At 44.0% G+C, this 144,179-nt stretch overlaps 1 long non-coding RNA gene across 1 annotated transcript; it reads right to left on the bottom strand.

The window, feature by feature from the left end:
- Positions 1–24,618: 24,618 nt before the first annotated feature.
- LOC146860420 (uncharacterized) lies at positions 24,619–137,579 on the bottom strand. The gene is made up of 3 exons (XR_014979149.1): positions 137,519–137,579; positions 57,522–57,590; positions 24,619–24,677 (listed from the first exon to the last, which is right to left on the bottom strand). It is a non-coding gene; the product is annotated as an uncharacterized LOC146860420 (long non-coding RNA).
- Between the last annotated feature and the right edge of the window lie 6,600 nt (positions 137,580–144,179).

Raw genomic sequence — 144,179 nt, 5'->3', positions numbered from 1 at the left:
TATAAACTGTATACTCTATTCCATATTTGGATTCTAAAGCTATGCAAGAAATGGAAAGGGTTCTCTTAAAGACTGTTTCGATTTTATGACACATGCGTATACCTATGTGAGTAGTATGTGCTAAGGAATGAATTTATTTCATATAATCATAAAACCATATAATGCTGATGTATGCTTGTTTATATTTCAGCTTAAGAAATGACTTGAATGTATATCAGAACTAGAGTGTACTCACGAAACATGAGGTACTTGCCTATGCCGCACAAGAGATTGAGGTTCATAAAAACTCTAGTTATACCAATCTATTATTTATGTTTCAGTTCCAGAAATGTTCCACCAACATCCTAAAGATTCCAAGGTGTAGATATATAGTAGAAGTATATCATTTATTGTAGTGAGCATTCAATGGTTATACACTGAGATAAGATATTAAAGTTAAACATCTTATTTTTAGATAATCGGCTTATAACCAAGTAATTAACACCCAGCAAAATGATAAGTCAGAGTGGTCATAGCTAATGTCTGTTTTCTCTCTTACATGATTCACCTTTCCTTGGGTCTACTGCTAACCACCATATTCCTATTATGCATAGGTGGCCATGGATACAGAGAAGAGTTGAAAAATAAGTTGTTCCTGCTGGACCTAGAAATCAGAACAGTTCGATATGATACTGATGAACCTTTGTCCATGGAAGACAAACAATCTCAAGTTTAAGATGCAGTTCTTTGATCAGGCAATCCGTAAAGTTCATAAACTGTTCCATAAATGCTTTCTCTGCCAGACCATCAGATCCTTAATTATATAATCTTAGGTAGATGCTTGAAGGTTAATATTTGATTGGATCCAGATTTTTGGTTTATCCTGCATTCTCAAGATCTAGACTTACTGTCTGTAGTCCTCTTAATACCCTTTGTAGAAGTAATAAAGACATCTCTACATTCCCTTTTGCACAGGTGTGCACATTTATCTTCCCTCAATTAAAATGATCTCTCTTTTCTATTTAAAAAATATTTAGATGGCTGAGTATTTGAAACACTAGAAAATATCTTGATATTTCGCTGTTTGAGAAATCATACATCATGCCCCCTGCTTGGGGTGTAAGAAGGCACATATAGCCTCCTTTTCCAGTGCAAAGTGTTCTTTTGCTTGATTGCTTCACAGACAGACCTCAGCTTGGCACTTTGAATGCTGCGTCTCCACTTGGGTCTCCGTTTCCTTAAAAAATATCATTCAAAATAAGTTCCCTCAATCATATTAGAATCTGGTTTGTTGAAGAAATCTATGCACTCGATTAAGACCCCTACCCTCCCGAACCGTACCGCCTACATCTGGCCCATTTTTTCACCAATTCTGTCTCTATGACTTGTAGAATGTGGGATATACTGCATTCCTCTGCCTCAGTATAAAAAAAACTTTACCAGGTGCTTGGGCTGCATTGAGGACACAGGAATGCGAAACAGGAATGCGAAACAGCACAGCTAGCCCTGCAAGCCCGGTCAAGTGTTACTTGCCACTCTAAAGGTCGTGCTGTGAGCCACGCATTACTATTTACAGTACACCCTTACTGATCACAGTATTTTGCATGGGTAGAGCTAGAAGCACTCTTCCACAGAATGTGATCATCGTCTATGTATAGAAAAAAAAAAGAAAACAGGTTTTGTAATCAAATTGTACTGGATTAAGTCAAATTAATAAGGGGAATAGAGATGGCCTCCTGGTACTTTGTGGCCACATCTCTGGACTTCTAGAGCTGGATGGTGGTTACCACGCAGGTAATGCATCAGTAGGACAGGTCAGCAACGTCAGAATGGCTTATGCCTACTCCTAGAGGAACCAAGCAACATATATATCTAGGTAAGGGAACACTGGCAGAATGGTACACACAGGCCTGTGTTTATGGAGGTCTTTAACAAGCAGGAGTGCGGCTCCAACTTATATTCATATTTCTAGGTAGTAGGGCAGCAGCTCACTTCCAATCAGTGTTATTTATATAAAAAGTGTGCATATACCAACAAGGAAGGCTGGGGAAGTGTCTCCATCCTCAGAGGGGCCTCTAGAAAGGAAAGGTCTTCATTTGCTCTCAGACAACATTGTGGAAGTTGATGACTAAGTGATGCTAGGCAGGAAGAATTTCAAGGACCTCCTTTGGTGAAATATGTGAAATACACTCAAACAGAACCTGGAGCAGGAGTGATGAAGGCGGTTACCAGTTCAGGTTACTCACACACATACCTCATACTCACCTGGGCCTAAAACATTCACACAGATAAGCTAGTAAACCCTACTGTCATCAATTTTTGAGTTTTACCTGTAATTTTTTATTCAACTTTACCAAGTCTTACCAACTTGATCTCCTTAATTCCTTTACTCAATGAATTAGGTTGCTAAGATAGTTTAAGGTAGAAAAATGACTTTAAACTTGAAATAACCACAAACTCGAAAGTTTTAAAATCTATCTAAATCAATCATTTTGTGAGTCAGAATCAAATACAGTTTAAACACCTTCTCCTAAGAGGCAAGATAAAAATCAATTATAGCAAAGTCATAATAATGATCAATGGAGATGGTACCTGTAAAAGGGAAAATGAGAGAGAGCAGGTACACTGACAGATTTCACAGATTTATATTTACCTATGGTGATAGATGAACCCACCTCCTTGAAGATGGGCCATATTGAATCTCCCAGGACAGGATGTAGACCGAGGATCAGGCAAATTCAGATCTGGGAAGGTGACCTCTTCTAAAGTGCAACCCCAGCGTCGCACCCCTCTCCGGCACTACTCTCCTCGAATGTCCCTCTTCCGAAATCCCCTTCTAGATGATTAGATTATCGATCAGTATCTCATTTTCTCAAGCAGAGTTTCTGGCAGCAGCAGGGCCTGAGACAGCGTCTCAGACAGAAATCTGTAGCAGCAGACATGCTGGGTCGGTGACGAGTCAGCATTACAGATCTAACTAGTCTGACAAGTCTCTAGCTAACTTACCTCAATTCTACTATTCTGTATTCGTGAACCACCCCCAGAAGTTTCCAATTTTCGTATTTTCCCTTATTCTGATTGGTTAGGGCGAGGAGGTGAAAAGTAATACTTTCTCGGATCACCGTTCTATGTTTCCGCCCCTTAATTTACTTTCCCATAGCTTTATTCCCACCACCATTTCACGTTATGATCAATACATTTTTGCAACAATATTTTCTTTTCTTCCTGTGTTCAAGTCAACAGTTCCTTTTCCCAGGTGTCTTAGTTCAATGTGGCCTTGGCTGGGTTTCAAGTGGTGCTGTCACAGGTTTTCAGCAAGTTCTTGTGCACCTGCGTGAACATCAGGTGGGTAGGGATTCTCAGTCACCCTCCGAGGCCCAAACATAAACGAATAATAAAGTCAGAAAAAGACACATTAGAACATGGAAACAAATGATTTCACTGTATACCACTTATCTCTACTCTATCCCCATTTACTTATTTTAATCTTTTGCATTAGTGTTTAATAGAACTTACGAGGTTTAGTTCAAGCAGTAGCATGTGCGTTAACATGTGAGTTTCAAGCTGCCATATTTAGTGCTATTGTGCAGCTGCAAAGTTTCCCACCAAAAGCATAGACAGTGTCATACTAAGTAGATGCAGTAGACGCATGTGCAAATGAAATCCCGTGTTTTTGGCCGCCATCTTTAGTCACTCGGGTTACTTGTTAGTAATACACATAGGCAAGCGTCCCCGGGATAGAGTACAAGGTGTATAATGCGTTATTAGTTGGTTACATTATTACATGTTATTTTGAGAGGATTGCATCCAAGCAAGTTTCTTTTCGCGAAACCTTGCTCCATCAATCTCCTCTCTGATGGCATTTATTGCCATCACTAATTTCTACTGAAACAGATGCCAACTTTAGCAAATCTTAATTTCTTCTTCAACCTTTTCATTTCTTTCTTTTTCCTTTTATCATTGTAATACTCTCATTCTTTTGTAAAAGTCTCCTTTCAATTCTTCTAGTTGTATTTCTTCAAGTTTTCTTTTCTTGCCCCTTTCATTCACTTCATATTTCTTTCTCCCTTTGCAGCATTTGTGCCAAAACATTATTACTAATACCAGTAGGGTTATTCCCATTATGGGCAGTATTATTTGACCTAGAATACCTGTACCTAAATTAGAAAACCAACTGCCTATGTTAGAAATGCTATTTGTCAATTTCTTCCACACACTTTCAACTTACAGCGGTTTTAACTCTTCTTGTAACTTCATAATATTTTTAATATATCCTCCAATCTCAACACTTATCAGGAATATATGTGCAACAATGTTGTGTTTTCAATAATTTACAGGCTCCACCCTCTTTTGCCAATAATATGTCAAGGGCAAGTCGATTTTGCATAACCATAGATCTGACCACAACTAATTCAGTGTTAATCATCAGAAATCCTCCAGCAGTGTCAGTAGATAACCGATCAACTACTGTAGACAACTGGCAAATTCTTTGTGAATTTAGAAGAACTCCCACTGAAGGTATCAATACACCAAAAAGGTCACCTACAACTTCTGAATAAAACTAGCTCTTTTTACACGTGTTAGTCCATTTGCGTCTTCATTGCTTCCAGTGATTTTCTTTACACGATAAGCCTTAGGGAATACTATTCCATAATAGCAACTGCCATACCAATGGTCTAGCAGCCTAAAGTAGGCTTTATTGCCACACACATAATAGATTCCATGAAATACTGGGTCAGTCCCTCCTTTTAGTCCCCATCCCCCCAATTACTAAGAAATTATGCTTACATTCACTGGAACCAATAAATACATTGTTATACCCTGTTTTTAAACCTATGGAGACAGATTTTCCCTTTCTTTTCGAAATCTAGGGACATAGCAGCATGAGCCTTGCCATTGGCAAAATGCTCTTCCTCCTCAGCCCATTTAGGTAGCGGAGGTTTAGGTTCAGAAGCTCTTCTTTGGAAATCCGGTCTCCTTTGTTCAACTAAATTCAAAAATATTTTCTCTTCTTCATGCAATTTACATGTTAAATTGTGCTTATGCGCCTCAGCTATATCTGTAGTTTTCATGGTTAGGAAAAATTCACCCATAAATTCTGAATCTCTTGTACTAAGACCAGGGTTCAGGTTTTGTCGCATAGGAACTTCGGAAAAAATCACATTTACATTAGAATAATAATATTGCAATTTTCCGGTTCTATAAAATAAGCTTGCTAAAACGCTACATGAGATACCATCATTAATGGTAAATGATAAGTCATACAGACATAACAGTCACTAACCTTCATAGTTTTTACATATTGTACTAACAGATTGGTAAAAACATTTAAATCCGTATCTTTTTTATTCACAGTGTGATGTAAATCTAATTCATCTGGTGCGTCTAATCCTACTCTATCTCCTTTGATAGTAGCTACCTTTTCATGTGTATAAGTGTATTAGTGTTATTCTGTACATTCGTAACCATCAAATAAGGAATGGCCACTGTTAATGCTAACCATGTTATGAGTACTAAAAATATGCTACATATACATATTCTGCAACATTTCGGTTTTCTAGCAGCTATATCGTCGGCCATTTTCAAATGGGATATGAAGATTTCTCTTCTTTACTTGAGTGATTCAACTTTGGCGCAGAAAACAAAAGGGGAATTTCGTTTCAGGTTGGTCTCACTTCTTCGTCAACTTGCTCTGCATTTAAATCTTCGATTTCCTCTTCAATTATCTCCAAATTTTCATTGAGAATTACGCATGTCCACTCAGGACCCTTGAATTAATTATTTATACTTTTGCTCTTGGGCTTCTTCGTTTTGGGTTTTCAAATGATGGTCCAGATTGACTGGAAACTTCGTCCACTTGCTCTGGTTCTTCTGTTATTGTTTTAAGGTGATATTTAAATCTTTTGATAACACCTGGCCTATTAAGTGTTCTTTTGTTCTCGTTGGTTTGTGTTACAACTTGATTATTTTCGTCGTCAGAATTTCTCTCAATCTGACCTTGTCCAGGGCTTATTATTTTCCTGTCACCTGCCTGGATGCGTTCTTCCCTAGTCTGACCCTGTTCAGGTTTACTTTTTATTGGTGTTTTTTTCTCCTTTCACCTGAACTTCTTTGACTTCTCCTATCTGGTCCTGCTCAGGTCTTTCTGTTTCTTGATTGTCTTCTACCTGAACGTTTTCTCTAATTCCTATCTGTCCCTCCCCAGACTCTGGTTCTGTGAATTTGATTTTTTCTGTCTGAGTAAATGGCACTTTTCTTATCTCTTCTTGCTCAGGTTCCCTAACAATCGTGCTTTCTATCTCCCGAGCACGTTCTTCTGTGCCTATCTGGTCCTCACTCTTTTCCTGACTAGCTAGTCTAGTTAAGCTTTTTGTTCTTACAATCACGTCTGGTATATCTACTATTGGTATCCAATCATACTGACTGGTGCTCGGTTATTCTTCGTCAGCTACTTCAGGATCTATTTCTTGGGATCCTTCAGCTGTGCAACCTTCAGCCCCCTCAACTGCTTGAATCAGTTGAGGTTCCTCCCTGTCAAGTGCTGGTATTCTTTTAGTATGGCTTGCATGTATCCAATTAGGCAAGCCTGCACAATTAATGCTGTTGTTGTAACCTGGTGCTAGGCACGATTCCAGAGTGTGATTCTTCACTACAACTGACTCACCGGGATTCAGATCATGCGCTTGGTTCGGCTGCCTGGGAACTGCGTCTTATCCAACCTGGTAAGATATAGAACGCACTTGGACAGCCAACTCTTTGCAATACTCCAGTACCAAATCATCAGTTATATTCAACAGCTTGTGTCCTGGTATACATGTCTGCCTCATTGCTCTTCCCATGATTATTTCATGGGGACTCAATCTGGTATTCTTATCTGGAATACTTCTAAATCCCATCAGAACAAGAGGTAAAGCATCAGGCCAGTCCAGTGGAGTGGAGTGGATGCACACACCTTTCCCAGCCTTGACTTAATTGTGCCATCCAATTGTTCTACCACTCCAGAAGCCTCTGGGCGGTATCCGCAGTGCAGTTTTTGCTCAATTTTAAATGCTTCACAAATTAATTAAATTATTTCATTATTAAAATGAGACCCTCGGTCTGATTCAATAGTTCCTGGAAAACCAAAACGTGGTATAAGTTCTCTCAATGGGAGTTTGGCCAATGTCAAGCTGTCATTTCTTCTGGTGGGGTATGCTTCCAACCACTTCGAAAATAGACAAACGATGACAAGTACATATTTTAATCCTCGACAAACAGGCAACTGAATGAAGTCAATTTGAAGTCTTATAAAAGGACCTTCAGCCTTTCCAATTTTCTCCATGTAGACTAATGTTTTCTTGCCTGGATTCATTTGTTGGCATGTCAAACACCTTTGGCATAGTCTCTCTGCAATACTTCTAAAGCTTGGATTAAACCAATTTAGTTGGAAAAGTCTGATCATTGCATCTCTACCTATGTGGGTATCTCCATGATACATTCTAGCCATTGGTGCAAGCATACCGTCTGGCAATACAGTTCTGTCATCTAAGTAAACCCATACACCATCTTCTGCCCTTCTTGTACAACCAATTTTCACCCATTCTTCTTTTTGTTTCTGTTAGACCTGTCAGCCCTAGGGTGGTCTCCCCATCTATTTTTGATCGTGCCTCATTTTTCCACCCTTATTTTTATGTTGGACTTAGGTCTCCGGGCGCCTTTTCATTGCCAATCAGTGTTAAGGTGCAGGTGCTCCCTTCTCCCAAGATGGCTGTCACAAGCCCCTGCTACTGCGTAGTGGTCTTTACTAGTAGCACCCTAGCTGCCAGGAGCTGGCTGGAACCCCATAACAATGTTGTGACACCAGCCCGCCTTTTTTGTCCCATAGGTAGAATGGGGAAGCTCCTGGAATGTGCTGGAACCTTCTAGAAGGGAGGTGTGGTTTTACTTTTGCCGCCTTGGATAGAGGTCACCTGACCTAGGGCTACTTAAGTGAGGGAGGGAACTTTTTCTAGTCAGTTGGCCAGTGGGAGTAAAGCAGACCTGGGGAAAATCCACGCAGGAGTTTTAGGCGGTAGGGCCTAGCCAGGGACTTATGCCTCTGAAAGTGACAGGACTTAGGTACTGCCTTTTAAGTGAGTGAGGGATCCTGTACAGCCCACTGATCTAGCCCAGTGATAGGAGAACCCAGGGGCCATCTGCCAAGCTTGACTAGGAAGGAACTAGTCACCAACTCAATCCCTAACCCCCAGGAACAGAACCCCCCCAAGGGCGCCAGTGACATCTGCGCCACAAAGAACTGAATGCTGAAACTTCATGCCAGAACTGAATGCTGAAACTTCATGCCAGAACTGAATGCTGAAACGTCGTGCCAGAACTGAATGCTGAAACTTCAAGTTACGACTGATTGCTGGACTGCTGGGGTCAACCAGGTACTAGCGCTGTGACCCCTGCGCTCCCTGACCTGGCCTGGGATCCCCTGCGTCAGTCCCACGTTAAGCGCTGAGCTCGTAGTCATCGCGCTTAATTTGTCAACCCCCCCCCCCCCGGCGCGGGGACCAGAAGCGCGCTCACCGCTGCGGCCTAGAGGCCAGAGGTTGCCTTCAGCGATTCGGGGCCCGCGGAGAAGCCAAGGGCCCCGTTGCTGCCGTCGCCGCCGCTGCCGGGGTCGTAAGAGGCTGTGGACCATCCCCCGTCGCGGAGCGCATTACCTGTGGGGCCCGAGGCGGCGAAGAACGCCTGCCGCAGTGAAGACTCCTAGGACGCCGAGTTCAAGGTAACACCCGGGGGCTGGGAGGTAGCGTGGCCGTGCGGAGGCCTGGGTCTCACCCCCCTGCTCCCCGGGAGACTTGGGAAGGACCCGGTGCGCCCCCTGTCGATCGGGAGCGGCACCGCACTCGGAGACTCGGGATCCCCTCCGTGGGATTCCCTCCTTGCATCGGAGACTCGGATTCCCCTCCGAGGGATTGCCCCCCTCCTTCCTTGAGACTGCCGCGTATCAGGAGATCGCCTGCTTGAGGCCTGTTAAGTACGGGTAGCGCTGAGGGTTCACGAACTGCTCAGAAGGGTGCAATGCCTGAATACTACAAGTTGTGCTATGTGCTTAGGCCCTGCTCAAAAGTGTTTAATGCTTGCTTATTACGAGTAGCACTGTGTTCTTAAGGTCTGCCCAGAAATGCATAACGCCTGATTATTACGAGTAGTGCTATGTTCTTAGGCCCTGCTCAAAAGTGTTTAATGCTTGCTTATTACGAGTAGCACTGTGTTCTTAAGGTCTGCCCAGATATGCTTAACGCCTGATTATTACGAGTAGTGCTATGTTCTTAGGCCCTGCTCAAAAGTGTTTAATGCTTGATTATTACGAGTAGTGCTGTGTTCATCAGTTCTGCTCAGAAGCGCTTAACGCCTGATTAGTTTGAGTAGCGCTGCTACCTCCAGCTGAAGCGCTAGTGGTGTCATGAGTAGCGGTAAGCCCGCGAAGGGTGCCCTGAGTCGCTACTAGTTCCCAGGGGTGGCGCTACGGTTCCCAGTCCTATTTCGCCACGCTGATCATTACCAGACGCTGCGCGAGGTGCCACGGCGGAGCGAAACGCTAGAGGTGGGAGGTGCACAGCGCCAAGATTAACCGCTGTATTTACCGCTCCCCCCAGGTTCGCCAGGTATCACCATTGAAACTATGAATAAGAACTCACGAATCTGATGCGAAGGTATACAGGCGGGGCCATTGCCTCTTACTGAATCGCTGGAGAATCAAATGCTAATGTATTCAAGTAATGCCATTGCCATCTAATGAACTGCTTTTACATCTGACTGCTTAGATAAACTTGAGTCATTTGCATAAATCCTACTGTGTGGCGTCCCTTATTGTGTGCGTCTCCTGCCTCAGAGGATGTGTGTGTTGTATGGTCGCTTTACACATAAGCCTTTGGGTGCCCAGCCGCTCGAGTCACGTTACCCCCTTAGGGCTTGGTGACCCCAGGTCTTACATTGTTGGCGAGCGGTGGGATTAGGACCTGTGACCATACAGCACCCTTCCGTGAAGCGTAGGGCGCCACAATTAAACGCCTATTGTATTTAAGCTCTACAACTGTTTATTGCTGCATTACATTCCACTGTCCAGACTGAGGGTGTAAAATCCTGGTTAGCTTGCAACTGTCACCCATATCCTAGAGTTTTTCCTCCTTAGTATCTAGGTCCCCACCTGTCACGATGGAGTTCCGGTTAGCCGACCTCGAGGGGTACACTGTAAGGCAACTGAGGGAATTCGGGCAGGGGATGGGGGTGCCTGGGGTGCGGAGGGCCAAAGGACCGGAACTCCGTACCGCCATAAGGGCATGGGTAGAGGCCCACCCAGAAGGGAGAGAGGATGAGGGACAGGAGGCGCCAGATGCACCTCAGGAGGAGAGCGCCCAGGAAGTACTAGACGTACTCAATGTGGATATGTCCGAAAATGTGCCCCCAAGGAGACGTTCTGGGGCCAGTAGTAGGACAGGGTCTAGGAGGAGTGCGTCTCCAGAGGAGTACGAGGACAGGAGGGAGGAGAGGCAGTTAAAGTGGGAGCTGGCCAAATTGGAACATGAGAGAGAGAGAGAGAGAAAGAGAAAACAAGAGATGGGCAATGGAGGAAAAGAAGCTGGCGCACGAGCTTCAGCTGAAGGAGTTGGAGCTGCGCGCCCTCCAGTTAAATGCGTCCAATAAGGACAATGGTGGCAGCGTACCAGGAGAGTCCCATGAGTCAAAATGTTATTTACCCAAAGAAGTCATTGCCAGCTACACAGTGGGGGACGATATTGCCAAGTGGTTGGAGGCATACGAGGTGGCCTTGAAAGCCCATGGGGTTCCCAAGAACAATTGGGGAGGGGGCCTGTATCGCTATATGCCTCCCAATGTCAGGGACACCCGGTTATACTTAGCCAAGGCGGATCAGGTCAGGTATGCCCCCATGAAAGAGGCCTTACTCAAGAAATTTGGTCTCAACCCCGAGAGGTACAGGCAGAAGTTCCGTGGCAGCCATAAGCTGTCCATACAGACTTGGGAGGATTTTTTTGACTAGGCCCGTAAGGCACTAGATGGTTGGGTGCGTGGCAGCGAGGTGCAGGACTACCAAGGGGTGTACAATCTTTTTTTAGGGGAGCACTTCTTGGATAAGTGCTTTCCGGAGCTGCGCCAACATCTGGTGGACCGCAAGTTAATGGATCCCCGTGAGCTTGCGGAGGAGGCAGATATTTGGGTGAGCACCCGGGTGTCTCACAAGGGCCCCGGGGGAGATGGCTCGAAAGGCGGACAGGGTTTCCCCCAGAAGAAAGAGGGGGGGAGATAAAAAGTTGGAGTTCTCAAAAGGCCCCCAAAATAAGTTTGGGAAAGGAGTAGAAACCCCACCCCCGTCCAATTCCACAAAACCCACTTACCCTGACAGGAGTCAGCAGCCAAGGATTGTGAGGTGCTACGAATGTGGGGAGATTGGACACTACAAAGGAGATCCCAAGTGTCGCATGCGACCCCCAGCCCCAACGGGCGGGAAGAGCCCCGGGGTAAGTAGTGTAGCACTTGGGGTGGAGCTGCCCTTAGATAGGGAAGGGGAGTGGACAGGCCTGACCCTGGTTTCACTCGGGGATAGAGAGATGGTCCCCGTAGTGTCCCTGCCCCCGAACACTGCTAAATATCAGCAGAGGGTGAGAGTTAACGGGGAGGAGGTGGAGGCTCTGAGGGACACAGGTGCCAGCATGACCACCGTAGTGAGGCGGCTGGTGTCCCCAGACCAAGTAGTCCCGAGGAGTTCCATCCGGCCGTATTGGCCGACGGCAGTGTGAGTCACTATCCAGTGGCTTGTGTTCCATTTGAGTGGGGAGGAGTCAAAGGCCTACTGAGAGTTGCGGTGAGCCCTGCCTTGCCTGTGGGGTGCTTACTAGGGAACGACCTGGAGCACACCAAATGGAGAGATGTAGAGTTTCGAGCTCATACCGAGATGCTGGGGTTACCAGGGTGGACATGCATAGTCACGCAGTCCATGGCTGCCCGGCATGGAACTCATCCCGGGTTGGAGCCTGGAATTATGGTCCAACCCAACGCCAAGTGTGGAGAGAAGAAGGTGGTAGAGGACACGCCCCGTGAGGTGGATGGAGAAGCCGCAGAGGTGCCCCCGGAGTCCGCAGAGGTGGATGTCGTTCCCGTGGGGGACTTGCTGACCGGCATGTGGAAGGAGGGCCTACCCGGGAGGAATTTTGTCAGGCACAAAGGGCATGCCCCACGCTTGAAGGCATGCGGCGACAGGCCGAAGCCGAAGTGGCCAGTCAGGAGGCGGGCGGATATCATGTGTATTGGGAGGATGGTCTCCTGTACAGTGAGCCTAAGGTGCCGGTACATGGATCTTCGAGGGCCATAGTGGTCCCCCAATGTTACCGGGCCTTCCTGCTGGAGTTAGCGCACGAGATACCCTTAGCCGGACATCTGGGCCAGGACAAAACCTTTGCGCGGTTGGTCCCCCATTTTTATTGGCTCAGGATGAGAATTGCCTCAGACACCTTTTGTAAGACCTGTAAGTCTTGCCAGGCAAGTAGCAAGACTGGGTCTAAATTGAAGGTCCCTTTGGAACCGCTCCCGGTGGTCGGGACCCCTTTTGAGAGGGTCGGAATAGACATTGTTGGGCCGTGGGACCCTCCGACCTCAGCGGGACACCGGTTCATTCTGGTATTGGTGGACCACGCCACTCGGTACCCAGAGGCTATTCCTCTTAGGACCATATCTGCACCGGTGGTGGCGCGGGCACTGTTGGGGATTTTTACCCGAGTGGGATTCCCCAAGGTCGTGGTGTCGGACAGGGGCACGAATTTCATGTCGGCCTATATGCAGGCCATGTGGAAGGAGTGTGGAGTGACCTACCGGTTCTCCACTCCTTACCACCCCCAGACTAACTGGCTCGTAGAGCGCTTCAACAAAACCTTGAAGGGAATGATCCGGAGCCTGCCAGAGGGCTTGAGGCATAAATGGGACGTCCTCCTCCCCTGCTTGTTGTTCTCCTACCGGGAGGTACCGCAGAAGGGAGTCGGGTTCAGCCCGTTTGAGTTGCTCTATGGCCATCCCGTTAGGGGTCCCCTCAGTTTAGTGAAGGAGGGGTGGGAGAAGACTTCGCAGAAGCTTTCCCGCGACATTGTCAGCTACATGCTGGCGTTCCGCAGCCAGATGGCCAAGCTGTGGAAGGCGGCCTCAGAGAAACTAGAGGCTAGCCAGACCGTTATGAAGGAGTGGTACGACCGCAACGCTCGGACGGTCGAGTTGGACGATGGACAGAAGGTGTGGGTCATGGAACCTGGGGAGCTTTGTGCCCTCCAGGACCGGTGGACTGGCCCGTATTACATTGTGGAGCGACGAGGCCAGACCACATGCGTAGTGGATCTAAAGACCCGACAGCCCATGAGGGTATTCCACGTCAACCGCCTGAAGCCGCACCATGAGCGATCAGAACTTGCTCTCCTTATGGTGACGGATGGGAGCGAAGAGGAAGAGAGTGAAGCTCTTCCTGACCTTCTAGCGGTACAGGAGAAGGATGGCTCGGTAGAAGGTGTAGTCCTTTCCCCATCCTTGACCCCGGAGCAACAGAGGGACTGCCGCCATGTCCTGGGACGGTTCGCCTCGTTGTTCTCCCTCACGCCTGGAATCACTCATCTGTGTACCCATGATGTGGACACAGGGGACAGCCCCCAGTGAAGAACCAATCTTACCGGCTCTCTGACCGAGTGAAGGATAGCATCCAGCGTAAGGTAGCCAAGATGTTGGAGCTGGGGGTGATAGAACCTTCCAGCAGCCCGTGGGCTAGTCCGGTGGTGTTGGTGCCGAAAGCGGCCCCACCGGGTACTACACTGGAACTTCGGTTTTGTGTGGACTACCGGGGGTTGAACTCTGTCACGAAGACAGATGCTCACCCCATCCCACGAGCAGACGAGCTGGTGGACCGGCTGGGAGCAGCCCGGTACCTCAGCACCATTGACCGGACATCCGGATATTGGCAGATTGCCATGGCCGATGGAGCAAGGGACAACATTCTCCACCCCCGAGGGCCACTTTCAGTTCCGAGTGATGCCCTTTGGGCTCAAAAATGCTCCGGCCACATTCCAGCGGTTAGTGAATCAGGTACTATCTGGTCTGGAGTCCTTCTCAGCGGCATACCTGGATGACATAGCTGTCTTCAGCAGCACCTGGGAGGACCATCTGCAGCACCTCCAGGAGGTATTGCAGGCGCTGCAACGCGCCGGCCTAACAATTAAAGCCAGCAAGTGCCAGATTGGACAGGGATCTGTCGTGTACCTGGGACACCTGGTGGGCGGAGGTAAGGTGCAACCCCTCCAGGCCAAAATAGAGACCATCTTGGCTTGGGAGCCCCCCAAGACCCAAACAGAGGTCCGAGCTTTCCTCGGCCTCACTGGGTATTACCACCGGTTTGTCAAGGGATATGGTACCATCGTAACCCCCTTGACAGAATTGACTTCTAAGAAGCAACCTCGCAAGGTCATATGGACAGCTGCTTGCCAGGAGGCATTTGACACGCTGAAACATGCGATGTGTACCGCTCCAGTACTCGCAACTCCAGATTATAGTAAGGAGTTCATTGTACAGACAGACGCCTCAGAGCACGGCATAGGTGCGGTGCTCTCGCAACTCAACACCGAGGGCCAAGATCAACCAGTGGCCTTCATCTCCAGAAGAATCCTCCCTCGGGAACGGCTATGGAGCACCATTGAGAGAGAAGCCTTCACTGTGGTCTGGGCTCTGAAGAAGTTGAGGCCATATCTCTTTGGAACTCACTTCCTCATTCAGACCGACCACCGGCCCCTTCGCTGGCTCATGCAGATGAGAGGCGAAAACCAAGTTGTTGAGGTGGTCCATTTCCCTACAGGGGATGGACTTTCGGGTGGAACATCGGCCCGGAGTTGACCACGCCAATGCTGACCGTCTCTCCAGGTTTTTCCGCCTTAGCGATGAGAACTCCCTAGAGGTTGGGTAGCTCTTTCGGCTGGGGGGGGACGCGTGTTAGACCTGTCAGCCCTAGGGTGGTCTCCCCATCTACTTTTGATCGTGCCTCATTTTTTCCACCCTTATTTTTATGTTGGACTTAGGTCTCCGGGCGCCTTTTCATTGCCAATCAGTGTTAAGGTGCAGGTGCTCCCTTCTCCCAAGATGGCTGTCACAAGCCCCTGCTACTGCGGAGTGGTCTTTACTAGTAGCACCCTAGCTGCCAGGAGCTGGCTGGAACCCCACAACAATGTTGCGACACCAGCCCGCCTTTTTTGTCCCATAGGTAGAATGGGGAAGCTCCTGGAATGTGCTGGAACCTTCTAGAAGGGAGGTGTGGTTTTACTTTTGCCGCCTTGGATAGAGGTCACCTGACCTAGGGCTACTTAAGTGAGGGAGGGAACTTTTTCTAGTCAGTTGGCCAGTGGGAGTAAAGCAGACCTGGGGAAAATCCACGCAGGAGTTTTAGGCGGTAGGGCCTACCCAGGGACTTATGCCTCTGAAAGTGACAGGACTTAGGTACTGCCTTTTAAGTGAGTGAGGGATCCTGTACAGCCCACTGATCCAGCCCAGTGATAGGAGAACCCAGGGGCCATCTGCCAAGCTTGACTAGGAAGGAACTAGTCACCAACTCAATCCCTAACCCCCAGGAACAGAACCCCCCAAGGGCGCCAGTGACATCTGCGCCTCAAAGAACTGAATGCTGAAACTTCATGCCAGAACTGAATGCTGAAACTTCATGCCAGAACTGAATGCTGAAACGTCGTGCCAGAACTGAATGCTGAAACTTCAAGTTACGACTGATTGCTGGACTGCTGGGGATCAACCAGGTACTAGCGCTGTGACCCCTGCGCTCCCTGACCTGGCCTGGGATCCCCTGCGTCAGTCCCACGTTAAGCGCTGAGCTCGTAGTCATCGCGCTTAATTTGTCAACCCCCCCCCCCCCCCGGCGCGGGGACCAGAAGCGCGTTCACCGCCGCGGCCCAGAGGCCAGAGGTTGCCTTCAGCGAGTCGGGGCCCGCGGAGAAGCCCGGGGCCCCGTTGCTGCCGTTGCTGCCGCTGCCGGGGTCGTAAGAGGCTGTGGACCGTCCCCCGTCACGGAGCGCATTACCTGTGGGGCCCGAGGCGGCGATGAACGCCTGCCGCAGTGAAGACTCCTAGGACGCCGAGTTCAAGGTAACCCCCGGGGGCTGGGAGGTAGCGTGGCCGTGCGGAAGCCTGGGACTCACCGCCCTGCTCCCCGGGAGACTTGGGAAGGACCCGGTGCGCCCCCTGTCGATCGGGAGCGGCACCGCACTCGGCGACTCGGGATCCCCTCCGTGGGATTCCCTCCTTGCATCGGAGACTCGGATTCCCCTCCGAGGGATTGCCCCCCTCCTTCCTTGAGACTGCCGCGTATCAGGAGACCGCCTGCTTGAGGCCTGTTAAGTACGGGTAGCGCTGAGGGTTCACGAACTGCTCAGAAGGGTGCAATGCCTGAATACTACGAGTAGTGCTATGTGCTTAGGCCCTGCTCAAAAGTGTTTAATGCTTGCTTATTACGAGTACACTGTGTTCTTAAGGTCTGCCCTGAAATGCTTAACGCCTGATTATTACGAGTAGTGCTATGTTCTTAGGCCCTGCTCAAAAGTGTTTAATGCTTGCTTATTACGAGTAGCGCGGTGTTCTTAAGGTCTGCCCAGAAATGCTTAACGCCTGATTATTACGAGTAGTGCTATGTTCTTAGGCCCTGCTCAAAAGTGTTTAATGCTTGATTATTACGAGTAGTGCTGTGTTCGTCAGTTCTGCTCAGAAGCGCTTAACGCCGGATTAGTTCGAGTAGCGCTGCGACCTCCAGCTGAAGCGCTAGTGGTGTCATAAGTAGCGGTAAGCCCGCGAAGGGAGCCCTGAGTCGCTACTAGTTCCCAGGGGTGGCGCTACGGTTCCCAGTCCTATTTCGCCGCGCTGATCATTACCAGACGCTGCGCGAGGTGCCACGGCGGAGCGAAACGCTAGAGGTGGGAGGGGTGCAGCGCCAAGAGTAACCGCTGTATTTACCGCTCCCCCCAGGTTCGCCAGGTATCACCATTGAAACTATGAATAAGAACTCACGAATCTGATGCGAAGGTATACAGGCGGGGCCATTGCCTCTTACTGAATCGCTGGAGAATCAAATGCTAATGTATTCATGTAATGCCATTGCCATCTAATGAACTGCTTTTACATCTGACTGCTTAGATAAACTTGAGTCATTTGCATAAATCCTACTGTGTGGCGTCACTTATTGTGTGCGTCTCCTGCCTCAGAGGATGGGTGTGTTGTATGGTCGCTTTACACATAAGCCTTTGGGTGCCCAGGCGCTCGAGTCACGTTACCCCCTTAGGGCTTGGTGACCCCAGGTCTTACAGTTTCGTCTCTGCTTCGTCTTGTAGTTCTCTTGCTTCCCTCCATGTTTCTAAACCTGACAATAGCATAAGTTGGCAGCTGTTTCCACAATTTTCAATCTTTCTGTTTACTGCTATTCAAACTTTTGCGCAGTGTTGGGCATCCTGGTCAGCAGAACGATTACCTGCAGTCACACGGTCATTTCCTGACTGGTGTGCGGCACATTTGACCACTGCCACTTCTTTTGGTAATTGTATTGCTTCAAGCAATTCTTTAACAAATTGTCCACTTTTAATGGGAGACCCTGAAGAAGTCAGGAAGTCTCCCTGCATCCAAAGCCGGCCAAAGTTGTGCACAACCCAGTAACCATACTGACTGTCTGTATAAATGGTTATTTGCCAATTTTCCCCATTTTGCAAGCTTTAATTAAAGCAATCAATTTGGCTTCTTGTGCAGACCTGACTCCTAGTAAATAGGATGCTTCGACTATTTCAGCCAATGTACACACACAGCTAAAGCTGCACTCAAACCTCCCTCCTCATGGCGCATGCATGAGACATCTACAAAAAACTCATGCTCCGCATCTTTTAATGGCTCATCCTGTATGTCTGGACGTGGTTTAGTACGGAGTTCTGTTACGTCAAGACATTCATGTTCGGCTTCATCTTTTACTTCTTCATTGTATGGATATGGTAGCAAAGTAGCTGGGATAAGTACAGTACATCGGACTATGGTCACATTTTCTGCTCCTAATATGATCCTTTCATACTTCATTAATCTGCTTGGGGTAAGATACTGAGTTTGAGTTCTTGTTAAAAGAATAACAACTGCATGTGGAACATACACCTTTACAGGGTGTCCCATCACGATTGACTCGCTTTGCTCCAACTCACGCATGTGACAGCCACAGCTTTTAGGCATCCCGGCAAAGCGGATGCTACATGATCTAAGGTAGCAGAAAAATATGCCACTGGGCGTCGCATTAGGCCATGTCGCTGAGTTAGAACTGAGAGGGCACAGTTATCTCTTTCAAAGCAAAATAATGTGAATTCTTTCGAATAATCTGGCATACCTAGGGCAGATGGTTCGCACAAGCAATTTCGTAATTTCAAAAAGGATTTCATGCTCTAATCATCCCATTCTATCTGGTCTTTTGTTCGTTTCTTTTGTCATTTGTGTCAAGGGTTTCGCCAGTAGGGAAAATCCCATAATCCACTGCCTGCAATACCCAACTACACCAAGGAACATTCTTATTTCCTTCTATGTTTGTGGTAACTTCATTTGTTTTATTATTTTTATTCTTTCCGTGGTCACTCTCCTTTCTCCTCATTCTATCTGGTGTCCCAGATATTTTACTTCTTTTCTGCAAAACTGAGGTTTCTCAGGGGACACTTTATGTCCACCTTTAGCTAAATGGTGTAGCAACACAAGGGAATCAGTCACACAGTCAGTCCTTGTTTTGGAGGCGACCAAAAGATCATCGATATGCTGAACTAGGATAGATTCCTTAGGCATCACTAAGGCCTCAAGAATTTTTTTTAAATTTGGTTAAAGATCGAAGGACTTTCTGTGTACCATTGAGGAAACACGATCCTCAAATTTGAAAGAAAATAAAAACTGACTATCTGGATGCAATGGGATGGAGAAAAAGGCATGGCATAAATCAATCACGGTAAACCACCTCGCATTCAATTGTATTTGGTACAAATTCACTTCAGGGTTGGGCAACAGGGCACAACAATTTTGTTTCTTTCTTAAATCTTGAACGACCCTATATTTTCTGTTTGGTTTCTTAATGCCTATTATAGGTGAATTACAGGGACTACTCATGATTTCTTTTAAAATGTCCTGTTCGACCATTTGATTTATTTCTGCTGCAACACCAGCCTTAACTTCAGGACTCATCTTGTATGGTCGAGTGTTTGGGTAGATTGCACCTTCCTTCACTATCACTTTCACAGAATCTACATCTATCATCAACCCTACTTCTTTTGCAGTAAAATCCCCCACTTCTGGATTTACTGTCAATTTTACCTCTTCTGGTAAGTCATCTTGGGTTATCATTGAAAACAATTCATTTACTTCTGCTCCTTGTTTAGCTAGCATGATTTTATATATTCCATCTTCATCGGGTGTTTGAATGGCAACACGGTCCAGTGTGCAAAAGATGGTGCAATTCATTTTGCACATCAAGTCTCTCCCTTATAAATTTATACGACTAGAGTCGCATACTACAAACTTGTGCATCTCTTTAAAGTTACCAATGCACACCTCCATTGGCTTTGTAATAGGGGTCCTAATTTGTTTATTAGAAACTCCCACTACTTGGATTGCTTCTCCCGAGAGGGGTAGGTTTAGAATGTCTGCTGTACTCACAGTCGAACGGGTAGCACCAGTGTCCAACAAAAAGGTAATGTAATTTCCTTCTACCTTTCCATCAATATATGGACCTGACTGATCTACCGGTAAGGATGCGCCAAGTACGCACTCCTTATCCCCCCCTCACAGGCACCGTCATTTATCTTGATCTTCGAAATATGGATCCTGCAAAAGAAACGGTGATGTTAGGTAATTTTTCTTACCACTTCCTTCTTGAAATCCGGTGTCCGCACTGTACTTGGCTTGACTTACAAAATGTGGCAAAGGGGCAGGTGGCAATTGACTCTGCAGGTTTACAACCTCATTCTGTGTCTGTGGATTTAAATTTTGATTTGGGCTATTTTGTATATTCTTACACTCGTTTTTCCAATGCCCCAATTTTCCGCACCCATGACAAGGGAACTTTTTCTCTGCTTAATCACCCTTTTGGTACACCCCCATTATTTTCACCATTTCCCTGCCACTTTCCTGGTTTCCCTGCCATATTAGTTAACTGGAGTTCCTGTTCTGCCCGCTTTACTTGAGCCCACATCACTTTCTCTTCTACAAGTTTTCGTCTATTGTCAATTTCATCTCCACAGTATTTTGCATATTTTAAAATCTCATCTATGGGCTTTGCTTGCCAACACAAATGATGCTGTTTAATCATTTGAGAAATTTCTTTTCTTAACCCTGACACAAATCGATACACAAAATGAGTCATATCCCTGTCCCCAATACTTTCAAACCCACTATACTGTTTGAACACCTGTAGGAGGCGCTCATAGTACGTATGGACAGACTCATCCTTTTCCTGAGTTGTTCTGTCTATCTTTATCCAATCCTTGAGCAAAACTTTTGAAACCTTCACAAACCTTTCAACGTGTCTATACCATTTCACAGGCTTTTCTCTCAGTTTTGGAAAAATCATTTGTAAATGACAAAATATCCTGTCTTGTCCATGGGACATGTACATAACCTCCACCTGGTACTTCTGTCATTGGGTACAACCCTTCTGCCCTTTCAGTTTCTTTCATTAAATATTCTTATGTCACTCGACTGGTCTGTGCTTCTTCCTTTTTCTTTGTCCACCTTACTTTCCATCTGTCTAAATCTCCCCATTTCTAGAATATTACCATCAATTATTTTACTTTATAAGGGTTTTGCAATACTTTGGATCGCCCTATTTCTATTCCCATTTCAGAAGCCAAATTTTTCGTGAAATTCTTTTGTGTTTCAGGTTATGCTTCTGCCAATGAACAGTAATTCTTCCTCGTTATTGGTATTTAACCTTTCCAATCCTACATTCCCAGCTATAATTTCTTCTAATTCAGCTCTTAGTTTAAAAATATCTAGTATTTTTGGTGGTGTATCAGGTTTCTCTAGGTCTCGTGTCCATCTTTCTAATTCTTCTGGGGTTATTATGGTGGCACTCTTTTTCCGGTGGATGTCTCAATTCGTACCTCTTTTGAGCACCCTGGCGTGACTCTTCTGAGCATGTCATTCATTTGCCCTCTCATTGGCAAGTCCATTAATGAAATTACTGATTCGTATTCACTGGCTTGGTCATCAATTATTATTTTCTCTTTTCTTGGCTCCTTCATGGGTGTGGTCATGACAGGGGTTTTAGGATAATTTGTTTTTGCCCATACAATGGGGCAACAGGACCTATAGTCACAGGCATAGTTAGTTCTTCAGGATGTGCATTTAACTATCTTCTGTATTAATGCATCTCAATTCTTATTTATAGCTTCCTTCTCTTTTTCCTGAAGTACCCTTTCCATTGTTTTCTCATGTAATATTTGTGGTACTAAGGGTATGTCTAGAAGTGGGGCACTCAGGGTAATTCTGTTTGACCCTACATGATAAGGCGGAGGATTTTCATTAGAATATCTTCTAAATAATCTTCATCAGATTCTCTGCAACCTGTCGTAATTAAATGTTTTTTCTTTTCTGTGCACTTGCTTCCTGTCTGTTCATCAGCCATTAATACAGGATATAATCCTTCAGTTAACATGGCTTGTCCCCACTGTTTTATCTGCTTATCTCGGGTTTCGCGTGGAAATTTCGGGTAAAAACTGCTCAAATTTCTGTCACACCTTGGGCTATCTCGTCCAAATGCCTCTGTCTCCCATGTTTCTAGTGCCTCATACTGAGTTAATATAGGTCTGGGTTCTAATTCATTAATTCTTGTGCGTAAATTATGTTCTTAAATTCTTCTATTGAATGTTCCGTAGTCTCGGAAAGCTAAAATTCCATCATCTTTTGTGTATTCTATCCAATTTTCTAACCATATGCAAGTTTGATAACCTCAATCTACCATCACGTAGGATGTGGGAGTTTTCGGAGGAGGAATGATAATTCCTTCTCTGGTTTTAATGGGTTTATCCTTCTTAAAAATAATTCTTTATTATCTGCAAACACAACATTTTTCTTTTCTCTCCATCCATTTTGCGTGATCTCCCTTTTATGTATTGTTCATGGGCAAAGCCTAAATATCTTCTGTCTGGGCGAGTCCCTATTAATGTCGGATCGTACATGCAAAGTCCACTATCTATTAACATTCTTGGGATTTCTATGTTTACAACTATTCAAACTCTTCTTCAATACTAGAGCGTCTTTTAATTTTGCAACCAATCAGAATTTGTTTTACTCTGTGCGTTTAGCCAATACTAGTGCAGCTATAAGTGACATCAATATCACTCCTTACCACTGACCCCTTCTTTACAATTTTTTGCGTTAGTCACACGCCCGCTGTCCTACCAATCCCAGTGCGGCTCTTTGTGACATCAGCGCAGCACCCGCAACTGACCACTCCTTTACAAGGTAATGCGGAAACGTTATTTTCTCACTAAATTACATGTACTTTTGCATTAACAACATAAAACATTCGCTACTTTGTAAGATTCTCTAAATTTCAAAGAATAGTCAATTTCTTTTGCTGCGAGTAAAACGTTTCCGCTTACTCTTCACACACTACGAGTAAAACCTTTTCGCTTACTCTTCACTCAAGCATCAGAGAACCTGCTACTCCTTCAGTATTACCCTTTCTAGGTGATAGAAAACCCAAGTTTCACCAACGAACTCCTTTGCTACCAATTATTCTTACTTTCATACAGGAAATAATCCCTAAATCAGTGCTTCTAGTCTTACCTAACTTTCCAGAACCTTTCTGAATCCTGACATGCAACTTCATGAATAACAAACAAAAACAACAACGGGTGTTAATGCATATATCAATACTTCAATCCACAATGTTCGCTACCTAACTAACTTGAACCCAACCATGCCTCTGCTACCAAGTAAAAACTGATGGAGCGCAGTTACCAGCTCAGGTTACTCAAACACATAGATCATACTAACCTGGGCCCAAAGCATTCACACAGATAAGCTAGTAAACCCTACTGTCATCAATTTTTGAGTTTTACCTGTAATTTTATATTCACCTTTACCAAGTCTTACCAACTTGATCGCCTTAATAATTCCTTTACTTAATGAATCAGGTTGCTGAGAAAGTTTAAGGTAGAAAAATTACATTTAACTTTAAACCTGAAATAACCACAAACTCGAAAGTTTTAAAATCTTTATCTAAATCAATCATTTTGTGAGTCAGAATCAAATACAGTTTAAACACCTTCCCCCAAGAGGCAAGACAAAAATCAATTATAGCAAAGTTATAATAATGATCAATGAAGACTGTACCTGTCAAAGGGAAGATAAAGAGCAGGTACAAAGACAGATTTCGCAGATTTATATTTACCTATGGTGATAGATGAACCCAACTTCTTGAAGATGGGCCAGTTTGAATCTCCCAGGACAGGATGCAGACAGAGGATCAGGCAAATTCAGATCTGGGAAGGTGACCGCTTATAAAGTGCAACGCCAGCGTCGCACCTCTCTCTGGCACTACTCTCCTCGAATGTTCCTCTTCCGAAATCCCCTTCTAGATGATTAGATTATCGATCAGTATCTCATTATCTCGAGCAAGGCTTCAGGCAGCAGCAGGGTCTGAGACAGCGTCTCAGACAGAAATCTGTAGCAGCAGACGTTTTGGGTCCGGTGACTAGTCAGGATGACGGATCTGACAAGTCTGACAAAGTCTCTAGCTAACTTACCTCAATTATACTGTTCTGTATTCGTGTACCACCCCCAAAAGTTTCCATTTTCGTGTTTTCCCTTATTCTGATTGGTTAGGGCGAGGAGGTGAGTTCATCACACCATATTAAAAGTAGTACTTTCTCTTTGGATCACTGTTCTATATTTCCGCGCCTTAATTTACTTTCCCATAGCTTTATTTCCACCCGCATTTCACGTTATGATCAATACATTTTGGCAACAATATTTTCTTTTCTTTTTTTCCTGTATTCAGGTCAACAGCTCCTTTTCACAGGCGTCTTAGTTCAATGTGGCGTTGGCTGGGTTTCAAGTGGTGCTGTCACAGGGTTTCAGCAAGTTCTTGTGCGCCTGCGTGAACATCAGTTGGGTAGGGATTCTCAGTCACCCTCTGAGGCCCAAACATAAACTAATAATAAAGTCAGAAAAAGACACATTAGAACACGGAAACAAATGATTTCACTGTATACCACTTATCTCTACTCTATCCCCATTTACTTATTTTAATCTTTTGCATTAGTGTTTAATAGAACTTACGAGGTTTAGTTCAGGCAGTAACATATGCGTTAACATGTGAGTTTCAAGCGGCTATATTTAGTGTTATTGCGCAGCTGCAAAGTTTCCCACCAAAAGCATAGACAGTGTCATACTACGTAGATACAGTAGACGCATGTGCAATTGAAATCCAGCGTTTTTGGCGGCCATCTTTAGTCACTCAGGTTACTTGTTAGTAATATACATAGGCAAGCGAGCCCCTGGATACAGTATAAGGTGTATAATGCGTTATTAGTATTTACAAAACAAGTTTTTACATTATTACATGTTATTTTGAGAGGATTGCGTCCAAGCAAGTTCCTTTTCACGAAATCTGGAGACATAGGCTAGGTAAGGATGAAGAAGAGGGTTAGAAAGGGGCCATCCAGAGAAGGCAAAAGAACACTTATGGCAAGACATGAGGCTAGTATTGTAGATTATTACTATTATTCACTACTTGGAAGCCCTCTAAAGAACAATAGAATGTAGAACTTTATATGCACACAAAGGAAATTAGAACATTGGAATGCTGAGAGCTCAATTGAAGACAATAGACCAGGAGCGATCTATATAAACTAGTAAAGGCCCGCTGCTCTCAACATTTCAATGTTCTAATGCTTCTTGATGCTGACAGTTTTTGCCTTTCTCTTTCCCCTGTCTCTCCAAAATGCATGGCGTGGGCAGACGAAATCAAAAGGCAGAGGCTGTGCTGCAGGGAACACCGGAGCCATCCCCCTCCCTTCTCCCATAGCTCACAGATTCAATATGCGTCCGGGAGAGGGAAGGTGAATCCTGCTCAGCTACTGGGTCTCCCTGGCTTGGCTGAATGGGGAAAAGTAGTTTAGCCAACCAAGAGAAAAACAGAGGCTGACTTGAGCCTCCTTTCACAGCTATTGCTGTGAATGTTCAACAGCTAAAAGCCGTGGCCCTGCATGTGGCTGTTAAACAATAAAAGCAAAAGAGGTTAAACAAAGGCTTTGGATCCTTGGGGGATTTTAACCCCCTCAGTCTCCAAAGGCTTTGTTTTTCTAATTATGGCATTCTGCCCTGTAGGAGTGGAATATTTTTATTATAGCCTGCTGTAGTGGGCTATACCAGCCATTAAAGGACAGCTCCCTTGTGGAAGGCCCTCACCTTCGGCTCAGAACTTCAACATTGGAGCAGGCCTTTAATGGCTGGTGTAGCCCACTACACCGGCCCACCACAAGGCTATAACAGAACACTTTAGTCCTATATAAATCCTCTGTCATCCATCTTCCTCTCATTTGTTTGCTGCTCTGTACAAGGCAAGTAGAACTTATTTTTTGATTCGGAAATTATAGGAAAAGTTCTTTATGGAAAATTCTTTAGGTCACTTGAATAATGGTGGCATGTGAGGATTAAGGGTTGTTTATTAAGTTTCAGGACATTTTAACTTGTGTTGTTTTGTTTAATCTACAACAACGCCTTTGTAGCGATGCTTAATGATCTTGATTGACCCACGCTCTGCTGAAAATCAACAATTTTTAGGTTAAGCTTTCGAACTAAGCCTTTTATACCTGCCTTTATTGTGCAAGTATTATTTGGTATGCTAAAAGTGGTCACATTAATTTAAGGGTGGTCTATGGGGAAACATAACTTGAGTCTGAGCTTAAAGCTTGTGCTGCAGTTAATAATTCAGGCAGTACATCGGCATGCAGGTTCTCCTTTAATTTTCATTGTCAATGTTGAAAAAATACATGTGGGCGTATGGAAATATCTGTCAATTGTCAATCTTCTTGTGGTGTTCGAGGACAATGGAATGTGTGGGTGAAATGTTCACTAGGCTTGAGTGGTTGGGGGTTAAATTGGTGAGTAGCTGGTGGATGTGGCTAGAAGTTGGTGTTGCTCTGTACCTTACTTACTTTTACATAAACTACACACCAAGACCTACATGTCCTTTCAACAGTTCTTCAGTCAGCTGTGCACATCCGGAGTGAGTTAACAGATTGATTGAGAGTTTGGCGGACATGAGTGCTCTGTTGCCCTGACAGAGTCTGTCTGCCAAATTCTGAGATGTCCATCAGCCCTGCTGACATCTGTAGAATTGGCAGAAATTGCTGTGACTGCGTTTTCTTTCAATGCATTGTATGGCTAGATACAATATTCATTTGGAAGTGCTTCTGGTTTGAAGTTTACTTTAAGTAAGACAGGATTACAAAATTCGAGGTTAATAAATCACTGTTTTATTTTCTGCTGCTATTTTTGAGTAGGACATTTTTAATTATTATCACAATGTCTGAAGGTGATTGTAATATCACTTCAGGCGATATTCAGGAGGAGATTTTTAAAAAGCTTATCAGTAAAGATATAAAAGGATCGTGTATGATGCTGGGATAAGCCTTTTGGGAAATAACAGAAAAGAGATTAACGAGGAAAGTTAAAGAATTTTGGTCCTCTGTCGGAAGATGAGGAAGGGTATTATAAAGTTAAATGATGGTAAATGTTCAGGAAAAAATAAACATTTAGTACTCCTCAAATTGTGGGGTTTAATAAAGGTAGAGTCCATGAAAGCTTACAAACAATTGGTATCCAAAGTAGCACGCGAAAAGGACATGCTATCTCTGTCGCAATATGAGTCTCAACAGTCATTATTGCATGATGATTGGAATATGGATGTGGATGAATTGGTTGTGTATCTGAATAAAGAAGGTTATTCAAATAATGAATTTTGGGGAAATAATGTTAACAAAATACATACACATATAGAAGTGAAATATTGTTTGGGTCAAAACCTATTTGATCCAACAGACATAAGACACCCTCGTATTTTGGAGTGATGTCATTAGATCATGTTGCAGAATATATAAGATTTTGGATTAAAAGATCTTTGGAATAGCAGGGGAGAGGTATAATGAAGGTGAAGTGTTCATGTCCAGTTATTGGAGGGAAATAATTTATCTCAATAAAGAAAAGGGAGTTGGAGGATGGGGAGGTAGGTTTTTAGCCTCCTGTTACGATATATCTACCAACAGAATCCACAAGGATCCCAGAAAAAACCTACCAAGGAATATGTACTCTTAATAAAGTAGAGTCCTATACTTGAGTCCCCTCACTCACCTAGGGTTGCCCCAGGGTGACATGCTTCATCATAAGGGTCCTCGCAGGCATCTACTGTCTGGGGCGTGCTGCAACTTGCAAAATACGTAGGAGCACTTTTTTCATTGATGCTATGTGTAGTGTGTTTATTCTGCTCCTGTCTGGCAAGTGTATAGTAAAACGGGGCTAGTAACAGAGAACAGTAACCATTATGTGAAGCTGTCCCTATTTACTTGGTCGACATGTTTCGTGGTTACCCCAACCACTTCCTCAGGACCACACAAAGACCAGCCCTGCGTGTACCACTCCGTGCTTCAAGAATACTAGGTTATATATAAACTTTTACAGCAAACGTACTTAGTTTGCTACATACATACGCTTCCCTTGTGACAAGATGTTTTTAGTCGCATTAGGTTGATGTATCTGTATAAAGATATAATGACACATACGAATTAGTTAAAAAACCCCAGTCAACAGGATAGCGTGGACGGGGGGACAAAACCAATTTTCAATACATTAAAGTGTCATAAGTCTTATGAATACATAAAAAACAAGTGCGTATTATTTAAAAAAAATGTGCTCGAGTGAATTGTGAAACATATAGACATTTACACACGCATACAAACATAAAAACATAGTAGGTTACACTGATAAACCTACTTTTCAGGAGGATTTATTCTACTCCATGTTATTGCTGGGGCGGAGAGTCTCTAGATATCTAGATTAAGGAATTAGAGGTTAAGAGAAAGAAAATAATTTTTAGCGGGCTAAGAGTTTTAAGTAAAAAAGACAAATCCTAAGCAATTCGTCATGGTGGAATTTACTCTATGCGATCTTACTTGTCTAGGTCGGACCTCCAGCCGTAAAGTCGACCAACTCCCAGGAACACCGCATATCACTGGGACATTGACGGAGCTCTGTTTAAATGTACCAGAAGGCGGGAAAAGGGCTTGTAAAGGATCGGCAGGTGTGTTCACCCGAGTAATATCGGGCGCCATTTTAGAGTGGTGTGTTAGTTATAAATATATTTTCGATAATTCTATTTAGCCCAGTCACAGCTGTATGAGCGATGGCCGATTATCGATGTCTTTAGCTTACAATTTTAATTGTAATACAGATTCGTAAATAGTAAACGTTATTCTAAACCATAGTGGTGGAAAAAAGACTATTTTACTATGATTATTAGAGGGCTACAAACGTTGCGAGGAATGGGCGACATTGTGTTTCGGTAATCTTGGTAAACAACCTTGACGTCAATGAGTCTGCTCGGATGCAACAGCATCTGCTCATATATAACGGGCGACATCTTGGAATGGTAACTTGATGGTGTTCCGATAATCATGAAAAGTTTATGAATTAGTCATTGAAAAACCACAAATGGGGGAGAGAGAGAGAGAGAGAGAGATTCCTGTTACTTTTAGGGGATTAAGTGAGGGGAGCAAAACCAAATGGTGCCTTGCAACCTCTAGACACCACCCAGACACGGGGCATAACAACGAGGACCGTGTACACACATCCTCATAATCGTTTTCTAACATGTTAACCATGATACATGAAACAAAACATACCGCACATAAAACAGTTAACGGAATTGTGTGTCAGTACGTAATTTATAGACCCATCTTTGTTCTTGTTCATGTAATCGATGTTCTAGATTGTCGCCAGGTCTAATTTTCTCAAGAATAATCCAGCGCATATCATTAGGGGAGTGTTTCTTCTCCAGGAAGTGGTTGGTCATTCTCGTACTTGTCCTCAGGCATCGGATGGTACTGCGATGTTCACTGAGTCTTGTTGTGGTTTTTCTTGTAGTCATTCCCACGTAGTGGAGATTACATGGACAAGTGATTAAATATACTGTGCCGGTGGATTGGTAATTCGTGAATGTTCTGAGATCCCAGGTAGCTCCAGTATTGAAGGTGAATCTGGTGGTTTTTGTGGTTAAATGGCAGACGCTGCAATTTCCACATGGATGGTGGCTTTTAGGGAGATGTTGATTGACCAGTTGGGTCTGTGGGTGTGTATGTACCAGAATATCCTTTAAGTTTTGGCTCCTTTTGTGCGAAAACATCGGTGTAGGTATGTTAAGACCGCTGCTGTTGAGGGTAGACCAGTGTTTCTGGACCACTTTTGCCACTTGATCAGACATTATGTTATATGTGGTTATGCAAATGGGGTGTTTAGGTTGTTCTGATATTTCTTTCTCATATGTTTCCAAAAGAGCTTCTCTGTTATTGTTGCCAGCTCTCTTTTGTGCTTTCCTTATTTCAGTTCTTGGATATTTTCTTTGTCTTAGTTTCACCGCCAAATCTTTTGCTTGTTCCACATAGTCAGATTTTTCTGAACAGTTTCTTCTTAACCTCAGGAATTGTCCATAAGGTAAATTTGCTTTTAGATGTCTGGGTGAAAACTATCATATCTTAGAAGGCCATTTTTTGCAGTTGGTTTAAAATAGGTGGTTGTCCGTAATCCTTCATTGGAAGCATGTATAATGAGGTCAAGGAATATTAGTTCAGATCTACTCATAGTATGCGTGAATTTTAAAAACCTGTCTTGTTCATTAAGCCAATTGAGAAAATCAAGCACTTCATTTTCATTTCCTTTCCAGATCATGAGTACATCATCGATGTATCTCCACCATCCTTGGATCTTACCTCGATCAGGGTTAACGTCATTTAAGATTTTGTTGGTTTCTAGATGGTAAACATAGAGCCCTGCCACACTTGGAGCGAAGGTGCTTCCCATGCTGGTACCGTGTTGTTGATTGAACATGAGGTGTTCAAATCTGAAAAAGTTCTCTTGTAATGCCCATTTGCAACTGTCCAGAACAAAGTGTTGTGGTGTCTTATATGGCCAGTCACTCTGGTATAAAGTTTCTTCCAGTATGTTCAAAGTCTCATTGTGCAGGAGACTCGTATACAAGCTTTCCACATCTAGGGAAATAAGAATGTTTTCAATGGGATTGAATTCCAATTCATTGAGTAGTACCAGAGCTGATTTCGTATCTTTGAGATAAGTACTAGTTTTTTGAACAATAGGTCGTAAAAAGGCATCAGCAAACTTGGATAAGGGTTCTAAAATAGAACCTATACCGGATACAATAGGACGTCCAGGAGGATTGTGTAGCGATTTGTGTATTTTTGGTACTGTGTAAAAATATGGAATTACTGGGTCTTTGTTGATCAAGAAAACACCTTCTTTACGGGTTATCCAGTCATGGATCAAAGCTTCCTCTACCATACTTGTGATGTTGACACGTAGCCGTTCCGTAAGGTCAATCTCAATTCTTTTGTAATTGCGATCTTCTGTGAGCAACCTTAGGCATTCATTTCTATATGCCTCTGAATCTTGTATCACTATTCTACCGCCTTTATCTGCGGGTTTTATGGTGATTGAGGTGTCATTAGCTAGTGCCCTTGTCGCTTCTTGTTCAATTTTGGTAGTATTATGAAATACTTTAGATGTTGTTGGGTCCAAATCACCTAGTTCTTTGAGAACTCCCTTTTCAAAAGCCAGGAGCTCTACTGGTAACAGATGGTTAAGGCGTAAATGTAGATTTTTTGTGTAAACCAGTGTCTCCTCTCTGAGAATCGCTAGGTTTTTTGTCAAGGAAAAATGCTTCCAATTTTAATTTCCTAATGAAATCATTCATTTCACAGATGAGTGCAAATTTATCCAACGTCGGAGTTGGTACAAACCCCAGACCTTTTTCTAGGATTTGTATCTCAACTGGGGTTAAGGTTTTTTTGGAGAGATTGACAACAATGCTCAAGGGTTGTTCATTGTTGGTTGGTCCGGGAAGCCCATGCTCCTGGTGTTCATCCGTGTCGATGTTAGGGGTTGAGCCCATTGCACACTGTTCTTTCCTTTTTGACGTCCTCTTTGTTGTCCTCTGCCTCGGCCTAAAAAAGGCCCTCTTTGGTTTTGTCCTTCATTCTGGTAACTGGGATTCCAAAAAAGAAAAGGTTGTGGTTGAAATTGGTGAGGTCCCATTGTTGGGCCATAGTAAAAGGGTGGGGCTCCAAAAGGTGGAGGTTGATAGTAAGGCCACCCATAGCCACCTCTACCTCTTATCGGATTGTTACCCTGTCTTCGTCCTCTACCATTATTTCTTCTTCCAGTACTAGAGTCAGAATTATCAGATCCTGTATCCGATATATCTGAATCCGTATTATAACCAGAAATAATTTATGACTCCTAACTTGAATTCAGAGTGAATTACAAATGTATTTAAGCTTGGTAGGGAAATCTGTGCTCTTGCAAGTATTTTTGATTTGGCTGAGAAGGCTTATATCAAAGGTGAAACAGTTAACTTGCCATTACTAAGAGGTTTATGACAGACAGTAATATGTTTCTTGGGCAATGTGAATGCAGGCCTTATCACTGAGCAACAAAAGGATATATTATTGAGGATCAGCCTACAATTAGGTGATCTGGCCCGGAAAAAATATAGTGAGGAGGCAAAAGATCTCTTATTTGGAGAAAGGAATAGGGCAGTCATTAGGAAACTATGTGGCTACGCACACTGCTTTAAACAAAGGCATGCATTCAAGAGAAAGGTATTTGGAGGAAATAATATTTATGATAGGTGCGGAAGGAGAGGGCAATCTAATATGGACAGGGAAGAGGCTAATATAAAGGTCACCAGTCCCAACGCACAAGTTACTTACCTTCGGTAACACTTTTTCTGGTGGATACAGTATCTGCCTGTGGATTCCTCACCTTGTGAATATCCCCTGCGCCAGCAACATTCGGAAACTTTTGTAGCAGTCCACGCCGATGAGGTTGAAGACGTCACAGAGACACGGCTCCGCTCGCGACTCCGCTGACATCACCGGCTCCATAAGAAGACCTCGTCGGTGTGATGATGTCAGTTCCGCCCTTTTTTCCGTGCCTTCGACGCACACGGACGGACTGGCAGCAATATATACACAGTACATAATATACATAATATACAAAGCAACACACAGTGTGGGGAAGGCAAAATAAATAACACAATGCCTTTGACAGTAACAAATACATTTCGAAACACCATCATTAAAATTGTAGGTATACAAGGGTGGACAATGGGGAGGCGGGTGGGTCAGTGAGGAATCCAAAGGCAGATACTGTATCCACCACAAAAAGCGTTACCGAAGGTAAGTAACTTGTTCTTCTGATGGATACATCTGCCAGTGGATTCCTCACCTTGTGAAAAGATTCCCACAGCTGTACCACTCCCGGAGGAGGGTGTCCACCCTTCTATACCAGAAAGTCCTGAAGGACGGAACGAGCAAAGTGTCCGTCCCTCCTCACCTCGGTGTCTAGGCAGTAATTTTTCACGAAAGTGTGGAGGGAGGCCCAAGTTGCCACCCTACAAATATCCTCCAAAGGAACACCTCTAGACGAGGCAGACGTGGAAGACTTGGCCCTAGTAGAATGAGCTCTTAAACATTCTGGAGGTTCCTTACTAGCCAAAGAGTAGCATATCTTGATGCACAAGACAATCCATCTGGAAAGGGTGTGCTTGGGCACCGCTCTGTCTTTCCTGCAGCCAACAAAGCCCACGAAGAGCTGGTCGTCAACTCGAAAGTCTTTTTTCCTATCAAGGTAGAAGCTCACCGCCCTCTTAGAGTCCAGACGGTGAAGCCGCTCCTCTTCCTTGGAAGGGTGAGGGGAGGATAAAAGGTAGGGAGGGTAATGGACTGCCCCAGATGAAAGGGAGTTACCATCTTAGGCATAAAAGCAGCCCTGGTCCTGAGTACCATTCTTTCAGCATGAATGGTCAAGAACGGGGGTTTTGAACTCAGAGCTTGATGCTCACTTACCCTCCTTGCCGAGGTGATCGCAATGCGAAAAACCGTCTTGAAAGACAACAGTCTCAAGGGACACTTGTGTATGGGCTGGAAGGGAGAACCCATCAGTAAGTTAAGACAAGATTTAAGTCCCATTGAGGCACAATAAAAGGAGTTGGAGGAAACTGGTTTGTAAGGCCTTTCAGAAACCGTAAAACAATAGGGAATTTCAACAATGATGGCTGATCCGGCAAACAAAGGAATGCCGACAAGGCTGAAAGATATCCCTTCACAGTGGCTACAGCAAAACCTTGTTGAGCAAGACAAAGGGCAAACTGAAGAATGTCAGATAAACAAGCCCTCAAAGGATCAATTGACTTCTCCCCACACCAGAGCACAAATTTAGACCACCTATAGGAATAGATAGATTTGGCGGAATGACGTCTGGCAGACAAAAATACATCTACCACATCTGGCGGGAGAGAAAAAGAATTCAGGTTGCCCCGTTCATTCTCCAGACTTGAAGGTGTAAGCTCTGGAGGTGGGGATGTAGAACCGGCCCCTCCGACTGCAAGAGGAGGTCTGCCCTCAGAGGGAGACGGAGCGGAGGGCACGAGGAGAGGTGGAGAAGATCTGCATACCACACCCTTCTTGGCCAATCCGGGGCGATCAATATGACTTGGGCCCGGTCTTGGCGAATCTTCCTCAGAACCTGAGGAATCAAGGGTATGGGAGGAAACGCGTAAAGGAGATGAGTGCCCCAATGCTCCCTGCATCGGATACTGGAGACTGCAGAAAGACGGGCAGTGAGCGTTCTCGTGAGTGGCAAACAGGTCCACCCGAGGGGTTCCCCACATCTGGAAAACAGGACGAACCACCTCTGGATGAAGCCCTCACTCGTGGTCGGCGGAGAACTGCCGACTGAGACTGTCTGCACGAACGTTTAGAACTCCAGCCAGATGATTTGCCATCAGACAAATCTGCTGATCCTGAGCCCAGGACCAGAGACGCAGAGCCTCTCTGCAGAGACAAAGCAACCCCACTCCTCCCTGCATGTTGACATACCACATCGCGGTAGTGTTGTCCATCAGGACTTGAACTGACTGACCGTGAAGGGAAGGGAGGAAGGCCTTGAGCGCCAAACGTATCGCCCGTAATTCCAGAAGGTTGATGTGAAGCAACCTTTCCTCTGGAGACCAAAGACACTTGATCTCTAGATCCCCCAGATGCGCACCCCACCCTAAAGTGGATGCATCCGTTATCACTGTGGCCACCGATGGAGGTAGATGGATGGGCTTTCCTTGAGACAGTTTGCCCCCCACGCTCCACCAAGACAGATCCGCCGCAGCTTCTCTGGAGATCCTCACAGACTCCCTGAGATTTCCTTTGTGCTGATACCACTGCCTGCGGAGGCACCACTGGAGCGCCCTCATGTGCCAGCGTGCATGGTTAACCAACAGAATGCAGGAAGCAAACAGAGCATGCGAAGGACTTTCAGGACTGGAATGACCGCTCTATTGTAAAACAAGGGAATCATTTCCTGTATGTCGTGAATCCTTTGTGGAGGTGGGAATGCCCGACACACAGTAGTGTCCAGTACCGCCCCTATGGACAGGTTGCGCTGAGAGGGCACAAGGTGAGATTTGGGCACGTTTATCGAAAAACCCAATTTGTACAACAGCTGAGTTGTAATCTGCGGATGATGAAGCCCCTTCTCTGGCGACTCCGCTTTGATCAGCCAGTCGTCCAGATAGGGGAAAACTTAAATCCCCGACCTTCTGAGATGGGCTGCCACCACTGCCATCACCTTCGTGAAGACTCGAGGTGCAGTAGTAAAACCAAATGGAAGGACCGCAAACTGATAATGTTGCGACCCTACTGTAAACCGGAGATACTTCCTGTGCGACTTCAGGATGGGGATGTGAAAATACGCATCCTGCAAATCGATCGACACTATCCAGTCCTCCTGATGCAGCGCTTGAAGAACCTGCGCAAGGGTGAGCATCTTGAACTTCTCTTGCTTCAGAAAAAGATTCAAGATCCTGAGGTCCAATATTGGACGCAATCTGCCGTCCTTTTTCGGAATCAGGAAATACCGGGCGTAGCATCCCTGACCCCTTTCCTGCTCTGGAATCACCTCTATCGCACCTTTTTTCAGCAATGTCAGGACGTCCTCCTGCAGGAGAAGAAGGTGGTCCTCGGAGCAAGCCCCTTGACAAGGAGGGTAATTTGGAGGGAATTCCCGAAAGGGAAGGGCGTACCCATTTTCTACAAGATCTAGAACCCAAAGGTCTGTAGTAACCGATTCCCAATCTTGTAGAAAATGGGTAAGCCGCCCCCCCCCCCACAGGACCAGCATGATCCAGAATGGTGGATCTAGGGCTGCTTTGCAGTGGTGGGAGGGGCTGAGGAGGAGGAGAGCTGTCGACCTCGAGTGCGACCTCTGATTCTGCCTCTGTAGCTCTAATACAGAGTGTTTTGCTGCTGTTGCTGCTGCTGCTGGGGCTGTCTGTAAGAACGAAAGGTTGACCTTCCGAAGCCCCTGTATCTCTTGAACGAGCCCCTTGGCTGAGTTTGAAGGCCCAAAGATTCAGCCGTGGCCTTACTCTCCTTAAATCTTTCAAGCGCAGCATCCGCTTTCTTGCCAAAAAGTCCAGAGCCATCAAAAGGCAAGTCCAAGAGCGTTGACTGGACATCAGGGGAGAACTCTGAAGACTTGAGCCACGCACTCCTCCTCATGGCAACAGAAGATCCCATGACTCTTGCAACCGAGTCAGCTGTATCCATGCCACTTTAGATTACCTGACGTGCTGCCGCTTGGGTATCCGAAAGGACCTCATTGAAACTCATCCTATCCTCTTCTGACAGCTTTGGGGCTAGCTGCTTTGCTGAGTCCATAAGAGCATGGATATATCGGACCAAAAGACAGGTGGCATTTGTCGATTTGAAGGCCATACTGGCAGAAGAGAAGCCCTTCTTGGCCGACTGATCCAATTTCTACGCCTCCCTGTCACTCGGGACTTGGGGAAAAGAACCTGTTGATTTTCTGGAATAGGCAGCCTGAACCACCAGACTCTCCGGAGATGGATGAGATGTTAAAAAGTCTGGGTCCCCTGGAGCCGCCCTATAACTCCTAGCAATAACTTTAGAAACTGCAGGAGCAGAGAAGGGCTTACACCATACCTCCATTACTGTTTCTATAATGGCATCATTAAAAGAGAGTAAAGGCTCCGATGCAGTAGAAGGAGAGTGCAGAACCTCTGTCAGGATGTTAGGCTTAAACTCTGCAGAAGGCAACTGCAGATCTAAAAGTTCAGCCGCCTTCTTAATAACAGCGTGGTATGGAGCCACATCCTTTGAAGGAGCATCAGCAGGAGTAATCTCCCATTCAGGCGATAAATTTAGGCCACTAGCCTCCTTCAAATCATCAAACACATCGTCCGACTCCATTAGCTCACCCTCCTCTACTTCCTCCATCAGGTACCTCTGTTCATCCAGTACCCATTGGGTCTCCCTCCTAGATCTGATCCTCACAGCAGTCGGCGGCGCCGTGACCGAATCCGCCGGCGCCGAGTGTTGATCCAAAGGGACAGCCGGCGTCGAACGAGGTCGAGTCGGCGCTGGTGAAGAAGGGAGCGGCGTCGATGTCCTCGGCGCCGGTAGATGCCAAGATGGCATCGCCAGAAAAAAATGGCATGAAGGCAATAGGACCCATAGGACCCGAAGGTGCACCAGAGGGGTACATGGCTCTGGAGAAGACTCCATACACAGCATTAAGATAATGCGTAGGATCCTGACCTGGGCCTGGAAACAATGGATAAGGCTCAGTCTGAGGCATCACCGGACTCGGGCCGATCGGTGCCGATGGTGGAATCAGCGGAGCCGAAGGCTCACCCAGAGCTGGAAGCTCCTCAATCAGAACCGGAGACGAAGTCGGAGCCGGAGATGGAGCCAGAGCCGGAGAATGCTCCGGTGAAGCCACAGGTGACGACAGGCCAATAGGTGAATCAGGAACAGACGAAGGAGATATAAAGTCCTTACGGCGTCGGGAGGGCGATGTCGATCTCGGAGCCATATCCCTATCCGAGTGATGTCGAGATCCATGCCTCTTCTTTTTCTTGTGCTTCTTGGACTTAGAAGCATGCCCCGAAGTCGACTTCGACGCAGGCCTCGACCTTCTCCGGCCTCTTTTTTCCTTCTTCATCCTGGCTATGAACAATTTTGTTTCCCTCTACTTAAGAGCCTTGGAGCTCATCTTGCGACAGCAAGAACATCCTTCAACATCGTGGTCTGATGAAAGACACCACACACAGTCTTCATGCGGATCCTTTATCGACATGTGCTTTCCACACTCTTGACGAGGTTTAAAACCAGACTCCGCTTAAGTCACCGGTTCCATAAGAAGACCTCGTCGGCGTGATGACGTCAGTTCCCTTTTTTCCGCGCCGTCGACGCCAACGGATTTCGGGACACTCTCTGTAGCTGTACTTGTTAGTTTGTTTTCTGCTGGTTTCTCTCTCTCTTCTTTAGCTGAAATGTCGATGAAGTCTGGTTTTAAACCTTGTCAAGAGTGTGGAAAGCACATGTCGATAACGGATCCGCATGAAGACTGCGTGTGGTGTCTATCATCAGACCACGATGTTGAAGGATGTTCTTGCTGTCGCAAGATGAGCTCCAAGGCTGTACGTTATTCTTGTCTTTATGGGCACTCATGGAAAAATGCTGGCACTGGCACACTTGAAGACATACTAGAGGTAATCCAAGATGGTCTTTATTGCAAAATTCTGACACTGGGATATTTTGCCAACAATTACTTAAAATATCCCAGTGTCAGAATATTGCAATAAAGGCCATCTTGGATTACCTCTAGTATGTCAAGGCCAGTATGTTTTCATGGTTGCCTCCTTCCCATATATAATGATTTTCCACCCTTATGCCAAAAAGAGCATCCGATTAGCTAGCAACACCGTTTTGCTATGGGTGCCAACTATGCCAAAAATCTCTTCAAGTGTGCCAGTGCCAGCATTTTTCCATGAGTGCCCATTAAGACAAGAATTACGTACAGCATGCCAGTATAAGTATTTTTCACAGGAACCGGTCATGCTAATAATTGCGTCCAGCATGCCAGTGATAGTCTTTTCCATGGATGCCTCTATAAGCCAAAAATTACCTTCAATGTGCCACAGCCATTAGCAGCCTAACAAGCATAACACCACATTCTCACTTATTCTCATTTTGATTCACTCACAAAGATTCTCAACCAGCCTCCCCTGTTTATTCTCACTATATGCACTCATTCTTTCTCACCCACTATCTTGCACATGCTCTTACTTCGTCTCTCAATCATTCTTACTCGGACTCAATCATACTTACTCATACTTACTTTCATTCTCACTCACTCACTCTCCTTCATTCACATTCACTCTCTCACATTTGCACTCATTTATTATCACCGACTGTCACTCACTTGCTCACACAGACACATGCTCTCACTTACAAGCACACACACTACCTACATTTAAAAACATTTGTTTATTTACATCTGTCACTGAAAGTCTTGTTGCAGCTCCTGCTACACCATTTTAATTACACTAACAGTGCAATACAAATGGGCAGAAAACAAAAGAGGTTGATGCCCATAAGAATGAGCTGCCTCTGTCTTCTTGGCACAGATCTCACTACCTCCGAGTCCAGGGTTTGCAAAAATAGTCCCAGGGTTGGCAAGGGGAAAGCCAGGGGTCACAGCTGCAATCCCTGGAAACCCCAAAATGACATCTATGCCAGTATTCAAATTCAGGACAAGGTGAGTACGGTCCCATTTTTGTTTTTTCCGCAGAAAAATCAAATTACTGACAAGGAGATCCTTAGGTTGGAAACAGTAGGACATTATGTGATAGAATTCCCTACCATCCTTTGGCAGGTAAAATAACCAAGAGAACTTTTGTTTCAGGAGGAGTTTATTGTAATATAGAAACCAAGGTGTGGCAAATGTTGGAAAAAAGGTGCTATAATAAAGACAGACCTGGTGTAGGCATCGTGTTTGTTTTGTGCGATTGTAAGACAAATTTCATATCAAACCAATAAACAGAAAAACTCACACACACCTTGATTCGAATCACTTTTGATTGGAATGGCCACGTGTGAGAGTGTTTATATGAAGAATGTGCTATGGGTAAACACATCATTATGAACACTGTAGTATTCAAGATACGTTTTCTGACTCAGTTAAAGGATTGTTTTTATTTCTGTTTGGTATTCTAAAAGGGAAAACACAAGACAGGTATGAAAGCCTTATGTCCCATTGTCTTACATGGAGTGCATGCAGTAGACAGGCAGGGAATAGATAGGCCCCTGAAGAACACTGTGGATGCTTGGGCTTATACATTCACTCGAATCATGACTTGAGTCATGTTGGTGAATGGACTGATGAATAATTTTACTTTATCTACAATCCTGACTGGATCCCTGCTTATGCCCAGAACAATAATTATGTAAGAACTCCCAATTTGGTTGAGTCCACCAGAGTGGGATTTACCTACTCTGGTGTGGTGAGAACACCTATGATGAAGCATGCTTTGATAAATTGCAGGTGAGGCACTTCCTTCAATATCTTTTGGATACCTCCTTTTGATAGGAAATATTAAATAGGGTCATGTAGATTTCACTCCACAGATTCAAGCACCAATTGTGAATTGAAGTTTAGTATAGGAGGCAGTGCTTTAAGCTAGAGCCTCTTCCTCTCCTTTTGTGAATACACAACTTTTCATAACATGACATTATGTAGTTAGTAAGGTTGGATTATAAATATTTAATTTGTGACAACCAATCAGTCTATTAGTTGGTATAACATCCCTAGTAACTCCTGCTTCCTGTAGCTTCTTATTGGTTAAAGCAGTACATGTTTAATTATAGTGATGGAATCCTACATTATGAAACACAGGCATACAGTAGCTTGTTCAACTAAAGCAGAGCTAGGCTAAGTGACCTCAAACTTGTAACATAACACACATTCTTCAGAGAAAAGATCAAATATTAAAAATCTGCATTAAGGCTGCCAATGGCTAAATCTGTATTTTCGGGGGCGGAGCCTGCCTGACTCCAAGATGGCTGCGAGTTAGGGCAGCTCTCCCGATCGCCATCAATAATATGACATAATCCTAGCATAAATCTTGATAGCATCAATACTACGAGGGGCAGTTATCTCACTGTCGTTGAGTGCTACTTAGTGCATTCAGCGATTTCTAAATCGGTGCGGCCAAACGGAAGTAAATGGCCGAGGCGCATAGGCATACGAGGCCCTCCGACTACGCAGACGGGCAACGCGTCCCACTCTGAAACGAGAACACCGGGTGAGTGATCCAGCAGTGAGGGGCGGAGAGCCCTGCGAGAGATATCTGCAGAGAGGCTGGCGCAGCACTGACGCGCGATAACACATCGTGGACGAAGTACCTGGTGCCACAGGGTGGCCGAAGAAACCGTGTGCTTGGGCCGGGAGATCTTACGGTCGCATCCACTAACGCAGTAAGCAGAACTACAAGACAAAGAGTGCCTGTTACTCAGCAAGGGGCCACGCTCCCTCAAGGTATGGGACCACCGGAGGAAGTATATCCCTAAAGCACTGAGCCAGCACGTGAGCCCGGAATTAAGAGAAGATCAAGTCGAGGCGGCCCCGCGGTGCACATTAAACCGAGACCTGTGCTGGTGCAGGCCCACACAAGATAGAGCACGGTGATTGGGGAAGCCGTTTGGGACCCCTGGGAGAGCAGGTGCTGAAGCTGGGCACAGTTCGAGCCTCGGGGAGCCAGAAGAATACGCCCAAGAGGTACAGTGGTGTGGGGGCGGGTTAGTCTGGCGCTGTCCTGCATGTTGAGACTCTCTCGAGCGTGGGAGAAAACTGCGGTGCTGTTAGTCAAAAGAGAAATGGAGATAGCTACTACCCCCCACTGCAGGACACGGAAGGCATTCTGAGGGATTACTAAGAGTGTGCAGGGGAGAGAACCTGAGGCCTTGCACGATCCTGATTAACCGGCAATACCTGGCCCCGGAAAGCACTGGTCCATGTGGGTGAGGTACCCTGACAGGCGCACCCGCATCGCACAAATCCCTGCATTATGGGTAAAACAGACAAGCTCTAGTCCAAACTTTATTTTGACCTACGTAAAACCCCTAGGTCGAAAGATTCCATGCCCACTGAGCAAGATACCACTTCGGGACATCTGGAAGCAGTAGCAGATATAGATATGAAGCAGGCGTTCCGCACTATACAACAAAGCCTATCAAAGTTAGACAGAAAAATGGACACATTATCGTTCCGCGTGGATAGGATGTCAGAAAGGCTGGACAAGCATGACGAGAGGCTCGACGCGGCGGAACAGCGCATATCTAACATGGAGGACGTTGTACGAGCAGACGCAGAGACCGACAAAGAAAGGGACAAGATTTTGCGAGTGCTCCAGGAAAAAGCTGTAGATTTCGAAGCGAGATCTAGGCAGAACAACGTCCGCATTTTGCGAGTAGCGGAATCGTCCAATATTGGAAACATGGAGCAATATGTAGAGAAGCTACTCGTCACCCTACTAGGCCAGAACACTTTCTCTGAAATACTTGTAGTAGAACAAGAACATCGTTCCCTGGCACTCAGGCCGGTACCAGGAGCGGCCCCCGGCCTATCATAGCAAGACTACTGAATTATAGAGATCGCGATGCGGCTTTTCGAAAAGCTCGAGAACTAGTAACTCTTCACCATGAGGGTGCCAAAATAACTCTGTACCCGACTTCACCATGCAAGTACAGGAAGCGTGAAGGCTCTTCATCCCAGTGAAAAAGAAACTTCGGGACCTGAACCTGCAGTACAGCATACTGTATCCTGCTAAGTTAAGGGTCAAAATGGACGGTAAAATGCATTTCTTCACTGATCATAAAGCTGTTCTTCACTTCATCAACAATAAAGAACAGCGTTTGAACGGTAGGGTTCACCAAGCAGCTCTCAATCACACACGGAGGGCTCCCCAAGTGTTCATGAAGAGCAAGAGTCAAAAGAGTGACTGTCTAGACAGAACGGAGATAAACAGGAGGATAACACACGGAACAAAATGAGACAATGAGGGTAACATGCGCGTCTTGTAGCATGGTGGTGGGAGGCACTCGTTAGCTATGTCGCGACTTGAATGCACGGGTTGAGGAAGACCAGAAAAACACTCTAGTGTAAAATGGCGGACTGATTGATATAGGCGTGGGCTCACTAGGTGCATAGAGCATAGCATGAAGCCCCTCACAGCGATATCTGCTTAAAGTTGTATACGACTACAAGTGTAAATAGGGCGGTGTAGCGAGACAGAAATGATGGCAACATCTGCTCCCAAGTGTATCACACTTTTGGCACGGTTTTCTTTAGGGTTTTTGTTTGTTTCCAAGGATCGGGGGGCTGGAGTTCAGATAGTCACAACAGTTGTTGGTTCTTGTGCCGTGGGAGGGAATGTTTGTTCTATAAGAAAGGGCGCGTGCATTGATGTAGACTTGCAACAATAGTTTCATATAGTACATATCACAAGCAAAGGGGTCTGTTCACTGCAGTGGTTATTCACACTGAATGGCCTCTGAGGGAGAGAAAACACAGGGCCTCCAGCTCATGACCTGGAATATGCATGGTTTAAATGATAACAAAGGTTAGGAGAGTTTGTGCCTACTTAAAGAGACACTCTGTGGCTATTGCAATCCTGAAAGAGACACATCTTACCACGGAGCGCAATGGAGCGGTACATCGTAAATTACAGGGGATATGCTACTCTGCAGACTACTCTTTCTATGACAGAGGGGTCCTGATTTGCATAAATAAAAGGGCGGGTGGAGATGACGGGCTTGCTCCGAGATCCGCAGGGTAGGTTTGCGGTAGCCCTCTGCAAAAAGGGTGATTTTAAATTCCTCCTGGTGGGTGCGTAAGGCCCGAACTATGATGATTCCCAATTCTATACTTCACTGGCGGACATTTAAGTGCAGTGGAAGGGTGTTTCCACAGGTGTGGGGAAGCTATTTCAATTGCATATTAGACCCAAATACAGACAGATCCCAGGGCCCGCCAAGGCATCCAGCGGCTGCTGCAGTAGCCTTACAAGACATAATGCACGCAGAAGGCCTCATAGATATCTGGAGACATAGATCCCTCGTAGACGCATTACTCCTCTGTCTAGGACACTCATACCCAAATAGATTTTTGGCTATTATCTGGAGGGTTGGATTCTAGAGTTATGACATGTGCACACCTTCCACGAACATATTCTGACCACTCCCCTCTTTGGCTTGTACTGCGATACAAGGCGCCACGAATTCCAGCATTCACATGGCGTTTCCCACCTTACTCACTCTTGGACACTGTATTCAAAGTGGGACTAGCAACAGCGATAGAAGACTTCTTCACTGATAACATAGGTTCGGTACAACAATTTGCCACAGTTTAGGAAACATTCAAGGTATATGTCAGAGGGGTGGTGATCTCCACACATACGGATGTACTGCGCTCTATTTGAAGCAGATTAAAGACACTAGAACGGGAAATAGGTTATTTGGAACAGGACCGAAACAGGATGGAAACAGCCCAACTACTGCAGACGTCAAACAGAAATTGGTAGAGTTCCTAGATACAGCCAGTGATGAAATTAAGCACATGGGGAAAAATGCAATGACACGCTGCTATGGGGAGCTGGAAAGACCAGGCACCCCTCTGACAGGGATATTGAGGCCCAAGAGGGAATTAGATAATATGGTAGGCATGATGGACGAGAGCGGGAGCCCATTACTTACCCCTGAGGAAATGACTGCTCATTTTCGCTCTTATTATCAAAACCTGTACACCTCCCAAATCCCAAAAGACAGCAAGGCTCTAGAGGAATACCTGTCGTATATTAAGATGCCTTGACTAGTGACTGAACACAGGGAACATCTGAAGGCACCTCTAAAATCTGATGAGATACGAGAAGCGTTGCGTGGAATGGCAGATGGAAAGGCCCCGGGGGCGGATTGTCTCACAGTAGCCTTCTACAAAGAATTTCAAGATCTATTGATTCCCTATCTTAAAATGCTTTATGAGGAGATGGCGGAGTCTGGAATCATGCCACCCTCTATGCGCGAAGCTGTTGTTGTCACTTTGTTAAAACCGGGAAAGTCACCTAGCAGTTGCTCCTCATACAGGCCCTTATCCTTGCTCAATGTTGATGCCAAGGTCAACGCTAAAATCTTGGCCAACAGACTGGCTCTATTATTACATGGTATTATTTGACCAGAACAGGCAGGGTTTTTCCCTAGCCGTAACCCGTCTCAAAATCTGAGAACTTTCTTTGGTGCGATACAGAGATTGAATCCAGAAGTCAACGCGGCGGCAGTCTTTATCTATGCCGAGAAAGGCTTTGACTGTGTTGAGTGGGGCTTTATGTTTGCGGTACTGCGCAAGATAGGGGTTGGAGATGTATTCCTCCGCTTTTCTGCCTACGCAGAGGACACTTTGCTATACATTCATAATCCAGAGGTAAACTTGTCTCCAATACTGCGAGAGGTGTCCAGTTTGGTGGTCACTCGGGCTGCAAATAAACTGGGACAAGTCCATCATATTACCCCTCACTCCCAAATCCACGGAACAGATTATGGAGTGTCCACTGCGCTGGACCACAGAGGCAGTTCGGTACTTGGGCATTCAATTCCACACAGTCCCTGCAATAGTGATGCTGGAAAATTATGGTAGGGCCACACAACGGCTAACGGAAAATGTAGATAAGTGGATTAGGCTTCCACTCTCATTAATGGGAAGAATATCTAATATGAAAATGGTGATCCTACCAAGATTCCTCTTTTTATTCCAAAACATACCTATTCTCCTGCCAAAGCATCTATTCAAATACTGGCTTACACAGCTGATACGGCTCGCCTGGGCTGGTAAACAGCCTCACATACGGTGGGATTTACTTACTTTGCCCCATGAATTAGATGGGTTGGGAGCTCCTGACTTAGAAAAGTATTATAAAGCCGCAAATAGCACATTCGCCCACTACTGTATACATGGCCCACAGGATACACCTTTTTTAGGTCTCGCTTAGCGTGCAGCGCGAATGCGCTGCCATCGCTTTGCGAGGCATGCAGTATACACTATAGTGTGGAAGCTTTGTGGAAGCTCCGCCCACTGTTCGGCCCATCTTCTTCATTGGCTTAGGTCAAAAATGCTGCCTTCTGATTGGTTTTCAGCTTGTTTGTCTCGCCCCATGACAGCCTTATCAATCATTTGTGTCCTTCCACGGCTACTGGCCCCTTCACAGCACAGACTACTTTCTTCCCTATTGCATTGCCAATGCTTGTTTATCTTCTACTCCCACTCGGTTTCATGGGAAGGCTGGCTCTCCTTAGGCACAGCTGCTTAGCCTGTCTTTCCGTTCCAAGTTCGAGTGAAAACAGGCCCGTATATTTTTTCGCAGCCCCCTCCTCATGTTTACCATTGTGTGCCTTTAATTTGATCAGCATGGTGCCCCACAGCTGCTCCGATTACCGAAGGGCTGAGCGCTGTGGAGCCGGGGGATTTAGCTGTCCTCGAGAATCTTTTGTTCCAATGGAGCATGCACTTCACAGTGCCCCCGGGGCACCAGCATGGTGGACCAAGTAGAGTGCTCTCCCATCAGCAGGCATGCTACGGTCCCTCCGGGGTACATGCAGGCTCAAAGGAGGCTGCGCACTAGTCTGCAGCCAGCACGATGCATTACCAAGTCATTAAACTAAAGGGTAACCCTGCCACTAAGAGCGTTACTGCTGCAACTCGACTGTCTGTCTGACAGCTCTCTGATTCATCATCCATTGCAAGAGCAGTAATTAGGAGGGAGAGGGATTGTCCCTTTTCCCCTAAACTGCCCCTCTAAGCAATCTGGAGCGTTGGCAGCTGTGGATGTTACACCAGGCTACTTGTCTTTCAAAAAAGCATTTTCAGTTTTAAATTATAATTTCTTTATTTACCGCTCCAAGATTAGCCTCCGCATCTTGGAACAGTTATTGTTTGGATTAAGTGCGAGAGTGAGATGGTGGATAACTGTTGTGGGCCTTGAAAACGTGGCGATGGCTTTTCTCGTGCTTTTCTGTTTTTTGTGAGCAGAAAAAACAGAGCCTGGGTGCATGTTTGCTAAAAGAATTTATATGACCATCACACAGAGATAAGAGAAGATCAGCTTGGATTTTCATCTCTACCAGCAGGACCAGTCGGGTAAAAAATTACTTTCTGATTTGGACGGAGATGTATTGCCTTCTGCTGTCCATTTAATGCAGGTGCCTTTCAACAAAAAGAAATTAGAAGCAGTAACTGAAAATAATAGTCTGTTGTAAGTGGCACAAGGCTTGCGTGCTATATTTGATTTAAAAGCAAAAACACTTTCATATCGGTTTGGCCTGCTGAGCTTGCGGGGGACTACTACATTGTATACATCTGTTAACGTCCTGAAGCAAGCAGCAGCCCAGTCACTATGTCACAGGTGAAAGCGTCTATATTTAACAAAGCACATAAACTCTCTCTAGAGAATGAGTAGGTCTGTCAATAAGGATCATTGATTGCTGCTTGCATATTTCTGCAGGCTGTAATGTGCTGTGCAGGACACGCATAAGACGGATATGTGTGAGGGGAGGGTTTTTCATTTTAAGTTTTTCCAAATTTGTTGAACTTTGCCCATTCTTGTCTGTGTAAGTGCCCTCAACATCTTCCTTTATTTAATTTTGGGTTTTGTAAAGCGGTGCACGCTACTGTAACAAATCTCGTCTCTTTGAGTAGAGGGGATGCAGTTAGGTTACTTAGATGCAAGAAGATATGATGTATCACGTAACTTTCAACCTTATATATAATTGCATGTGCCAGTATTGCTTTTTCAAAACTACTACATTAGTACACTGAGGCCACGGTATGCATCAGTGCCTGGGACTTGTTGGAAAGGGAGGCTCAAGACTGGTCCTTCACATATTACCCCAGCTGGGTAAGAGGGAAGGCTTGGAAAGAATATAGAATGAGAACCTTAAATGCTGCATACACAAGGTAAATCGGAGGAGAAAAATCACAAAATGAACCGGTGCTTCTCCTCAAAATCAAGCATGGGAGAAGTGTTTTCAGTTGTCTCTGGCACTTTTCTAGATCACTTTCGAGTCTGAGGCGATGGAGTATTCAAGATTGTGGATTCTCAACGCTGTATGGATCTGTCTCTAAATTTTCTGCCTCTTGCTGGTCAGAGGGCACGCAGATTTCAATGTGACCGACCTCATATCCTAGTTGGCTGGCATAGCCATGAACCCAGGAGAGATTTGCAAGAGTGTAGGCATACAGTATCTTGTACGCTAGACACATGGTCATGTACTGCACTCGCTCTCTGTCCAGGAGCCGTTACATGTATTTCAAAGCTATTGCAATATTCTTGTGCCGCCTCATTCTAAATGTTAACCAGCCAGCATGATTTTCTGATCTCTTGGACTGGAGGAGATTCGTTTTTGTGCTGGAAGTGTGTTGAAGTGTGCTGGAACGTATCTATGGGGAGCACTAAGTATTTTTTGTTATTATTCAGGGGTCCTAAGTTACCCTTCGAACTTCTGAGTTGCAATTGATGGTGTTATTTGGAGGGAGGGTGAGGAAACTGAGTTGTGGCCTAAAGACAGCATCTCGGCCGGTGTTATTTCTTATAATCTAACCTTTTCTTAAGACAAACCCTTGAGTAGGCTAGTTTTCTTTTCTAAAGATTATACAAATACCCAGTCACATTACTGACACCACAGCTAGTTCCTATAGACATAGTCCAACATTAGAATGTTGAGACATCGGCATGGATTGACTGTTCTCAACTGCCTATTAAAACCTGTTGGCCAGGAGATTGTAGTTGCAAGGACAAAGTAACAAACTGTAGGTGTTAATAAAATGGATCTGCATCTCCTATAGGTGAACAGGTGTGAGGTGTGTTTATGCCTGTTTCTGTAGTGGGTTAATCAGTGTAATTTGTAGTTGGTGTATGGTGGGGCCTGTGATGGAAAGGGCAAGGACAGAGGTATTGGTTCCCTATTAAAAATCCCAGATGGGCCTCTCTTCCCAGAGGAAAGTGCCAGTTCTATGTCCCGCCTCAAGTCTGCTTAAACATACTTTAATCAAGATTTTATTGGCAATTACAAGCACAAATCTTTATTATACACAAGTGTATTGATTTCATGATTGTTTTGAATTCACAGCCGTAAAAACTGCTTACCAGCTACAGCATTATTACTCAGAGGTTTAGTCCCTACTCGAGAGATATTCATGTAGGCTGCAAATCACCTCCTGAAATTCTAGCTCACCAATACACCTTCAATTCTTGAGCTTGTGATCAGCTTCCATCCCTCCACTATCCTTATCTATCCAAATACCAGACCAACATAACCACGGCTCAAATTAATGTCATATTTCACTATACTAATTCACCACTAACTCTTTATGGGTTCCGGAGTAGTGTTACTCACCAAAAAAGCGCTTCAACGCCAAGTTATTCAAACAGTGTAATGCCACATGTGTCATCAGCCTAGCCAATTTGGCTAAGTAGTATCGGTAGTCGTAAAATAAGTTCATTATACTATCCCTACTTTCAGGCCTTAAAACCCAAAAAAATCCCGGAAGTGCCTCAAAGGAGCATTGGCTGCGCTGCATTCTGAGTGTATCTATGCAGTTTCTGCAGATCGTCAGACTGTCACTGCAGCAGAAGGCAACCACCATGGAGCATTTTCAAGGCGCATGACAGGAGCCCATGCTACCAGGAGGGAGGTGGCTTTACCTTTCAGCTCTATGATGAGGTACAGCTCCTGCACTTTCAATTTATAAACTGGGATGCTGTCAACAATACTGTTAATGTAACACCCAGTGGTTGAAGTCAGATGCAGGAGGGCTTGAGTTACTACCGTCCGTGTTTCATTGTTGTCGGAGCGGATGGCCTGAACAGGTCGGAACTGTTTACTTTTACTCTGAATTAAATAATCTTTGGAGAATGTAATGCAGCGGGCGCAGCAATATACCATGGCAGAACATATCATGAGCTTGCAAAATAAAACCAATGCAGCATGCTACCGGGTGCGTTTGGAAGGAACTGTGCTTGTTAACTTCTGGCTAGAGTTTTTAGAATGTAGAGGGAGAAGGCATCCTGGCTTTCTTGCTAGATAGTTGCTAAGATTTGAATTGTGCACAATACCAGTTTTTTATTTACCTAGCGGTCAATTTGTCCCATAATCCCAGAGTGACTTCCAGGCAGTCCTGTTTTTTCATGCCCTGCATGTTTAATACATCATCATTGATACTCACCAGTAAATGTTCTAGCACCCAAGATAATATGGTGCATAGCTAAAAATGTATGAGGTCCCAAAGGCGAGACCGGTTGCATTGCAAATGCTTGTTTTATATTTGGAAAGGAATGCGGCGGAACCTCTCTCACTGCCCCAAATGCTCACCCATCTGGCCTCCAGGCGACTGTGAGTCTTTGATTCCCTAGCTGTTACTGCACAAGCCTGGCAAATACTATTACACATGCAGGCAGGGGCCTTCCTATATGCTCCGGAAATGCCCTTTCAGTGGTCTTTGTGGTTCCCGCTGGGTCAAGATGTGGGGGCAAGGCAGGCACTGTAAACTATAGGCATCAATACAGTGGGAGACATCTTCAAGGATGGCAAACTAGTAACCTGGGAGGCTTTACAGCAACCGGACAGGCAGCCGGTGGGAACAGCATTATTTCACTTCTTCTGGGCCAGACATCTATGGCGCGCCCTTATTGGCGAAGATCTGCTGGAACCACAGGTTATGGGGACACTTACCACCCTTATCAAGGTTAAAGAACCTCTTAAGCTGATCACTAAATTCTACACTAGCCGCCGGGAAACTCGTTGATCTGAAGTTCTAAGAGTTAGGTTGGATTGGCAGAAAGATTTGGGCACTCCCCCCAAGTGATAGAGTGGCAGTATTGCTGCTCCCGCACCCAGTCGGTTTCTCTTAACGGGAGACACAGACTTATCTACTTTAAATTCTTACACAGGGCTTACTGCACCCCTGAGCGCCAGTTTTGGTGTGGATTAGTGGAGAACTTCCGCTGCCACAGATGTGGGGCAAAAGGCGCAGGATTCTGGCATTTAGCTTGGCAATGCCCAGAGATTCACGCATACTGTGGCAAAGTGTTCCAGGAGTTGGGAACTATTATTAGTGCGGACTAGGAGCCAGACCCTAAGATGGCACTTCTAGGGTGGGATTTCTCTGCTGGCCATCAGACTTTTACTGGCTAAGCACCGGATGGCATTGTGCTGGATGGGGAGCCAACTACCACGAATTACAGAGTGGCATGCAGACATATTGTATTGCAATACACAGGCCAATATATATAGCGAGTTGCACCCTCCCAGAAGCCGTCCCAGGAACTGCTGGGGACCATACCAAACATACCTTTTAAGTAAAACTGATGGTGCAACCTCAGACCCGCAGACTTCTGCCAATGAAGCATCATCACACGAGGCAGGAACATAGACAATTGAGGGGCTCACGGGTGGAGGTTGGGCCACATCAGCTGGGTCACGGAGTAAGAATCGGACCTCACACGAGACACCGGTCAGCAGAGTGACATGATAAAACCATGTGGGATGCTATTCTAACTAAGGATGTAATTGTATAAACAGAATTCCCTTCATGCTTTTGAGAATGAAGGATCTTCTGTACGGATATAATTTATATCTGTGTCCTAAGTTGTATGTATAATGTTCCATAATGAAACCAATAAAAACAAATTTAAAAAAATCTTTCTTTTCTGCAGCATTTCATGAATGATTGTCAATGCAGCCTGGTATGCCCTAGTTACACTGACTGAAGCATGCCTAAATACATCATTATTTCGAGCAAATTAAAACGTGTTAACAGCACCCAGAAAGAGAGCATGACCTGAATTTAGATTATGCTTTGAAAATAATTGAAAGGACATGTGCCAACGCCACAAGTGGTCAGTAAGGGAGAACAAGGGTACCCCAATATATGAACCTGGGGTTAACATGTGTTTGGGGAAAACAATGGTTCAGAGTTGGCCACAGTGGGTCCAGACTAAGAAGTGAAATCCCCAAGGGGATTCGGAGAATTAATTATACTCAAAGCAGTTTGTCATACTGGGAAGGAATGGTAGGGTAGCATATATTGTGTAAAATGAACAGTTTATTTTACACAAATAGTTCTTTGTACTGTAAATAGTAATCAGGTGCTCACACAAAGTGAAAAGTGGGTGTGTCGTGACAAAGTGATAGTGAAATTAAAAACAAAACATCGCATTTACAACAAGGAATAGAACTCCACAACTGGCTTTTTGCAATGAAAGGAGTTCTTGCTGTGGGGATCGAAGGCGTTTCGAACTTTATGTCCTGAAGATGATCTTAATTTTATATAGTGAGCAGCCTGAAATATCTATTGAAGGAGGGCGGCACAGGACACGAGGTGACAATTTCTACCGATTAGGGGGAGATGACGAGTTCGTCAAGAGTTGATAGTTGCCGCTAAACAGGGAGGGACTTGGTGGGACTTTTTAGACAGGGCTGTCAGATGACAATTACGGCGGTGTGTGTCTCACGAGTCGCGTGGTGCGAATAAATTATATGTGAATAATTAGGAGAGCAGGTCTGTGGATCCTGCGCTACGGGCTACACGTGTTGCTCAGATCGAACGCTGTATATTCAGCTTATTGGGCTGCAGTTGGGAAGCGTAGCTTTCTTCCGAGTCTTATGTTAATTAGTAGATCACGGAGCGGGAATGAAACACCCTCCTGGCGGCTGAACAGCAACTGAATGGTTGCAAGTGGATCCTGGCAATGCAGGTGTGAAGAGATTTAATACATTAGGTTTCGAGACATGACTTTTCAGGTTGACATCTGGTGTGAACAAGCAGCTACTGCATTAGGTTTTCTTGAACTTTGCAAAAAGTCATTATACTGAGAATATCTTGTTGTCCACACAGGCCCCCAAGAAGAGATGAGGTCAATTTGATATTGCACGTTGTGAACTCTACTTCCTTGCAATAAGGCTACTGAAATTAAAGAGAAGTGTCACTAAAAGTAGTTGAGGCTGGACGTACTAAAAGGAAGGAAAATACTGCCCCTATGGCAGAAATATGTTGGAATCAGTGTGGGTTTATGCTGGTTTGCCACGTTAAATCAGAGCATAGGCAAAATGTACTAAATAAGGATGAATTTGGTAATTCAGCCGGTTGCTCCTAGCCCAACGTAAATGGCACTAGCTGATCAATGCGTTCATATGCCATCACAGTTGCTTTGTAAACGGTTTATTTAACAGAATTTTAAAGTGGTGTGTAAAATACATGACGAGTTAAACATTTTGTGTCTTATACAGCATGTTTTCGAAATTAGAGTTGTTCTTGAAACGATGTTTTTGCTATGTCTGTAAAAAGAATAACCATATAAGGAAGCTTTTTCTTAGAGCTGGAGCAGCTACCTGGATTTAGCAGTGGTTCAGCTTTCATTGAAGTTTCAGGGTACGAAGGGCCTGATTTACGGAGAAGTAGATAGCCAATTCTATTTTCATTAACCATAATAATATGCCATACTAGAATTGTTATTTCCTAAAGATATCCCAGCATACTAATCAATTGGATTGGAAGAGTTGGACTCACAGAATATGTAGGGGAAGGTAAAATATGAAATACATATCTAGCAGTGCTTAATTTATGCTGTTTTGTTCTGGTGCTTGGCACCAACACTAATAATTTCTCAACAACAGAATTTTTGTCTACCACACAGTGACACTGGCAATCTATTTTTCAGCAGAGAACACCTAGAGATTGTTGAACAATTCAATATACATGTAAATTAAAATACCAACCTTATCCAGGCCATTCTTACAACTTCAGTGACACGGAATAATTCAAATGGCCAAATGTATTTGATTGTTTTGCTTATAAGATAACAGTGGTACTTGCATTTGACAGGTTGCACAAGCTGCAGCGGCCTCTCGCAAAATACCTCGGGCCCTGGCATTTATTTATTTTTAGCATCTCTAGTCAAAACAATATGAAAGCTGTTAACAGGAGAGCCACTTTTTCAAATTCTATTCCATTTCCTTGCCGCACTTTTCTAAATTCTTGAGACTTCCAAATAATTATTACATGATAAATTGATATGTTTCTTGCAGTAGTCTTTGTAAATAGGAATGCCTTGTAAATAAAATGTTTTTATTTTGTTTGTAAGATTTTTTTCAATTGTAATCTATTGTATGTGTTTTCTATCTCTGAAGAAGTCCAACGGTGGACAAAATGCATTGGCTATGGTTACAGTGAAAAGAAGGTTTTAAAGATCATGAATAAAGAAAATAATGTTTAAATCAATCAAAAGAGTCTATGCATTGTGTGGTTTCCCCCAAATTAATCTGAAATCTATTGTAAAGGTTACATTCATGCATCTGATATAATCCTGTGATCATTTGAGTGCTGGGTCTCCCATGTCATAAATGTCATTATGGACGCTGTCCATTAGGGGAGGTTAAGGTGACTGATCTACCAGACCTGTGCACCTTTTTTAACTTTTGCTAAAACGCATACCTACCATAGTGATAAGAGTGATAATGTTGCCTCATTCTCTATGTAAATTATTTGTTGTAATTCCGTGACGCGTATTCACTTGGAATTACCTAAGAATTCTGCACGAGTAAGTGGAATTAGATTAAGCGCGAAGAGTAATTCTACGGTTAGTGCTATTTCATTGCACAAAACTGCCCCTTTGCATTCAAAATGGGCCTAAATGCAAAATAACACTAAGAGAGAGTACAAGCAGCCACTTGCGCTCTTTAAATGTGCTCTTGGGCAATTTACTACCCAGGGCCGGCTTTAGTGCTGGTGACGCCCTGGGCAACAATGTTTCTTGGTGCCCCCCCAATGATCATCTTTGCTGCAGATTCCTTAACCCTTTAACAGTGCCCCTCGTGTCTCCATAACCACTCACTCGCTGAGATGCATTTATTTAGGTTTTAAGCACCACTGTAGGGTGTCAGAGCACCTTAAATCATAGACACATTACACAGAGATAATCAATTACACATGTGTAATCAATGTATAGGAAAATTACATAACACAGAAGAATATAAGGTTCAGGAGTCACATGTCATTCATACTGGTAGACAGTATAGTTTAATCGTGCTTGGTGTGAAGAAGCACAAACTCAGAATTTAAAACATAACACCATAGTTGGGGGTTACATTTAAGAATGCATTTTTTTTCTTTTTTACGGAAATGAGCCTATTTTGCAAGTTTGAATAATGTAAAGGCTGGTAGAGAAAGCATAACACTATAATAATAATAATATACCTTGCAGTTTGCATGTAGCTCTTTGATGTCAATTATTAGCTCACTGTTCTATATTAGGATTTTAACTGATACACTGCAAGGAACAAAAGGAGCGATCTGACAAAAGCACTGATCTCTTTAGATTACATGCACTTTGTGATCTGCACGGTACACGTACTTTGCATCAGGCAGATTATCCCACTGCGCTACTTTTGGTTATGTCACAACTTCCACTAAACAAAACTAGGATCTCACTCCAGGAAGAACGTTAATCACCGGAGTTATGTAGACATTTTTATTGGATGAAAACTGCTGGACACACGGACGAGGCAGCAGGTGCTTTTAAAAGTATAACATAATTGTAAACACGGCGCCCCCAGAGGTCAGCACCTGGTGCAATGGCACCAGTCAAACCGCCCTAAAGCCAGCCCTGTTACTACCAGCATTAAGAGGATGCATTTTGCTCTGAACACAAAAAGCGAGCGCAAGTGGGCACTGGCTTCTGTTGAATGTTATCTCGCAGTATGATTTTTCCCTAAAATTGCTCTTAATGACGCAAGCATGACTAATCACATAATTATCTCTGTAATTCCAAATCAAACAACACAGAATTACCTAAATTATTCCAATTACTCCAGCGTAATCAAAATTCTACCAAGGCCTAATCAAGATCATTCCCCGCAGTCCCATGAATGACCAGATATTAGTCAAGTTCCTATTTAGCTGACCAAGTGAGCATTCAGACAAAACAGGGGTAGAGATAGAATCAAATTCAAAATACCACCCTATGCCCCTACCCACACCTAAAATACCATTACCACCCTCCCCGAGGAATTAAAGAACCTTGGATGCCCACCCCAGGGGTTGGCTCAGTAGCTATGTTCCCGGTAGCCCACCCCTAGGACATAAAGGTTTCCCTGCTCGAACGGCACAGGCAGGGAAATCTGTGCTTGCTCTCTCTTATCTTCTGCCAAGCAGGAGCAAACACCTAGCCTGCTCCCAGCGGGTGGAAACTTTGAGTAAAATATTGCTCCAGCCCGAATGGAGCAGTATTAGTAGCTACTCCCTATGGACAGCAGCATTGCTAGCTACAGCTGCATGTGGGGAGCTGGCTCCCCCGCGGCGCCCAACAAGAATATGGTGCGTATCACCAGGGCGAACACCTTTTACAAATGTAGGCCCTATGGGATGAGGTTCCCGGGACCATTACAGCCTGGGGAGGGGAGCCGCATGCAGTCCCCCCCCCCCCTTTTAACATAGGCTTTCACGGATGGGGTCCCCAGGGCCTAAAGAGGTTCAGAGAGTGGGACCACATGGCCCCCTTAGTGAAAAAAGATATATATATATATATATCACTGAAAAAACCATAGGTTTCATACACGTTATAGTTCGGAATTAGCATGTAAAAAACCTTGCAAATTCACATAAAAAACCATAGGTTTCACACATGTTATAGTTAGGTGGATATTTCACTCGTAAAAAACCAATGAAATTCCCCCGTTATAGTTAGTTCAGATAACTATAACTCGCGCGCCCGCAATGCACTGCTGATAACGTCACATATTGCATCACTCATGACATGGTCAGTGACATCACTCATGACATCACTGATGACATCATCCTTGTGATAGAGTGGCGGTCGCGCATGTTATAGTTATCTGAACTAACTATAACGGGGGAATTTCATTGGTTTTTTACGAGTGAAATATCCACCTAAACATGTGTGAAACCTATGGTTTTTTTATGTGAATTTGCAAGGTTTTTTAAATGCTAATTCCTAACTATAACATGTATGAAACCTATGGTTTTTTCAGTGAATTTGTATGGTTTTTTAAATGCTAAGTTATGTATGTATTATTATTTTTTTAAATATATTTATTTTACAATAAACTACATATTAAATATAGATTTAAAAAAAAAAAAAATTTGGGGGGGGTTTCGCGCGCACCCCCGCGATTTAAAAAAAAATATATATATATTTTTTTCTGCCTTCGGGGTCCTTCAGGTCCTGACAAAGGCTAGGGGGTCAGGAACTCTCTACCCTGCCCCCTTTTCACGTTCTCCACCTTTCTTTTTCACTGTCACACACAAAACGGCATCCAACACTTCCTGATTTCGACCGATTGGAATGTTGACTGACAACTAACCACCAATCAGAATTACGCTTGCGGACATTTGGTGCGCGCACCGTGCGCGTATATAGATATTTATGTACTTTTAACTGCAATTTTCTCAGGAACTACTGAACAGATTGACACCATATATGCAAAAGGCACATGCCTGACCTGAGGACTACCTCTTTGCCAAACTTCATGTAATTCTGTTCAGCCGTTCGGGCTGTACCTTCGACTAAAGGTCCTATGGCAAAATGCATGGGGAAAACGCGTTTTGGGACCCCCCATTTTTCTCAGCCCCCGCTTGACGAATCACCCAGAGACTTTCAGGGTAGGAGCTGAGCGGAGCGCCCCATTAGTTTAGAAAATTTCACGAAGATAAGTCAACCGGCGCCAAAGTTATTCAACATAGAATTTTCAGATTTCCTATGGGAACTCGGTCCTAACTATAACTAGTAGATATATATATATATATACATATACATATACACACATACACACACACATATATATATTTACTTACCTTACTATATACTTACATTGGTAAATGAATGCGAGGTAAAAGCTACACGGTAAAGGCCCTGCTATTCACCTTAATAAATCAGTTACACCATTTGATAGTTGAGGACTGGAAGTGGTAGTAGCATTTGCTCTTCTGTATCATTTTCAATCCTCCACTTGATGAGCCATCAGGAGGTCTATATCTGGCCCCCTTGTTGGGGTATACAATAAAAGTAACACATTGATTCTAAGTCCTTCAGTCACAAGCCATCACACACCCTTCACCACTGTAGTGCTCATGTGTTTCTGAGACGCACACTAAGCACCACCAAAGAACTGACTGTGGGAAATGTTTTCCCTGGTCAGTATCAAACTAGAGTAAGATAACTCCTAGCCTACATGCAAGTAGATTCATATTTGCTTTCTTACCCGTTCCATTTCTTGAAAATCATCATCCAGTTTTGTACCTTCGACTCCGGTAATTTTTTCACTGAGCAACTAAAAAAAATGACAAATTGGTGTTTGTTTAGAATGAAAAAGAAGACCTATTGAAAACATATTTCTAAAAATGTAAGGTTATAAAACCTTCATAATTGGCAGATACAACAAAAAACAGTTTCATAAAATGGATTACTTAGCAAATCTGTCACAATTAAAACTATTTTGTGGACTAGCAGCAATTTCATCTGAAAAAACCCCGAGTAGATGAGCAGAAATTTACGCAATAAGAAAGCATAGACATTTGTTAATATGCATCACATCGTAGTTGAAAAGCAAGGAAAAGGAGCACAGTACAAGAGAGGGACCTTTTACAATTACTGAGGCAGGAAGGGCAGATCAGAGTTCACAGTGGGTACACACTAGGGAGAGGTGCAGAGTAGGGATGGAGCACACAGTAGGGGGTATGGAAGAGGTGAAGACATGCAATAGGAAGACTGAGGTGATATCCTTCAAGGACAGTGCACCGGGGGTTATTAAAGTAGAAATGAGTGGTAGGCACTGAAATTATATGTGTAAATATTCAGGCACCCTGATCTCATTAACAGTCAGAGGAAACAGGGTGGGAAAATCCATCTCCGCGTCGGCAAATTTACAGGTTGTTCTGGCAACCAGTTGCGTGTACTGTGATGAGTCTTGGCTGTAGAGGTTAGTCTTCAGGTCTTGCTGGAAGTAGTAAAGGGAAGGAGTCTTAAAGATCTGGGCTAGGATAGAGATCAAAACCAGTTGAACAATGCAGATAAAAGTATGATGCCTTGGTTTTCCTTTTCTCAATTTTCTGTGTTTTTTGTGAGGCAATATTGATACAGCACTACTTGCAATGTTCCATAGGATGTCAAACTTGGTTGCTAGGGATGGTGCGGTACTGGATTTGCTTTCCCGATAGATCAAGTTTTCAAAGTTATGCTATCAAGCAGTGGAAGGACAAAGGAGGCTGCAGTCTGCCAACAAGCACTGGAAGGACAAATGAGACCGCTGGCTGCATATGGGATGCTCTTGACCACATAAATTGTGTTTTTGAGGAGGTAGAGGAAAGTGTTTAAACAGAAGCAGTTAGAAGACGTTTTACTGTGTGAAGCAAGACCAGTTGATGCTGTGAATTCTTCTTCTGAGTTCTGAAGCGGATGTTGCTGTCAGGGATTTGGCAGTATTGGCGAATTGTTTAGTGAGTTCATCCAGATTAATCTCTGAAAGACATTTCTAGGCTTATGCCAGAGTAAATAGGCCAAAACGTAGTTTTCTTGGGGTTACATTTGAGGTAGGCCTTAAATGCCCATGCTTAAATTGTTGTGAAGTATTTATTCAGCCATTTACGGAGGCCTCAGGAAGAAAATCATCAGGTAGAGCTGAGTGTCATACACTAAACAATGAAAGCTTTTATGCCAGTGAAAAGCACTTTCAGGGACACAATGTTCTGGTGAAAGATCGTGTATAAGAGGAAGAGGCCTTGGAGGACTCTGGACGTGATGGTATGGGCTCAGATCTGGAGAAATGCACATGGACCAGCTGAGCTCTGTTCTTTTCTACAACATTTCTGGAACATTTTATTAATAAAGGAGTTGAGAAAGACCTCTGGTCTGAGATCTGCTCTTCCCCATCAGCTCCGCTGTGCTGTGCCTCGCTGCTGACCACACTCACCTCCACCTGGTAGGTGTTTGAGGCCACTATGCTCTGTGCCGTTCTTCGTGTGCACCTCATACTGCCTTAAGCTTGTTCCCCATCGCCTGTTTTATTGCTGCTCATTTTATTTTGGTTTCTGTCTGCCTGCTTCGCCGCTTAATGCCTGTTGCATGTCACTTTTGATTTCTTCTGATCCTTTTGATTCTGTTGCCCGTTTCCCTCAAGTTCAGTTGCCTGTTACCCATGCCTGAACTCAGAGTTATAAAATACATCTTTAAGTGAAGTTGGTTTTAATATTCTGCGTTTGAAAATACCACTTTTAGAAAGTAGGTATTTTCTTGTCTAACCGTTCAAACCTGCCTCTGCTAGGCTGTGTATTCCTTGTCTGGAGTTTGAGTGACAGGGCTGGGGTATTCCAGGAGACAGGGTGAGGTGGCCCAGTGGTGAATAGAGAGATCTGCATCTAGATGGGTGGGAGGAGTTGCACCTGGGACCTGAATAGGGCTGTGCCTTCCCTCCACAATGCTGGCTCCACCTCCTGTGGTGCGTCTGATGTCTCTGCCCTGCACTCTGAAAGGAAAGAAGGAGCCAGGTAAACAAAGTGCTCCAGGACTGACCAGAACTGGTTTGAACAAGGTAAAGGCCCCTCTGCCTTCAGAGGACAAAGGATTTTGGAGTATAAATATTCGGACCCTGATCCCAAGAATTTAGATCACTTTGGGAAACAAGAAGAAATTCTGCTGAGGAGGGGAAACAAGAAGAAACTCTGCTGAGGAGGGGAAACGAGAAGACACTGAGGAGAGACTATCCCTGAAACTGGGGCATTTGCCTGCAGGGGTTGCCTACTACCAAAGAGAGGAGAAAGGAACTTTGTGTGTACTTTTGCTCAACTAGTGAAGGATCTCCAAGGGCTTAGAAAAGAGCTTGCCTCCTGCTGAAGTCTCAGGAACAACAGACTTAACCCCCCAGCTCCCCAGAGTTCTTTGGAAGTGCCTGCTGCTGTCTTTGGGCCTTCTGAGGGACTGCGTGTCGCAAGGAGCTGGAAGCGCGACTAAAGAAGGAGAAGCGTGCCGCCATCGGAGCTGTTGTCGTCGCATCGCGTAAAGTGCGTCGCCGCTGCAGCTGTCGCATCGAGTGGAAGCGTCTCGCATCATCAAAGAAGTGTCTTGCACCGCCGAAGCGTGTCGCCATCGCAGCCATCATAGCCAACGCATTGCACCGCATCAAGAGAAGAGTCTTGCATCGAGGAAGAAGCGTGTCGCCATCGCAGCCATCGTAGTTGTTGCATTGCACCGCATAAAGAAAAGCGCCTCGCATCATCGAAGAAGTGTCTCGGAACGCCGAAGAAGTGTGTTGCCATCGCAGCCATAGTAGCTGACGTATTGCAACGCATCAAGAGAAGAGTCTTGCATCGAGGAAGAAGCGTGTCGCCATCGCAGCCATCGTAGTTGTCGTATTGCACAGCATCAAGAAAAGCGCCTCGCATCCACGGAGAAGCGTGCCGCCGTCGGAGCGGTTGCATCGCGTAAAGTGTGTTGCCGCTGCAAACTTTCGCATCGAATGGAAGCGTCTCGCAAACGTCGGAGAAGAGTTTCGCCGCCAAGGCTGCTGTCGTCGCAGCGCAGCGCTGAGTCTAGTCTTCTCGCAACATCAGAGAAGCGTGCCGCATCTAGAAGATCTTCACATCTTTATTTCTTTGCACCAAAATCTTCAACGCATCAACATCATTGCAACACTTTCGTTGCCCTGCGTGTCGCATCTAAAAGGTACATTGACCTAAAGTGTTGCATTTAAGAACTAAAGAGAACTAAGCTAAATTCTACCATCTAAAGTAACAGTATTGTGTATTTTTGTCGTTTATGGTCTTGTGGTAAATCTATACAAAGAATACTTATTTTTGATACAGAACCTGTGTGGTGTCCATCTGAAGTGTTGTCACTTGATTACTGTATGTGTTCACAAATGCTTTACACACTGAGATAAGCCTGTCTGCTCATGCCAAGCTACCAAGGGGGTGAGCAGGGGTTATTTTAGGAGTGTACCCCTTTACCCTGACTAGAGGCGAGGGTCCCTACTTGTCACAAGTGCATACCTGTGCCAACAAGAGTCCCTCAAGTCTAACAGTTAGCGAACAATTTGGAGTCCCAGAATCACAAATGGAGCTCAAGGGCAGATGTACGACAATAAATTGCATGTGCAAATGGGTTAGCGACCCGTTTGCGCATGCAAAAACTAATAGGGCCAAGTACGATTCCTAATTAGCAAGTCGCAACTTATTTGCGACTTGCTAAATAGGAATTGCGACTTTCTATTTGGAAGGGGCGTTTCAAAGGCGTCCCTTCCTAATAGTGACTCTCTACCCAATGTATGAATTTTTTGAGCCCGCAATTTGCAGTTGCAAAACAATCTCAATTTACCGCCCTCTTCAAGATGGTGGTAATGTACTCGCAAATGGGAAGGGGTCCCCAGAGGACCCCTTTCCCTTTGAAAATGCAGGGGAAAATATTTTTTAGGGGCAGGCAGTGGTCCCAGGAAACACCACCTGCCTTAGAAAATTAAACGAAAACGTTTAATTTCCTTTTACTAAATGCATTCCGTTTTCCTTTAAGGAAAACGGACTGCATTTGAAAAAAAAAAACTGCTTTTATTTAAAAGCAGTCACAGACATGGAGGTCTGCTGAGCCCAGCAGGCCACTATCCCTGGAAGGGCCAGCCATTCCCAATGGGGTCGCAAATTGAGAGTGCCTCATGAATATTCAGCATTCATTTTGCGACCTCATTGGGAACCACAAACAGTGTCACAGACACTGTTGTACATGGCATTTTGCGACTCGCAAATTGCGACTCTCAAATTGTCATGGTCGTACATCTGGCCCCAAGACTTGAACATGACCGGTATCTATTGAAATAGGAGAGAAGATATTACTGGCATCCAATTTGAGGTCGCAACACTAAGATAATTTTTAATTTATATCATACCCGAGCTAAAATATATAAATGGGGAGGGTCACCTGATGGTAAATGTACCCAATATGGGGCAGAACAGGCGGAAATAAGATCAAGAAATTTCTGAGCAATATTCTTGGTACATTGGTTACCCTCACACCCCTAATGATGTTGCTAGGGCTGATTAATGAAACACAAATTAGTAGGACTTTGAGGAAAGGAGGGTATTTGATCTTTGTGGCAACTACAGTTGCTAGATTGCGTATTGCCTCGGACTGGTTGAGGATAGAGCCGCCATCTATGAAATGTGGAAAGGTAAATTTGCGACAATTTGTAATTTGCAATCTAGTCTGTATATCCTTAAGAGTACTAGGAGAAAAAATCTGGGGTAAGATGTCTGATTGGATGAACTCTTAAATTTTTAGCTACGAATTGCATGGATATCCTCAAAACATAGAATAAGAACTATTGATTATAACATTAGGATTGGGGAGGGAGAGGTCTCTCAAGTGTTTAAATTTTACACGCTGCAAATGCTGGTTTGCATCTTGATGTCAAGTCGATTTTATCATTTCTACTTCCTCCAATTGTACGTGAAAGTTCTTCTATCACCAGAAGTATTAAATTCAATGAGCATTTGTTCAAAATGGCTTGCCATTTTTCAATTAACGCCTTATTGAACTGGAACCTGAATAACAGTGGTTTAATTGGTAATCTCAAACCTTGTGGGATTCTCCGTATCCTGTGGTATTGGATGAGCGTAGAGGCGTTGATTCAGAGACATTCTGGAAATAAACTCAAGTTGTTTGAGTTGTTGTGTGATTGAACCTCCCTGCATATTTCAAGCTTACCATGCCACACTTGGCATGGACTGCAAAGGAGACTGAACTCAAGCCTCTGTGACTGCCTGGTAATCTAGGGTGTTTCTTCCTACCAGGCAACAAGTAGATTTTTTTGTGGACTGACTGTAGAGATTTTTTGTGTGATGTCCCCACTGTAACAAATTTATCTTTCCTTCTGAGGTGTTTGAGAGGGACTGGAACAAATCTGGACAGAATCCATATAGTCCGGTATGGTGGTCTACCAGATAGTGAACGAAAGTCCTCTGCAACAGCCCCCTGATCATATTAGCCCTCCCTTCCCAACAAATACCTGGTATTCTGGTGGCTATCTGCCCTAACGTAATTGACCTAGTTCTTGGGGAGATACTGGCCACAAGCAAAACACCATAAAAATGTATTTGAATTACAGTACTAACGATTTTATGAAATCTGCACTAAATCGTGTAATCTCTAATTTAATGTACTTTGGATTCTATAATGCATTGCTCTTAAACTACTCACTTGCGCTGCAATCTCTAGAGCTTTTTTGTTGTATTTTATTGATCTTTACGTTTGACCATTATCTGGATAAAGCACCAAGAACTTTAGTCAGGTATTTGCACACCTTGTCTGGCATGGTTAAAAAAAGACTAGGGGAAGGGCAACAAACACGGAGGCAGCGCTCTAGTGTTCAGATGCTCAATTAGTTTACTGCCTTAAAAGCAAGGCTGCAGCGCAGATGCGCTAGTCCATGGGCCATAACGGTAATTCACCTAGTTCTCAGGGACGGGGGAAATTCTGGCCCTGAGCAAGACACTAAAAACTGAAATATCATTTAATACGGGGAAATACGGGACTGTATGAATTTGAATTATTCACCAACGATGTTCTGAAATCTGCACTAAATCATGTAGTCTCTTATTATTGAATGTTCTTTGGATTTTAAAAAGCATATCTCTTAAACTATTCCGCAATCTCTCGAGCTTTTAAGTTGTATTTTATTGATCTCCCCATTCCCCAGTATTTGGATAAGGCACTAAGCACTTTAGTCAGGGATTTGCATACGCTGTAAGGCGTGGTGATGACAAACTGGGGGCAGGCCAGTGAACTAGGAAGCAGCGCTCTAGTGTTAAGAAAAGCCCAATTAGTTTACTGCCTAAAAGCATGGCCGCTGTGCGGGCACGCAGCGGACGTGCACAGCGAACGCACTACTTGCGTGCCAAAGGCATACCTAGGGCAAGCCCGACTGCGCCCGTCTGCATTCAGTGGCAGACATGCTGCTGGTTCCAATGCAGAACTAAGACCCTCAATGACCTTTACTACAGAAGAACTTCGCAGTTTAAACTACAGCACAATGCAATGCAATGCAGAAGTCCCATACTAGGTCCATGTTGCTGCCTCTCCTGCCAACCCCTTAATCACCCTCTGAATTTGAAAGTCACTAACAATAACAATCATTCAGCTACCCACAGTAACATTAAAGCCACCTTAATTAATGTACACTCACTTCCCAAGCAAGCTCTGGATATATATAACAATTTAGGAAGAACAACTTGATGTCTTATTTATGACAGAGTCACAGAAACCTGGTTAACAGAGAATTCCTGCCCTGCCCTACAGCTGGAGCACCCCCTTCGCTACACCTGCCTGCATCTGGACGGGGAGGGTATGAGGGGTGGCTATTATTTTTAAAACTCACTGAAATGCATCTCCTTTAACGTGGAAGGCATTACGGATGCTGAAGACATGGGTTTGTTATATCCCCTTCAGCTTAATGTTCTTTAGCCAGTGTACTGCTTTATAGTCTATATCCCAAGCATTGAGCCTTAAAGCCTTCAATTATGTCGACTTAATAGTGATAGGAGATTTCAACATTCAGCTGGACTAACCTTCAGACAACCAAGCAGCTAAACTGATAGTCATTCACCGACATCAATCTTGCAACATCAATCCTGAGTCCCAACCACGAAGCAGGCCACAGTGTAGATGCTATCTCCTCTAATGCTAAGGTAGAACACAACAAACCTTTAGAAATATCCTGGACAGATCACTTAATATTACCTGTTGCATGGTCGTGGCCATTCCAAAAAACTCAGGACGAACTGAACCTTTCCATGAGATTTGTGCCTGGAACTAAATAGATAACCCCTACTGAAGCAAACCCTTGAAGCTACCAAATCCACACTCTCAGGGAACATCACAACAGATGAGGTTACTGTGAATGACTGGGTTGCACAGGCTCCCTCCGTAGCAGCCCCAATAACCAAGTCAAGGTCCACCAGACTTTTCCAGTCCACCCAATGGTTCACCCCTTGTGGAAATTGGATTTTTGGTTGGCTAGGACATGTGCCTAAGCCAGGCAGAAACCACCACTTGAATCAGGGCAAGGGAGTTACACTCTGAAGATAACCCCTGCTTACCCCCTTGGTAGCTTGGCAGTGTCGATGTGTAAAGTGTTTCCGCAGAACACACACAGCAGCGACACACTAGGCACACCACAAAAGAAACTCCACACAAGGTTATATAAAAATAGCATTTGTATTACTCATAAAACACATAAGAGCATAATCACATACACTGTGCCACCTGGCACTAGGTATTACTTTACAGGGGATGATATCCATTACAGGGCCAATCGGGCCACTGTCATATCCATTAGAACGTACAAGTAGTAAAACAACCAGTAACTAATAGTAACCCCTGTACTTTGCATAACACACATCATGCATAGATCAGATTAGGCATACATCCTTTTACTAGTGCACCACAGTAACACTCATGGGGTGCAAACATCACCTTAGGGCCTTACGCCCCACCAGAACACAAGGTGCTCTCCAGGACAACTGGCCTCCCTCGGGGGCCCGTCTGGGGCTGTTCCATAATGCCCTCTGTCTAGAAGTCAGGGCTCTCCTGGCTGCCGATGCAGCACTACTTCTGGGCACAATCCTCACAGGAGGGGAGGGGGTGCAACTCACCCTTGTCATCCTTAACAATGTGCCCCACGTTGCAGCTGCCTCGATCTGAAGGTGCAGCTGTATCAATTGCAACAGGCACCAATAGTGCCTTGTGAGCCCCACTCAACAGGCTCCTCTGGTGCTGGTGGCAGGCACCAACTGTGTGCACTCTCAGCCCCACCTACCCGGGGCTTCGCACTGGCAGGAAGAAAGCTAGGCCAAAGTCTCCTTGGGCCCGTGAGGCTCTCCCTCCTCCTCCGGCCGCCTCAGTCACCACGCAGGGCTCCTCTTCTTGTGGCAAATAGATACACAGGTAGTCTGGCATGGAGCAAAGCCTCCGTCGGCCTACCCTCCTCCAGGAACACGCTTGCCTGATTTCCGGCAGCCCCGTCCGCGATTGGCTTCCCCTCTGGGTCAGCCTTGCCCCTGATCAGGCAACAAACGCACCTGACTTCCAGTTTTGCTTTACGGCTAGAGCCCCCGTCTCGGGCTCAGATACGAGTGAAGTCTCTGCCACATCTTGGGCACAGCAATGCAGCTCTCCACACGCTGCACGGCCGCACGCTCAGGGCACAGTTGGAATACTCAACAAAGCAGCCCGCCAGCCAGGCGGCTAGGAAAGTCAGTGGAGGAACAAAGCGCTCGACCAGTCTCCCCCGTGGAACATAAAGCAGGGAGCTGGCAGCACCCTTCTCGCGCTGGACACGCTACCTAGAGCAATGGCAATCAGCTCCCAGAAAGCAGGGGAAAATCCAGTGCTTGCCACACACTGAGTCCAAAGTCACAAGGGGCAGATCTGGGCCCGGCTCACAGGGCCCTCCAGCAGGGAGGGAGTCCTTTGTGGCGGTTCCTCTAGGCGCCCCGCCGCCCTTCAGCCCCAAGTAAGTACCAACAGCACACTATTCATGGGTCACAGCCCCAATACTTAAACCACATGTCTCCTTTGTTCTGCCTTGGCACAGGGCATAGGACCAGTTCAAACCAGTTCTGGGGGCACTTAACAAGTGCACAACAGTCCCCACTGACCGTGTAGGTCCTGCCCCCCGACACACCACAGGGGGGCGGAGTCAGCATTGTACAATGCAGGCACAGACCTAATCAGGGTCAGGGGCTACTCCTACCACTACTCCAAATGCAGATCAGGCCCATTCAGCCTAGCGCTGACTCGCCCAGTCCCTCTGGAGCCACTGCACCTCCCCAGTCTCTGTCACTCCAGAGCCAGACATGCAATACACAATAGGCAGTCACAAAGACACATAGCACACAGAAATGCCCACTTCTAAAAATGGCATTTCTAAAATAGTGATAATACATCTGCGAACACCATTACGCAGCATTTATTACCACTATTCCAAATATACCAAACTTGACCACTCTTCTCCTCTCAGGTCAGGAATTACTACTGAGGCACATATCCGGGAATCCCCAATGCATTCCTATGAGAGGGCAGCATCACAGTAGTGAGAAACCAAAATGGCTGTTTGTCACTACCAGGACATGCCACACATAAGGCACTTTTACCTACAGCGCACCCTGCCCATAGGGCTAGCTTGGGCCTATCTTAGGGGCGACTGATCTGTAGTAAAAGGGGAGTCATAGATGTGGCACCCACTTTATGTGCCACGTCACAGCGGCAGTATACCGCGCGCGCAGGCCCAGCAATGACATAGGCCTGAGACAGGTTTGAAAGGCTACTTTGGTGAGTGGCGCAAGCAGCGCTGCTAGCCCACCAGTAGCATTTAATTTACTGGCCCTGGGTATATGAGATACCACTTTTAAAGGGAATGATAGGTAAATTAAATACGCCAAACAGGTGTAGGCCAATCTTACCATGTTTACCCTAGAGAGCACATGCACTTTACACTGGACAGCAGTGATAAAGTGCCCAGAGTCCTAAAACCATCAACACCAGGTCAGAAGAAATACCAGGAGTAAGGCAAAAAGTAAAGGGATGACCCTGCAAAAAGGGCCAAGTCCAACACCCCTCAACTTGTGGACAAGAGGAAGGGCTGACGAAACTGGAACGTCCATGGAGAAAACAATGTAATGAAGTGGACAAGAGCCACTATAAATGGGCCTTAAGCACATATCATGGCAATTTGAAATCCGCATGATGTGCTTTTTACACTAACAGAATTGCAAAAGCGAACAATAATGCAAAAAATTCTTTAAAATCGTATTGAATTTCACAGATCAAAAATATTTTGCATCCCCTTTTTAGACATGCGCTTTCTTTTGCTCTCACCTGAGCAATTTGTTTGAGAACAAAATGCAAAAAATACCGGACACCCTAATATCAAGGGATAACACAGTGCCCCAGAACATCATTTGTCCCCCCTTACCTGTGGCACAGATCAAACTAATCCAATTAATTGCCCCTACCAACCTGAACTGGAGAATCTTTTCTCCAAAATTAAATCTGGATCTCCACAGGATCCACTTCCACCCAAAGTCATGAAGTTGTTAGGGACCATTCTCGCTCCCATTTATCAGAAGCTCTTCTCCTCCTCCCTGCAATCAGGCATTCTTCTGGCCGAGTGGAAAAAGGCCAGTGTCAAACCATTACTCAAGAAATCAAATGCTTATCCAAAATTTTTTTCCATTTTAGATCCGTGTCCCTACTGCCATGGATTTAAAAAAAAACAAAAATCGATCAAGCAGTTAATACACAGTCCTTTTTGGAAGCCTATAAGGTCCTTCACCCCTCACAAGTCGGATTCAGAGCTCTCCATAGTACAGAGTCAGCTCTGATAGAAATCACTGACTCATTAAAAGATGCAGGATACAATTCCACGATAATTCTTCTGGACCTCTCAGCGGCATTTGACATGATTGCACATGAGATACTAATTCAACGTCGTGCCTACATTGGGGTAGAAGGACATGCTCTGACCTGGCTAAAGTCCTTCCTTGGACATAGAGAAAAAGGTGTGTGGCTCAAGCCATTCTTTTCAGAAGCCTAAACTGGGGAGAGGATGCAGCCTTACGGCTAGAGTGGTCGACCTCGAAGCTGGGGAAATCGGGTTCGAGTCTCAGCAACGAAGCTAAACATCCTGTGATTCTGGGCAAATCACTTAATCTCCCCGTGCCTAACAAAAATGAATATATCATTCTGTAACGAAACTGGTGCTCATGTAGAGCGCTCTGATACCCGATTTGGGTCTAATTTGCGCTATATAAAACTCTATTTAAAAAAAAAAAAAACACACATTAAGTACAGAGTGCATCAGGGCTCTGCCCCGAGACCCACTCTTTTTAAAATTGATATGACCCCTTTGGCATATCTTATTGAATATTTTGATTTTCTGGTAGTCTCTTACGCAGAGGACACCCAACTGCTGCTGATATACAAGAACGACAAAAAGGCCAAATCTAAATTCTCGGCTTGTGTCGCAGCAGTGATGGGCTGACTCAACCCCAACTCTCTAAAATGCAACCCCAACAAAACGGAAGGAGATCCTGCTATTTGGAACAGATCCGTGGCTAGGGGCTTAGCCATCCAGTTGTGAGTCCCCTCCTCACTGGAATGCCCAGAAATCTAGGGTACCTTGTGGAAACCAGCTATCATTCAAACCTCAGATTGCCACAGTAAAAAAAATATTAATGCTGGATCTTAAGAATGCTGAGTAAGTTCCTCAAACTCCTCCCATGGGATGCTCAGAATATGGACATGCAGGCACTGATCCTGTCCACACTGGGCTACACAAATGTCCTTTGCAAAGGAATCCTAGATCACATGACTCATAGGCTACAAAAAATCCTAAATATAGCCAAGCTCACCAAACATACTCCCCTTACTCATTATCGCAAACAACTGCACTGGCTACCAGTGAAAACAAAGAGTCATTTTCAAGGAACTAACGATAGCCCATCTGCTTTCTATAAAACTGATTCCCACTACCTTCAAAATAGAAGGTAGTGGGGACAGATTTGTGGCTACTGCCCACAAAGAGCCCTCTGCTCACAATCAGCACATTTGCTAATCATTCCCGCTAGAAAAAGGAAAAAGTGGAGAGGGATCTGCCTGCTCAGTCCTGGCAGCCAGGTACTGGAACGATCTTCCAATCCTCTTCAACTGCATCGCGGCTTAAAAAATATTCTGCAAACAAATAAAAACCCGCCTATTCCAAGACTAGATGTCATACTCCATACTGAGCATATAGCCTAGTGCCGATACACTCTCGCAGTAGCAGTGCGCTTTACAAATCCCACCATTCATTCATTTATTTATTCGTCCATTGGGTTTGCAGTGCACCCAAATCCCAACACAATATTTTTATTTGTTTAAATGGCTCTTGACTGTACTAATATTTAGTGCAGCCTAGAGGAGGGCAACACCTGGATCCTAGTCAGTGGTCAACCTCAGCCTCTAGGCAGTTTTACATTACACACGTTGAACCTTTTGAAAGAAAAATATATGCAGAAGAAAAAGCCACTATGCTAACCCTAATGCCTCCAGTAGCATACATCTGGCTCTGTGTTGTGAAACATAAGCAAGGAATTCATTCCCTAAAACACAAGTGAAAGCTAATTCACAGCACTTCAAGTTTCAGAACCTTTCCTGGAATCCTAGTAAAAATGCATCAAAAAATTAATGTCAGAGGTTATTATTTGCGGGTTTGATGGTCTTGAAACTTACTATCCAGCTGACAGCTAGTGCGATAATATAAAATCCTTTGGTGGCATAGCAGTTGTTAAGCCCAGCGTTTCTTACATTTTCTTTCACTCTCCAGGGCTTTGGATTATCCAGTCTGGGTTTTTCCTCCGGTGGACAAAAAGACTACAACTGTGTTTTTTGAAGATCACTTAGGCATATTTTTCATCAATAAGACCTGGTTTTCTGGTCATTAGTTCTATTCATCAGTAAGAGGTGCAGGGCCCTACTCTCTCTTCTAAGTCTTATTTGTACGTTTTGGCAAATTTACATTACTAAGGAAATTCTGTCCAAGGTGCTGTTAGAATTCTACCTTAATACGGATGTATTGCTACTGGTTCTTTCCTCTTACAGAGAAGGGAATTAGCTTTCCCTTCTGGATACAGCTAGGGAAGGCATTTCATCTGGACTGAGCAATGTCCTTCCAGGCACCACAAACATTATTTTTCAACTTTGCACGGATTATAAAGTCACAAAGCCATCCGTACTAGCTAACGTCATTCAATTTGGCTTATAACCATAACTATATCAACAGGTTGTCCAGGTTAAGTCTGTCCATAGAATAGTCACCCCTTGGAAAGAGCGCAGGGTGGTATCTGTCTAACACCGTTCAAGTTACAATTTGAGATTTCTGTCCCACTGAGTTTTGCACTTCAATTTGATCCAATGCTGCAGCCTTTACCACTAAAAGTGGAATTACTGCAGCAGTCTTTGACAAATCTGTTTGAGTCACGTACGAATATAATTTGTTTATTTTCAAAAGCACTGTCCAGGTCAATAGGTCTGACTATTTGTATGTGAAATTTCTTCATCATCAATTAGCAGTACATGAGTATGCCATGGATGGAAAAATGAGTGACTGAATGTAAGGATATGTTTGGGTAACTGAGTACATGGATGGATGATTACATGAATGAAAGACTGAATAGGTGGATGCAGACAGGTTACAATAATCTTATAGGCTGTTCATCAACTACAGTGTGAGGTCAATTATGTGATGCTAGTTGTAGGGCAAAGGGTTAATTTGATGCAAATACATAGTATGCAGTGAGGTGAGAAAGAGTGGGAATGCGGTGGTGGTGGAAGAAGTTTGTTGGTGGCGGATAACTATGTGGTGCTTTTTAGATGATAAAACCAAATCCATGAACAGAGTGGTAGTCTTAGGAGGGAGGTGGTACAGTGGCAAGCCGCGGATGGCAGTGTGGTGATGGGTGTCATACTATGGTACTATTAGGTGGTATTACACTGATGTTGCTACAGTGTTCTGTTCGAGTGTTGTGGTGATGGGTACACTCGTACTATGCAGTAGTTTTGTAGTGGGAATAGTAATTGGGTGGTGGGCTTGGTTTTGTGCTATTTGTAGGTTGTCTGGTGCTGCATGGGGAATAATACCTGTGAGTATAGTTTTGCTGACATGTTGCATAGTCTTGGGGGTGGAACTAACATCATGTATTTCATACTGTAACTGTGTGCAGTGGTCTGAAGTGGTAGCACAGTGTTGTGGGGTTACAATGGTACTATGGTGGATATGTAGTGCTGTGAGGTAGTGTATTTGCTGGGTTATGGTAATGTGATTTACAACTCCTTGCCCTCTATTTTGGTGCTGGAGAGGTTCCCCTGAAATGGAAACAAGCCATTGTTCTACCACTTCAGAAAGAACATTCTGCTGGTCATATGGCACTAGACAATCTACGCCCCATCTCTCTATTTCCGAATTTTGCCAAAATATCAGAGAAAGTGTTAAACGGCCACTTACTGGTCATATCAACTCAAATGATCTCTACTACACCACTCAGTAGGGCTTCAGGGTATCTTATTCCACGGAATCGTCTTTTTTGCTAGCCACGGAAACGCTAAGGAATTGTGCGGATGCTGGTCAAACTGCTGCACTGGTCCTTTTGGACCCAAGTGCGGCCTTTGACACTGTCTCGCATAGTCTCCTTTCTCAAAGACTTAGTCAATGCGGGGGTCGAAGGAAATGTGTTCCGCTGGCTATGTTCTTATCTTCATGACCGAAGCTTTCAAGTATCTCAAAACCCTTTTCTTTTGGAACGTTTGCATCTAGCGCAAGGGGTCCAACAGGATTCCATTCTAAGCCCTACTTTGTTTAATCTTTACATTCGTCCCCTTGCAGAAATTGTGGAAAGACATAATGTGACAATTGTGTCATATGCAGATTACTCACAGCTTATTGTCACTTTATCACGAGATCCTGGAGCTTCAGTCACTCGCTTCTCGCTATGTTTAAGATGAGTTGGCCACCTTAATGCTAAGTCATTGCCTCAAACATAATAGTAATAAAACAGAGGTAATGATTGTAGGGAAGATGCCCTCTATCTGGTCCTCTGCCTGGTGGCCTGCCTCTTTGGGACGAACCCCCACTCCCAAATCAGTAAGTAAAATCCCTGGGATCTGGTTCAACTCGGAACTATCCTTTGACTATCTAATCAGAATAGTCGCGGGTAAGTGCTTTGGAATCCTTAAAAGGCTAAGGAAACTTATTGATCTCCTCCCCTTAGCAGCCATTAAGACTACCATGCATGCCTTGGTTATTTCTCAACTAGACTATGGCAATGCCCTATATCTGGAGGCGACCAAAGGAAGTCTGACCATGCGTCAACGCATTCAGAATGCTGCAGCTCATCTGGCATATGGTCCCCCTAGAAGATCCTCAGCCTCCAAAGTAGTGAACACTCTACATTGGCTGCCTGTCGAGAAAAGAATTACCTATAAAGCAATGTGCTACTGCCATATAATTTGGTGGAATAGAAGCCCCAGCTATCTGCATCCTCTAAGCACGCCTTATACTCCTTCTCGCACTCTTAGATCAAGCAGTACGCGTCAGGCTAACGTTCCCAAAATCTACAAAGTAAGAATGGGCGCCCACTCCTTCAGCTACCTGGCAGCAACAATTTAGAACTCACTACCTGTGCCGTTGATATCTTGTCTGATAGAACACAACTTCTGTGAAAAACATTTAAACATCTGGCAATTCATGTCATAATTCTGGTCCTTCTTTTTATATCTTCTAGGCATCTGCTCTTTATGCTTTTGCAGGTTTGGGCGGATTCTTTCTCCGCATTATCCTATTTTGCAAGTTGTCCTTTGAAGCACACAAACATGTCCTGCCGTTACTGATTGACCTATAGGTGCTGTCATTGATTGACTTCTGGGGTTGGGCAAAAACACGACTCAAGGGGGACGTTCTGGTTACATGATGCCTTGTTTTGAATGTTTTCCTATTGGCTAATATTTGGCAGATCTTGTATGTCCATATTGGCATTTTGCATGCTTGCATGAGCCAGGACTGCCCCTTTCTTTTATGCGGAGTATGTAACCCACACATATATAAGGCCCCAGTGTTCTGCTCTCTTTGGACTGCCTCATTCAGTTGCTGCGGCTTCTGGGTGACGTAGTCACACTCATTTTGAGTTTAATAAAGATGTTCTTTTATATTTCAGTTTCAGTGCCAACTTCTTTTTTTTATTAGTTTAACCCTGAGAAGGAAAATTGAATTTCTTCAATTGGTGCCCTCTCTGAGGATCATCAGGAGTGGCTATCTGAGGGAACGATCTTGTCAGGAGACTGAAATCTACTGAGGAGGACAGGACAGGACTCTACTAAGGAGGTACTCTGTGTACGGAGATTCTGGGGATTCTTTGTCTCTGCAGCCCAGTATATTTCTGATCTTCTTGATTTTGATCCTCCACATGATATCACTCCTGACTGAGAACTTTTTTTTTGGCGCGAGTATTCTAAAAAAGACCGTTAGGTCATTCAGAACTTGGCAGTTAGAATTTGGACAACCTTTTTATTGGTAAGAGTCGTTATGAATTTGTGTTGGCCAACTTTGGATTTGTATTGGATTGATATGCAAATTGCAATTTGTGTAGGCAGCTCATGAGGAGATTTTTCTCTACTTTGTATAAAATTTGAACGGTGCAACGTACGGAGAGTACCTTAAGCACTACTTTGATTATAAATACTTGCATATTCTGCAGTATTTTTTTGGCATGCCTGTTTCAAGCTCACATCGAAGAATGTGTTGCTTTTTTGTTTCTTAGTGAGATGTGAATTAAATTAGCCGGCTCCCATGAGGGAATACCTAAATAGGTTTAGGTATAAACACATATTTCTTCCTTGGTGATTCTGTATCCCCAGGGAATTAAAATATGGACATAATACATACAAGGATCCTTTGTTCTGCGCAATCTTATGAATGGAGTGTATTTTGGCTTCGTGGACATATAGCAGTCTGTTGGGCTGGTTTTTTGCAGTCTTTTGGAACACTATTAAGAAGCGTTTCTTGTAAATATGACTTGCAACTAGTATTTACAAATGGTTTGGTTTAAGTACAGTCTGTGGGCTGTCCTTTGTTTCTGTCCTAAGTGTTGATCTGTGGGTTAAATATATGTGTCCTGAGTGTTTGACCCCTTTCTGTTTATGTCTGAAATTAGCTCAATGTGTGTTTGTGGTTTTTCTTGATGTTTTCAGTCTGTTAAGCAAAATGTCAGTTAATTAATATTAAGTAGAAATTAAATAAAAATCCAGAAATGAACCATGTGATATGCTAAATAGCTATATGTTGCTATATAATTTATAGAGTAAGCAACTATGCACATGTACAAACTGTTAAAATGCTTAAAAAAATAAAATTAAAATATACATTCACTAGGAATACAGTGGCGTCAAAAACGAAATTGTGTGTTTTGTAGAAAAATAAACTTATAGTATTTTTTACTTACATACATTGTATTAGATATTAACAGGCAAACACTTCAGCTGAAGTAAATTTTTGCTGAACTCAAACGCAACACGCATTGATATGTCTTCGTTTGAAAAAGACTGCCACCGTGCTCATGTTATAACACTGAGAGAAGCTTTTATTGTCGCTCAGCAAGCAGCTCTAATAGACAGGAATGTTTACTCAGCCAGGACTTCGCCCTCAGTTGAACACGAGTGAAACTTTGCATTTCAAAATGTTGTTTTAAAAAGGTTCCAAAACTGAGGTTCATTATTTTGTATTACAGGAAGACATTTCAATTAAGGGTTTCCTCTCTTTAGGCATTTGTATAAGAATATTTTTGGTTCTAATGTTAAAATAATTGTTCTGTTAAAAAAAAAAGTGGCGAAGAAAAAAAAATGTTGTCATGTTTTAAGTTAGGCTTCTGTGCTTAGGCCTATAAATGAATGCATCTAAAATGATAGGCAAGGGATGCAGCTTGCTTTTATATGTGAAATTATCAAAAATGATTGGATTTATCAAAAATAATTATTAATTATGAAAAATAATTAAAAATAAGTGCTTCTAAATTCATTTTTTTACTATTTATAAAGCTTAATACTCATACTGTGACCTCCTAGCATTATAATTTAATTTAAGTTGTGTTGTACTGCATAGGGAGGACATTTGTATATGGAATTTCACTTGGCGCAGGCTTAAAAAAACTCATTGTTCTAAAGGATTTGCAAGAGATATGTCTAATGTCCAATATCTGCAATCTGTAAAGAACATTCTGAGGATGATTAATATGTAGCACAATTATAGGACATTTATTTTTAAGTGCCCCAAATATCAAAGTCGAAATTGGTTAAAATAGACTATTTAGCAGCATTCTTGCCCTTTACAATAGCTTTAAAGTGCCTTAGGCTTCAGTAAATGCATATATTTAGGTATAATACAAATTTGCAGGTTGTTCCCATTTGGGGTTGCTTTTAATGTCTCAGTGAGCCAATGTGCCCATGCAGAGGTTTGGGTTTAATATCAAGATTGAAGGTTCTAACTCTAGCTAGACCTACTGAGACGTTCATCCTTTTAAGGTTGATGAACTAAGTACCGTTGCATAGGGTAGTAACAAACATTTGTTCTAAAGCTAGTATGTTATGTTATTATGTTCTGTGAGTTATTCACAGTAAATGTTTTAATAATTTAAGAATAGAAATAAATTGTAGCCCCTAAAAGAAGTAATATATATAACATGTGTTTTTAAAAAGGGTTAATTATTGCAGGTTAGGAAGAGTTAGGAAGGTTTTTTTTGTCTGTGACAAGCTTCAGGGTGAGGAGAGAGACAGGGCTGAGGAGCGCAGAACGCGAGGCAGATTTTGACCTTGAGGTCAGTAAGGTGGGAGTTAGGAGTGAGTGTAAACTGATGGAGAAACCATTGCTTGGGAAAGCTTCTCTGACAAGAAGATATTAATGCTTGCACTCTATAGGAACCTTGAAAAGTGGCGGGGACCAGGAATGCTGGCAGAGGCTGGATAGCAGCCCAGAAAGTTCTGCTGAGGTGTTATTCTTAGCTCTTGGAGGACTGTGCAAGGTCGAGAAGTGCATTCCTACACGGCCTCGCTCAAAGCAGGGCCTCAAAGGGGGTGATGCATTCATATTTTTGCTTTTGAAAATACTGTCCATGTAGTTGCCTTAATTTAAGATGGTTGGTTACAATTGATATTTTGTGTGTTATGTGAAGTATCTATCAGCAGCAGGTTGAAACAAGATGATTTTTTTTTTGTATGACTTCTTTGAAAACAAAACAAAATGTTTGTGTGTTTTCCATGTTTTTGCATTTTGTCCTTCTATGAATTGTTCCTGCTGATCCTGTGTGTCAGAAGTGACACAGTAAGTTATATTTGACAGCCGGTCACCACTAACTGGTGACCAGCTGTCAAACGGAGGGTTAGGAAAGTAAAAAAGTGTAATTTTCATTTTAAGCCTGACAAATTAAGAAGGCCCGAATATTGGGTTTTGGGCTGCAGGTTCATAGTGCATAAAGTACATGACATGGTGTTGTGAGGAACTGGAACATTTTGACTTTTGTGTATCACCCATACTCTTGGTATTGTGTCACAAACTTGACTATCACCCGAGTAATTTTTCGTTCTTCCTATAGATTTTTCTTTTGCCGCTTCTCCCCTGATTGATGTTGCATTGTGCCTAGTTATTGGGGATTTTAGCTATGTCCTAGTCCCATTTCTCTTTTTCGAATTCCTTTCACCAGTCAGCCCTTTTATTATTATTGGTGTATTGTTCAGGTTCACATTTCCAGACTGTAGTAATGTACCAGGGACCCCCATATTATGTATAATTACCTTTTTGTATGACCAGACTGGTTTTTAAGAATTTTCTTTAGGCCTACTTCAATGTTTTCCAGTCTGACTGTCAGGGTAGTGATGGACTGGTTAACTGACTCAATACTATAGTAAGACAAGTTTTCCACCTCAATAGAAGATACCTTACATTTTTTTTTTTTTAACATGACAAATTTTCAATTACTATTTTAATTTGTTTTTTTACCTTTTTGTTCCTGCTTCTTTAATTTTCGGTGGGATCAGATGTGTTCTAAATCATGGAAATACCAGGACTCTCTAGTTCTTGTCTTTTGTTTCCACATTTGATTATTAGCCTGTGTATTGCATAGTGCACCTGATGCACAGTTATTAAAGGGAGGTATTTACATGTCCCTGATAATCTGTATCATGTGATTTCTCTTTTGAGGTGTTCTAGATAAGGAATTTAGGAACACCTAGACGTAATCATTGAAAAAAAAAAAAAGAAGAAAAACAAATGTTTACCCCATTAGGCAATGCCACCATGTGATAGAATTCCCATGTAATTATCTACCCTCAGATGGCAGAGGATAATGAAGGGTACCCAAATTGAAGAGACTAGAAGTACTGCCTTTGAGAATGACAGTGTATTCTAGACCAGAGTTGTCCTATGGCGTATGGTCACTACCTAGCAGATTGTAGGCCACCTGCTTGCAGTCCCATTGTTAAATACAATGAACTGTTTTTATACTAAACTGAGGGAAACTAACAACTGTGTCACATTTCCTACGTCACTAGATTCTGCGGGAATTAAGTCATAATAACCTGCAGAACACTGATTTAAGCCTAATTCCCATCAGTGACAGCTACAGATGAAAGACGGACGTCTTGGCCATACAGTCCCAGCACCCAGAAAGTAGCAAGGCTGGACAGCGATCGCCAGCGCGCCATTAATGGTATCTCCAAAGCATCGTACTTGCTCCATCAGACGGCGTTGGACATCACAAAACCAGAGTTTCAGTTTAAAAGAGCGAAAGAGAAGGATCCCTGTTGTTGATGGCAGAGCTTGTCTGAGGCTTCAGTTTTCTACCTGTCATGTGCTGGTAACCTCTGACAGTGTGCAGTCCCTTGAGCCCCTTGGCCTGAGTTTTGGCCCCTCCCCCCTCTCTTTTCTTTGCTCCAACGGAAGGGCAATGCAGCGGAGGATCTAAGGCACTACATGATGAAAGGAAAATTAAATGAAAGAGCAGCCCAAACATCCTCTGACACTGAATAGCGAGTGTTGGAGCCTGAAAGTGTTGCTGAGCGTGAAAGTCTGTTGCTCTTTCCGATTAATAGTACTTGGGTCTGTACGAGATGATCTGTGCCCATGACCAACGAAGAGCACAATATCTGTAGTGCCTGCCGCAGAGGAAATATATTGGTGCACTGCCTTGAGACATTGAGACTTTCGAGTAAGCTGTGAGTGTTTGCCAGGAGGGCACTCCAACGGATACTGAGCAGCACTATTTTCATGGAAGGCCTGAATGAAGAGGCCCAATGCGGAAGAAAACAACAGAAGCAGATTTGATGGACGATAGAAGCCTACCAGAGAGGCTTAGCACGGACTTTGGCATAGTTATGGTTGCACAAGCGGTTCCCGTCCAATTGCATAGAATGGGTGTTAGGAGACTGATTCTTATTGTTTTGCTGGCATTGTTTTAGAGTAGTATTCTGTTTAGTAAAAGCAGAATGAGGTCTATCCTCTGTTGAAGAGTATCCCCATTTCATCCTTTGCCACAACAAAAATATGTCTGTAACCGCCAACGCAACCTTAAGCTCCCATATCAATCCACAGTCATTTGTGAGCTCTAGTCAGCAAGCCCCTAACCTTCAAACCTCAGAATAACCACCTCTCTCCCGAAGAGCAAAGAAGAAACTGAAATATTTTGCAATTTTCAAGAAGAGTCCAAAATTAGGCTACAACTCTAATGCACATAACTCAGGCAAAAGATACAGTGGTCTGCAACCAGGAAAAGCAACCGCTATCCAAACCGGAAGACATACAATGCATCCAAAGAACGCCACTCACACAAAATCTTGAATGCGGCAACCAATGTGATCTGGCGGGGATTCTTCTTCAAACAATGGACAGGCCACGGCATATGGCAGAAATATCACTCGTGCACCAATCCATCCTGGGAAACCAAATAATTAACCAGAGTGAACATCACCATCCTAGCTTGAGCCTCAGCATCGCCCAGGGCCACAGCACTCAGGGACTTCAAGCACACAGGGTCGCCAGAGGGTGTAAGCCTAGTACGTCGAACTCAGCACTCTGAAGCGCCAATATATCGCTGCCCCAACGGTGCTGGGCGAAAAAGGGTAGAAAACCCAATGGTCGGCCTTATATTCATCCCTCATTATGCTTCTAGTGGGCCAGTGGATATCTTGAACTGATCATAACCATCTGGTCATAAGCCTGAACGTAAACCACCAGATAGCTGATACTGGCCACAAGCGATGCTAGTCGACAGGAGCCGAATTAAATACCCTTGTAAGCAGAATTAAGTGGCAACCTTACCATTCACTCCAGATAGCCAAATGGCTAGACGAGGGGAGACTATGGTTCCAGGATCAACCAGGGGACCAACTTCTAACCAACTGGGATCACTTGAACAGAAATCTGGCAGTATCACTGCAGGACCACAGGTGCCCCCCAAAGGTAAACAACTGAATCCAGCAGCCACCCAAACAAACCTCTGCCTCAACAGAGCATCAACCTCACGAGGAAGAATCTGAGAAAGAGATTCCATCTGCTCAAATTTAATCCAACAGCAGGAAATTTAGCGGCTGTAAAAGATGCAAGGAAGGCTCACAATAAAATTGTTTGGTCCTTGAAACAAGCACAACAGGAGGAGGAATTGAAAAAAAAGTTTGGGATGCTCAAAGAGGGATCTCTAGCTCGATTCTGGCAGTACGTGAACAACCTAAAATCCTTAGAACTTCCAATCCAAGGGCAAACGCAGGTCCAGCATCAGCGTGGGAGTGCCAAGTGAGAAACCAGAAATTTGCATATACCTTTACTGACATCACGGTCTACGTCCCGCCAAAAGCAGAAGAACATCAAGCCTTGCTCTCCCCCCCTGGAAATAATAAAACTAATTAAATGTATGAAAGCCAGCAGGGCGCCTGGCCCAACTGGGCTTCCAGCGGGCATCTTTTGTTCAGCCCCAGAGGGCTGGGCTGCGTTATTTAACATCACTCACAAATTGGGCAAAACTCCTGAATCTTGGAGAGGCTTAATATTATGCCAGATTTACAAATAAGGTAACCTCCTTAATCCAAGTAAATACTAGTTAATTGCACTGTTAGATCTGGAATCAAAAGCATACCCCCGAATTCTACTGGAAAATTAGAAACTTAGGCAGAAGAAAATGAGCTGCTCCCCTTTTATCAAACATGCTTTCATGGAGGAGCTGCTATAACCGATAACATAATAGCGTTTTCTGCCCTGTGTCATCAAGCCACCCAGTTGAATCAACCCCCTTTGTTTTGTAGCTTTGTTGATCTAACTGAAGCTTTTGAGAAGGTCGACAGACAAACTTTCTAGAAGAAACTAGCAAACTGGGGCATGCCATCTTTGCTCCCAACGGCCATAATGTCCCTCTACTCGGAAACCTGGGTATGAGTGAAAACGGGCCCAACATACCTTTCTGCTACAATGAGCACGACCAGTGGTTTAAAACAAGGCTGCGTACTCGCTCTGCTACTTTTCAACCTGTACACAGCGGACCTGGGAAAAGCTCTCTCCGACAGCTGTCCGGTTCCTTCTCGTCTAGGCCACCTCCCTCTGCACATCCTCCAATACGCAGTTGACATTGTCATTATGGATCACACCAAAGTAGGATTGCAACGCGCCTTGACCAGCCTCCACAAGTTCTGTATAATGAATTACCTCATCACCAATCCAGACATGACTAAGATCCTCGTACATGGAACCCAAAAGAACAAAAGACAAACCACATGTACTAAAGGCTCCACCAAAATCAACTCAGTGCAGAAATATAAGTACCTGGGGGTCTGGTTCACAGAATCCACTCAACCCTCTGCCCACAAAAAATATCTGATTAAGAAGTCAATGGCCATTACTTACGGTTTATCTAAACTCTACAACTAGTTAAAAAGTCAGTCAGTGGAGGGTATAAGGAAAGTCATCCAAGCTTCCCTCCTCTCATCTTTCTCATATGGGCATCAAGCCTGCTCGGAAATATTGGAGCAGGCACAGTGCGTGGGCTACAAAAATATCTTTCAACTTCAAAATATCTCCACAGGGCGAGACTCAGGCTGGTCAAACACACACTAACCCTTCATGCTGACCTCCTAAAATATTATATTCGAATTCCGAAATCCCAGGAACAATCCCTAAAGAGATGTCTCAGAGACATATTTGATCAATCTGGCTAAAAGTGGAACATGCAGCTTCAGAGAGCTATGGCCGCTATAGAAATAAATAAACAGCACTTGCTCTGCCTTTCATCTCATATGCTATCTGGAAAAAGCGCATCAATAAACAAGTTCAATTAGCTGCGTTCCTGCAAGAACGGGCAACACTAAAAACACCACCTTTCCTGGCCTCACTAAATGCCTCATATTTGGTAATCAAACCCCAGCCATATCTTTCCGCCTCGCTGAATCCAAAAACCAGAAGCGACATCGCGTACATGCGACTGCTGGCATTGCCAATAGCGGAATTTAGCCGGGCCTGGACAAACCAACACACAGGAGGAGCATGTCAACTGTGCGACTACAAACATGAATCATGGCTACACCTCCTGTGCTGATGCACGGCGTTAGCAAATGAAAGAAGAATCATTCCTAGGAAATTATATCTGAGCGAAAAAGCAAGCACCTGCCTCGAAGCCTCGGCAATATGTTTTACACAAAAGGAACCTCATATCCTCGCACCCTGTGATGAATTCATACAATCTATCAGGGATGCTCTCCAGCCCCGCTCTAGTCTTCGATCTCGCCCACGTATAGTCTAAAAGCGGATCTTCGATTACTTTAAATAGAACACCCCGAAAGTACACAGACCACGTTTTGAAGGAAACAACTGAGCCCGGAAAAATTCAACGACTTTATTCAAACAACAGCTTGATGAATATAGCCATAAAGTCGCAAAGCAGAAGTACTTTATAAGAGAATTAGGCCGAATTTATCATTTATCCTAATTCTCTTATAAAGTGCTTGTGCTTTGCGGCTTTATGGCGATATTCATCAAGCTGTTGTTTGGGTAAAGTCGTTGCAGGACCCATTGCATCTAAGATTAACAATACAATAGAGGGATATCTGCAGGCGGCCAAGCCCCACTGGGACACTCAACAGGCTACAGAAGCAATCTCTGTCAGTGTCTAGCAATTAGAAGCCTCTGTTGTCATATTCCTGTGGGCATCAAAGAAAAACAAATGCATGCCCTATGTTTTGTTAGTTTGGAACATCAGCTTTACAAAATGTTACAAAAACGGAAAACACCGTAGTTGTTTCGTTTTATCTTAAATTGACTATTTGTTCAAACAAAGGTGGCGCCGATAAAACTGTGTTATTTATCAAGTACAGCATAAACAACGAAAAATTGTTACAACATGCAAAAACAGATAATTCGTGAATCGAACATAAAAACAGAAGACCGCAATCGGCCATGAAATCAAGAAGGGGCATCTTTAAATCATGGTTAATGTTGACAGCCTGCATTAGCAAAGCCAATAGGTCTGCTCTTGGCAAGCTGCAGAGATGATTAACTTTTTAATTTATTTGATTACAAACATATGCTATAAACAGAAAACTTACTGCCACCTAACTGTGGCTGCCTTAAGGTTGCAAGAAAATAAACATTTTTAATGCACATCACCAGAAGCAGTCAATGGGCCAGACATAAGAATGGTCCCCTATTCACAATATCGTACAAGTGCTCAGAAAATATATACTTGAACCTGGAACCCAGGTCACAAACTTGGCAAGCATTAGTCCTCAGGTGGCTACAGCCTTTGCTTCAATCAAGAAGAATGGAGGGCACAAGTACTTACGTTTTTGGTTAAAACAAGAATGCAGAAAACTTCAGCAGCATTTTAGGAGACGGAATAATATGAGAAAATATGTTGGATGACCGCTTTAAAACAGGTTAAAAAATATCCTGCAATTTATAGCTCATCATATTGCTTATGTAAAGAGAGAGATGAGACTAATAGATGAAGCCTATTGTAAAATTACAACCTGTGAATGAATGAATATTTTTTATTGTATCAATTAACAAAAATTGTTACTAAAAGTCTCCTATATAATATCCACAAAACGTAATTGCTACAATAGGCATCATTAACTACTACAAGTTTGATGTACTACATCCAGTAAAACAAATCCTAAAAATACAGATCATAGATTTAAAAACACTAAAACCCATGTATCAATTTATACAAAGTACAGGGAATAAAAAGTGCGAGATGGGTACGCACCGGCTCTCTCTTTTTTTTATTTTTTTTAAACCGGGGACTTTTCCCTGGGAAGAAACTTCACAAAACAGGCAAACTCATATAAAATTTCAACATGGAGAGGCATTCAAAGACCTATTTTGGAAGAGAGATTTCGACTAAGTGCGAAGTAGATACATCTTGTCACAGCATACAAATCAAAGTCTGGGCGTGCCCAAAGTGCAGTCTTAAAATTCTAAAGTGCAAGGTGCGTTACTTAAACGTTCTTTAACTTTGTGTGCAAATTTAGCAAACCTAGCCAGTTCCATCGGTGTCTCCAGGCTAAACAAGAGTTTCATGACATCCTTGCAATTACGTGTCCCATATTTTAAAAACAGTGGTCTTCGTAAAATGCGACATGTGTGTGTTAGGCAATGGCATATGCAGACCAGATGAACCATGGATTCTTCATACTGGTGACATAGTCGGCAGGTGGTAATTGCCTCTAGGGATTTCCAGCGCCTGTTGATATATTTTATCGGCAAGGCCATAAGCCTCGCTGTTAAAATTTGCTTTAAAATTATCTTATTTAATGCAGCATCGAGGTATGGTTGCCATTGCCGATCTTCATAGGAGCTTGCAAGTATCCCAATATTACTTTTGGAACTTGGAACTCCTTCATGTCTTCTTCCCTTGATAGTGCTCGAACTTTATTTTTTAATATAGATTTTAGTGTGCCAGGCTGATAGATCAGATCCTGCAATTTGGTCATGTCAAGCTGTAATGCAGTGCAGGCAGTTTTCAGGCCATTGCTCCATGAATTGTTGGCTTTCATAAAAATCATTTTCAGGATTGACTTCATTGTATTCGGAGGGGCCACACAAACCCCTCAGTGATACCGCACGAACATTGCCCAATGTCCGTAGTTTTGCTTGTTCAGCCCAAATTCCATTTGCACCAAGATGTTACGTGTATGTGCTGGGATCTGGAAAATTCGCTTGTAGGCTCAACAGTTGATATGTTCAAGGCTATTAACAAAAGCCACAGGGAATGCTAACTGGCCATATGTAATTGAGGGAAGCAGCTTGGCCCTTATAGCACTTCTAATAGATTTCGTTGTCGGGCTATTTAGTTTGGCATTCAGCTTGCACAAGGCAAACGTCACTGCCTTGGCCTTTGTTTCGGCTGAAGCAAGGTAAGTTGTTGATTTCCCATTACTCATCAGCCAGACCCCTAAGTAATTATATTTGGTTACTGTTGTTATCTTCAAGTTGCCCAACCTCCAATGTTGTCCGAGTTTGTTGTCATACTTTCCGAATATAATTACCTTTGTTAGGTCATTTTTATTGTTGTAAAGATTTAATGCGTACAATAGTCTTTGCATGCCTACTTTTGTGTGATCTAATAGCACCATATCGTCTGCATATTGTATTAAAAATAATCTGTTTGAGCCAATTTTCGGAGATAGAAGATTTGCATTAAGGATTGTTTTGGCAAGATCTGCCATGTATAAGTTAAAAAGCAAAGGTGCCAATACGCAACCTTGTTTTAAACCACGGTCTGTTGGGATCTTTTTAGTAGCAGAATTCATTGAAGTTTTCACCCGTACCCAAGTTCCAGTGTAAAGGCTAATTATTGCCTTTAAAAGAGTCTCTGGTATCCCCCAACCTTGTAGTTTCCGCCACAACAGACTCCGATTGACTCCGTCGAAGGCCGCGGAGTAGTCCACGAAACATGCAAGTAGAGGAAGAGACTTTTTCCGTGTAGTCTGTTCTATCATGTAAGCAAGGGCTAAAATATTATCCATTGTGGACGCTCCTGGCCTAAAGACATTTTGGCAGCTTGGTAGGATTTCATTTTCATCAGCCCACGTCTGCAGGTCTTGTAGAAGGAGACTAGCATAACCTTTAGCCTCAATGTCTAAAAGGGCTATCAACCTGTAGTTTGAGGGGTCCCCGGTATTGCCTTTTTTATGGATAGGTTGTAGTAAAGATCCTTTCCAAGTCTCTGGAATTATTGAATTTGCCAGACAATGCTGGTAGAGTGGTGTGAGTATGCTACTCCAGAAGTCACGATCTTCTTTAAACAATTGCCTTGGTAACCCATTATGGTCTGGTGCCCCATCCTTTCTAATATTTTTTTTAATTGTGGTCACGTGTTTCCCTATGACCAGGGCTTCTGGAGGTATCTCTGTATTTGATGCGTTCCTTACCACTGCCGATCCGGATTTGTCTTCTGCGGCTGCTAGTGAAGTTTCGGGCAGAGCGGTGATGGAAGACAGCTCTTGGTTGTGCGCAGATGTAAGATTTTGTGTGTCACAATATAATGTTGTTACATAGGTTATCCATATGTCACTAGCAACCACATTGCACCTGTCTTGGCCATGACCAGAAAGCTTGTTAATGTATGCCCAGAACTCAGCCTGTTTATTTGGATTTAGTAAGGAAAAGACATGTAGCCACTCCGAGTCTTGTTGTTTTCTTTTATTATCCCACACGTTTTTCCTGTGGATTTTCTTTGCTAGGAGTTGGTTTTGATATGTTTCGCATTTTCCATTTTGCTTATGGATCCGTGTGGCTGTTCTGAGCGACCTCTTACTTTGCTCCACTTTTTCACATTGTGGATGAAATTGGCGACAAGTCGTTTCTATAGAGACTGGAGAGTGTTTTTTACCTTTCAGAAGTTGGTATACCATAGTCATTAATTTAGTCCAATTCTCATTAATATTACCTGTTGTGAAATCTTCGGCAGTTCCAGGCCAATTATTTTTTCCACTGTGTTAGGGCTGCTGTGTCTATTTTTTTCCACTTTAGTCTCCTTGGCAAAACATATATTTCTTCTCCATTGGCATTACCTAAGGAGATGATGGTCTGAAGGCGGGCCGTGTGTAGTGGGAGATGGTCACTAGTTGGAATAAGAAGTTTTTGAAATTCCGTCACTTGCCCATAGAGGCGACCACACGTAAAAATATAATCAATTGGTGATTTAGATAGCCCCTGTGTGTCTTTGTTGGAGGCCAATATAATACCATAGCACGTTTGTATTGATTTTAGTCTGTGTGGAAGCAACGCATCATGCTGTTGGCCCTGCAAGAACACGCACCACATATTGAGTAATAGAAAATGTGTCATCACTGGAATTAAAGGGGGGGGGGGTCATTCTATTCCTTGCATAGGTGCATGGCCCCATGAAATCATGGGAATTGCCCTTGGTCCTGCCCGCTCTCGATCACTGACTCAATTACTTGGGCAAAGGTCCAGAGGGACATGATGAATGGAAGCCGCCAGTGAGCTGTTGGGTATTTAGCAAGGACTCTAGTTAAGGGAAATGGAGAGTTTCAGAGACCTTCAGGAATCGATGTTGCTCTGCAGCCCTGGAGTCACGCATTGCATCCACCTCCCATGGGGTGTCCTGGTCCTCTTTCAGAGGCAAGCAGCTGGGCCACATTGAGACAGTGTGGGCATATACAGTGCCTGAAGAGTGGCTTGGGGCGTTTCATATCAAGAGTGCCATGGACTGCACTCATGATGTCCATGCCCCTGCTCACAAAGAGAACCTGCGATTCAATGAATGGGCGCTGCACGTTATCACTTATAGGCACCCACAGGTCTAGCACTTTTAAAGTGTAGAATTTATGACACACCTACATCATCACAGTTGAATTATACGGTATGCTAATCTGCATGCGTGATTTACTCTTCATTAACATTTTTCTTAAAGGAACAATCTCAAATTTTCATTAGAAATATAAAATAAATGATAATGTGATGGAGCACAACTTTTTCTTACAATAATCAGCACTGATTAAGCTCCATTAGTTAATGAGATACGCAGATACGCGGATGCAATGTGGTTTCACTTTGTTTTAATTGCATTGTTGCAGTATGTATTCCCATGTGACACTGGGAGTGGCACACTGTTATAAAGTGAGTACCATATCCTACTCTGTTTAAATCAACAGTCTTTATATCTCAAACGATGCTTACTACAACTGCTCCCAATTACCTTCTGTCCCAACCTCTCCCCAAGCACTACAACCTTTACCTGCAGTATGTTCATCCCACCTACCGGTCTGTCTCTGCTGCACACACTCTAACCCTCGGCCCCCAGTTCTCCCCCCATAACACATTCATTTCATTTCTAGTCCTACCCAGCCTCATGGCCCCATACTCTACATTTGTCAGTCGAAATACCTGCCTGTGTAAGCTTGCAAAAATAACTTGTCTCTAATATTTCTTCTAATAATGAAACAGTACTTTGTACCTTACCATGTTGACAATTATGAGCACTGTATATTAGTGCAGTACATTGAATACACGACTAGCCTGCTTACAATGATCTGCAGTTAAGCACACACTCAATGTTGCATGGATATTTATCAGATTTATAATCGTGTTTTTGAATCCCATTCGTTTCAGTTAAGAGATTGTCATCACACATTCCAGTGGCTTCCCGTGCAGCTTACTCGTAGGTCTTGTGTAGGGGTGCCTGGCATGACTGTGAGCAAAATGACAAAGTTCCTCTACTTAAGTGTGGCCTTTAGATCCAGGTGTTCCCGAATCTTCATTTGAGGAAAGGGGCACTGCCATTGACAGTGACATCTCTTTCACAAACAATGCATTACCTAGTGCAGTTAAATTCCTCTGAGCTCAGGCTGAGTAGCTACACCCACGCTGCTACAGCAGATGTTGAATCATATATGGGATATTGGACACTGCTTCGTCTGTTCACTGAGTAGGCAGCATTGCATTGATTTAAGAGTCTCTTTATAAAGAATAATGGCTTAGGTACTGGTTGTACTACTCTACTCATACTGTGCTGTCACACTAATCCAAATAACTTCATAACCCAGCTTGTCTGCTGAAAAAGCAGATGCCATTTCATTGGATGGCTCATTTGTAGGCGATTTACTATATGGGCGGAACTATAGTACTAAGTTAGGCTAAACAAGTGATACCTTAAACATCATAGACAATGCCAGTTTGGTCACAGATGAAGATGACCCCTTTCTCCCGATATTGCAGTATCTCTCAGCTGCCTTCAACACAGTTGACCATCTCACCCTCATAGGCACCCTGGAGTCTCAAATGGGATTCCCTACAAATGTTCTTCATTGTTTCTCCTCCCACATTTCCAAACAGCACTTGTTTGTTCACAAAAGATCCCCTGGCCATTAGAAGGGTGTTGCCATACTATCAACATGGTCAGCACCCCCCACCCAAGTACATGAGGTGTGGTGTTGGAAGAGGGTGCTGACCCCCTGACATAATAGCCTAGTTCCACTGCGGCATCTTACAACAGATAACACCATCACAATAAAGATCCAGCCCCATAGTGTAGATACCAAACAGAAGATATTCACTGCTGAACAGCATAGGTTCCTCTAAAGTAGATGACACCTTCACAGCAACATAATGCATGTATGTATGTACATTTATTAAGCACATGTATTCCAGCCGCTTCATGGAGATGAGAAAAAACAAGATAATAGGGAAAGGCAAAAGGAACAGGAGAGTTGGCAGGGGTGCAGGTAAAACAGCTGAACTAGAGGAGTGTTTAACACAAGTGGAGGTGCCAGGCTATTTCCCAAACGCTGTCAGGCAAATCGTTCTGTGTTCTAATAGCAAACGAAGACCATGCTCTATTCCATTCAAGTAATGTTCATACCACAACGGGAAGGTGCTGTGAAATATCTATAGTGCTATCTGAGTTTTCCATGTAACATGATACAAGTGTAAACACTCCTTTAAGTAAAACTAGTTTCAGTGATCCATTGTTTTAACTCGTTCTGACACACCAAAGCTTTACATGCACAGCACATCATGTTACTCGCTGCGGCTATATCAAATACATTTTTAGGGTTTAACCGCCTCTCTAGAATTATGAATGAATGAAAAAAGATATAAAATAACACACTACACATTCATAGAGGTGCTTGAGTCAGTTGCCCTCAGCCACTGCTCCGTTGGAGGAGTCATTCATATGTTTGGACAAGCGTGCACTGCAGCCACCTCTTGTTTGGAGTATCAGAAAAGGACATTTGTGGTTTGGATGCTACATCTGGCTTTTCGTTGTTAGAGTTGATTATGAAGCCACACAAGCAACAACATACCCATATATCAAGAAGTGGCGAGCACCAGTAAGCAAAGGAGTGCATCTTACTGGGGCATGCTAACTCATTTCGTTATGCACTGTAGCAGAGTGGAGCACATAAGGTGCCATTGCCATCCTATGATCCATAAATGTCCTTTATTGACCATCTCTTACAGGTCCTTTTCTGCCCATTTACAATGCAAACCCTTTCACTAACTGTCTCTACCTGAACTCCACTATCATCAGCTACCTTCTAGTGCTCTCTGTTTTCTCATGCACCACCACTCCGTAGCCCTGCATATGTTAACTACCCTGTGCCTGCCTCACCAATACCAAAATACCTTTCAATTACTGTATTTTGCATTTATCCGTCTTCCCTCCTACTCCTTCAGGTTTTGCCTCTTTCTATCTGGTGGCATCTGCCCACCACACACCACTACTGCCACACCCACCACCACCATTCACAGACACACTTTCACATACAGACATTATTAGAAAGGTCACATGCAAATAAAATAGGCCTGACTAACTGGCTTTGCCAAAGCTGATTTTCTGTCAGCGCAGCAGCGGCACACGTTCCAGGGCCTGTCCCGACTAAACTGTGCAGTGTGCTATGGGCTCCCTCCTGTACTCGAGGTGGCACAATATGTTGTGCGAAAAGGCACTTTTCTGATTCTGCTTGATGGTGGTTGCAGTGTCCCACCCAATTGTGAGAACAGGGGTCTCTAGATGCATATACAGATTTTACATGGATTCTGTGAAGGTACAGAACCTTATTAGGCAGGGACTGAGTCATCGTACCCCCTTAGTATCCATGTGCCCGGGACTGACTAGCTATAGTGTCTCACTTGCCCTCCTACTCCCTCATAGAGGAACAAGTGATTAGACAACTCAGAACACAACACTCCCGACCCTCTCAGGAATCGCAGGTTACAAGATATACCCTTTCACTCTCACACTTGTACTAGTCCACTATAAGATGCGACAGAGACACAAGAAAATGTTTAATGTTTATTTTAACTATCATGCTCTAGTATGCAGTATACGTGCCGCAAGAAGTAAGAAAATGCCTAACACAAATACGGTCAGCTATAAATTGTAAAAGGAGCTGCCATTATCTAAGACAGGGTAGCCTAACCCACCCCCCCACCCCTTCTACAGAAGCAAAGTGATTATATATCAGAAGATCTCTGGGTGTTGGCAGCAGACCCTGTACCTTAGCATCCACAGATGAAAGTTATACATCTCAGATGCTGTCACAATCTCTTCCCTGGAAAGATCCCCATCCAGTGTGTTAGCTATCTGTGCATACGTATATGACAAAAGTATGTGTCCCAAACAACAGCTGCCTTTCGGTGTTTTGTCTAGGTGCTAGGGCCTGACCAGTACAGAACAACAAGGGGCATTTATGTTTGACCTTGTCTTCTGTGTTCAGACTAAATCCCAGGAAAGAACAGACCGCGAAAACAAAAGCAGGCACTGTGTGAAAGTACAGTGTGGCACAAAGCAAAATACATTAGTATAGGAACATACGCAAAGCAGAAGGCAGTCTGCAAAGTGCTCATGCTAACATAGGGAAAACGACAATGGGTCTGCACGGGACATATGACACTCTCCATTTGGTCAGGATGAAAGTATCCAAAGGACAACAGAACTCAGGAGATAAGCAGAACCAAAGTGTACAAAAAGTTGAATGGTCAGTGTCTCAGGACTATGGCCAAATTCGGAGAAATAATTTTTAGTGAAAAATGTATCAAATTAAAGCGCATCGCCGGGACACAAGATGAAGGATGCCAAGTGAAAAGACAATGATTCCAGTAAGCTTTCAAATTAGAAATGTACGCCATCCAGTTGAGCAGATCAAAGGAACAAACATGCTCCTCTTATCCAGTCATCAACAGGACCATCAAAGGACAACCTGTGTTGATTTAGATGAAACTGAGATCCAGAAGACGCTGTACAGTTGCACAGGGATCACCTACAGCCATTGGCCATAACGCTGGGTTGTACACAAGCAGCATACCCATTCTGGTTATGGGCCACTAAGGGACCCTCAACAGCTCAAAATAAAGCGCAGCGTGAGATAGTGTAAACAGACAAATGTCCAAGACCCATTGAAAGGGGCACCAGATGCAATGAAACACAGGTTGCACACAGTTGAAGTAAGCATAGCGGAAGGTTAGACAAAATTCGGCATCCAGAGCGTCTAAGGGCACCACTCCAAAAAGTTGTAGTATTCGCTCACGGTACAGCTACAGCGATACCTGCTCTGAAAGGATCACAAGTGGAGCAGCATCAAACACGCTGGAAAAAAAATAGAATGTATAAAAGCTGGAATTACTTCAAAAATAGTTTGAAAAGATGTTACCAGGCTGGAGAGCACAAGTTTAAAAAAGTGTGCCAGGCCCATGGTATTAGATGCTTTAAATATTCGATTTTTAAATTCACCGAAATGCAGGGGAAGATTTGTGTTCAACAATGACTATATTTCACTAGTCGTTCTCGCCATGTGCAATTCGAAGGTCTCACATGCCAAAGGGAGAGCCACTTCTTGTTGAAACAATAACACTTTGAGTATGCTCAATGTTGGAATGGAAGGTCATAATGAGCTCTCTACACTCATGTGTGGAGGGGGAAAACAGGACGCAGTTGAAACAAGTAACTAACTGGGAAGCAGATACCACATACGGGATCTTCACCTGCAGACCGCAACAGTCCTGATTTTTAAGAACGAGATAGCTTCCATTCTAAAGCAATGTGAGGGTGGGAATAGAAGTTTCTGTCAAATAGCAAGCCAGATTGGGTGCAGAAACATTACAGGCACCGTGAATTGTTACTTGTTGACACACAAGGGAATGAGCGGCAGTGGTGTTGCACTCCTCCCTATAAAGGGCAGGGACCACAACTCATGTATGTAGCTGCTCCCAAGGGGTTCATATCTACCTACCGGCAACTGTTTCATGCAGGCAGTGAACTGAAACGCCGAAATGGGCAACAAGGTAACCCCATGTATTAACCATACCACAGAATGAGTTTCTGCTATAGTGAAGGAAAGCTGTTTAAGTTTTTCTATAGGTAACATGGTGTAGCTAGCGTCTTTCATAGCCATGAATTGCTGTTTACGCGTCAAATTAAATGGTAAAAACAATGTGCTACAATTAAGGTACTGCCAAGGAATGCGTACATTCTTAAGTGTTTTAAGTGTCCAGCTGAATTGCATAACTGATCTAAGTTGATGCTGTCCAGGTTACAAGGTAGAAACCTCATTTTGTGCAATATCAATTTTGGATAACTCAATATTATCTAAAGTATAAATACGAGATTACAGTGTATTAGTACTGTTGTTGACAACAGCAAGCACTTTATCTAATTTATCAATTTTGCAGAAATGTACTGCAGCTTCCAGTTGCCACAATTTAAAGAGTTCATTATAAGCAGCATAAACATGGGGATTTTGGACCCAAAAGGAAATCAGATATATTTACATCTTCGGATAGGAGAGAAAGATGATCTTTTAAGGCAGACAATGTGGACAGATCTAACAATTGTTGGCATAATTTACCTACTGAATAAGTATAAATAGTGTTGGAATGCGGGGTTTGTGGTTCACGTGGATCAGGTCTATTTCATTTGAACCTGAAGTAGTGTTCATGAAACGAAAATGACAAACATTTGTGTCTAACGGCCATAATGCCCATTCAGTCGGAGCTTTCCAAGAAGAATTAAATGTACAGTTTTGTAACATACAATTTAGTTGGTCTTCAATATAATTTGTATAAGATTACCAATTATCAAAAAGGGCCAAGGATGGAATAGTATTCAATTCTTTAATCTTAGCCAAGACAAGTAACCTGTTGGACCGGGTCATTAAGAAAGATGATTTGCGTAGGTATCAGACATGCACGAAATAGTGATTCTGTACCTTGGACTTGCCAGCACCTAGTGCCCCATACCGACTACAAGTGCAAATTGTCCTTCCTGTTATCACATCCTTTCAGGGCTAGGTTATCAATAAAAAGAGATGCAAATATTAACTTGGTCTGAGTGAGCATATATTTTTTCAAATTAGTGGGAACCAATTTAAAATAGTAGGATACCAGGTCCAAAGGGTCATAACAGATTCAGGCTGTTCCATATGGAGAATTGACGAGGGCAAGAAGAAATTGCAGTGACAAAGGTGATTTTAATATGTGTATGGAGAATACGAGATCATGCCTCACTGCCAGGGGGTTTGACACACGGACTATTAGGACAGCTTAACATTAGATTGCCAGAATCAAAAGACAGGATACCCTAAAGGAAAAATGTATTCACTTACTCCGCGCCGGGACACTGCCGTTGGTGGTAGCCGAGCGCTTTAAAAATTGCATAGTTTGGTATGGTATTAAGAAAGATGAGACAGAGAAAATGAGGTTAATCACAGATTTCAATGGGATATCAAAGGTACTAATGAAAAGCATGCACAAACATTAAGATATCCTATGGGCTGACAAACACTGAAAGAGTTTACCTTAGGGAGACCCAGCATTACATACAGATGGGGCAGAACACTCAAATCACTACTGAGCCCAATTTATCCAAGACCCAAAACAACAACAAACGGGTTGATCCAACATACATTGGGCTTCTATAAATGTGGACATTGTGGGGTATGTAGACTGGCCAGGGACAAAAGAAAGTTCTTTAATGGGGCAGATGGAAAACGTATGCAATACGACATAACATCAATTGTAACACAAAGTTTGTAGTGTATATCATAGAATGTGAATACAAACACATATATTTGGTCAGTAGTATAGGAGCACTAAGGGAGAGGATACACATCTAAGAGCATTAGTACAGCATTAAAACAGCAGGATGTGAGATACTTGATGGCAACACATGTGATAGAGTGTGAGGCACAGGGCCAACACAAACGCTTTACTTTTTTCAGGATAGACCACATGGAACTCGACCCCAGAGGACGCAAGGAAGCCACATAGATAATGAGTCTTCAGGCTGTGGAGCAAGGTCCTAGTACCAACCAGGAACTGCAATGTTGTTTAGGGGACTAGAACTTATGACCGGATACATTCCTAAAGGCAGATTGATGGTTTGGAGTAACTACTGTAACAGGAATGAGGTGTATGTACTAGAATGGGTAGTGATGTGAATTCAAGTGAGACATGTTTGTCCCGAATAAGGATTGAAAAATGTGAATCTGTTGGCATTTTCTATATGTATAATATAATGATGGATAATTTCAGACTTAGAGTGGGACGTGATGCCACTTGACTGTAAGAAGTTATGTTGATTCTAAAATATTACATTACAGTGAGTATTCACTTTTGAAATAACAAACTTAGGTTTAGAATTGTGGCAGCAAGCAAGGTACAAGGTAACAAAACGCTATAGGGAATGATTTTGACAGAGGAAGTAGGGATTCGACATGGACTGTGTAAATTCGGATATTTTAATCTTTTAATTTTGATTGTTGTTTGATCACAATTGGTTATTTACGGTATAGATTCGAAACTTCTTTGACTGCGACTGGTTTTTCACAATTTAACATATATTATGGGCTGGCATGGCACAGGGAAAGCAAATTGAAATAATTTAACTCATCCATTATGGTGACCATCAGGGGATGGTTGCATTACTATGGCAGACACGCCAGTTGAATACTAACCAGTAGACTGAATTGAATCCCCCAAAGAGGTTAAAGGTACTGCTTCCGTCCTCCGTTCTCAGACAAAGCGGATCAGACTTGCCGGGAATTTGGATCATGTAGATTACTCGCTAACGAGGAAGGTTCATCGCACGTAGAAGTATAGATGCTTATGGGATAATATAGTTCAATTTTATGTGATCGATAACGGGTGGCGTTTTACTGTTCTAGGAGTGAAATACTTGTGACTGCATCAGGCAAAAGGGTAAACGGACATGATACATGGAGGCATGATCGTAAATAAAAGAACTTCAACAGCTTGATGGACACGGGTGAGTTCTTGAGAAAAGGAAGACAGATATGTGCCTTGCTTATTGTTTCACTTTGGAGTACACAGTGTGTTGTATTTAGGGGTTGTAGATCAAACATATTGGTGGGGATAATCAGTACACTTCGATGAATGTATCAGATTTGTACCACCTCCCATGTCTATGATTGGTGCAACAAGTGAATAAAAATGATGCACATTGAGAGCATGGTAGTGTAAGAGTGAAATACTGTATAAGGATATACAGAATAGTCTTAATGAAGATTTTTAGGTTCCACTCAATTTACACAATACTTGACCAATGATGCATAAATATCAATGGTGATATACAGCACCAGACGCACGGGTGCAATGCAGCGTGGTATGTAGTTTACACACTACAACCACTTGTTTATTGTATTTTATAACCCTGAAGAAGTCATGGGGAACTCCCCATACGGCGAAAAATGTGTTGGCTGGGCAAAAGGAGTTAAGAAATAAAAGAACAGGGAAGAAACTCATGTGCATTGAACTTTTTACATAAATTACGATATAATTTGAAGTGAGCTTAGGGTATTGGTTATACAAATCTAATACACATGAACAAAAATACAATGGAAAACACGATCCAGGCATATAGCCAAGATGGAACCAGAAAAGTGCGTTTTAACCAGGAGATGAAAACACAAATCCACACTGGTGGTGGGGATAGAACTGAAGACAACGAAGAACTCTCTGCAGAAAAGTTATCTTGATGGCTATAGTAACCAGAAGAACTCAGCTGGAATAATGGAGGCTGGGACTCGGGATGTAGACCTGAGGCTTACACTCCCAAAGCGGCCTCGAGAGGTAGATCAGAATAAACGATTCCCATAGTAGGGTGCGAAGAAGGTAAATCAGGTACCAGGTCAACTGATGACTCTACATCCTCCTACAGCAGTTGGGTAGGATCAGAAGTAATGGGGCTCATAGGCTGTAAAGGAATATCCAGCGTTGGGACACCCCTTGGCATCCTATTGAAGTTTGGCCAAATGTTGTGACATGTTCAATTGAAACAAAGCAATTATCTTGGTATCCTGGAAATGGAGGTAAAATCACAGTTCGGGTACCCTGAAGACCAAGCACTGGAACAGAAGTATGGTAGGAGGGACAGAATTCTTTTTTGACCAACATCTTTTCACGAACCAGATCTCCAAATTTAGGAAGCCAACCAGAAAAAGGAATTAGAACCACTGCATCCGATGGTTGAGTCAAATGGGTTTTAGTCAGAGCATCACAACACTTTTTTAGATCTTGTAAGACAGCACAGTGGTTATCTATGTCAAATGTTGTGGCAGCCCCCACAACGTCTACACCATCAAGGTCTGTAACATACATCTTGATGCTAAAGAGCAGTTTGAACGGGTCCGCCCACCCAGAGATCGTTGTGGGAGTTTATTAAGAGCACGTTGAACCCCATAAAGAGGAGTTAACCCGCCATGATGCGTACCTAATACCCTAGCTGTGAAAGATTGCTTTAAGTCACGGTTCATCCTCTCCACCACAGAATTACCCTCTGGCCCATATGGAAATGTGAAATGCACCGGCACTCCCATTGACGTCATCGAATCAAGGTATGCCGTAGAGGCGAAAAGCCAGACCCTGGCTTGAATGGAAAGCGGACCAGGCATAAGTTCCGACAAAGACATGCAAATCCCCTATAACAGTGCAAGTATCAGCTGAGCGCTGTGGCCAGACCCAGAGGAACCTAGTGCAAGAATCTACTGCAACCAAAATCTATTTGAAAGCATTATCGAATATAAGAGGACGGCAATGATCAAGATAGATGCAGCCAAACGGCTGATTGGAAATATAAAAGTGTGTCTGAGGTGGTCGCGACACAACGCTTAATTTGTTGACAAATGTTGCAACAGAGGAAATATTGGTGAGTCTGCTGGTATAAACTGCACCACTGACAGCGTTGCAGTAAAAGAGAAATTGTGGCGGTCACTCCTGCATGTGCAGAAGCAATCCCTTCATGGGCAGCCACTATCAAAGAGTGTCGGCGGTCAAGTTTTGGGGATCAAAAGATCACCAATACCAGGAATAGTCACAAAGGCAACTTTGTCAGTAGTTAACTGGTAAGAATATCGAGAAGGAAACCCCTAAGGAAAAGGAAGTACCATCATGAGTTGCGGCAAAGGGCGCCAAACTGTCATCATCAATTTTAGTCATAGAACGTGTAACTGTGGCTACTGCAGATTTGGCTGCATCATCAGCCATCGAATTTCCAACAGCGTGCACTGCTGCATGTTAATGGCCCAATGTATGTACAACATGTATAGGTGGCAAGTGTGCTTTAAGAGCAACAACTCTAACCCAAAGCGTTTTATGCTTTTTTGTGCTACCTTTAGAATCCCGAAACTTATTATGGGTCCAAAAATACAAATTGTCATTGAAGGACTACACACAATAAAAAGAATCATATGCAACAAGTGTGAGCCATTTAGGATCAGAATACTCGAAAGCCAAAAGAAGGGCTCTCAACACAGACAGCTGGGCCGTGCAGTTCCCAAGGGACTGGGTATGAATCAAGGTAGAGTGAAATACTCCATCCTTCATAGTAGCGCAAGACGCAGAATAAGTCTGCTTAGAGTGAATGACTGGTTGAGCCAAACCATCAGTGTAAATGATACAGTAAATGATACATTTTTACTGATCAAGAGGAAGAATCGAAGAAGGTAGAGCATGAACGTCTTCATACTGAAGAAACTCTTGCATTTGCAAGGAAGGGTCAAAAACAAAGCTAACATCAAAGGATGTGAAAGATGTAACTCATTGAATCCAACACGGATGCAGAGCTTTCGAATTAGGAACACTAGCTTTTGTAACCATCTCTATGGCCAGCACAGGCAAAACAACAAAAATGTGTTTACCTTGTGCGAGAGGGCGTTCTTTAAGAAGTTCTTTCAAAAGATTGTGCAGTCAAAAGATTTTCAGTAGAAGAGAAGCGCATTTCCGCTGGAGTATACAGATGCAATTTATAAGCAATTGGAACAGTGTCACCCTCATTAAATGTCACATAACTGAAGCCGATCTCACTAGCCAAAATTCTGATGTACAAATTGGTATGATTCAACCTAGTCTGTAAGTATTGCATAGCAAGCAAATCAGATTGTAAAGTGCCCAACACCGCGGTGTGTTTCGGAAGCCAGGAGGAAGCAAAAAAGGATGGGTGTATCAAAGCGTAAAGAGGTTTGATACGCTGAGCATAGCCAGGAATACAATTCCTGCAGAAATTAAGAAAACCAAGCAGAGACTGCAATTTTTTAAGGGTAGAAGGAGGTTGCTGCAATTGTGCACATTTCTACAAAAAATTGGGTGCTAAACCCCTACTCTCATTTGTCAATTCATAACAAAGAAAAAGAACGGCCAGAAATGTAATATGCAACTTCGCAAAATTGAACTTGTAGCCAAAAGCAGCGAATCGCGCGATTATGCAATCCACTCTTGCGGATGGGGATTTAATTTATCATCTGTCAGGTACATGTCATCGACATAAGAGAAAGCATCAGGATCAATATCATGCAAAAAGGACCCAATACGTGCTGCAAAGACCCCGGGGCTATTCTTATACCCCATGATTAGTCTTGCTTACCGGCTCTTATAATCAGGGGCGCTGAACGAGGACAAGTGCCGGCTCTCGGGAGGTTGTGACTGGAAAATCCATTAGAAATATCTAGTGTAGTTTTGAAATTTTTACGCACTACATTATTTATCATAGATGTACTGTATGTTTTGCTCTGCAAGGGTATGTGTAGGACTATTCAAATGTCTATAATCCATAACTATGCAATAAGAACCATCAGGTTTCAGAACCAGAAAGAGGGGATTATTCATCGCAGAAACACAGGGTTCAATTACACCATTGAGGCTGCGGTTGAGGAGTAGAAAGTATAGGCACAACATGTAAAGGAGAATCCTTATCCCAACCAGCCTGGTTGAGATATAAAGCAGGGGCCAAAGCAAGAGCCCATTCAGAAGCATAAACATGCTTAGTCTCATCAGGGAAGAATTGCGAAAAGGAAGGTATAATCACATCCTTGCCTCGAGGTCACACAAGAACAAACGGAGAAGGCCAAGAGACCTCCGCCAGTAAAATATCAAAAATATCATTAATGGTGCATTTAATGTCACCTTCAATCTGAATGTCTATATGGTAAAGTCCATCAGGTGGAGCTACATGGATGTTAACGGTTTCAACAGTTGGGGGGCGTGGCCAATATGGCGGCGAGAGCGGTCACGCTGAACTGAGCTCTGCTCCGGCCCGCCAGAAAAATCCTGTCAACACCTTGTCCTGGCCGAGTGTGCCCGGCGAAATAGGCAACGGACGTCTCCCCACACCAGCCTATGCACCAGCCTATGCACCCGCCAGCACTGACAATCGATCTGCAAGGCTGTGTGGGCCTCGATTCCAGGAGGTGTGGCAGTGGGCCTGTGGGACCCGAGATCTAATTCGGAGAGGTGCCGGCTCAAAGGAGGCTGTTGGTCGCTCGGCCCGCCCCAGCATTCAAGCCACAGACAGGCTCTGTGGAACCGAGATGGCCCCCTCGCCTGCTCCAGATATATGGCAGGACAGGGCTGAACTGCCCATGACACCGCGGCGACGTCACAGCAGAGCAACGCACAGCCCCGGGTACGTTGACCCACAAGGACCACGGGCGAATGATCCTCCAGGGTGCTACGAGATTGAAGGAGCCTGAAATCCAGACTGGGGTCACGGTGGTTCGGCGGAAGTTATCGATGGATGGGGGGGGCCACATTTTGTCCCACCGGTGACGTACTGCCCGGATGGGGCAGACTGTATTGTGCAGTCATCTGGCAAAAATTACCTGAACAGGATTACCCTTTCCGCAGCAGACGTCTGGAGGGTACCAGTCCAGGCACTCGTCTACCACTCTATCAGCGTGCTGTCATCCGGCGACCTCCTCCTTTTACGATCCCCTTTTAATGCGTGGGATCCGCCTAGTCTCCTCATTCAGAACCTAGAATACCTGCCCCCCTGGCCTCCGGAGTGATACCATTATTCTTCCGACGTGGGCATGATCCTTTTTTGTTTAGTCCAGGCACTTTTTCTCTTGTCTTCCTTATTATTGCGCCCTGAAGAAGGTGAAACCCCACATTGGGGTCACACAACGATACGCGTCTTGGCACTGCAGTTCTTGTGTTCTTCTGTCTCCCTCTCAGATTGTTTATTTATGACATCAGAATTCTGTCTAAATAAACTGTACCAATATGTTGTTTCAATTGATGAAATGATATTGTGTTGACGCCACTACTCTATCATCCAGCATTTTGTGGCTTTCTAGTACTGTCAACCTTGTTTGTGGAGGGTGTGCTATTACAAGATGTCATTTTGTGAGTCTGTTGGATTGGTTTGCATTTATAGGTATATGGATATTAATGAGTATGCATTGGTTTGACTGAATGGTTGGTCTGTAGTGTGTCTGTTGCGCCTGGTTTATCTTTTTTTTTGTTATCCATTTCATATTATCATGTTTTTTGCAATTTAATATAATAAACTTAATGCAATATATTTCCAACATATTATTTGTTTTTTCTCATTCTGTTTAAGAAACCCTTTGACTCTTGTGTTCTGCCTGGGGGTTTAGGTAATTTTGAATGTTCATATACATCAGTGACAATCAGCACCATATTAATACTTGTTAGGCAGCGGGGTTTTCGTTGTGAGTATTACTTGGTTATCGATGACTCGGCCAGCCCATGCACACAGGCTATTGTTGGTGCCTGAGAGACTGTGAGGACCCCCGCCCCTACTCGGGATTCACTGAAGGCTTGGACTGGGCCACCTGTGATCCCGCTGCCGCGACACGAAATGCTAACAGTGGTTTCCTGGAGTGCGTAGACCTGCGCGGCCCACAGCAGCTGGGACAAATTGCCCTGGGGTGGGTGTGCCCTCCGGAGTGCTGCAGAAAAGTGAGAGGAAGCATCTCTGCAGGTGTGGAGGAGGACAGGAACCAACCCTGCCTCCACAAGACACTGCCAGGAGCCTCGCCGGCTCGCCATTGTAGTCCCAGTCCCATAAGAGGGACCGGGAGAAGAGGAGTGTCGCGGGCAGCCAGTGTGGCCAGAGGAGAAGGAGGCGCCGAAAGAGAAGACGGGAGCCTCGCGGGTCCCAGTGACTGCCATCCGCAGAGTTGTCTCCGGTGAGTGGGGGCTGAGGCGGGAGCAGATGACTTATGCTCCCAAGGCACAGGTGGGGCCAGTGCGAGTTTTCTTCCTTCGCTGCACTGCAGATTGCGGGCAACTGCGACTGCCACTTGGTTAAGAAGTCCCGGAGTGGGACTTAAAGAACAGTGCAGTGCAAGCTCAATTTGGCATCAGCTGCACTGCGTGAGCGCGGGCAGCTGCCCGGTGGGGCGAATTGTAGTTCAGAGTCCCAGTGGGGGGCTCACAGGGCACAGTGTCAGGACTGCTTTTGCATTCCCACAGCTGCCCTGCGAAGTGCAGGCAGCTGCAACGATTGGGCTACATTCATTGGGAGAGGCCCAGAGCCAGGCCCCGAGCCCAGCGCCATTCTTTCAGTGAGTGCCCACATTCCTGTCTGCACAGCTGCCCAGCAAGTAGTGGGTAGCTGCTACGTTTAGGCCTGATCCTTCGCGCACCTTTTGGGAGATTGCTGCATTGGCAGCACAACGCCCTGACATTGCGGGACATAGGGAATTTGAGCCCAGAGAAAATGCCAGTCGGCCTGGGGTCAGTTTATGGTGGTAGGGCGCAAGGCCCTAATGTGATGCCCAATGTGTTTATGTGATGGCGCTCATACTTACAATTATTGCATAATGTATTTATGCTTGTGATGCCTACTGTAAATGCCTATTACATAATGTGTGATGCTAATGAGGTTTGGGCCTAATGTAGTTTTATGCCCAAGGTGATTCATGCGAAAAGTGGTTTATGCATCCTCTGTTTTACATTGCAGGATCCCATGCTAAGTTCCTAACTTTACCAGTAGTTACTGGTTGTGCTATCCATTTATTATTGGTGCTACATTTACAATTGGTGATTTGTGATGGTTTGGACAGTGGCCCCATTGGCCCTGTCGTGTGTAAATAGTCCCCTGTGAATATTGCCTAGTGCCAGTTGGCACAGTGTATATTATATGATTATGTTTCTAATGTATTTATGACAATACAAAGGCTATTTTTTTTATATAACCTTGTGTGGAGTTTCTTTTGAGATGTGCCTAGGGTGTTGCTGCAGTGTGTGTGTGTTGCGCAAACGCTTTACACCTTGCCTCCAGGATAAGCGTGACTGCTCGTGCCAAGCTACCAAGAGGGTGAGCAGGGGTTATCTTTGGCGTGTAACTTCCTTGCCCTGACTAGAGTGGTGGTTTCTGCCTGGCTCTGGCGCAAGCCTTAGCCAACCAGAAATCCCATTTCTAACAATGGCCAATTGCCCGTTGGCAAGCCGGCCTAGGGTGGGATGTTGGGGAATCTTTTTCTGCATGTTTAATATGTCGATCTCTCCCATTGTCTATGTATTGGAGGGAACGTTGGCGGCTAATGCAGTTTGGTGTCATGTGTGGGGGGTGAGGTGTGGGGGGCGGGGGATGGAGGGGCTGGATGGTGGGGACCTACTATGTGTCAGACATTTCCCTCACCATTAGATTAATGATGTCAGAGGACTATACATTGTTGACCTGGAACATGAGGGATTTGTCGGGCTTCGCTAAGCGACACAAAGTGTATCGATACCTGCGAAGTTCGCACTGTTACAGGAAAAACACCTCACCACACAAACACTTGTGTCACTTCGTAAACGTTGGTGGGGTACGATCCTGGGTACCACGTACTCGGGGTATGCCAGGGGTGCGCTTATATGAGTGGTACCAGGGCCCCGCTCCAGGTCACACACTCCCCAGTGGATACACAAGGCTGATATGTTGTCATGGAGGGCCAATTGAATGGATCTCCACTGGCGATGGTATCTCTATATGCCCCGAATTCAGGGCAGTGCTTATTCCTACAAACGCACACGTCCTCCCTGCTCGTGGATCCTACAGTCCCTATGTATTGGGATGGAGGTTGCACGATCTTGGCCTGGACCGCTCCCGCACCCCCTCCTGGGAGCACAATCCATCAAGCTGGCGCAACACATAAAAGAGTGGGTCTCTAACATGCAAGTCCATGATGCATGGCGAAGCAAACATCCTTTGAAAGCACGTACTCGCACTATTCGGGGCTATATGATTTGTACACTACGATAGACATTATATATTGTTCGGATAATGCACTACGCAATGTCTTATAGGCGGACTACTTGACACGAACCCTATCTGATCATAACCGGTTAAAATTAAGCCTGTACTGAGGTGCGAAAAGACCGGACATATCAACCTGGCGACTGCCATGCACCACACTACCTGACTCATCATAAAGGGCTACTCTTTCGAGCTCCATCGATTCATATTTCTGGACGAATGCTGGTACTGCTTCGTCCGTGGGAATAGAATGGGACGCTTTTAAGACGGTCCTTCAAGGACATGGTATTTAAACCACGTATGGTACCATGGACGGACGTGCTTCAGACTCATGGAACTGAAATACGGATAAGTGAGCAACTCATCCCCAATGACCCTCAGATTGGGCCCTCATTCCGTGCATGATCCCTCAGCCGTCTTCTGTTTGCTTGGGGGAATAGGTAAGGGCAAGAACTTTTTAGCAAGGCAGTTTCACCCCCGGAAGTGATACAGAGCTGCAGCACTGAGAAAAAGCAGCAATGCAGAGGAGCCCAACTGCTCTCTATACCCTGCAGTAGTAGAGCACATTGCACAGAACACGAAGCACGAGCGTATTGACATGGTAAGAGACTCAAACTTTCTTTTCATTTACTCCAGCTGCCAGGCTGGTGCTCCACACTACAGCCTTACCAGATCTCCTTTGCATAATACTCCATGCATGTAAAGGCCACACTTTTGGCATGCAATGATGGTCAATCTTATCATTTTATTGCTATACTCAAGCATATGAAAGTTGCCCTCATGCATATTAAGACTGTATAACCAGCATAACATTTGCATAACCCTTTTAGGAGGTAAGGTGTTTCAGAGTCCCCCACCCGGATGAAGAGGTTTTGGGGAAGTTGTTGGGGGACAGAGTAATCAAAGTATGCTACCTGGGAGAAAGTGATCAAGGAGGCCTAGCACCATCAAAAGGTGACCAGTGCGGCTATCTGAGAGGTGTTAGAGTGCCCATCTAAGGTGTAATTTGGATATTTCTGACGGAAAACATACCAGGGAAGGCACACAGGTGGAAGACGTTCTATTAAGGTCCCCTGGGTGAACGTGCACCAAGAAAGCCGGACTCTGGAAAAGAGTAAGAGGAAAGGTAACCTGTGGGGTGGGGCTCCACAAGAAGTTCATTGGAAAACTTGCACGTAAAGGCCACCTGTGAGAAGTTAAACAGAGCACGCCAACAGGACTTAAGTGAGCAAGAGGTCAGGGAGAAGGTGGACCTGGAAATCTAATAACATGTTCATCATTGATATTACAGGCAGAACAGAAGCCATTTGCCAAATTAAATCCATGTAGGGCACCTGCGATAAGACCTATATACCAGTTCCATTTAAAGTGTGCTGGACCTACCACTGTAAAAATAGGATTATTACTTGCGGTGGGTTACTACTCCCCTGTTAGATCTGCCAGACTCAGGGTGGTCTTCCCCCAAACCTTTTGCCTACTCCCCTCCTATTTTCGCTAAATTTGTTTTTGTTGGCCTTAGGACTCTCTGCACGTCACCACTGCTAACCGGTGCTACAGTGCTGGTGCTCAGTCCCTAAAACATGATAAAATTGGCTTACACCTGATTGGCTTATTTAAATTACGCAAAAGTCCCTAGCACTGAGGGACCCTATATACCCAGGACTGAAAAACGAAATGCTACTAGTGGGCCTACAGACACTTAACGTTCCACCCACTTAAGTAGCCTCTTGAAAAATGTACTAGGTCAGCCATTGCAGCCTATATGCAGTTTTAAACTGCCAATTCGACTTGTCAAAATAACCCCTTTGCCAAGCCTAAAACTCACTTTATAACATATACGTCACTCCTAAGGTAGGCCCCAAACCGTCCATAGGGCAGAGTGCATTGTATTTAAATGATTGGACATATACTTTTAGAATTTACATCTCCTGGTACATTTTCCACTACTGTGATGCAAACCACACCTAAAGGATTACATTAGGTTACTTATACTTTTGATAAGTGATAACTTTTGTTTGGGAGCACATTGAAATTTCATGTTTGGTATCTGGGGAATTATACTGTAAAAACATCTTTAATCGCAAAGTCAGATTTTAAATCACAATTCTGAAAATGCCTCTCGCAAAAATAGGATCATCAAAGATCACTTAGTGAGAGCCTGCCTACCACCCTCTAAAACTAGTTGTATACTACATGACTTCTGGAGTATGCCTCCTTTGGTTGGCCATCAAAAGTATGGGAACTGCCGTGTACACAAATTTGAAACTGTAACACTGCTAATGTAATTTATGTGATTATCCTTCCTTGTGATTTGGTGTACATCGTTCAAACAACACAAAGTGGGGATAAGAATATGCCAACATATGAGTCGTCTGAGGTGCAAGGTGGCCAATGTACCTTTGGTGTAACATTTTAAAACACTTGGCCACAATGAAAATGATCTTCACAGGAAAGTGATTGTTGTGATGGCACCAGAACGTGGAGATGACATCTCTGCATTTCTTAACAAAGCAGAACCCAAGTGGGTTTTGATAACAGGCAGTTTTCATAATGTATAATGTACTCTACAAAATATTGCACTGGACATCTATAATTTAGCTTTCTCTATTTTCTCGAGACTGCCCTGTTTTGTTGGACTATTAGAGCATTACCGAATGTATGACCTGTTGTTACACTGTCCTTGCTTGCTGACCCTATCTAGAGCCATTAGGGGCACAACCAATAACTGAACTTAATGTATACTTTTCCTGGCTCCATTTGTATTTCTATAGTGATTTATGTCTGAGTGTCTTTTTTCCTTCCATGGTTGAGTGTTTTATATAATTTTGCAGGGTTATACACAACCAGTGCCAATTCTTTCTATTTGTACCATTGATACATGGGTGCCCCACTATTTTGCCGACTGACTTCTTAATTGGGTACCAACTCAACCCCACTGTATATCCTCATGTTGCATGTGGTTACTATAAGACCAGTACCGATGTGACATTATTTTGAGGACGATGTGTAATGTACCAATGCTAAATGGTATACCCTACCTATATGCTTTCACAGATCCATTCTCATGTTGCATGTCGCTACTATAAACGCCAGTACCGATGTGAAATTATTATTAACACGATGTGTAACGTACCAATGCTTCATGGTATACCTTACCTATATGCTTTCACATATGCATCTGCTTATCTTTACTATTCTACACCCCATTTAATGAACAAAATGACACTACTGTACCTATCCATCCTAACAAAGGCTTCTGTTTACCGTCACTATTCCACACATTTCAAAGATGGCCACCGTTGTTTTTATTGTTACACGTGGCAGTCCCATTTCCACTTTTGCTCTTAGGGAGTAAGCGCACGCTTTTGATCAATGTCCATATGAGTGCCATTAGCTCCTGACGGGTGCAACAGTAAGATGTACCTTTTTATAGTGGACACTTGGCTCAACTGTCTGGGTGCACTGCTGGTGATTTATATAAGTCTTTCACATTCGCAACCAATTGCTTGCTAATAGGTATGTAGTTGTACTAGATTCAGTATAACATTCCTTTGAATGGCTCTATTTATAATATAATTGTTGTATTTCTGAATTTCTCCTGTTAGTTTCCCCGACCCTGTGGGAACTTAGTTGGTGAAGGGGAACACACTCAGCTGAAGTGCCCCTGTGCGCCGTCATTGGGGCCATGTGATCCCATGGTATTTTTCCCCTTATGATATAATATATGAGGAATTATTCCCATGGCTGGAATTTAATCTGCATGTTACTTATGAGTTATGTATCTCACTCTACGTATGAGTGCCATATCTCACTCTGCATGCAATTCTTCGCATTCATCCATAGGGACCACAACCTACGAAGCACTCCTAGTGTTTATTGATAGACACTATATACAAAAGTCTGCATGAATGTGTCACAGTGATAGCAGCATGGATTTGTGCATGAATTATCACCCATTGCAGATTCATTAGTCTTGTATTCCTATCTGAATTCATTTCTGTTCTTTTCTTCTACCTTCTTTCTACTTTGTGTCATCTCTCCCCCCTCTTTCTTTGTTTTGATTTTACAGGTTCATATTCGATTTATTTTTCTCTCAGGCTGAGTTATCTAGCCAGGCAAACATTGTATTGTCCTGGTGATGATGCTAAAATTAAAATGGATGGAAACGTCATTGACCTAATCACTCTGACCCGTCTGATTATAAACAATTGATTAATGATTGCAGTAGTGTTGTGTTTCACAGAGTTGTGACTTTGATCTTGAATTTTTTTGTCACTCGCTTTTTTTGCCTGTGTTTGTTGTTTTGATACCTGTATGAGCACGCCCCGTAGGGGTAATCATCCCTACAGATTACTTTTACTTTCATGTATTGAAACTGTCATTTTAATAGTTAATTGGACAGACCATGGGCCTAATTTTTATTCCCAGTGTATCATATTCTTCCTAATTCTGGTCAGGGGCCACTTTATAAAATAAGACCACCCTTGGTAACTACACATCCTTGGGTTTCTCTTGTGTTTGTAAAAATGACTTTTAGGAACTTAGCATTTTCTTGTCCTAACCACTTGGTGCCAGTAGATTGTTTCCTGCATCACATGACTAGGTGTAGCTGGAAGTTGGCCTTTGTGTATTCCTCCCAGCATAACAATACAAGGTCTGGGTGTTGGACTTAATGAGGTGGGCGGAGCCTTCACCAGCCACACTTGTACTACAAAGGACTTCACACTAATCTACTGTTCCTGTGGACAGACTGAGACCAGGGCAGGAAAACCCAGACACTTCTATAGAGCGAAAACTCCAGGCGTTTCTTCAACTTCAAAGATTGGCACCAGGTATAAAAATAGGACGATTAGGCCCACTCTTAATTACACTCTTAGACCTATGTATATTACTGAATAAGGACTGCTCAGCTGCCAGAGGACTGCCCTCCTGCTTGAGGCCTGCTCTGGTGTCGGAGAACACTAGAGTTGCACCTTTCATCCCAGCCTGGACTGACTCCAAGGGCCAGCTGAATGATCACCTGTTTTGAGCTACAGGAACACAACAAGGACAGAGGCCTCTCTGCAAACTCCCCAGCTGACCTGCTGCAACTGAACTGCCTAAGCCTTTCTGACATATGCTGGAATGAGTTACCGATCCCCATGAGGTGCCTCCTATGTCCTAGACCCTTGCTGTGGCATCAGTTGAGCTCCTTCTTGAAGAAAAGGAGAAATGTTGAAGATTTGGGCTCTTTGTGACCATGAACAGACTAGTTTGTGCCAAGATCTTGCTGCCCATGCCACAAGTAAACAAAGCTCTGGTGAACTCAACTTTTAGTGCTACAGCGACCACCATTGAGGACTGGCAACTCCAAATCTATATTTCACTCTGAAGAATCACCAGCAGCCCACTGAGACCGCCAAGACGAAGCTTGGGCAACAATCGCCCAAGACGCTCAACAGGATCATCGCGCTACAGTGTCGCCCAACTATAATGTCTGGCCTGCTCTTCGTGGTACAGTAACGACAATCCACGACAGCCTCCCTGCTCATCGTGGCCTCCTCCACCACAAATGGAACTCTTTGCACTACACTTTAAATGATATCTTTTTCAGTGGGACTAACCTAGTCCCTGTATCCGGCCCATGCTTTATTGCGGTCAGCCTGAACTTGTGACTTTTACACGGTCTCGTTTGACCAGATAATTGCTAGTGACGCTTTGAGCTTTTAGGCAATAAACTGATCTTAATTCTGTAAATTTGCTTATCACTTGTTCTACTGATTGTTTTTATTTTCCTCATTTTTGTGACAATTTATACAATTTTACTATATTTTTCTAATTGGTGTGGGATTTTTCTTGTGTTGTGCTTTCACTTAATTACTGTTTGAGTGCTGCATATTAGTCCTGACTGATGTTGTTCCAAGCTACCAGAGAGTTAAGCAGAGGTTTATTAAGTGACTTTTGTTTTACCCTGACAAGAATTGTGACTGTTGCCTGAGAAGGGCTCACACCTCCCACAACCAAAAACTCAATTTCTCCCATCACCTTTAGGAAAAATCACAACCCTTGTCAGGGTGGACCCTCAAAGTCACTAAATACATCTGATTTCAACTCTCTCACAGCTATGGCACAGAGCAGACAGGCTTAAAATAGGGCTAAATAATAAAACTCTCAAAATTAAATTTGAAAAGGAGTACAATTAAATTTTTAAAAAATGCCAAAACTCCAATTAGGAAAACCTGAAATATGAGTTTTTAAAGATTTATGAAAAACAGTGCCAGAAAGCACAAAGTGCCAATGATAGTACATGGTTGTGGTAGACAGGGACCTAGGCGCAGTTTTGGGCTGACCAAAATAGAGCATGGGTTGGATGCACCAACGGGGTTTTTACCGTTCAAAGATTTTACATTCTGACATAGTCTTTTAAGTCCCAATAAACCACAGCAGTACACTTCTATGGCTCCCAGAACCTCATGGGAGGCACCTTAGAGACTCGTAGGGTTTCAGGCAGAGGTCAACATCAGGTACCATTCCAGGTTCAGTTGCCACTGGTTAGCTGGGTACTCCCAGGAAAAGGCCTTGTATAGCTTGTTGTTGTTGTTTCCCTGCACAAACACAAGAGGCCAGCCAACTGACACTTGGAGACCATGTCTTTGCCCTGGGTACACTAGGGAGCAGCTACAGTCGTTCAGGTTTCCTCTCTGGTCACAGACAGCAGGTCAGGTCCTCTTCTGATCATCTGAAGGCCCAGAAATGTTCTGAAAGTGGGTCCCAGAAGGTGTCATATTTATGGCCAACACTAGTAGAGGGAATGGGTCCTGGGCACAAAGCTGCAAAGGTTCCTGGGGTAACCCTACCGACTTTTGCAGAAGTTCCTGTTTGTTCTCCTGCAATCAAGTCCAAAATGGCATGCCAGGGAATTTTTTAAATGGTGGAAGTCTTCAGGCACAAAAGACTTGGGCTGTGATGGCTGGAGAGTGTGCTATGGTAATCTTAGTTTCCTCCTATATATAAAACTAAAATACAAATTGAAGCAAGGACTGTAATCATAACAAACCCCAGAGAAAGAAGTCTAAGTAGGAGAAAAGCAGGGTCATCCAGCAACCAGCCAGTGGATTCCCAGTGAGGGTATCCAAGCCCCAGGATCTAGCTGCTGAGGGTGGTGTTTATCGAAGAGCCAGGTCTTGAGTCCCTTTCTGAATTTTGGGAGGTAGAAATTTAGAGGTAAAGGGGAAGGTCGTTCCAGAACTTGGCAGTGTGGTAGGAGACAGAGCGCCTCCATTGTAGCTTCAGCGGATGTGGGGAGTGTGGGCGAGGGGGGGGGGAAAATCGCAGGTGTCTGGAGGGTCAGTGGAAGTGCAGGCGGTGGTTGATGTATGCTGGCCCTTAGTCTGGGAGGCTTTGTAGGTGTGTGAGAGCATTATGAAGTAGTAGCTCTTCTGGACAGTGAGCAAGTGGAGCTTCTTGAGGTGAAGGGTGATGTTGGTCTGTTTGGGGAGGTCAGGATGAGTCTGGCGACAGTTCTGTATCATCTTGAGTCTCTTCTGGAGTTGGGTGTTGAATCCTATGTAGAGTGTGTTGCCGTAGTCCAAACGGCTGGTGACTAAGGCTTGCTTGACAGTTTTCATGATGTGGACGGGGAGCTATCTGAAAATTCTCCAGAGCATACACAGAGTGAAGAAGCAGGCAGAAGAGACGCCATTGGCCTGTTCATTGTGAGTTTGCTGTTCAGGATGATGCTGCCAAGATTGCGGGTGTGGTCAGTTGGTGTGGGTCTGGGTTAGGAAGGCCACCAGAAGTCGCGTCAAAGGGAGGTGTTGTTACTGAGAATAAACACTTATGTTTTGTCCGTGTTGCGCTTTAAGCAGTTGCTCTTCATCCAGTTGGCGACACTTCATGAACTTGTGTAAATTGGTTCTAGCGGATGATGGGTCTTCTGAGAGTGAAAGAATGAGCTGGGTGTTGTCTGAATAGGATATGCTGTAAGCCATGGACTCCGACGATGTTGGCCAGGGGCGTCATGTAGGTGTTGAACAGAGTGGGGCTGAGGGATGATCCTTGAGGTACGCCACAGATGATGCTCTTGGGTTCTGAGGTGAATGGTGGTAGGCAGATTGTCTGAGTTCTTCCTGTGAGGAATGAGGCGATCCCTTTGAGGGTGTCTCCCTGAATCTTGATTTGATGAAGTCTCACAATCAGGGTGAGGCTGTGTTGAGTGCTGCTGAAAGGTCAAGGAGGATCAGAGCAGCTATTCCTCCCCAGTCGAGGATGGTTCTGATGTTGTCAGTGACAGCAAATAGGGCGGTTTTGGTTGTTGTTCTTCAGGTGTTCTGCGAGTTGTCGGTTGATGGCCTTCTCGAGGACTTAACCGGGAAAGGGGAGCAGAGAAATAGGGTGGTAGTTCTTGAGCTCGCTGGGATCAGTAGAGGGTTTCTTGAGGAGAGGTTTGACCTCTCTGGGTTTCCATTCTTCAGGGAAGTTGGCCATGGTGATGGATGCGTTGAGGATGAAGTTGAGTTTGATGCCGATTTGCTCGCTTCGGAGGTGGAAGAGCTGGTGGGACAGGGGTCTGTGTGTGCTCCAGAGTGGACAGAGTTCATGATTGCCTTGGTGTTTTGAGTGGTGAGCTGGCAGCAGTGGGAGCATGAAGGATGTGAAGGTCAGTGGGTTGGAGTTCAAAGTTTTTTTTTATGGTGGATATCTTGTCATTTTAGTCCTCCGCCAGGGTGTTGCAGAGTTCTTGGGATGGTGTGATGGTGTTCTCGGTAGCAGATAGGCTGGAGAACTCTCTGATGATTTTGAAGAGTTCTTTGCTGTGATTCTAGCTGGTTTCGATGAGGTGAGCCAAGGTGCATCTTTTTGTGTCTTTCAGGTGTTGGTGGTAATTGTTGAGGGCTGTCTTGAGGGTGGCTCGATCTGCGGGGTCGTTGCTGGTGCACCATTTTCTTTCTAGACGCCAGAAGTTGTGTTTCAATGCTCTTAGTTATGATGTTTACCAGATGGCCTGTGTGACAGATCTCCTCAGTTTAGAGGGTTTGATAGGGGTAACTCTGTCTGCGCAATTGGTGACCCAGATGGAGATATTTTTGACTGCCTGTTCGAGGTTGATGGCGGGTTCAGGCTTGGTGATCTTGAGAGAGCCAGTCCACTGGTTCTCGGTTATTTTGCTTCAGCTGCAGTGGGAGGAGCTGGGAGGCTTTGGGGTGGTGAATGGGGATCATGTGATGGTTTAGTGGACAATGGCCTGGTCGGTCCAGGTAAGTTCAGTGAAAGGACTGTACTTGATTCTGTCACTGGCAGAAAAGATGGGATCAAGTGTGTGTCCTGCACTGTGTGTGGGGTTGGTAACCAGTTGGGTGAGGCCGATGTTACATATGCTTTCCAGAAGGTTGGCAGTGTTGGTGTCATTGAGGTCATCCAGGTGGAAATTGAGGTCGCCGAGGAAGATGTAGAGTTTGGAGTCGATAGAGAGAGTGGCGATGTAGTTAGGGATGGCAGTGCAGAAAGCGGGGCAAGGTCATGGGGTTCTGTAGGCGAGGGTGCCTCTGATGGCTGTTCTGCAGTTGGTTTGGAGTTGAGGCGTTCCATGATCGGTGTGGTGTACTTAATATGTATTAAAAATCCGACGTCAACACTGAATTGGATTTTTAATAACTATTAAAAATAGGTGTTTCATTATTTTTCTAGCTGGTCCCATTCCAAAGATCCTGTATTACTATTTTAATCTGTATTAACATTGTCTACATAGCTTTTAGGGCCCTGCCACAGTAGGGGAATTGGAATAATAATGTTCTACATGTGCCACTTTTTAAATACCATGCACCTTATCTTGTGGGTAACAAGGCTAGCATAGATATGACTTACTGATATTTAAGAGAGAGGTTTTTACCTGTTCTTTATTTTGACAGGTCGTTGTGCGTGTTTTGCACTGTTAGAGTCAGACTAAAGTGGTAGGCTAGAAGCTATGTTTGCACTGCCATTATAGTGGGTGGCACAATAGGTTCTGAAGTAGACTAGTGGCACTTAACTTCAAGGCCCTGAGCACATTTCGAACTATGTACAGATGACTTACAGGCAAGTTAAATATACCAATTAGGAGTATGCCAATTCGACCATATTTAAAGGGAAAGCACAATGTGCTACCAGTTAGCAGGAGCAAAATGCACAACGTTCTAAAGCCAGCAAATATATGGGATTCATCAAAAGGCAAACAAATTGGGGGTGACCACGCAGAAAAGGCGGATTTCCTACAACCACCATTGAAGATGCATATGTGCAATTTCACTTTGGAACAGGTGGAGCGGGGGCCCACCTGACAGAGCGTAGCGCAAAGAGGCCCTCTTGGAAAAGACAGGTATGGAAAGCCAGGGCTGCCCAGGAGAAGAGGTAACATAAAGACAATCCGCACGTAAGTGTGCCAGGAAAACATCCTGTGGGACATATATAATTTCATACAAAGAAGAAAAGTAATGAATAAAAATCAAGAAATAAGCACACAGGATTTATATTTAGCATCACACATTCAGATGTCAATTAAAGGGCCTTGCTTTTTGAAGAACAGCCAATAACTGATTTACGGATTGCCACTGTCATTCAATATTCACAACACGATTTAATTTCTCCTGATTTATTTCACTAAGAAGCAGTCTTTAGACACCTACATTATTTCTAGTGCTAGGATGGGGTTAAGTTAGTGATGGAATGCCTGTCATTAATTCCTGCCCCACGGAGTTGGGAATTCTGAGATGCATGCTTTTGGGCACAGATTAGTAAGGTGACCTGACACTTCTCCTATAGTTTTGGTCATTGCACATCGCCCCCATCCAGAGCTCTCCAAGGCAAGAGGCGGCAAACACTAAATGCAGGGCACAAATCAGGGTACACCCAGGCAAGACAGCGTCAACCCACTCTTTTGACAGGGTGGATGCAGTCTACCTTGCCAAGAAGTTGGGCCCCATAGAAATATGCTAAACTCGTCCCGGTGTAATTTTCAGACACATTCAGCAAGGCCTGCACATTGTCCGCTTTTGTTACAGCAGCAACATGCAGGAAAGAGGTCTTTTTTATTTTAAATTCCAGCTGGGCACAAAGCAAAGAACATATTTAAGGGGCCATCATGCATCCTTTTGTTAGAGTATCTTGGCTAAGAACTATCTGGAGCCTCACACCTAGATGCAAATGTAGTGGCGGGAAACAAAGGCACACAGCTTGTTATTACTTCAAAGGTACTTAAATGAGGCATGTTTTTTGTCTTTTTTCAGGCCCTGTATATAACATATACACGCACTGTGCGAATATCAGATGTGTTAGTCTGTCCCAGTAATTACACACATAATTAAAATACTGCTATTTTATTTTATTCCTTTATTAGGCTACAGCGCTACTCGTCACAATGCAGGGTAGCAGATGCTTTACATCACACGCACACAATATGACAAAAAGTCATGTGTGTAACTCAGTGTACAGGTTAATAAGACAGTGAGGGTTACACGGTGTAAGAGTCACTTGCCCTTCATAGCTCACTGAGCTATATTAGAAGGATTATAATTTATGAACTGCAAATAACAAAAGGATCTCTGTGTTAAACCCAATTACCTATTTGCATAAAATAAACATGTGATGTGCTTCGCAGGAGACATATTAACCCTGTATGCTATTTTGATGATTTAAAACTAGGACTAAACAAAACACAAATGTCTCCAGAAAATATGTTCGTTTTCGGAGTTATCTTACCATTATTATTATTCACCGCGATTTACTGGACACACAACGATCTCTGAAGCAGGCGCCTTAGTGCCATGAGATATTTTAAAATGCAGATTTTACAACAAATTAGGCAGAACATATTTACTACAACGTTTGTCCTTCTAGTTAATTTCTTTTTGCCAGGGTTTAAAAAAAATAAAGGTTGACGCCCAGATTTTGTGTTTGAGTTGCGTAACTTCTGTGCCACAACCCCAACACAAAATCCCATTTGATAAATATTGTAATGCGCTCAAATGTACTCATTATAGACATGCTAAACCTATGTGTGAGATCTTAAGATCTGATGTCACTTCTTCTGATGTTACTTCCTGTGAGGTCATGGGTTCTAATGCCACATTCAATGGTACGCTCTGTGATGTCATGCGCCACGATGTCAATTGCATACAGCCTAACTTGATTAGTCCACCAATTCTTTTTTAGGTTGAGTATCAGTGCGCATGCACTGTCTGCAAGACCTGCTGTAATCACTCGACAGGAGTGAAATTTCAGCTGCTGCTTGCCATTGTCCGACAGCTTCATCCCTGCTTCTTATTGGCCAGTGCTCCCGATACATCACTTACGCTTTTAAACCAGGAGCACCAGCCAATTACAGTTTTCTGACACCGTAGGTTTTATCTATTTATTATGGACTATTTTCGTTTTCCTACAAGCGCCACATTCCGCACTTTACCTTTAATGGCGGCCGTAGCACTATCTTTAGAAATGGCTTGTCTAAAGAAAGGTGCGCGGCAGCTATTAAAGTGAAAGCGCAGAATGGGGCACTTTTACAAAAAAAAAACAGCATTTGTAAAGTTGAAAAACTAAGGCTTTTTTTTACATAAGCGCTCCATGCCGCGCTTTCACTCTGCTGGTTTTTAATAGCTATCTCCCTCCTATTTGTATTTTTAATTTATTTTATATAGGTGCTGCTTCCGCCCGTTTTCATTCCGCCTGGTGAACCTCAGTTCGGCACTAATAAGCCTTCCCCCTCACCTATGAGTGCATGGCATGGCCCGCTTTAATTTTTTTAAGCCATGTCACCCGCTTTATGGGCTGCCATGCGCATAGCTTTAGATATACACGGGCGCCGCGCTTTAAGTTTCAGCACAATGCCCCTTTTCATGTTTGCAACATGGGCACCGCGCTTTATGTTTCAGCATGGCGACATTTTTATGTTTAACATCAAGACTTATTGCATTGCCGGTGATTGTTTTCAAGGGTATTTCTTGATTTACAATTTGTGTTTTTAAAGGTGTTTTGTTTTACGTACTCTTGAAAAATACTACATTGTTGAAAGGAATCTGTGTAGAGTTTTACTGTGATTGTTCCTTATTGTTTCATTACTGGTTTCTGAACCAATGAGCACAGTTCTCCCTTTCTGAATATTGCTGTGGAGATGGGCGGATGTTCGCCAGTAGTTCCGTTCTAGGAGGCGGTCTCTATTTCTTCTGCAAGCCCGCCGCAGTGACTATGGTAACACTGAGAGCTGCAGGGGTCTCCGATTGAGGGTGGGGGTGTAGCGGGTCCTCAAGCGCTCCCGAGCTCTTTTCGCTCTCACCATTAGTCTAGGTGCTCAATGGGGTTTCTTTTATGTTTCAGAGGAGCCAGTGCATAAATAATAGAAGCAGACTGTTTTGTACTTTATAGATAACGCAATTATCAGCTTTTGAATTCTTTCGAAAGGTATTGTATTGAGGAAATATGAATTTTTATGGTCAATTGTGTCCCCTATCTAGACCCCAACGGCTCCATGTACATGCTACAAGTACATGTATGTTCCCTCCACTTCAAGCTATGAAGACGCAAATACAATTGTGTCCAACGTTAATATGTCCTCTTTCATATCTGCCATGAATGGGCCAGATATTCCGTTCCTAAGTATGCCTTGCCACCGTCTTTATATGGTATACTTTTCACGTTTTCCAGCTCTGGCAAGGTAGGCCCTGAATTCTGCCATCGAGCTTTTTCTTGCTTCTGCCTCTGAATGCTCCAGCCTGAACCTGCATCTGTATCCATGAACTTTGTCTTACTTCCTGCACGGCTAACGGTGCCTAGCCCGGCCTGTTGCCTGCCAAAACTGTATTCAGCCTTCAAGTTATCTGTTCCGCTCCTCAAGAAATGCATTCCTGTCTAGTAGCTTAGGTAAACATCCCTCTAGCTGCAGAGCAAAGGGCCCGGCCTTACTGTCTTCGTGCAAGTAATTCATGCCTTTCGTTACCATGGTAGGCCCATGCCCCCTCGCATCTCATGTAGACACTTAGACGCTTGTACACGCACTAGCAGTCAGTATAGAATAGGATCTGTCCGAAAAGACCTTTCCTTCCAGATAATATAGTTCCTTAAACACAAGATATTAGATATAAATTTAGGACTAGGTTGTCCTGACACCCCAGACTTCTGTCTCCTCATGTAGGGCTAAATGTCAAGTTCCCTTCACCCTCTAGTTACACGTCAATCACACGTCATGCGGCTGCGCGTGCATCTCTGCCATATATTTTTGCTGACTTTGCAGGATTCTCTTATGGATCCACCCACATGTGTCATCATCATAATGACGTTTCTAGTATACGCCTATTGTAACGCCATTTCTATTACGTATGTGTATTCTTATCAGCTGTTACGCCTCTTGCATCTGTCTTTACTGTAATGCATTACTATATATGCTTTAACCTGTCAATAATGTATTGCTGATCCCTTCCTGAACCTTCGTGGTGACGGAACTCGATTGCCTGGTTCGAACCATCATTCCTTTGTAAGGAATAAATTCCCTATTATACCCTCGAATACCACGGATTCTGCCTCTTATTTTTACTGAGTTATTTGTATTGTATTTTACCGCATAAATTAAGTCTAGGTAATTAAAATTTACCACATAATTGGCGCCCGAACAGGGACACCTCTCACACCCCACGCGCCGGAGGTGCGTTGCAGACCCGGTCTCCTGCCACAGCCGGACGGACAATTACGCGTACCCGCAGGATTTCCTGTATCTCCCTCAGGCCAACGGGGGCGACTGAGGCTGCGATCAACACCCAGACGAGGCGGTGAGGAGTGCGGAGAATCCCGACCAGAGCCTAGCTGAGAGAGCAAGATCCGAGGTATACAGAGGCCCACCAGATTCCGAAGTTCCGAAGTATCTAAGTCACGAGTCGAGTCCAGTCCAGTTTGGTCTAGTCCAGTCCAGACTTCCGAGGCCTTCCGTTCCGTGCTTCCCGGTGAGTACCGTTGCTGGGGACGCATCTAGACGTGCGCATTAATTTGTGCCGGTCAAGACGGGTCTGGGTACACAGACCTGGTCTGCACTGTTTTAGCAGTGTATCTGTACTGTTTAGCAGTACATAAAGTATATTTAGTATTATGCAGTTAACTAGTTTTATTCTAATTATTATTGTTCGTTCTAAAATGTTTTGATATGTTTTAAATGTCGTGGTATGAGTGATTGTTCGATCTTCATTATTGTGTTTATTGTAATTATTGTGTTCAAGACCGAGTGAGAATTAAGTAACAAGGTTCAAGATGCCGTTATTTTCAAAATTAAGACAGATAAAAACTAGAAAAGGGATACTCGAGGAAGCTGTTCCCATCCCACCTAGGGACACTCCAGGGTACTTTATGTACCATAAACATGGCCTAGATGCCGTATTATATCTTGATCTATGGGTGGACTACACCAAGGATTTGGCAGAGAGTCAGAGATGGCCCGCTGCTGGAACATGGGATGCAGATTGCATCATGAGAATAGAAGAAGCGTTATGGAAAAAGAAAGCCAGACAGTCACAGAAAGATGCCATTGAACTATGGCGTAAAGAATCGCATAGGCGCACAGAGAAAGTGCTCAGAAAGGAAGAGAAAAGTAGGGAAGATTCAGAAAAGGCCCGAGAAAACATATTAATTGATGAAGGTACCCGAGTAAAAACAGAACAAGTAGACAGACAACGAAACACTCTTATGAATGGTATGTATCCTCTTCTGGCCGAGGGTTTGCCTAAGGCCACCTTGGAGGTACCAAAAGATCTGCCACCTCCGTTACTCCCGATTAAAGTACATCCCAAGACCGCAAAAGACATTTTTCTTTCTTCCTATTTAGACGATGCAGCCCCCGAATATGCTAATGGTGCGCAGCCACGCACACCACCTGTTAACGACGCTCAACCCCAAAATCAGCTGCACTCACCTCCGCAGCAACAAACTCCTACTCAAGTTCTAACCATTCCATCTGTTTCTACAGTCCTTCCTGCACCCACACTCTCTACCCTACACCCAACAAATCCTTTTGGACTTGGCACCTCAGGAGGTGCGACAGGAGGTTTTTCCACACCACCGCCAACAACTAGATTGACTTATAGGGATTTAGCATATCAACGTACACCCCAAAGAATATCAGACAATATATTAAACGAGCCTCTTTCTGATTGTAGATATGATCCAGTGCCAGGAAAACACGACAGAATGTTGCTGTCTTCAGTACGTTTGCGACGAGTTGCAAACTATTTAATGACGTTACCAGGAATGGTTGAACATCTAGACAAAATATATCGCTTTATCCAAACAGGGCAAGGTCCTGAAAGTATTGCCGAAGCCATGGAATACCAGAAAGTAGACATACAAAAATTATTGTTACGCTTTTTCATAAACTGTTTGATCAGAAATAGAGATAGGCCTGAGGTAGATTCGGAGGAAATGCAAGCACTTACCAAATGGGGTCAGAATATAACAGACGGGAGACATGATAAACAGAAGTGTATAGAAGCCATGTGCCGAAGGATCAGAAAAGAAGTAGAACGAATACATGAAAGCAGAGTAGAAGCAGATAAAACTGAATCAGAGGAAGAGGAGGAGGAACAGTCAGAAATGAACACAGGACAATTTGAATTACCAGCTAAACAAATGATAGCTTATGTAGGAAAAGGAAGATCTTTTAATAAAACAATACGTCCGATACATCCAGAATGTAACAGAATTTTTCAAACAGTTATTACAAATCCAAGGACCCCTGAACACTTATTCCAGGCTACTGATAAATCACTTTGAGAACGAAGGGGGTACCATGTGCTCGATTCTATGGATGAACAAGAATTAGCCAGGTCAGCAGTACAATGGGCTGACAGCCCTGAAAAATACAGTGATGATGCGCTAGCACACACGTTTCTGAATCTCGCCCCAGACGAACAGCGTTTAGCTAGTATATACATGATACAACATCTCCTTATATTATATAAAGGCCAACACTCCGATCCTGGTCCCCTACCTGATATATTGATAGAACTACTACTGAATAAATGGAGAGGTTTAGGTACCGATCTAATTAAAGTAATTCTAGAATACAGACATAGATATAGTGCCTTTTTGTGTCCAGAACATGATCCAGCTCCTTCCATGGAGAGAAAAACGTATTACATAGACAGACAGAATCCCTTACGCGAAGTACACCCAGTAAGAAATGATGACAATACGTTTAGACGCGTGTTTGTGTACACGCCCATAACCAAAATAGAACTATTGGAAATGAAAAAATTGGTGCCCAGCCATGACAAAGATCCAGCAGGTTTTCACCGTGAACTAAAGGACATGTTACTCATGGGTGATTATACCTATCCTGACATTATGAAAATATTGAAAGTATTATTGCCTGCCGGTATTTATGAGAAACTCAAGGAAAAAGAATGGGAGGTGGGAGACCAAAAGATTGATTGGACCGCATTAGAAACTGAAGAAAATAGCAGAACTGCAGGCGTAGGGCTTGGGGACAAAACAAAAGCATTGCCAGGACTATTAGTACAAGTATTGCCACGTTTATTAACTACGAAAAAGGAAGATTGGGGAGCAATCTCAGCTTGTAAACAGAAACCCGAGGAAGACACTAGTGATTTTTATTCCCGATTTGAAAAATGTTTTGGTATTAATAGCGGCCTGAAAGCAAATAGTGAGTCATATCCACATCTTTTTGTAACAAAACTAGTCGAGAATTCCCTGCCACAGGTTAAAAACAGAGTATTGAAAGTTGAGAGCACTTGGCAAGCTAACACTCCTTCACAAATGTTACAAATGTTACAGTATCACCAGAATAGAATTAGAGAAGAACAAGAACACGAACAAAGACGTATGAAAGACACGAAAATGAAAATGCTTGTCGCTCAGTCAGTTCCAGCTGACGGTCATAAAAAGGGTGCGACACAGTCCAGTAATTCAGCGGTTCCCGTTAAAGGGACATGCAACTATTGTAAACAGCCAGGTCATTATATAAACGATTGTGCAGTTCTAAAACATAATATCTCCACGGGTAAAACCAAGGAGAGACCACGTCCGCCTAGACAGGATCAGATCCAACAACAAGTACCTCAGAATATACAGCCTATGCAAGCTGCACAACAGACCGTACCACAACAACAGCCACAGCCTATTGCTGCAACACAAAACACGACACAACAGATGTACCAGTATGCACAAAATGACTATCCAGAATATCAGCGTTACACATGAAATAGCCTAGAGAGGGAAGTTGGCTTACCCCTTATTGAGGTTCCTGTAGATCAAGAGGGTCCCTATGTGCAGAGTCAAGTATTAGGGAAAGACAGAAAGTTTCTACTTGATACAGGGGCAAGCAGAACAACTATAAGTCACGATGAAGTCCCAGGGGCACCCCTCTCAGGCTCACAAAATATTTCCCTTGGTTTTTCAGGAAAGCCTACTATTAACGAAGTATCGCAACCACTTGCATTTACAGTCGGTCCATTGACACGGACTACAGATCTATTGCTTACGAAATCATGCCCAGAAAACCTGTTAGGTATAAAAACATTGAAAGCTCTAGGAGCTATAATATGTTGTTCTCCGGACGGAGTACGACTATTTTTGCGTGACTTTAAAGGTCACTACGTGTCTAGAGACATGGATCACCGGTTACAAAATCTACCTGCACATTTATGGGCACAAGGCCCCACTGATGTAGGTTGTATGCACATTACACCATATCGAGTCACACTCAAAACAGGAGTGGTACTACCACGAATGCGACAATACAAGTTACCGCCAGATGCTGTAGTGGCTTTACTGCAAATCATTGACGAGCTCATTGCACAAGGAGTGGTTGTAGAAACGGACTCCAATGTATGTAATTCTCCGATTATTCCGATTCTTAAACGAACTGATCCAAAAGCACCCCCAGTATATCGATTAGTTATTGATCTGCGCGAATTGAATAAATGCATTGTACCACAATATCCCGTGGTCCCAGATATCTCTTCATTACTGACAGCTATTGATTCAGAGGCAACGTTCTTTACTGTAATTGACCTCAAGAACGCCTTCTTCAGCGTCCCAATCGATCCGGAAAGCCAATATTTGTTCGGATTCAGTTTAAATGGACGAAGTTTTAAATTCGCACGCGCACCTCAAGGATTTACAGAAAGTCCTAGCATCTACAGCCAAGCACTGAAAAGACAACTTGACAGTATCCACATGCCTGTTAACACTGCACTGCTTCAGTATGTCGATGATCTGCTGATCACCGCCCGAAGCGAACCCGAATGTGGAAAAGCATCACTGACGGTTTTACATTTCCTAGCCGACAAGGGGCACAAGGTGTCCCCTTCAAAGCTGCAATTTTGTGCCCAGCAAGTTGTGTACCTAGGGCACTTGCTGTCCAAATGGGGGAGACAGCTCACACCTGACCGCATCCAGTTAATTGTAAACATGCCACCACCCAAGACACAAAGGGCCTCATGTAGGTAAATAAATTTTACCGGTTCATAAATACCGAGCCGTACCGAATCGGTAAATTAGAACCGGTAAGTTATATGTAGGTAAAAATTCGGTAACAGTTACCGATTCGGTAACATTCGGTAAATACGAATCGGAAGTCACCGAATCGGTAAATACCGAGGTGGTATCCACCGAATCGGTAAATACCGAGGTGGTATTTAGCTAATCGGAAAATACCGAGGTGGTATTTAGCGAATCGGAAAATACCGAGGACACTACCACCTTCCCTTAACTAAGTAGCCAATATCACAATCATGTCATCATAGAAGATCTCTCAGGCTTGAATAGGGGACCCCATACCTCAAAGATCAGCTTAGTGAAATCACATCACAGGAGCATCAGGAGTCTCCTCGCAGGAAGGCTCGTCTTCGGTCTGAATAATAAACATGACGTCTGAGATATGAAAAGCACCAACTGTCAGGTATGTGCAGCTGCGCGTGTGCCATGGCTAAATCGTGGGTCGAACAACCTAGAGTGGAAAACATGCATTGTGTAAAATTCCAGACTGTGTGTCACAGCATGTACAGACCAAGGTCGCTGCGCAGAGCTTGGGATGGGAACAACAGAATGCACTCGTCTGAAGGAAGTCTCGAGTCAGCAGTTTATTCAAGAAAGAACATGTAAACGCAGTGTCGTGTGCAAAGACACAAACATGGCTACATAACATTCAACGTGGTAATGCCAACTGAACAATGCATGTACGTATTCAGGGAGAACTCACTACACGCCCCCTTGAGCGAAGCAATATGCAATAGGCAAGAAAAGAGAGAACGCAGAGTTCAGTTTCGTCAGAGCAGAACAGGGCGTAACCAATGCAGCGCCAAAGTCCTACAGTCCAATTAATTGCAGCATACAATTCCAAAAACACAATGCAAGTATAGTAAAAAACTCAAGCAGACCATCAGGAAGAGAAAAACGAGAACTAAAAGAAATAAATGTTGCGCCAGGGTGCTGTCCAGTAGCACAGGCGCAATGGACGACAATCCAGTTAATCCATGAATGTATAGGCAGCATATGTGGCCACGGCTTCCAACAAGCAATCGTTTTCAGGGCCACTAAAAGTCTCAGCCATCCAATTGAGTAAAGAAAAGGAACATACGTGTTCTCCAACCAACGGAGCCTCTAGCACAATCAGAGGGCACCCGGAATGTTCCTCCAAATAGCTCATGGACAAGAAGTCGTAGGCTGCCGCTGAGATGTCCCAATTACCCAGGATACCATGCGCCGCTCCACACGCCATGATCCGGACACCAGAACAGGACAACTCGTGAGACACTAAGGGCCTCATCAGTCGATCGAAATCCGGCACCGGAGACACCATGTTGGTCAAGCACAAATCCACAGGCCATTCAAAGGGACAATCCAGGCAGTGCAATACAGGTTGTACGCAGGTGAAGTAGGAATACCTGAAGGATAATCCATAAGCCAGGCTCAAAGTCGCCAATGCCAAAGTACCATAGAAGTCAAGCATCCTATCACGAAGAAGATGCAGACGGGACAGGTGCTCGTGTGGCACAGAAGGAGCAGCCATTCCGTAGTATGAAAAGTAAAAGCAGCACACCTGCCACCAGCGCCAGAAGCAGCGGAACACCTCCAAAGATGCTCGAGACCAGTGAATGAACAAATGCCGGAATTACACCACAAATTGTTTGGAAAGAGGTCACGAGACCCGAGCCCCACATGTTAGAAAAAATTGAGCCAGGCCGGTCGTGGACGAGGCATTGATAATACTTTGGATCAAAGAGCCGAAATGCAGGGGGAGGTCAGTATTCAGAGGCGCCTGTTCCTCAGTGCGCGTAGTAGCAACGTGAAGGACAAATATTTTAACGAGAGGAAGTCAAAGGCACCTCTTTGTGGGACAATGGCGCTCTATTCTGCTCAACTTGTTGGACTCTGCTTTCAAGGTTGGAATCGAAGGCCAGATGGAAACATCCCGCCGCCCATGCGGGGGTGGAAAAAGAACAGTATTGCAGCAGACAACTTCATGCGAGACAGTTATGTACGGGATTACCACTCACATCCCGCAGCAAACTTCATCAATCATTATTAAATGAATACCGTTTGCAAGCACAGTGAAAGAAGGTGTAATCACAGGCACTGGGATACCTCGTAGGACGCACGCCAAAATCGGGGCTTGTACATTGCATGCGCCGTGTACTTGCATGTGCCTATTGTCTCATGTATGAATCCTAGAAGTGAGAGTGCTAGAGCTAATATCTATATCGGCTTAGGCCTTCTCCATGTTTGCTTGGTCAATAGCTCTCAGTCTGGAAGCCGCCTCACTGTGCGACAACTTGCAGACCTCGTTGTAAATAGCATACGCGCACCTTTTGGTTCTGCCATCCACGGGACCATTCACAATATCATTCCATTCGGTATGCACATTGATGGAGTGGGTGGACTTCCTGATCCTGTAGATGTGCTCTGTGTCAGCTGGTGGACAGAGTGGGATGTGTGTCCCATCAATGCAGCCAATATAATGGGGGAAGTAATTCCTGAAGGAACGGGACAGGCAACTCTGGGATACACCACCCACCGCAGCTGTCACCACCTGAGAAATGCCGGATGCCAGCAGATGTGGGCTGCAGAGCACCTGCACATGTGGGGGTATGGCGTGCGCCCTTCTCATTGGCTGGTCCAGGAGTGGGTGCGGGTCCCTGATTGAGTCCATGATGGTTTCGGGGTGTAGCCTGTACCTCTCATGTATCTCTGCATCAGTCAGCTGGAATAGTGTGATGCGCTGTCTGTGGATGCGTTCCTTCCGTCGCCAAACCCTCAGTCCTGCTGCCTGTAGACGTAGGCGCATTGCAATGACGTACATAGCTGCCAGGGTGTCCACGCTGTTGCATTTTGGGATTGCTTAGCTGCGCTGTTGTTGGTTACCACCTGCTTTCAATCCGTGTTAATTACCGACTCTTATTTACCGATTTTCTTGGATTTCTTAATTACCGAGTGCTCCTACATGTCATTTTAACTTTTTACCACTTCATATTTACCACTTCATGTTTACCGATTCGTTAATTATGTATTCGGTGAATATGAATCGGTATTTACCGCCTCATATTTACCGAAAAGTGGTTTTTGGTCTCCTACATCTCACTTGTCTGAATACCGGTCGGTAACGGAATATTTACCGAAATTGGGCCGTTACCGACCGGTATTTCGCTACCTACATGAGGCCCAAAAGGAGGTACGGGCCTTCATAGGCCTCACTTCATACTGCAGGCAGTGGATTCCCCAATATGCATTTTTAGCAAAACCACTCATTCAGTTGACAACCCAGGAGGCAGCGACATTGACTGTCCTCCCTTGGACTCCAGAACATACACAAGCTTTTGAGGACTTAAAGAAAGCTTTATGCCAAGCACCTGTTTTAGCGACACCATGTTACAGTAAGCCTTTTACACTCTTTGTTACAGAACGTGAAGGTACTGCCTTGTCAGTACTCACGCAGGAACAAGCAGGATCACACAAGCCATGTGCTTACTTTTCTAGCACATTAGATCCCGTAGCTCAAGCTCTTCCTGCGTGTCTGAAATCAGTTGCAGCGACAGCTCTAGCGATCAGACAAAGCGATTCCATAGTATTAGGACATCAATTGACAGTACAGGTACCACACGCAGTAGAGGTTCTCTTGAACCGGACACAGACACAACACTTGACTATAGCACGACTGACAGGTTACGAACTCACATTGTTTCAGCCACACATAGAAATCAGACGTTGTAGTACATTAAATCCTGCCACACTTTTGCCATTAAGTGGAACAGACCCACTGGCACATGATTGTATTGAAGTCATAACTATTACGACGAAACCCAGACAAGACTTGACAGATGTCCCATTACCAGATCCAGACCTGACACTTTATGTAGATGGTTCATGTATGAGAACAAGTACAGGAAAGTTAGTGGCCGCTTATGCAGTCACCACAGACACCGAAGTCATTGAAACAAATTGTATCGACACATTATCAGCTCAAGCAGCAGAGCTTATTGCTCTGACACAAGCCTGTATTCAAGCCAAGAATAGAAAAGTTAACATATACACAGATTCACGTTATGCTTTCGGAGTTGTACACGACTTCGGAGTCCTTTGGCGAGAGAGAGGTTATTTGACTTCTCACGGTGCCAACATTCAACACGGTCCCCTCATTCAAGCTCTATTAGATGCAATACATCTACCTACTTCAATATCTATCATGAAGTGCAAGGCCCATACAAAAGTCACCGATATTATTTCCCAGGGTAACGACCTAGCAGACCGAACAGCTAAGCAAACAGCACAGAATCAGACTCATGCAACTGACTTGACAAAGACAATAGTTCCAACGCCGACACACTGCATGACAGTTAAGGATCCCGCCCTTGATGTAATTGACATACAGACACATGCTACACCCGAGGAAATAAAGAAATGGACTGAATTAGGAGGGATCCAAACAGATCAGGGATGGATGACGAAGGGAAAATCTATATGGTTTCTCCCCGACTCAATGGTTCAAGTTATCATTAACACAATACATAGTCCAGCACATCTAGGAGAAAAAGCCATGTTAGACAGTATTCAACACATTTGGTTCAACAAACACTTACGAGCTGTAGCCAAACAGAAAGTCCGAGCTTGTATGATTTGTTGCCAGTTCAATCCAGGTAAGGGCGTACCTGTAGAGCAGGGTGGATTTCAACCTCCCGATCACCCTTTTGAAGTCCTCCAGATGGATTATATCCAGATGGAACGATGTCGAGGATTCAAATATGTCCTCGTAGTTGTATGCGCTCTTTCCCGTTGGACAGAGGCGTATCCCGTTTCAGATTACACTGCCCCGACTACTGCCAAACAATTAGTTCGTGAATTCTTCCCACGGTATGGTTTGCCCCGTATCGTGTACTCAGATAATGGCCAGCCGTTCTCATCCGAGCTAATGAAACACATTTCACTCTTGTTAGGCTATCAATGGAAATTCCACTGTGTCCGACATCCCGAGGCAGCAGGTCTCGTGGAACGTCATAATCAGACCCTGAAAATACGACTTTCTAAAATCTGTAGAGAGAAAGGTGTCGACTGGATAGTAGCCTTACCGGTTGCACTATTTTACATGAGAATGGTAGCACATTCTCGCACAGGGCTATCCCCGTACGAGGTGGTCTTCGGTAGGCCACCAAATATGTGGGGGACGCCTATACCTCGTAAAATAACTGATGTTGATTGTAATATGCTGACAGATTACCTTGCTTCCTTGATGTCTGCACTACAATCTTGCCGTTCACAGGTAGCTGCAGCCTTTCCCGACAACACCGAGGTAAAGCCCCATGAAGTAGTTCCGGGAGATCTCGTTTTCGTCAGAAACTTCGACAGGAGGAGCCCGTTGGAGCCTCGCTGGCTACAACCAAAGCTGGTTCTTCTAACGACGAGGACAGCAGTGAAGGTCGAGGGTCGCAAGTGTTGGTTACACTCGAGTCATATCAAGAAATTTCATGGACTACCATCCGAACTGAACTCTCAGCCCTGCTCCCTTCCAGAGACTGATTCAAAACTCCCCCTGGTCGAACAGACCGAATCTCAAAACTATAAACTGAAACTAAGGTCTAGCAAGTCAGACAATTCGATTGTTTAAGTCCTCTCCAAGGTGAATCGGTTGAATTAAGTCTTTGACATGTATCCTCTAGACCGAATGAGAGAGAGAAAATAGACAGAAACAGCTCAAGAAACATGCATACTGTAAATCACTTCATAGTCACTGTATAGTGACATTGTTGATTATGTTTTTCCTAAGTCTTTTTATTATTGCTGCAAGTATACTGTTACACATGTACTATCCTATTTTCAAGCGTGCTTATAATGTTACTGCCGAACATTCTTTTAGTGAACTACCCCCACATGAGTTGTCCTATAGATTTGCGCTGCGCAACAACACATTCATTAGTATGTTACATCATTCCCATCAGACCAGCAATGCTACAAATTGTTGGATATGTGGCCGACTCCCTCCCTATCAGAAATACAAAGGAGTTCTGCCTCTCTTTCCGTACCCGTTCACACACAATGGTTCCTGTGGAGCATGGTTTAGTTTGATTAACTCTTTAGATTCAAACACTGTAGTTTACCAGAGCAACTGGGTATGGGGAAACATGCACTTAGTTTTGCTTAAAGCCTGTTATCCTAACAAGGAGGGACTTCCCAAAAGAACAGGAACTGACCTAGAAAATGAAGTATATGGATTAGGAAATTTTACACTTAACCTCATGATTCTAAATGTTGAATCTGAAGCTACACTAGTCTTGCCTGCTATGTCCGTATTACCAGTCAAAGGTGAATTCTGTGTAAGAAAGAATGGTTCAGTACATCTGGGTCATAGTAAATGTACTACTGTGATCGAATTCAGTGATAAAGGCAAGTCTACATTTAGAGCTTCCCGTCACTCCTACTTCATCTGTGGTCACACCGCATATATACGCCTACCCCTAGATTGGGATGGTACCTGTTACATTGCATTCCTTCTGCCACCTGTTTTCCTAGCCCCTCCTGATTATCATAGAAATACCAATCTAGTACACCATAGACCCCAGAGAGATATCCCGATTGTTGACTACACCGAAACAGCATGGGAACAATATACAGACTTCAATAAAGGTCTCTTTCCTTACACAGGTGTTGTCTCAAACAGTAAACTGATACGTAGATTAACCAGAACCCTTGAAGCAGTAGTGAATGAAACTACCTCTGCCCTAGGCAACTTAACAGAGGAGCAGTCTGCGATACGGATTGTTGTTCTCCAAAATCGTCTTGTCCTTGACGTCATCCTAGCAGATAGGGGCGGAGCTTGTAGGGTCATCGGATCAAGTTGCTGTGTTTTCATCCCAGAAAATGCGCCATCCGTATATAAAGCCATAACTCGTCTTCACAAGATTGCAAACCAGATACATCAGAATGCAGGCACTTGGACATGGTCCGGTTGGTTCTGGAGCGTGTTGTCAGCCTGGGGATGGAAAGTCCTATCCTTCCTAGGTATTGGCCTTCTCATAGTATTCAGTTGCTGCCTATGTCTACAATGTGGACCAGCGATTTGCGGCCTGTGTGCCACATCGTGTATTCCACGTTCAAGTTTTCATTCAAGATCCCGGAAGAAGAAAGAAGAGCAAATGATGTTACATGAACAGATTGATGGATTCCTGAAGATCGATATTTCATGAGGGTCCGTAGGGGACAAGGAGGGAATGAGGAAATATGAATTTTTATGGTCAATTGTGTCCCCTATCTAGACCCCAACGGCTCCATGTACATGCTACAAGTACATGTATGTTCCCTCCACTTCAAGCTATGAAGACGCAAATACAATTGTGTCCAACGTTAATATGTCCTCTTTCATATCTGCCATGAATGGGCCAGATATTCCGTTCCTAAGTATGCCTTGCCACCGTCTTTATATGGTATACTTTTCACGTTTTCCAGCTCTGGCAAGGTAGGCCCTGAATTCTGCCATCGAGCTTTTTCTTGCTTCTGCCTCTGAATGCTCCAGCCTGAACCTGCATCTGTATCCATGAACTTTGTCTTACTTCCTGCACGGCTAACGGTGCCTAGCCCGGCCTGTTGCCTGCCAAAACTGTATTCAGCCTTCAAGTTATCTGTTCCGCTCCTCAAGAAATGCATTCCTGTCTAGTAGCTTAGGTAAACATCCCTCTAGCTGCAGAGCAAAGGGCCCGGCCTTATTGTCTTCGTGCAAGTAATTCATGCCTTTCGTTACCATGGTAGGCCCATGCCCCCTCGCATCTCATGTAGACACATAGACGCTTGTACACGCACTAGCAGTCAGTATAGAATAGGATCTGTCCGAAAAGACCTTTCCTTCCAGATAATATAGTTCCTTAAACACAAGATATTAGATATGATTTAGGACTAGGTTGTCCTGACACCCCAGACTTCTGTCTCCTCATGTAGGGCTAAATGTCAAGTTCCCTTCACCCTCTAGTTACACGTCAATCACACGTCATGCGGCTGCGCGCGCATCTCTGCCATATATTTTTGCTGACTTTGCAGGATTCTCTTATGGATCCACCCACATGTGTCATCATCATAATGACGTTTCTAGTATACGCCTATTGTAACGCCTTTTCTATTACGTATGTGTATTCTTATCAGCTGTTAAGCCTCTTGCATCTGTCTTTACTGTAATGCATTACTATATATGCTTTAACCTGTCAATAATGTATTGCTGATCCCTTCCTGAACCTTCGTGGTGACGGAACTCGATTGCCTGGTTCGAACCATCATTCCTTTGTAAGGAATAAATTCCCTATTATACCCTCGAATACCACGGATTCTGCCTCTTATTTTTACTGAGTTATTCGTATTGTATTTTACCGCATAAATTAAGTCTAGGTAATTAAAATTTACCACAGTATGCTGCATGCTTGTTAAAATAGGTGAAGCTAACTAGCACACTAGATAAAAACTAGCAAAGGGCTTTGTACTTTTACTACGTCGTCAGCGCCGGATCCGCATTTCCATTCACACTTTCATTTAATGCCAAAGTACTCTTCTTCCAGGGGTTGGGTCCAGTCAGTCTTCCTTAACATTTCACAAAGTCTACCAGTTCACAAAACAGCTAATTTGCCCCTTTGTTGTAACCTACATTGTTCTGCTTTTAGGTGCTCCTGTCTGTTTTCCCCAAATGAACTGTCCATGCCATATTTTATTACATTTTAGTGCACATAAGCAGTATACAACCTACAAAATCTGTCCAGTTGAAATCTAAAATGGCCCTTGGGATATAAATCGTCAATGTTGGCTTTGTCTACTATTTATATGCTGACGATGCACACATCTTCATTCTCATTATTTCTTTAAACCTTTCTTAAGCACGACAATAACTTACAGCCATGTAAATAATAAGTAATACATATGGACCATCCAAAATAGTGCCAATAGGCCCCACAAGAGGCATAGGAAGCGACATACATATAACCATAATATATATATGTTTTCCTGCATGGCCTATGGTCATGTTGCTTAATGCTAAACACCTCAAAACCAGAAATGATCTTTTTTCTATTGTCCACATTACCCTCAGCTGTTCCAGTGTTGCCCTCCTCCGTACCTTCTCAGTGCAGCCCGACTTCCTTTTTATCCGAAATGTACGGTTCAATATCCCATTCAGCAAAGAACCTGCTCTGTACAATATTGGCTTTTATAACAGTGAACATTTACACTACTTGGCCAATTATTTTGCCATGTGCAAGATTTTTAACATTCGTCTATATTATTGTATTTGCTCTAAACGTGGTTCTCAGTGCAAATGACTTTTGAAAACGTACCTTAATTTCATCTTTCAATAGTACATGGCATAGCACTTACTATAGTAGTGAGTGTCTCAGTTCAGTCTGATTTAACATGGCCCAGTCATCATCAGCCAACCATGTTCCTTTTAGATATTCTACTCTTGGCGATGAAAAACATTTTCACTTACATAAATCAAGTCTCTTGGTTTTTCTTCAGCACTATTCTAAAAAAAATGTATCAGTATGCAGCACTACTTAGACTTAACATACGCAACCCATCTTTTCAAAGAAACCTAGTAACACTCAAATGTTAATTATTTACATTTTTGATTATTAATTTTTAGGACTAATAATAAGTGTATTTATTTAGTGTGCTAGAATACCTCAGCTTAGAAGACAACTCACTCTCAGTTCTACCATATCCGTTCATTTAGATGACCCAAAGCCTTCTTTCCAAAGCGCACATTCTAATTTATCAACATTCTAAACCACTTTGTTTTTCCCCATACATTATTATAGGAATAATTTTTTGACTATATGCATTAACAAGCATTTACAATGCAATAGGTCTCGCAATTGCGAGATTTTTAGCTATTAGCATTGTAAATGGCAATGCCTTTTATAATATCAAAAAGCATTGTCATTTACAATACTAATAGGTCAAACTTTGGCAAAAATAAGACCTATTGCATTGTAGAGCGTGGTGTCTGCGAATCAGGTGCCGTGCTCACCAATAAAGTAAAAAAACAAAACTGAGGGCGGTGTCCCTAAAGCGGGCGCCGCATTTAGCTTGCAAATTTATTTAAGAATAAATAAAAGGTGAAAGAACGTAGTCATTGAGCCGTGAGTGCTGTGGTGGTAGGGGGCAGCCACTTTTAAAGTTAGAGTGGCATAGTGCTCAATACGAAAAGCGCCTGCCATTATGTGGGCGCGCTGCAGGTTCAAAAGAAAGCAGCCACCATTGTCCCCGTTAGTGAATAAACAAAATAGTGCTCACCCACATACAATGCAGACTGTGTAACAAACCAAGTAAAAGGCCCAGTCATTATGGGAGGTAACAAATGCAGACAAGGCGGTACCAAGGAGGGACTAACAATCCTACTTACAAATCAGAAGCCAGCATTTACAAAGAACAATATGACAAGCCAATGGCAAATATGGGCATAGAGTGGGAGAGGCTTCCAGTGCCTATCCCAATACAGCATGCCCGCAGATCAAGCAGTGCATGCGCACTGCCCTTAGGCTTGATCTAAAAAGCCATTGCTGTTAGCTGCTTCTGTGGTCACAGTAGTACTTCCTCATTCCAAGTCCTCTAGGCAGTGCTGCTACTCTGGTCCCGTCTGTAAATCCTCCATTCTAAATCCTCTAGGGAGAGCTGCAGCTGCATCTTTGGTCCTGTCAGTAATTCCTCATTCTAAGTCCTCTAGCCTCTGGTCCTGTTGGCAATTCCTCGTTCTGGGTTCTCTACACAGTGCTGCTACCTGCTTCTTTGGTCTCATAGTCAATTACTCATTCTAAGTCCTCTACACAATGCTGCAGCAGCTTCAGTGGTCACAGTGGTAACTCCTCATTCTAACTCCTCTAGGCAGTACTGCAGCTGTATCTCTATTCATACCAGTGGTCGAAGTGGGCGGGAACGGCAGGGCACGGCGTGCCCCTACTTCTTTAATTCTATAGATTCCGTTCCCCTACTTTTTTATTTGGAGCATGCGTCCCGGGACGTCAGAAATATCCAAGGCCTGCAGAGAGGGTTCGGCATTAGTGGCTGTTCGGGGACGGGCGGGGAGCAGAGAAGGGAAAGGTCTCAGTCTCTTGCTTCCTGCCCAGACAAGACAAGGAAGGTGTCCGCTTCTGCTCTGCCGCTGGCAGCTGCCCCCCCTCTTTCGTACTCTTATTCCCTCTCTGTCTGTCTAACTCCTCCTTACTTACCGAAAACCGTCACTCAAGAAATGGTTCTCACCCTCTCTTGCTTCCTGTCGTTCATTTGTTCCCCTGTGAAATGGATGCAAAAAAGAAAAACACTTTTGCGGGAAATGCCGTTTTGACATTTTTCTATTCCAAAGTGCAGCCACGGAAATAAAAGGTTCAAAATATGAAAAATCAATAACTAAATAAAGCAAGGCGGAGTGTTCTTAAAGTGGCCAGATCGGTTTTATTCAAACCCCAAAAACATTAGCATCACTTTACTGAGTTTTCCAGTGAAGCGCTGTTTTCCCCGGTGGGGAAGTGCGCCAAACCTGGAGGTACTGCAATACCTGGTTGATGGGTGGTTTGGAAAACAAAATGTGTACTGCGGCTTTGTGATCACGAATGTGTTCTTTTTAAACCATACTGCTTACGTTTTGTAAGCATATAAGCAGTGGACATTGAAATGGGTCCTTTCTGGGCCCTGTAGTTTTCAGGCAGAAGCACACACTGATTTCTGAATAGTGAGTGTAAAAGCGTTAAGTTCACCATATTGTTCCTGCTTACATTTCACAAGCTTTATTTAATCTTTCATTCCCAATGAGTGTTTGCATTTTCTTTTAGGCAGCATATTGCTCTTGCCTAGTGCTTAATCTGAATTGAGTCGCATCCAGTTGTTTATAGCAGGTCAAATTGGATTGTAGTTGAAGGCAGTGTGAATTTCTCTCAGTGAGGCAGTACAGTGTTCAGTGAGGGAGCGGATGTAGCACTGGGGGCAGAGCTGCCGAATTTAGAACTGGGGAACCAGGTTCAGCCTTCATGAGCAGTCCCCCAGACCACTCTCCTGAGGGAGCACATTCACAAGCTAGACCTTAGAAGGCCCCGCAAAACTGGAAAAGCCCTGGTGTCTTAGCACCAGCAGGTGGACCCTAGCAGTGGCAAGTGTGGGTTCACCTTGAAGGCTTTCCCACCACAATCCATACTGAAGTTCACCTCCAGTCTTGCAGGCAGGCCTACGAAGTAGCAGACCCTGGAGCAACAGTGAGGTCACAGGGCCCCTCAGAAGAGCTGGTACTAGGGTGGTGTGACCGGTGTGACCGCAACGGGTGCTGACTTTGAGTGGGGGTGTTTTATATTATGGTTTTAAAAGCAATTGCTGCCTCCTTCCTGGCCTACAGCAATATTCGGCAATAATAAAAATGTCATGACAACTCCGGTGAATAAAAGTCTTACTAGAGCGAGATCGGAGCATTGTCTAGTGGAAGTTTTGACTCCTGGAAAGATAGCGCAGAGGGTTAATGTGCCTGCTGCTAAGAACATGTACCATGCCCATCACAAAGTGCACATATTCTAAATAGGTCAGTGGGTTACTGCTTTTGTCAGTAAGATCCTTTTGCTACTTGCAGTTTATAAGTTAAAATCCTAACAAAGAACAGTGAGCTATTAACTTTCATCTTAGAGCTGCATACAAACTGCAAGGTATAAACTAGAGCTTTATGTTTTATTCCCCTAAGCCTTTGATTATCCTAATGTTGCAAAAAGTGTTCATTTGGATAGAAATCAGTAATGATTATTAAAGTGAACCCCCAATCATGGTATTAAGGTTTAAATTCTGAGTTTGTGTTTCTCGAGATCAATCACTATTAAACTATACTGCCTACTAATATGGTTGTCATGTGACTCCTACCCCTTGTAGTCCTTGGTCTTATGTAACATTTCCCATACAATGATTTACACACGTAAAATTGATTGTCTCTATGTATATTGCTGACAGAAAATCCATGTCTCAGAAACAAATGGCTTGTGCTTCCACATTTAAGCATATTTGGGACATTCTGTGATCAGAAACATATCCCACTTTATGAATTTATTTTAATGTCAATAACTCATATTAATCGTTAAATAATCATGTGTATCCATTGGTTGAATTACATAACATAATAAGCTGTAACTCGTCAGTGAAATGCCAAACAAATACTAAAGATTGGGATGTTTTGCCAATCCTGGCCACACCTCTAACTCCGCCCACTGATCCAATCCTCCGGTTATTCCCGCCCTCTGATTCTCTGCCCACAGTTCCCCTACTTTTTTTTCCCCACTTCGACCACTGATTCATACACACACTACACTCCAAACCAAGACATAAAGTAATTGTCATTTACGACGCCTATAGCTCTAACAAATGCGAGACCTAGTGCATTGCAAATGCTTGTTTACGACTTGTGCCCTGTCTGAATGCAGATAGCCTTTACCCACTGCAGACAGCCGAGCTTTAAATACAGCAGCAACAGATAAAGCACTGGCCTCCCAAACTAGTTACTAACTGAGGAAACCCATCTGATACCCATGAGCTGCTCACCTATCTGCTGAGAACAGTCCATGTGCCTACCACTCCCATGTTACACGGTCCTTATTTGCCCACCTTCAGGACAAGGCATCTGTCTCTCAATAACCGCCGTCCTTACCTGATGCGTCTTATGATACTGCTTCTTTATCCCGGCCACAGACATGCTTCTGCTTTTAGGCTCAGAAGCGCACCTCCTTTTCCCGGCCGGAACCAGCTCTTTTTTTTGGTAAAATACACTGAGCTACATCCACAGCCACTCGCGTCTTAAATCAAACCTTGAGGATGGGCCGTTAGTCCATGGCTGCCGCTGTAAAGGCAGCACTGACTGTCAACTCCGAGCCAGCAGACAGGTCACCACGCCCCTTGCGTGTGATGTCATGGCTCCTGCGCTGCCGTAGGCCCGCTGGCTTTCCGTATGTAAATAAGCCGCATTTAAGCCAGGTGTTCGGGTGGTAGGTATCCTGTAGCGAAGCGCACTTATGTGTCTAACGTCGATTGTCTCAAAACACGGCCTGATACCTTTTCCCCGCATTCAGTCACTCTTCCAAAAAACAGTTCGCTACGGAAGTCTTTAACTTGAATGGGCTTCTCTAAGATTGTTAATTGCCCAATGAATAGTGGCTGCTACAGATAGAAAGTAACCGTATACGTACCTGTAATTATCTTTACACGTGTGTGTATTAAAGAGGAACAGATTCTGCGTCAATGCGCATACACATATAGTAAGCCAAGCCAGTGAAAATAATGGGACTCAATAAAACTAGTCTTTGGAATGAATGACTATTTATTATACGTGCATTCTTGCATGCCTACTTTTATATTATTACTATAAGACTTTTTTTTTGTTCAACTCATTTTCATTTTCATATACAAAAGAACGTAAAAAGTGACAACAGAATGTTAAACACCTTTTACAACACAGTTGAAGCACGAAATAATCAATGGAAAACAAGGTTTGATAGTTATGTTGCAAGACCACCTAAGCAATAGCAATCACCATAAACAGTGTGAAATACAAGGAGGGGTCAGTCGGAGTGTAACTTGGCAAATAAGTTGACTCATAGAGAAAGAGAGCTAGAATAAAGGAAAGGTGCGCAAGAAGAGAAGGAAAAGAGATATATAAGGGAGGGGCGTGGAGGGGAGGTTACCCTGGGTTGGACACCAAGAGTCATACCCTCTAAGGTCCACCAAGGTGGTTTACACATCTCACAGTGCCAAGTGCACAATCTATAACAGACTCTACCCAACCAGTCAACTAAACCTAGAGTATTCCTCGAGGTTTCTTAGGTTAAGAAAGCTGTGCAGCGTTTGTCTTTGCCCAATAGGTATCAATTGTGTGGAAAACTCTCACACGTGATCTGAAAGTGAAAACACATTTGTTGAATTTTAGAATGCACAATCTATAACAGACTCTACCCAACCAGTCAACTAAACCTAGAGTATTCCTCGAGGTTTCTTAGGTTAAGAAAGCTGTGCAGCGTTTGTCTTTGCCCAATAGGTATCAATTGTGTGGAAAACTCTCACACGTGATCTGAAAGTGAAAACACATTTGTTGAATTTTAGAATATTGCTTAATTGCTGTGTTTGCTCACTACATTTTACCAGGAACATCAGACGAGTTAAGGCTCTTATTAGCGCTCAGACAATTTTGGGTAATTCATGCTCTTATAACTGCTCTAAATAAATAGATACATCAGAAGACCCCCTTTAATGACAATCTATCTCGCTCAGTGGTCGAAGTGGGGGAAAAAAAGTAGGGGAGCTGTGGGCGGAGAATCAGAGGGTGGTAATAATCCGTGGATTGGGTCAGTGGGTGGAGTCAGAGGTGTGGCAGAAAGAGAAAAATATCCCAATTTTTCGTATTTGATTCCCATTTCACTAACCTGTTACAGCTTATTACGTTATTTAATTTAACCTATGGATACACATGTTTATTTAAGGTTTAATATGAGTTATTTACATTAAAATACATTGACAAAGTGGGATACGTTTCCAATCATAGAATGTCCCAAATATCCTTAAAAGTGGAATCGCAAGCCATTTGTCTCCCAGCCATGGAGTGTCTGTCATCAGCACTTCTCCTCCCTTTTTCCACAAGAGCAGTTCAAACATGGATGACAAAATATCCTAGTTTGCAAATGTTTTGCACAGAATTATGGCTCAACCATATTTGCCACATAAAACATCATCTGCTGCATAGTCTGACGATTTTAACTAATAAATTGTTTATAGCTCGAACGGATCAAAAGTTACAAAATAATGTGACTTATGCTGCTGTGAAGTGTAGGACCCATAGCAAAGGTTCACTGGTCCCCTTTCTCACTGCTGCATTGGTATGTTCCACTGGTACTAATAATGAAAAATCTTTGCAGAGACTGTTAGCATGTGAATAAATGGCAAAATAATAAAGTATCAGAAAATGTACAGCACCACTAATACCCGTGTAGGGTGTCAGAGCACTTTACATCACACATATTACACAGAGACAATCTATCATACGTCTGTAAATCACTGTATAGGGAATGTTACATGAGACAAAGGACAATAAGGTGTAAGAGTCACATGACAACTTGTAGTGAAAGAGGCACTCTTGTGGTTTGGCACCCTATAATGACCTTCAACTACAACCATTTTAATTGACTTTAGTGTATTATTTTACCCTAGCCTTATTGTAGGACAGTCCTGCATGTGCCTGCTTCTCTTCAGTCTTATAATCTTGCTGTCTTTTAGTGGGAGCTGTCACGGAGTACAACAGTACTATTGGCTTTGACATGGCCTCATGTCATCTTGTTTTCTGACTTTGCCTTGCTTCTGCGTGCACAGCAGTGCTTGCAAGTTGTTTGGGTAAATTATGAGTTCTTACTATTGGCTTTGATGTGGCCTCATGTCATCTTGTTTTCTGACTTTGCCTTGCTTCTGCGTGCACAGCAGTACTTGCAAGTTGTTTGGGTTAATTATTAGTTCTTACTATTGGCTTTGACATGGCCTCCTGTCATCTTGTTTTCTGACTTTGCCTTGCTGCTCGCATGTAGCTGTAAAGCGGGGAGGGCATGTTTCTGCTCCTCACTTGTTTTTCGCTCTTCGCTGACCAGAGTGAACTGGATATTATCCGTAGAATGTGCAACTCTGCCTCGAAGCCAAAATACAGGAGCTTGGCCAGCCTCCGTCTTGGCCTTGACGCAGACTGGTACAGCCAGCTCGGTTCTTTCTCATGAGAAGGGGGCAAGGTTTTCTAGAAGCTTCGCCTCACGTTGAGTAATGGTATTAAAGCTGGGAGCCTTCGGGTCCCAGGTGGAAGTTCACCACAGAATAGGCGTATTGCTGTGGAGGTGACGGAACTTGAGTCCTGATTGAACTCCTTTCTGGGCTGTTGAAGGGCTTTCCCAGCTTGAGTTGGCAAGGATGATGCACATTCAATCGGTGAGGTGTTCCTAACCATTTTATATATATTTTCTACTCTTTGCTACTTGTATGTACTGAATTTCATTTCAATTGTTCATTTAATTGTTCACTTGATATTTTGGAATCTGCATTTACTGATATATTTGGCCTACCGTTCTAAAATGTTGCGTCAATAAATTTGTATGTTATTTTAAATGCACCTGGATTTGTTTTCTTTAAGGGTGGGCGTAGTTCGCGAAGTAGCACTTCGCGAAGCTACGCAAAGTGAAGTTCGCACTACGCGAGCTACGCGTAGCACTTCGCGAACTGCGAAGTAACATGTTCGCACTGTGCAAGATGTTGTTTTCAATGATTGCACAGTGCGGACAAGCAACCGGCACTGTGCAATCATTGAAAATGGCATCTTGCACAGTGCGAGCTGTAGTTTTCTGCTGCTCGAGTAGATTTTTACTCGAGCTGCAGCTTTCTCAACGCGAACTGGTAGTTTCTCATCGCGAGCGGTCGCGAGCATACGCGACCCCTCGCAATGAGAAACCTGACCTTCTCGCATTGGGAATCTCGCCGGGAGGTTTATTTTCCATGCTCGCGATCGCGAACAAGGAAAAAGTCTCGCCAGGATGTCATTTTGCTTGCTCGCGGTCGCCAACTTGACGTTGAGGACCGCGAGCAAGCAAAAAATGACCGCAGCACTACGCAACACTACGCTACGCGTGTTCGCACTGTGCTACGTGCAGTTCGCGTAGCGCGAAGTAGCGCGAACTTCGCAAACTACGCGAGCGTAGCGTAGTGCTTCGCCCAGGCCTAGTTTTCTTGCCTCGCCTAAAGGGAGTGCTGCATCTTTTCCTCATCTTTAGGGAGTGCAGCTCAAAGTGTATTATTTAAAGGTGCAGTGGTATTTTAAATGCACCTGGATTTTTTTTCATGCCTCGCCCAAAGGGAGTGCTGCATCTTTTCCTCATCTTTAGGGAGTTCTGCTCAAAGTGTATTATTTAAAGGTGCAGTAGTATTTTGAATACACCTGGATTTGTTTTCTTGCCTCGCCTAAAGGGAGTGCTGCGTCTTTTCCTCATCTTTAGGGAGTGCTGCTCAAAGTGTATTATTTAAAGGTGCAGTGGTATATTTGTCTCCAAAGTGGGAGTGCAGGGTTTGGGTGTGGCTTTTTGGTGAGAAGTCACATTCATTACACAACCATACTAGTAGGCAGCAAAATTTAATAGTGATTGGTCTGGAGAAACAAACTCAGAATTTAAAACGTAAGACCATGGTTGGGGGTTCTCTTTAATAATCAGAATTGATTTCTACCCAAATGAACCATTTTTTGCAACATTAGGATAATCAAAGACTGGGGAAAAAACCATACAGCTCTAATTTATACCTTGCAATTTGCATGCAGCTCTTACATGACAGTTAATAGCTCACTGTTCTATGTTAGTATTTTTACTGATTAACTGCACGTAAAAATAGGGTCTCTCTGACAAAAGCAGTATCACACTGACCTAGTTACATTATATGCACTTTGTGATCTGCATGGTACATGTTCTTAGCAGCAGGCACATTAACCCTCTGCACTTCCTCTCCATGAGTCAAAACGACCACTAGACAAAACACCAGCTCTCTCTACTAAGAACATGAATCGCTGGAGTTATCATGACACTTTTATTGTTGCCCAACATTTTTGGAGGCCAGGAAGGAGGCAGCAAGTGCTTTTAAATTGGTATTATACTTGCAAACACGATGCCACCACCTGAAGTCAGCACCAGCCGTGATCCATACAGGTAACCGCGGTGGGGCAGCGGGGCCGGGTAAGGAGGGATTTCGAGGAACGATGCAGAAGGAAATTTCATTATTTATTTAATTTTCCCTCTGCGTCGTCCCTCGAAATCCCCACTTACCCAGCCCCTCTGCCCCACTTCTTTTACCTGCCCAGACCGCGGCTGGTCAGCCCCTGGTGTGGTCGCACTGCCCTAGAGCCACCCTGCTCAAGGGTCCTGTGACCTTAGTGACAGAGTCACTGTCACTCTATGGTGTGCTGCTTCATAGGCCTGCCTGCAAGAATGGAGTTGAACTTCAGAATGAATTGTGGCGGACAGGCCTTCAAGGTTAACCAACACTTGCCACTGCGAGGGTCCACCTGCTGGTGCTAAGACACTAGGGCTTTTAAGATCTAGCGGGGCCTTCTAAGGTCTAGAATGGGAATGTGCTCCCTCAAGGGGAGTAATCAGATGGACTGGTCATGAAGGCTGAACCTTGTTTCCCAGTTCCAAATTCAGCAGCTCTGACCATAGTGCCACATCCTCTCCCCCACTGAACACCATACTGCCCCACTGAGAGAAACTTGCACTGCACTGACCCGCTATAAACACCTGGATGTGACTCGATTCAAATTACGCACTAGACGAGCAATTCCTGCCTAAAAAAAATTAACAACATCTTAGATAAAGCAAACACTCATTGGGAATGCAAGATTAAGTAAAGCATGTGAAATGTAAGCAGGAACAACATGGGTTACCTTTTTCTTTACACTCATTATTCAGAAATTAGTGAGTGCTTTTGCCTTAAAAGTTAAGGCCATGACTACAGGGCCCAGAAGGGACCTGTTTCAATGCCCATTGCTTATATCCTTACAAAACGTAAGCAGTATGGTTTAAAAAGGGCACATTCGTGAACATACAGTCGCTGTATACATTTGTTTTCCAATTCACCCATTAAGCGGTTATTTCAGTACCTCCAGGAATAGCGCACTTTCCCACCCAGGGAAAATGTTGTTCAATGAAAGACGAGAAAACAAAAGTAGCGCTTCACTGGCAAACACTGTAAAGTGGCGCTAATGTGTTTAGGTGTGAATAAATCAATCTGGCCACCTTGCAACCACTCTGTCTTGCTTTAGTTGGTTAGTTAGGTATTTTTCATATTTTGAAAGCTTTATTTCTCTCCACCCCGAAACTGCACTTAGAAATTGAAAAATGTCAGAAAAAGACGACGTTTCCATCAAAAGTGGTTTTTTGGATCCATTTCACAGGTGAGTATATAAACGAAAGGAGGAAAGAGAAGGTAATACCTGTTTTTTGAAGTCTTGGTTTCACTAAATTAGGAGGAGCGAGACAGAAAGAGAGGGAAGGGGGGGAACAAAGAGAGGGGGGGCAGCTGCCAGCAGCAGGAGACTGTACACTGTCCTTTTCCTTCTCTGCCCATTCCGTCCAATCCCCAAAAGCCGAGCCTTAATTATCGGCCTTGGTGATTTCTGTCCTCCGGGAGGCATGTTTAAAATAAGAAAGTAGGGGAACGCACTCTGTGAAATTAAAGAAGTAAGGGCACGCCGAGCCCTGCCAATCCCGCCCACTTCAACCACTGATTCTCGCTGCACTTTATTCTGGTAG

Source organism: Triturus cristatus, chromosome 3_1, assembly GCF_964204655.1.
Source record: "Triturus cristatus chromosome 3_1, aTriCri1.1, whole genome shotgun sequence".
NCBI lineage: Eukaryota > Metazoa > Chordata > Amphibia > Caudata > Salamandridae > Triturus > Triturus cristatus.
The sequence above is the reverse complement of the archived record's forward strand: the minus strand, read 5'-3'. Positions and strand labels throughout refer to the sequence as shown.